This window comes from Camelina sativa, chromosome 17 (genome assembly GCF_030686135.1).
Source record: "Camelina sativa cultivar CO46 ecotype springtype chromosome 17, ASM3068613v1".
In the NCBI taxonomy this organism is placed as follows: domain Eukaryota; kingdom Viridiplantae; phylum Streptophyta; class Magnoliopsida; order Brassicales; family Brassicaceae; genus Camelina; species Camelina sativa.
The window spans coordinates 34,693,630-34,801,168 of record NC_141896.1 but is presented as its reverse complement, the minus strand read 5'-3'; the positions used below and the strand labels follow the sequence as shown (position 1 = coordinate 34,801,168).

The following is a 107,539-nucleotide window of genomic DNA, read 5'->3' as shown; positions in this document are numbered from 1 at the left end:
TAAAATTTCTTTGCTATAACCTGCATTAACAAAACCAACTAAAACATCTTTGTTATAGTTAGTATAATATAAACCCAAAAATTAAATGTTCCTTGTAGGTAACATAATGAATACTTAATTTCACTCTAGTGCCTTTGGGTCTAGCAAGAACTAAATCTTGCAAGGAGGTTCACGGCAAAACTTATCTCTGGTCTAGTGTGGCTAGCCAAGAATATTGACACTCCTATAGCACTGAGGTATGGCATATTAGGACCAATAACTTCTTTATTGTCCTTCTTAGGAGCAAGTGGATCTTTTATCCACTTCTACACTTCTCACAACCATTGGGCTAGTCAATGAGTGAGCTTGCTCCATATTAAATCTCTTGAGTACCTTTTTCTGTATATGCCATTTGATGCACAACGATTTTATGTACTCAAGTTGTAACCCCAAACAGAATTGTCTTGCCTAGGTCTTTCATTTAGAATTCTCTCTTGAGATATTCTACTGTTTGGGCGATTTCCCAGAGGTTCTTAGGATATTCAAATTATCCTCATATACTGCTATGATTACAAATCCTTTGTTTGCAAACTTTCTTTATAAATACATGGACTGATGGGATCATTTTATAGCCCTCTTTGGCTTGGTACTTACTGAATCTATTGTACCATATACACCCATTTTGTTTCAGTCCAGTAAGGGATTTGTCTAGCCTTATGCAGTATTGTTCTCGAGAACTACTCTTATCTTTGAGTTCTATACCCTCTGGTAATCTCATTTTATTATCCAGTGGACTATATAAGTATGTGGTTACAACATCCATTAACCATAAATTACAGCCAGACTTATTAGATATCTAAAAGTCATTGCATCCATCACAAGGGAGTATGTCTCCTCATAATCTTTGCCAGGTCTTTGAGAGAGTTCTTGTGCTACAAGTCGTGTTTACATCTCACGATTTCATTACTCTCATTTCTCTTTCTTACAAAGACCCATTTATGTCCAACTGGCTTTAATTTCAGGTGTTATCCTTAAGGTCGGACCAAACACACTACTCTTCTTGTAAGAGTTTAAGCTCTCTTCTTGTAAGAGTTAAGCTCCATGTCAATAGCTTCTTTCTTTGCTTTGAGTGCACTCTAATATAGACGTGGGCTTTTAGATCCTCATTTGTCTCAAGTGCTACCTTGTATGCATAATATTTCATTTAATGTCGACATCTTTGCAGTTCCATTATATTCCAGACATGATATAGTTTATTGAGATCTCATTGTTGTCAACTCCTTCAGGCTCTTGAGGCTCAGCATCCTGAGTCTCACTTGGTGCCTTAGGAGTTTCTGTGACAATGTCTGGCTTCTCTATAATTCCCTTAGCCTCGGTCTGATATGCACCTCTTTTACTTTTCCAAGGAATCTTATCTTTGGAACCTTTCTGTAGCAACTTGATTATTGTGTTCCTTGTGAACATCAATACGTACTGGTGCATTGCAAGCTGGTATGTACGATTTTATTACTCTCTTTGGGTCAAATGGAATCTGGCAATTTATTAGCTAGCTGTTGAAGATGTATAATCTTCTGAACTTCTGCATTACATGCTATAGTTCGAGGATCTTGCCAATCTAAGGATGTTTGATTCCATATTACTTCTTTGACCAGCTTGCTAGTCTCTCCACCTAATCATAGGGAATTCGGATTCTGTAAACTTACAGTCCGCGTATCTGGCCACAAATAAATCACATGTGGTTGGCTCAAGATACTTTATAATGGTGGGAGACTCATATCCAACGTATATTCCCATTCTTCTTTGAGATCCCATCTTAGTGGATGCAATATAGGCGGCACACCCGAATATTGATTTAGATGGGATATGTCTGGCTAATGACCCGTTGGGAATATCTATTCTCACTAGATGGCCTGATGCGTATAAGTTCTGTTGCATGTAATATTGTGTGTCCCCAAGCCGACACAAGAAGCTTCGACCTCATGAGTAATGGTCGAGCATTTAATGGAGTACACTTAATGAAGGATTCATCTAATCCATTCTCTGTATGTACATGTACCACAGGGTGGTCCACACTTCCCCCCATGGACATACCATTATGATTAAATGCTTGGGATATAATAAGCTTCCCTTGTGCACATGCTACACACGTGAGTTTTTAGGGATAACTTTTCTTCCTTTGAAGATGTGCCCTTTCGAACTCTTAATTAGTTTACGCATCATGTTCGAACCTGGCCGGCCAAGCCGGTCATGCCATAGTGAATTATTCGTTGAATATTTTCTTTCTTTGCTTTGCCAAGTTAGCTTCTATCATGTTAATATTAGCATGGTATAAACCAGAGGCTATTGCAGGTATAGTCTCTAGGATCTTCTTTTGTCCTTTCACATTTTCTGTAATGTAGAGGAACTCTTTAGATCCTTCACCCTTGGTTTCAATATGATAACCATTTGATCTTATATATTTAAAGCTCAATAAGCTTCTCTTAGAGCTGGGTGAGTATAAGGCATCACTTAGTTCAATGTGTGTGCCATTAGGCAACAAAATGTGAGCCTGGCCATAGCCTTCTATCAAATTTGCGATACCCGCAATTGTACCAACATTAGCATTATATGTCCTCGGCCATTTCTATAAATAGGACAATAATTTTATGTTTTAAACCAAAGCTTATATTTAGGCAAACAGAAATCTCATAATTTAATTGGTCATCATTCTCATGGCCAAAATTTTCCTTCACCATCGAGATGCACCACATTAGTTTCTGGATTTTTTTTCAAATTCTCTTGATAGAGATTAATTAGGAGTTTATGCATGTCTTTATTCAATGGTTCTCCATAGCATATTTATGATAAGTGGACTTGGTCTTATGTTGCGGTTTTAAATAATCCGCGGCCTTTTTCCCCCGACCATGACCGAAGCCTAGTCGGTTTACACGGCCTTAACCATCATACTTGTGTCCTTAGTATGCATCAATGAGATGTTTGGGTGTTCTGCAGTTCTTGGCCCAGTGGTTAGACATACCACATCGGTGACATACCGATTTTGCCTTGGTGTGTGGTTTAAAGGACCCACGGCCACTACCACCACATCCACGGCTGGCTTGGCCTCCTCGACCACCACGTCCTCTGCCACCACGGCCACGGCCGTAGTGTCTTTCTCTGTGGACGTGGTTGGTCTCCTTAGGCTCTCTAAGCTCTTTTAGGCTCTACTGCATTTTTCTTTCCCAAATCAACTTTTGTGGGCTTCTGGTAATTGGTTATATCCAGGAGGCCTCACAGCACTGTTTATAACTCATTGTTTTGCTCAGAAAGTAGCAAACAAGAGATTAAATCGGTATATGTCTTATAACCTTTCTCGCGATATTGCTGCTGGAGCACAATGTTACTTGTGTGAAATGTCGAGAATTTCTTCTCTAACAATTCCTACTTAATGACCTTAGTACCACACAACCTTAGGATTGAGACAATCTTAAAAGCTCTGAGTTATACTCATCCAGGGATTTGAATTCCTGGTTCCTTAGGTTTCCTAATCAAATTGAGCCTTTGGTAGGAGCACCATCTTTTGGTGTCCATATTTGCTTTTAAGCTCTGTCCAAAGGTCAATAGGATCATCTATTGTGAGGTACTGGTTTTCTAAGCTCTCAGCAAGATAATCATTTGATATCTATATTCTTTCAGTGCTACCATAATTATTTTCAATGCATTGCATAGATCATATTTGGAGATTGTTTTAGTCTTTGACATTTACAAACTTATGACATGCATCATATCATTAGCATGCGGTATTAGCCCCCGTTACCATGCAAAATAGGTCATGCGGATTTGCCCCCGTTACCATGCCTTTAATATATTTGTAGGTCATGCGAAACATGCCTTGCCTTATCTCTCATTATTTTCAGCTTTGGTGTTCATGAAAAATACTTTAGGTCATGCGGTATTTGAGACCGAAACATGTAATTAATTTGGATTATGCCATGTGGTATTTAAGACCAAACCATGGAACTGTTTTAGTCTAGGCCATGCGGTATTTGAGACTGAACCATGCCACAAATATTAATTCAGATCATGCGGTATTTGAGACCGAACCATGCCTTAGGCCATGCGGTATTTGAGACCGAACCATGCCTTTATTATACTCAATTTCGTGGCTTAAATTCATGCATGCAAGACAACAAAATCAAATAGGTAATGCATGCAACAATTTCCTTATTCCTAGATAGGATTTCCTTTTCTATGTTTTCCTTTTCATTCTAGGATTTAGTAAATATTTTCAGTTTTAAGGTTTTGGATAATTACTATAATTAATTAGGAACTTATCCTAACCAATATGTTAAATCCGATTTCAAAGTTTTGATTTATAGAAACTTAACAAAAGTTTTTATTTTAATCGGATATACTCTTAGGATATTAAAGTAAATTTTACTTAAATTTCAGGATAATGATTTAAGGTTTTGGAAATTATCCTAATTGATTCTAGACATCATCATGCTCGAAATTTTATGTTTCCATGGCCGAAAATTTTCCAGGAAATCTATGTTCAAGCTTGTCTAAGAAATCCTAAGAGTTTGATTCATGCAGCCGATTTTTAAACAACCTATACATGGACCGATTTTAATTGCTATGCATGAATGATCCAAGTTTTAATTTCCTAGAACAATCTGTTTTAATTTGATCCTTATGAATCTAAATCAGTTCTAGGTTCTTATGCAACAATCAAGCAGTTCAATCAACAATTTTCAAGCTTGATATTATTTGGTGCAATTTAACAAACAATCTAACAACCTAAGCAACCCGATTTTAAGTCTTAGGATTTTAAGGAATTTGAACTTTGTTAGATTGTGTACTTGGATGTTTTTAGGGTTCTTTAGCTTTAGGTCCAAATTCGAGTTATAGGGTTTTAAGGATGTTTAGATCTTTGTTTACCTTCACCGAATTGGATTCTGACTGGTTATGAACCGGGAGCTAAAGATCTCGGTAATTCCTCTCTTCCTTGATCACGAACAGCTTCCCACGATCAGCTTCTCTCGAACAGCTCCTCACGAACTCACCCCCGAAACCGCGAACCAACGAACCTCGATCAGGTTTTGATAAGAACTTGATCACGAGCTAAGGATGCTCGTGGATCAGTAAGAGATCTTCGAGACAAAGAAGATGAATCTCGAAGAAGAAGAAGAAGGAGGCGGTTTAGGGTTTTAGGGAAGAAGAGAGAATCGGCGGCTGCTTTTAGGGTTTTAGGGTTAGAGGCTATCGTGCTGATAATGTGTTGTAAACTAGAGAGTTTAGGGAAATTACTTGTTCTTATTATTGAATGAAGTCTCAAGAGGTTACATATATATAGGTTCCCATAAGGGATTAAGTAAACCGACCTAAGACTAATACATGGCCGATGGGCCTAAGTACAATGGACCGTAACTATAGAGCTAATACACGGACCGGTCAGATAGAGTCCACTAAGTGTTTTACAACAATCAATTTGTTTATTCAAGCTCCCCAAATTGTCATAAAATTTTGTGATTTTTCACGACCTGACGTCATTTTACAGTTGATCACAATTCCTATTAATGAAAAAAACAGTTTATGTAACGAGTTCGACCTTTTCATAATAGATCACGAAGCATTAAAACATATGGATCCAGTCCACAAGCTTAAGTCTCATCCTCATAAACTTCTTTTTGGTTTACCATATCCATTTACCCCAATCAAAACACTCAAAAGCACTTTCAAATCCATTTAGCCCAAAACAAAATACCCAATTTAAACTTTACCCGATTTGGAATCATTATCAACTGTCATAAATTGATGTCAACCCCTAAAAATACGGTCGAATCAGAACCGTCGGATCTACAAAACTAAAACTTACATACAAGTCAAGAAATAGTACAAAACTACAACAACATGGCTTGACCACGTAAATGGGCCCCACGTTCCCACCACTTCTCTCTTTCAGACCTAAAGTGAATGAAACCAAACAAAGAAAGAAAGAAAGAACAAAAAAAAGCCTTAAACCCTCCGAATCTACACAACACACTCTCGTCCCTCTTCTCTTCTCTCTCTCCGCCTCCATATTATCTTCCAAGAAACCCAAACCAAATCTAATCCTCTCTCTCTCGGTCTCCTTCATTAACCAAAAACTACCTTACCAAATTACAAATACATATCGAGAGAGAGAGAGAAGACAGAGAGTACGAAGAAAGATTCTAAATTTCTTAAGTCTTCTTCTTCCAACCAGATCGGATCCGAAAAGTTTCCATAAATTTTTAAAAGATGCAGACACCAAACAACAACAACGGCTCAACAGATTCGGCGTTACCAACATCAGCAGGAACAACACCACCGTTGCAGCAATCAACTCCACCGCCTCAGCAGCAGCAACAGCAACAACAACAACAGCAGTGGCAACAACAACAACAGTGGATGGCTGCGATGCAGCAATACCCTGCAGCTGCTATGGCTATGATGCAACAGCAGCAGATGATGATGTATCCTCACCACCAATACGCTCCTTACAATCAAGCCGCGTATCAGCAGCATCCTCAGTTTCAATACGCTGCTGCTTATCAGCAGCAACAGCAGCATCACCAGGGTCAACAGCAGCAGAAGCAGCAGCAGCAGCAGCCACGTGGTGGATCTGGTGGTGATGATGTCAAGACCCTTTGGGTTGGTGATCTTCTTCATTGGATGGATGAGGCTTATCTCCATACCTGTTTCTCTCACACCAACGAGGTAATCTATCTTTCTTCTTGTTCTATGTTTGTTTTTAATGATGCTAGATTTGATATTTTTGTAATTTAGATCGTGATTTGTTTGTTTAAGTTATGTTGATGTTAGTGCGTGGAATCTTTTTTTTTTTCTTTCTTTTTTTGTGTTCTGACATGTAAAGTGATAGATCCGCGACTCTTTTTTTTTTCCTGTTGTTGGAAAGATTCGTTATTGTGAATCCAATGTAAAATTTGGCAAGTTTTGAACTTTTTGATTGTGTTTTAAGATCTAAACTGTGTAGAAGCCAAATGGTTGACATATAGGGTAATGAAGGACATCTTTGACCTGAAAAAGGACAGATTTTTAAAGTTCATTTCATATGGCAAGAAAAGTACATTGCCACATATAGAGAATATTTCTTGTTATAGGAACAAAAAGAACTCCAAACATGTAACAGAGATCTGTTCTGTTTTAACTTATTTTCTCTGTTTTTTTTTTCCTTTGAGCTTATTGTTTCTTGTTTTGTGATGTGTATAGGTTTCTTCTGTGAAAGTTATTCGCAACAAGCAAACTTGTCAATCTGAAGGGTATGGTTTTGTTGAGTTTCTTTCACGTTCAGCAGCTGAGGAAGCTCTTCAGAGCTTTAGCGGAGTAACCATGCCGAACGCAGAGCAGCCTTTCCGTTTAAACTGGGCATCTTTCAGTACTGGTGAGAAGAGAGCATCAGAAAACGGTCCGGACCTTTCGATATTTGTTGGAGATTTGGCTCCAGATGTGAGTGATGCTGTCTTGCTTGAGACTTTTGCTGGTAGATATCCATCTGTCAAAGGTGCAAAAGTTGTGATCGATTCCAACACTGGGCGTTCCAAAGGCTACGGGTTTGTCAGGTTTGGTGATGAGAATGAGCGGTCAAGAGCTATGACAGAAATGAATGGTGCTTTCTGTTCAAGCAGGCAGATGCGTGTTGGTATTGCTACCCCTAAAAGGGCTGCCGCTTATGGCCAACAAAATGGTTCACAAGGTAAGTAATGATGTAATCTTTGTGACTTCATAGCATATGTTTTTGTTTCCATGTTTTCTCTCTGTTTAGTATGCTAGTGGTTTTTTTTTTCTGTTTATGTCTCTTTTAGTAGTGACAAATAAGTTTTTTTGAATATGAATGTTAAGTTTTAATAACTTGTTGATGCTTTCAACATAGTATCTAAAGTGAATTGTAATGTTTTCATTGGATTAGCTCTGACACTGGCTGGTGGACATGGAGGAAATGGTTCACTCTCTGATGGGGAATCAAACAATTCAACAGTAAGTTCTCTTAGCTATTACTCTGCTAACAACAATATACCTCACTCATGCTCATTGTCTTTTACTACATTGCAGATATTTGTTGGCGGTATTGATCCTGATGTTACCGAAGAAGACCTCATGCAACCCTTTTCCCAATTTGGGGAGGTTATTTCAGTGAAGATTCCAGTAGGAAAAGGATGCGGCTTTGTCCAGTTTGCGAACAGGTACTAACCTGTTCTTTGCTTGCCAGCTTACTCATCCAGTAGCGTGGGACTTTGTTCAATCATGATGAACAATCCCGTGGAGATGGGTTTGTAGTTGCAATGTGTGACGTGCCATTGGTTTTGACAGGCAAAGTGCTGAAGAGGCCATCGGGAACTTGAACGGGACAGTCATTGGGAAAAACACTGTCCGGCTATCTTGGGGACGAAGCCCCAATAAACAGGTACAATAAAAATTAACTTGGATAGTATGTTTTGTATCAATGAAACCTTGTATGCATTTCTATTAGTATGGTCCAGGTCAAACTAAGTTTTAGAGTTCTTTTGGGTCTTTTGGCTTTTCCCTCCCCATAAATGGATAAAGTTATAGGAATCCTTAAAAGCCAGAGTCAGTAGTTGACATTAGATAGTAGTAGGTGGTGCATTGCGGGCCATAAAGACCTAGTGGAATTTAGCACCTTCCCACAATTTCTGTTGACTATTTTGATTGGCAAATCTAATGCATATCACCTTGGCCCACTTTTCATTTCCCTGATAATTATCCAATTACTGAAAAAATTGCGATGGTTCAGTCAAGTGTTTCTTCTAATTAGAGAAATTGATAGCTAATTAAAGATTAATGAGCTAGTTGAAGCCTTTTCCGACCAATGTTATTGTTTATCTGGAGAGGTTGTCTTAGTTTCATGTTTGTCTTGAGTCTATTACTTGTTGTAATCAGTGGACAAGCTAACTTAATCTCTACAAGAATGTCCTAGTCTCTTACTGCCCTACATTTGATGTTAACGTTTACTCAATCAACTATATTTTGCATCCATCATTGAGTGAGTCTGTGGCAGGGATAATTAACCTACACGGTAGCTTTTAACCGTGATGATCTGCCGTACGTTTTATTCTATTCACTAACATTGTTCAACTTTTACAGTGGAGAGGTGACTCTGGCAACCAATGGAACGGAGGATACTCAAGAGGACAAGGTTACAACAATGGATATGCTAATCAAGACTCAAACATGTACGCTACTGCAGCGGCTGCTGTCCCGGGAGCTTCTTGAAAGTGTGTTGGTACGTCTCTATCATCAAAAGCAACCGTGAGTCCTGGACTCACGGGAATTGGGTTAAAAAAAAACAAGCCATTGGATGAACAAAGTGATCCGATGATAGTTGTTGGTTCGGAGGTTAGCTCGCACCATCCAAACTAAAACCTCTAAAGTCCAAAGAGGGTTTTGTATCCTGGATTTGAATCTTGCTTATCTTGCTGTCTCAGTCTCTGTCAAAATTTTGGGGTTGTCTAAAACTTGAATTTTATTTCCAGTTCTTTTTAAGTTTATTTGGTCTGTTACGGAGACTTCCTCAAAGCCAGAGTTTGGTTCACAATAAGTAATTTTCCAAATCGTTTGGATCATTTACTACTTGCTTTTCAAGTTTTTAGTTTTTAGAGTCGATTTATCTTGAAAAACTTGATGATTCATGAAAACAAAAAGCTTCAGACTTGTGTTTCTCTAGTCATTCAATATGGTAACCTCATTTGATTGGATCAATTTAAGAGGTCAGAAAAACAACTTACGTTTTTAAAGGTGTAGTAATCTATTGAAATCTCTCAAAACTTTGAATCCTCATCAAATTCTGGTAAAATGTGGGGATTTCCACTCCATCACTTTAACAAAAAAAATTGAATATAATTGTACAACAAAGATGGAATTGATTTGATTGGAACAAGTGAACAACAGTTAGAAGAACATAAGACAAATCCCTCCGAGTGTTACCAGAGAGTATTTGAATAAACGTTATGCAGGGATAAACGAAATAACCACCACAATGTGATCAACCATAACTCTTCTCAGCTTAGCCTCCCTTCTACCGAGTGATGCATCAAAAAGGTCTATTGTAAAGACCAAGCAATGGTTTTTCTCTTTCTTCAACTCGTTTCCTAGCAGCTTCTCTCGCCCTCAATGCAGCTTTCTCTTCTGCGGATACTTTCTTCGGTTTCTCATCTTGTCTCTTTCTCTTGTTGTTGCCAAGATCAACAGATGAAGGAGCTCCTTTCACAGCTCTTTTAGGGTTTAATGAAGCTGAGACAAGGCGGCCAGGTGGTTTCACCAAACTTGGTCCAGCTTCTGAAGTAGGTACCATAGGCTTTTTAACCAGAGGTACTTTAGTTCCTTTATCAGATGATGTTTTAACCGCAGCGTATGCCTCGTCTTGTGTCACCCAATGGCCTGTTACATTACAAGTGTAAGCACACACAGAAAAATTGTATACGATAAAAAAAAAAAAGCTTAATTACCATCACATACCTATTGAATCACTGTAATAGAATCCAGACTTTGAATCATAGTGCAGACCATTGGTCTGGTTGTAATAATAGCCTGAAGCACTGTCAAGCATCCAACCTGCCATAACAGTATGATTACTACACGAAACGAGAAAAACATATCCATGAATGAAAAAGGCTAAGAAATATGCCAATCAAAATGATGAAAGAACCTGAGAGTGACTCAAAAGAGGGAACCGTTTTGCTCTCTGGTGATGATTCTCTATAGAGTTATAGGGCATTAAAACTTATAAGTCAAAAAGTCTTTTGCAAAGATGGGTATAACATGACAAATGGAAAAATCAGACACTGCTTGGTTTTGTTCATACTTTTGGTTAATAAAGGCAATTCACAAATCCAGTTTCATGGAGTAGGCAATCATCTACAACCTCGGTATGTTAGTCTATAACAAACAGATCCAAAGCTAAGCAACAACCCTGAATATAACAGCTACGTTGAACAACAAACTTACTAAATGACATGAGATAATAAAAAGCAATCATTGAGAGAGATACTTACCCGCTGTACCATCCTCTGGTGCACCGTTTGCTTTTGCTACTTGCTGAGCAGTTGCTATATCTTTCTGATAGCTACGAGTTGCTTTCTGAAAAATAAGTTGAAGACAAACAGTGGAGTCAGAAACAAGTATCATTGGCAAAGAAACAAGAATTGAGTGTTGTGATAAATGAAGATTACTCACAGCTTCGATCTGTTGAAGCAATTTTTCGTTTTTCTTGAGCTCTTTATCTTTGGCTGCACTCTTCTCACGCATATCAGTGAGCTTCTTATCAACACATTCTCTATGACGCTTACCAAGCTCATGGTTTCTAATACTTGTTGGATTGTTCTGTATCCAGATCTTACAGAAGTCGCACCATTTGTTCCCTTGGCTAACCCAATACTGCCAAACACCCAAAAAAAAAAAAAAAAAAACTCAATATCAATTTCAATTACGAAACAAGAAGACGAACAAGGGTTTTCGAAAAAAGATTGATAATTTGAACAGGGTTTCGTAATTCGAAGGGAATTGTATAAGAAGTAAGAGAGAAAAGATGCGAATTTTGATTTACCTCAGTCATGGCTCTTGATCAGGGAGATGAAAGATTGAAGCGAAAGCTTAAAACCCACAAAACGAAGTTGCCGGAACTAAAAGAACAACTTTTTATCAAGATTCAGAAACCAATTGATGGAATAATAGATCCTCAAGAGAGAGAAAGAGATTCGAAACCCTAATTCCTTCAACTCGATTCGAAACTCAGAGAGGAGAGAAGAAGAGAAATAAAAGTATATAAAACTGGGGAAAGAATCAGTTTTTCTAATTTATTTCCATCTCTCGAACCGGTTTGTATTGGTTAAGACTAGCCGACTCAAATCTCAACAATTAAAAGCACAGCTGTTAACCGGAAATAACCAAACTCTCGAAGAACCTTTGAAGCCAGCCATAAATCTTTTTTACTTTCTTAAGGAACAGAACTACCGAAGAGACACAAAACTAAAATCTTTCTCTTGACTTCACATAGAAAATGAAAGTTACTGTGGTTGGTCACTATATATTATTACAACAACAATCGTCGAATTGTTCTTGTAAGGAACTTTTCATTCCTTTTACAATCCTGACAAAACTATTACATTTCCAATTCCAATCCAAGAATCAAGAGTAAAGTTTAAGACATCTTTTTTTTTTTTTTTTATCGATTTCACTTTGTCACGGTTGTTTCACTATCTTCACCGTGTAGGTTTCACCGACTGTCGAACAGAGACTCCATGTAACAGTTTAACAAACCCGAAGAAGCTCAGTTTCCCATCTGTGTGTCTGATCCAATCGTTTAGAACCGAATGTACGGTTATAGCTGGTCCAACACCAAGTTCCTGCAATATCAGAACATGTCAGTTGTAAGAGGATATGTCTTTTGTTTGTCGACATTGTTGTATTATAAGCTGAGCTCAGAGTCCAAACTTAAAGGACTTACAGAGGCAAGTTCTTCAATGACAATAGCTCGGTTTCCATTCTTGTCGAATAGCTCGTAAGCATGTCGAATGCTCTGTTCCCAACAATCAAGCGACTCGTGCTGATGAACGTTTATAGCAGCTGCACAAAACTCTTCAAAATCCATTCCTCTGTATTGAAGTCCATTTAGCTGTAAAAGACAGTAATTGAAAGGGTTTTAACGCCAAACTGTTAGAAGCATTTATCAAAAATCCAAGAGAACACAGATATGTGTATTACCAAAGCAAGAAACTCTGGGATCCGAGATTCCTTCATTGCTTCTGTGGCATTGCTTGCAAGTGCCTGTCCAAACAGACAAAAAAGTTGCAATGGGGATTTAATTATTACTACAGAGTTTTTGTATGTCTTAAAGAGGAACATAAGAGAAGTTTTTAGTGTCACAAACCAGTCTAATGCTATCCATTGTGATTAGGCCATCTTTGTTTGGTGCAAGGAGAGAAAATTGAGTTTTCAGGTACAGCATTTCATCTTTGACTAACGTCTTAGACAACGCCTGTAAAAAGAAAGAACATAATAGAATAGTGAGAAAATAGTCTTCAGTATTCTTTTCGACATTTTAAAAAAGTTCCAAAAACATACCCTCAAAGCAGCTTTGCGCAATGGAGAAGATCGCAAGTACGCCTTCATCTGTCTAAAGATCAAGATATCGAAAGGGATATTCATGTCCGTATTATAACCTCGGATCCAAGGATGCACTGAAAAAAGTAACAAGGAACTGGATTTGGTGATTTATGATTACCAAAAGACAGAAGACATATAAATCTATAAAGAGCTGTGAAATTCAAAATAACTGACTCAGGGCTTGGGAGGCTGACATTCTTCTCCGGGGATCCTTAAACAGTAACCGCTTAACAAAGTCTTTAGCCTCAAAAGACAAGAAGGGCCAAGGAGGTTCATCAAAACTCGGGTCAGCTTTAAGAACTGCTCTGAAAATTCCGGATTCGGTTCTTGCCCAAAACGGACGGCTACCACATAGTAGAATGTATGCTATGACTCCAATGCTCCATACATCCGCTTCTGTAGTATATGATCTGTGTAGAACTTCAGGAGCTACGTAGTATGCACTTCCCACTATATCGTTTAGTCTTTCATCTTTCAAGATAAAGGGCACAGAACACAAATTTTTAGGTTACTAACCAGAAGAAAATAGAATCAAAGAAACACTGACATAAGAAAATGTGTGATGATGAACCTGGTCTGACAAAGTCTGATAAGCCAAAGTCTATGGCTTTAAGCTGAGAATTCTCCTCCTTGGAAGTGTACAAGAAGTTCTGAAGATGAAGCAGTAATCAACAAAACATTCCACACATAAACTAAAGGATATACTCTTGTTTCCAGTTCAAAGAAAACTTGGCCTCACCTCTGGTTTAAGATCTCGATGAACAACTCCTTGGAGATGACAGAAAGCTACCACATTTAGGATTTGTATAATCACTGGTTTTGCATCATTCTCTGAGTATTTCCCTCCCCTATAAAAGAAAAACAAAGATGAAACTCTTTGTAAAATCAGCACAATCTTGACCATAAGTATCAAGTTCTCTTTAGTAGCACACACCTTGCTAGTATTCTGTCAAGAAGTTCACCACCTTCACATAGCCTGCAAATTCAAAACTACTTAAATCCCATAACGCAACAATAGGTTCGTTTTACCAAATTCGTAACTAAATCCAACATCAAACAAGGAACTGAAATGTTACAATAACATAATTTTCTTACTCCATAGCAATGTAGACGTTTGCATTGTCCTCAAATGCATCATGGAATTGAACCAGATTCTTATGTCCAGATAGAGCCTGTAGAATTTTCACTTCCCTTCTCACATCTTCTATAGCAATTGCAGTTGTCATCTGCCAAATCAAAAGAATCAACACATTCCATTCTATCAACCGACACTACAATTGACCGAGAACGAGAAACTAAGCTGATTGAGGATTTCAAAACTGAGTAAAAGATGTCAAGTCCTTTAACCTTAGATTTTGGGATGATCTTAACAGCAACCACTTGACCTTTAAGCTCTCCTTTCTTGAACTTAGCAGAGCAAGTGTACCCAAAATGCCCTCGTCCAATCTCTTCCCCTAATTCTACTCTACTCTGAAAATCCTTAGAGAATCCAAACCTTTTGTCAAGCCCTAACTCTTCTTCCTCTTCCTGCGTCGGATTCTTCGCTGTCTGCTGCGCCGCCGGTAAAGCAGATTCCTTTTTCCCTCTCCTCCGCCGTATCGCCGCCCTTATATGTTTCGCCGGAGACGGAGGGTGAAAAGCGCGGCGCAGCTGACGGAGCGGCGTGCTGGTCAGGCTCTTGCTCTCTCCTCTCTCGCTACCGTCGCCGACGTCACGGCTCTTATTCCGGCGGTGACGAGCAGGGCTGGGCGTGTAAAAGGGGAAGAAAGGAGAGGCCTTTGCGGCTGGAGCGGTGGGGAGTGGCGATTTTCCGGGATGGGTAGGGGCAAAATCGTCAATTTGAGGATACTCGTTACCGGGAGTGAAAGGGTTCGGTCTACCGGAGGAGGTGGAGGGTTTGGAAGTACAGCCACCCATAATCTCCGGCGAAAGGTTTTTTAAAAAAGGAGCTTGCTTTATGATAAAATTCACAGTAATGCCATCAAAGGTATGATTTTTAGAGGAGAGAGAGAGAAGCAGAGGAAGTGTAACTGTTAGAATTGAAATTTCAATTTTGAATCTGAAGTTTTGAAGAAGGAGTAGGAAGAAGAAGAAGAAGAAGAAGAAGAAGTAGATGTATGCATTGGTTAGTAAATTTAGTTGCTTTCGGCCACGTATTAATTGGCCTTATATTTATTGCCCATTTTAAAAAAATAAAATAAAAAAATCTCCGATCTGTTACTATGTTTTTATTTTTAAAATGAGGTCATTTTTTTCAACGGTAGTGACATCATAATTTTTTTTTTGTACGAGTTTTTGTGTTAATTGAATTCAATGAAGCTAACAGAACCTTTAATAAGAGAAAGAAAAATATAGGCTACTGTCAAAAAGAAAGATACTGTATTAGCTGACGGTTGATGGGTACAATTAAAGGATAATTTAGTATCATACTAGTACATTTAATTAACCTTTCTTTGTACAAATACATTATTTCGAAACGAAAGTGTGTCAAAGTAAAAAACAACGAGTATGAATATTGCAAAGAAAAGTTGAATTTTCTACAAAAAAGTTTGATTTCGATTTCAATTTCAACCATGCATTTGATCTTGATCACTTGTAGTTGTAGCTAAGTTTATCACGAAAGTCACGTGAAAGCTGTTCTATGGAATGTCTTGCAAGAACTAGATATAAGTCAATTTCATGGTAACACCGGATGAGATCGACAAACTTGGCTTCACGTATGGAGATAGAGAAGAAGGGTTGGTTTGAAAATTCACCGAGGCAAATCGTTTGAACTTCTCCAAGATATAACACTGACGACAAACATTGGCCAACATTTTAATGTGGGATCAGAGTATCAAGACTCTCGTCTCCGTTAGCATTCAAAGTTGCCTACCCAGTGAACTATACGAATTCTCCAACCGTTATCACTATATGTAGGCTTTCGTGCTAAGGGCGCTAAATGGACAGTGGGTAACATATATACTGATAACACCTATAACGTTTAAATATGTAGTAAAAATTTGAAAAAATATACTACAAATAAATTGTAAATTAAACAATAATTGACAAACAAATTTTTAGAACCGCCTAAAATCGTCTATGACTACCTAAGAGAAAGCTTAAGATTGTTTAAAATTATTTATACCCGTTTAGTAACAAAACGATTCATTTCAGTGCTTAAAAGGTCATCATCTCCACAGTTTATACGTCGTCTGGCCGCCTAGCATGCACCGAGACAGCATTTTAGCATGGCCTAGCTAGCCACTTTTTATAACACATGTTCTTTAAATTAAAAGAAAACTTCAAAAAATTAATTTAAAAAGTAATCTCATTTTTGAACAAATAATTGTTTAGCCTATGAGTATAAATTATGTTATACTTATCTTGGCTGTGTATGTTTTACTTCTCATATAACATGATGATGTATGTAACCTAACTACTCTTTTGTATTTAGACGACATGTAAAATGTCTAATACATTTATAAATTAGCTTATTCTCATTCTTCCACTAACTCTCGTCCTGATAATCTCATGAAGTCGTTGAAGATAATTATAAATCTATGTCTTCCAATCAGTAATCAACAAAGCAATACCTAAAAAGTTAGTTGCTTCCATTTGGAATTTATGGAAGTGCATATCATCATTCAATGCTTATTTGCTTGTTTTTCATATATATTATCAATCGTATTTGTCTCTGATAAAATATATGCTTTAATTCTGAATGTAGAGTGATTTTGAAATTCGGTCTGCTTGTAATTTGGCCTTGATGGATATGTATTTTCAACAATTCTTTGTCAACTATATAATTGCATCATTAATTAAGTCATTTTCTTCAATTGTATTAAAGAATTTACAAGACTTGAACTATATCTAAACTCTTGTCATTTTCACGCTAAGGTGTTTAGTTGTTGCGATAGATAGTATATGTATAATTTTGATCATAGACAAAACCAAATCGAGAACTAAAACTATTGTTAATTCAAGTACGGGAGTTGGATATTATATATACTAGAAAAATGCAAAGACACATATTCCATTACACACAAACACACATACAACTCCAAGTATTTTTTCTCTCTGTGATCCATAATTCCATATGTAGATTACATAAGGTTGATTTTGCACCATATTTTATATATACATATTTTATTCATGGACTTTGGTATATATTATTCATATTTAAAAGCTAGATTATTTCTAGATATGCATGTTATAGAGAGATGATTGAGTGTTTTACGTTCAAACGAGTCTATGTATGTAACTTAACCTGGAAATCCACATTTTGCTCTAATTACTCCATCACTTCCGGTCATAACGCCGACATTCCCCATTTTAACCATTGAAACTGCAAAATCCCTCGAGAACAAATACGGATTCTCGCTGTACGATTTAACCAAGGCGGCGGCTGTAGGATCCGACATTAGGGTTTGGTCGGAATCCAACAGTCCTATGTTATTCATTAAGTTCACGTAGTAAGCATTGTCAAACTTGACTGAGCTAGCTGCGTCAAGAGCAGCGAGCTTAGAGTCCGATGAGTCCACATTAGGACATGTGTCTTTTAGCTTAGAGAGAAGAGACGAAGAAGCAGCTAGGTTTGGGTCAGGCTGTCCAGAGCCCTTGAAGTTGAAGAGCCTGTGCTTGAATACGAAACATTGAGCAAATCCTATAGTATGTGCTCCTACATCCACGTATCATTAAATTAAGTCATATACTAGTATAAGCTCAAAGTAATCCTGAATATATACAATGCCTAATGATGTAGTCTACTCTATTTGGTTTATAACAATCTATTTGCGACCATTATATTTTTCTTTTAATTAAAGTAATATTTCAGTTACTTAATACAAAAGTCAATCGATTTTGATTTTTTTTTTAAAATCTTTATAATGTTTTGAGTTGAATCGAAAGTTGAATAATCAAACCTGAGAGGACAACAACATCCTTGAGGTCGAGCCCAAGGGTCACAAACTTGGCCGTTATATTCTCCAACGGCTCAAACGGAGATGGCAGATTTGTATTCGCCGCTTGCTCACTTGCCGTTAACGAGTCCCTTCGCCCTAAAGGCACCGGCCAAAATGGCCCTCCGGTCTATACATAAAGAAGTCATAAGTAATATGAACTATGGATTCATTATATTTTATTGTCACATTTTAGAATAACGAATTAGGGGTTTCAAGATCACACGTACGACGACGACGGCTTCTCTTGCTGCAAGGGCAACTATGTCCGCGCATGAAACAGTTAAGGGACAAGAACTTTCGATATCAGATTTAATGTCTTCAATGACTTCGAAGCCACGGACTGAGTTTCGGTTTGGCCGAGCGTTTTTCTCTCCTTTGAAATCCTCGGAATCATTCAGAAGTATAGATCCATCACATCCCTACAACATACAATTTAATTACATCCTTCTTCGTAGTATTAATTTTCTTTTCCGTAGTTATACAGATATAATTATGTTTGATACACACATAAAGAGTCATTTTAGTCTATATCTAGCTAGTGGCTTCTACCCTAATATGTATCTTTTATATATTAAAACAGATAGATCTTTTTTTCCTGATTAGTGTTTTCTAAACAGCTTGAGTAGTATAGTTTTCACTAAAATGGCGTGATTAGTTTTTTATAATATATACATAAATGTTGATATATATATATAACGTATGTGTGAATAGTGATATATAATCCACTATATATATGCATGCGTAAGTTAACAAGAAAAAAGAAATATCACGTAACTTACAGTAACAATGAAACAAAAGAAACTTACATTGACAAAACAATCATGGAAATGGAGTCGGAGAAGAGAAGCAGCGATTCTAGAATCATCTTTAAAAGCTCTCCAAACTCCGGACCTAATAATCATCTGAAGACGAGGACAAGAGCGATCATAGAATCGATAGTCGAGATTGCTAGTTAGTCCGTATCCGTGACCATTATTATAACCATTGTAATTATTTCCTGATGGAAACGAGGAGACCAAGTCTTTGGAGAAAAGAGTTAAGATTGCAAGGTAAGATATAAACCAATACGAAATGTTTTTGCAGTCCATAATGATGAAATAAGAAGATGGATTGATCGTAGATTGATTGTGTATTGCTATGATGATTTTAGCTTGTATTTATACACCAAACCGAGGTGTATTTAGATTAATTATATTAGCCTAAACAAGGGTGCGCCTAGGAGATGCATGCATAACTAAGAAAGTGGGAGTGCCACTATAAATAAGATATTCTAGTGGGTTAAATTTTGAGGATTTTGTAATTTTAGGTTTCTGTCTTTTAGTTCAGTCACTTGACAAAGTAAATGTTTTGTTTTTAGCCGTTTTAACATGTGACTAATTTTTCTCGAATTAAGATGTCATATCATACAAAACTTTTCAAGCTTTCTTTGATAACGTCATACATACTTTCAATTAAAAATAAAAATTTCGCAAATTCGTACTTAAGTTTTGAATAGTGGAAGGATTAGTGCATGAAATATTCTAAAATAATCATATAGTGCCCCCACTTTCGTTTCTTATTGATAACCTAGTGAGCATTGGCGTGTTCACCGCAGCCAATGTAATCAAATATATATTCTCTCCATTGTATGAATGTTGTATTTTGTATAAGAGTTAAGAAAACAAATTAAAATTGTATTAACATAATGTATTTGATAAAGAAACTGAGTATTTATTTTGACCAAAACAAAATAAATATCACTCTATGTATATAGCAATTTTTTTCAGTTTAAGTTGGCCAAAAGAAAAAGAAAAAACTGTTTTCCATATAGAAACCACGTATATCTGCATCACCAAATGATTTTAATTTTAAAAAGAAAAAACCTGTTAATACTCTTTGAAACACCATCTAGTTCATAATTTTCCATCTAAACCACGAAATATAGTCAACGTAAAACATTTATAAATCCCTCTAACCTATTTTGGATTTTACGAAAAAATTATTCATATTTGTATTTACTTAACTTGTAGGAAGGAAAACTGTAATCAACAAGATCGATAAAGCCGGCCCATGTTTGAAGAGGATGATAAGGACACTCGAAAACTGCATGGTTAATTTTGTTTTTTTGGCTGTCATGCACACATTTCTGACAAATGTTATCACAATGTATCCCTAGCTCGTTGTATAACTCTTGAGTTAAGTGTTAGATAACAAGATTGGATGTCATATAGAGTGTTTGCTTTGAATGAACTTAAGCTAGCTTTTAGGATTTAAGAAACAAGTAAAGGAGAGATATCATTAATTTACTCACTAGCTATTTGTCCCATCCAGGTCTGGCTCCGACCTAAAGCCAACTAGCTTGTGTGTTTTGAGTAACAATCCTTTCAAATATTTAAGGGTCATATTTGGATTTAATTTGGAGATAAGTAATTTGGTATAACTGTAGACCTCTCTGTTGGTCTGATTTTTCCTAATTTAAAATTTTGTTGATGCAAATTATATTTAAATATTATTCTTTTATGGGACATGTTTCTATAATTTGTTTTAGGCTGGAAGAGTAAGATAAGTAAGATAGTAAGATTAGAGCTATTTTTCCCACCCCATATCTTTCGAGCTATTTTTTTAGTTGAGTACTCAAAAAGCATTTCATTGGTGTCTTGAGTGATATGACCGTCTCATCTATGATATTGATACTGGTTTATATATTATCTGAAAAGTCTCATATGGTCGCCCCTAGAGATTGAAGATGTTGTGTTGATTGAAGTTTTGTAAGATTCATAACATGTGGTGAAAAATTTACTAAGTGACTATAATGGATGAGACATGGATACAAAGATACATCATAGATGTTTCAGTGATGGTGCAACAGTTAAGACAAAGACAGTGGACAAAACAGACACAGACACAGAGGATGAAGTATACTTAATACAAATGCTGGTAGAGCTGATACAGATGATGAAGTATTACTTGATACATATGTTGGTAGAGCAAAGCAAAAATAGAACTTAGTAATTGTGCTGACACAGTAATTGACACAAAGCAGAGAATGTGTTGAGTTGAATCAAGGAACATGCAGTTAGATATATCGGAGGATATATCAAACGTCTGAAGCAGTTCTTGTACTAGTTGTGACGCTAATATAGGAAGTAGTACAAGAAGCTGAATTGAAGAGTTTGAAGTACATAAGTTTAAGGCCGACTTGGACAAAGCCAAGTGGTGGGTGCTGAGCTGGATGAACATCTTGAATGGAAGATTCAATATGTGATCATGCAGAGAAACTTTCCTATTTGTTGTATAATAAAAATACATATTTGTTGTATAATAGGAAAATTGTCAACCTTAGAGGTTGTGCAATTGTTAATCTTCCAATTCCTATTGGTTGTATAATAGGAAAGTTGTCAACCCTAGGGGTTGTGCAATTGATATAAATACCAAGAGGACGCTTTATGAAGACTTGCGCGCGTCAAGGTAGTTTTGATAGATGCACACAAGATGTGTGGTGTGTCGCCCCATCAACAAGATAGAGAGATCTTTTGATGGTTTTTTCATCTAGAAAAGAATGGCATAATAGTACTTGTATCATATGCTTTGTAATTGCTATCTTATTCTAGTGAATTTGTTCTGAACTAGGTCTCGAGGATGTAGAAAAAACCGAACCTTGTTAACAAAGCTGATGCGTTATTTACATTATGATCATACAAACTTAAAGTCCATTGTACACATACTTAAGCATCTAGAGTTAGTCACAAATATGCGTCTTCAGAGATGTCCGAGAACCAACTTAAATAGACGAAAACCATATTTAATTTATGCATGCATGCTTAAAATCAGTGAACGATATATTCCAATACAACTTTTTCCTTACTCGAAATGTTAATTAAAAAATGTCTTTTTGGTAAATAGGAAAATAATTACGATCTAAACCTTGTTATTTTTGTAGTTCTTTTTTTGTTAAAGGTTATTTATGTAGTTCGATCTGTTATACATATTCATCACACTTGTTGATCACTTTTCAAAACAAGTATATGTAAAAAATAAATCAAATATTGTCAATTATTTGACATCAAGAGGATGGCGCAACAATCCACTACCCATGTTTGAAGTTTTTATTTTATTTGTTAAAGGGCCATGTTGGAAGCTTACTCGAAAGTATACTCGACGACTTGAGAACCGAAGTCTTTGTTTCCATTGGTTGGCCAGCGCTTCCAACTTTCTATTTCACTAGCAAAGTGGATTTATGACATTTCACGAATCACTTGTGGCAGCATTATTATCCATAATTGTGTCTCTTTCACTATAAACAATATAATCATATATCTCCCTCTTCGTATTCTTTAAGAAATACTGTTTCATTGACTGAAGTTTGTAGTTTAGTAGTGCGTTCGTGTAATATCGCCATTGAGAAAATGGTACTCATACCTTTCAAATTGAGTAATATTTATTTTATTTTTTTTTGTCAACCATTGGGCCACAATATGCCGATCCATTAGTTAAATCCCTACATTCGTAGAGAGCGGGACTCCATCTCTAATGTGATGATGCCTTGTGCATTAAAGACTTACCATTGGCCATTGCACTAAAGTCACTTCACTATTTATCCTAATTTTATTTTTCAGATATTGGGTGTTTAACGTTTTTCTTTTAACTATTGGGCTACAATAGACCAGCCTATTAGCCAAAGTCTAACATTCGTAGGGAATGAGAGTGCAGGTTGATCTCTGGTGTTTAATATTTTTTTGGCTACCATCTTATTATTCGCCAGGTTACTCGATATATTATATTATCTATAAATACTGTTTTATTAATATTATTAGATTATTAACATTTCATAAATAAATAAATTTACATGTATTATTTTTTATAATACCAAAATTACGATACGAAGTTTCAAATGTTTGCACTCAATGTGAAATCATCTTTTATCATATAAAGCACGAGTCACTAGACCAGTAAAAATATGTCAAATAGATTTTGTTTTCAAATATTTATATCCAAAAAATCGATGAAATTGGTAAGAAAAAACCAATAAAAAAAAACCTAAAAACAACGGTCAAATTTTCTTTTTTTTTTTAACGTTATTTTACCGGCAAGATATTTCAGTGAGATCTAAATTGAAAATAAGTTATATATTTTTTTTAAAAATCTATATTTCCTAAAACTGCAAAATTTTAGATCCCTAAATTTGCTCACACTACTGCTACCATGTTCGAAAATCAAGATAAAATATAAGTCATGTTTTCAAACCGTTTGATCACCTATTTAAGAGCTTGACTGGTTCTTCCGCTAACTCCCGCAAACGCTACGTTTGCGTTTGCGGGCGGTTGCTAGCGTTTGGGGCCAATCACACAAATCGCTCCCAATCGCTCCCAATCGTTCCCAACCGTTGAATTCCAAAAGCTGGTTCCCGCAAGCGTTTGCGGTTGCGGGCGTTTGCGTTTCAAATTTTTTTTTTTTTTTGAGAAAAAATTTGAAACAAATCAATGATAATGAAATATATTTTATATATATTTTTTACCTAACTATTTTATTCATTAAGAATGAGACAAAATGAAGTACGGATATGATTGAAAATATTAAAAAAAAAAATAATTGGAAGAAAATAATATTTCAATTAACAATAACCCGGAAAACTTGATGTAAATTTAATGGCACATCGCACATAAGTTCAAAAAAATCTAAATAAATATAACGTTTCATCAGAAAATGGTAGTTATAGTAGTGCGTTCGTGTAATATCGCCATTGAGAAAATGGTACTCATACCTTTCAAATTGAGTAATATTTATTTATTTTATTTTTTTGTCAACCATTGGGCCACAATATGCCGATCCATTAGTTAAATCCCTACATTCGTAGAGAGCGGGACTCCATCTCTGATGTGATGATGCCTTGTGCATTAAAGACTTACCATTGGCCATTGCACTAAAGTCACTTCACTATTTATCCTAATTTTATTTTTCAGATATTGGGTGTTTAACGTTTTTCTTTTAACTATTGGGCTACAATAGACCAGCCTATTAGCCAAAGTCTAACATTCGTAGGGAATGGGAGTGCAGGTTGATCTCTGGTGTTTAATATTTTTTTGGCTACCATCTTATTATTCGCCAGGTTACTCGATATATTATATTATCTATAAATACTGTTTTATTAATATTATTAGATTATTAACATTTCATAAATAAATAAATTTACATGTATTATTTTTTATAATACCAAAATTACGATACGAAGTTTCAAATGTTTGCACTCAATGTGAAATCATCTTTTATCATATAAAGCACGAGTCACTAGACCAGTAAAAATATGTCAAATAGATTTTGTTTTCAAATATTTATATCCAAAAAATCGATGAAATTGGTAAGAAAAAACCGATAAAAAAAAAAGCTAAAAACAACGGTCAAATTTTCTTTTTTTTTTAACGTTATTTTACCGGCAAGATATTTCAGTGAGATCTAAATTGAAAATAAGTTATATTTTTTTAAAAAAATATATATTTCCTAAAACTGCAAAATTTTAGATCCCTAAATTTGCTCACACTACTGCTACCATGTTCGAAAATCAAGATAAAATATAAGTCACGTTTTCAAACCGTTTGATCACCTATTTAAGAGCTTGACTGGTTCTTCCGCTAGCTCCCGCAAACGCTACGTTTGCGTTTGCGGGCGGTTGCTAGCGTTTGGGGCCAATCACACAAATCGCTCCCAATCGCTCCCAATCGTTCCCAACCGTTGAATTCCAAAAGCTGGTTCCCGCAAGCGTTTGCGGTTGCGGGCGTTTGCGTTTCAAATTTTTTTTTTTTTTTTGAGAAAAAATTTGAAACAAATCAATGATAATGAAATATATTTTATATATATTTTTTACCTAACTATTTTATTCATTAAGGATGAGACAAAATGAAGTACGGATATGATTGAAAATATTGAAAAAAAAAATAATTGGAAGAAAATAATATTTCAATTAACAATAACCCGGAAAACTTGATGTAAATTTAATGGCACATCGCACATAAGTTCAAAAAAATCTAAATAAATATAACGTTTCATCAGAAATTTAACAAGATAAGATTATTTGTTAAAATTAAAAACAAATCACGAGTGACTCTTCTCAACTCTCGTTTGATCATTACTACCGATGCAAATACTGCCCCACAAAACTTATTGAGTGTGTGAGATTTAAGAAAGAAGATCTACGATCTAAAACATATGTTTTAGTCATTTATCAAATTACTTGATTAAAGTTTTGATAAAAATCCAAATGAATAAAGTAATAAGTATTTCATTATGAAATTTATTTATTTTTAATAATTATTTTAGTATTTTTAATGAATTTTAATTATAAATCAAATTTAATAAAGTTTTGATATTTTAAAACATTTATATAATTATATATCACATTTATTATGTTTCAACCGCTATTGCACCCGCTGGTCAACTAGTCGTAAATCTCCCGCAAACGCACCAATTTTAAACCGCTAAACCAGTCGTTCAAAACGTTTAATAATGCTTGAAACCGCAATCGCCCGCTTCCGCAATCTCCCGCAACCGAACCACAACCGCAGCGTTTGAACCAGTAAGTCCCAATCAACACAACTTATTTTTATTTATTTTCTTTCGCTTACCATCTTTTTATTTTCTAAGAATTCTCATGTTCATTCCTTTCTCAGAGCATGGGCAGCAGCGTTCCTTTGCTGCGTCCTTCAGTATAAAATTATTAAATTTAAATAGAAATTCGCCAATTATCAAAGGGACGTTCCTTAAAAAGGGACGTATTTATCTCCGTCCTTCGCTACACGTGGCAGCGTGTGCTACATCTCTGCCGTTCTTCTCTAATTCGTCTCCCTTCTTCTTCTTCGGTTTGATTTCCTCTCGTAAGTCTCTCCTCGATTTCTCTTACTCTTCCGATAGTGTATCTCTCTCTCTTACTTTCTCTCGTCTCATCAACGCCGCCGTTGAAATCGTCTCGCTTGTTCCTGATTGATTCAGCTTCCTCTGTTCATCAAGCTCCTGACTTGAGATCTTTCATCGGTTAAACATCGGCGGCAGCGATTAGATTTCTCCTAAGATTTCTGCTAAAGTGTCGACTCTTTTTAGTTGCAACCAGGTTTGTACCCATCAGACTGTGAGATTGATTGATAATTTAACGAGAGTTGGGGTTGTATTGTCTTGTCTTTTAATCTTTCGTTTCTGGGTTTTTTGTTCTGTTTGTCAACACTTTAGGGAACAGTACAATCATCTCTAGCTACAGAGTTTCGAATCCATTGCAGCAGAACCAGTTAATTACTCACAAGGTACGTTTGTTACTTACTTAGATCATTTTGGGGTGTTTGTTTTAAACTTGGCAAAAGATTATATCGTTTTGTGCATTGTGTAGATTCTCTCATGTCTCGATTTGTGTTTGTTTGCTGGTTTGGTTTGGTCTCGAATTGTTAATTCCAATATGGGACTAGAGAAACTTGAGGCTTTAAGTCTGAGCAATTATTTTACTGTGTCACCAAGTTGATCCTCAGTGTGTGTAGTATTGTGTCACGACCAAGTTAATCTGGATTACGTTTTGTTACTTAGATCATTTAGCAAGCAGCTTTCTTTCAGTCAGTTTCTCATCCTATTTTGCCGGTCCTTTCTCCTCTTCATCGTTTTATTTGCGTGTTTGTCATATTCATAGAATTTAGCAAAGAAGCTGATCTAGGTTTTTATGATTATTTGTTCAGTTTCGCTTTTTTTCTTTCTTTATGTCATTTTAATTTTTCTCTGATTTTACATGATTTAGGTTATAGATGCCAATGTAAGGTTTAGCTCAAAGAAAACACAATGTGAACTGAATGAAATGATCTTATTCATACTCGCTCAATGCCTTTTATAGACTTACAAAAGCTGAAGCAAATATAACTGAAAGAAAGCATGACTCCACTAACTCAACTACTAACTAGTTTTGCGGAAACAGAAACTTGACCAAGTAAACTATAGAGAACCAGTCTCCTTATTCCTAGACTTGCGGAAACAACGAAGACATAAAAGACAATCCAACAGCCAATGTCCTACTGGATCATAAACATACTTCCCAACAAAATCAAAAAATAATAGCTCTATCATCCCAGATATAAAAGTCTCGGCATGCAAATTAACGCCATTTATGAAGGTAACGACTAACGAGTAATACCTCCAATCTCAATCTTTTGTGTGTTATTCAAATGCCTATGTAGATGATTTTACTGATTGAAAGATTAATGGTTATAATATGTGTAGTTTCTCAATTCACTAAAGAAATATGTAACTTACGGAGCTTTAAAATCAGGTTTGTCAAGCACAGTGCGAACTTATATATTTACTATAATGTTTCATTTTTTTGTAATAAACTACTTGATTATGATTTTGCATTACACTTTTTTGTATTCATATACGTTTAAAAAATATAGCTGACTTTAGTATGCTGTCTCCCAAATTCTATAACCCATATGTCTCATCCGTCTAAGTTCTAATTTTATGTTTCTATCTTCGAGGTGGGTGACTACCGGCGGCTACATCAATTACGACAAATCAACAGTGTGGATTAAGGTAAAGAGGATTAGAAGAAGATCCTCCTCATTGACGACAAGTACCCAAATCTTGACAACAACGGTAGAATGACGACTAAAACATAATTCAAACGTTCAAGCAGTATATGTATACGGTGATATGATGTATATATATATATATATATATATATAGTATACAGAGGAAGGATGAAGACAATTGTTGCATACAATAAAATAGTTTTGTCTGTACGTAGTTACTTTGTGTAAATATATTTCATGTTTATTTTTTTTTATAGTAAATACGTTTTCCACCAAATGTAATTGTTTCTATTTTTTTCATGTACGAAGTACGGGTGTAATACTAGTTGAATATATTCTTGAACATACAGCAAAAACGATTTTTCAAGGAAGCATACATATGTAACGGATGCTTTTGTACCTTTACTAGAGTTCAACTTCTTCATATTTTTACAAAAGTTTTCAATGCATCCTAGTTCGATATTTAGATTTTGTGACGTATGTTTAGTTTGGCATGCATAAGTTTAGTTCACTCTATATCTATATGTTTCTCCCAAATAAAAAACAGTCCACATTGTTAAACAAACTCTAAGCCAAGAATTTCAAAATTTTCCCAACTGTATATATCATCAGTTCCATTTAAATTATCCATGTCCTATCGGTGACAATCATTTATTCCCAAATACATAACGACCTCTTTGACAAATAAAAACAATACATAACGACCTCCTTAAAACATCATATATAGTCCGCATGTCTGTATATTGTCACAATATAGTCGAAACTTATCCAAAAGCTGTTTGGATCCTATCTCTGAAATTGGAAGTCTGGAACCCCACTTTGCATGCATTCTCTCTGTTACTCCCCCTTTCACTGTTTTAACGATGTCATAATCTGTTTTCTTGTGGATTTGAAATCCACATTCAAAAATGGTTCCCAAAATGTTAAGAGAGCAAACAACAATACTTAGACTTGGGTAATGGTCCCTGGATTTCTGAAACTACTTAAAACAAATTACATGATGATAAATTCGGAGACTTTATGTCTTACTGTAACCTTAATTAGGATCTTAATTTGTTCATGCACTTTGATCGGTTATATATATTGCCTTGTTCATGATGAACTGATGATACTCACGAGAATGTACCGGCCAAGAATTTTCAAATGTGGAAACGTTAACCAGTTTCTTGAGTTTGAAGAAAGCCATGATTCTAATTAATTATGACATATAAGAAGAATTCGAAATACTCGAAAACTGAAAGATTGGAAATGAATTGGACTGGGAGATGAGGTGGAGCGGCTGGTTAACATGAGGCATATCTACTATTCTACTTTACCCAATTGCCTAACATTCCCACTTGTTGAAAAAACCATAAATTATATAGATGAAACTAACAATTACAAAGAAAATTTCAAACTTTACATATCTCTCAAGACGTTGAAAATAAATTATAGCACTTAAATATTTACATAGTACGTACTACTTATCTGTCGGTCAAAGCCTAGACCTTTATAGTCCATTGAACGAACGACCGCATGATTAGGTGAGCGTTGAAAGACCATAATTTCAAAGCATCTTAATATGAATCCGAATAAATGACCAAACACATGCTGATGTCTCTGTTCCAAATCCAGAAAACTAAACATTCAACAATAACTCATATCATCCTTTTTTTTTCAAAATAAAGCAAACGTAATTAAACTTGGATAATAATGCCTCAATTAAACACCCCAACCAAAAAAAGCCGTACACCAAACAAGGCTAATAATAATCTCTGCAAATAATTTGAACCATCCTCACTCACTCTATATTGCTCTCTCTTTTTTCTCTATATATATAACTTTAACCTTTCTATAATTATTGTTCTCATTCACTACTAATATAAATTAGTAATGAACCCCAAAAATAACAAAACCGGGATCTCAAGAGTTTGGTTTCTTGTAAAAAAAGGACTGAGATTCATGGTGACCTCAGTCTCTCCATCTGAAAGCTCTCAGACTTAGCATCTTCTACATCTTCCATGCTACTATCTCCACCAGTTGTAGTTGTTGTAGATGGCAGCTGCAAAGGACCTTGAGGAGAATCCGATTGCGAGTTGCTTATCTTTGACGATTCTCCTCCTTCACCTGTTTCTTCTTCCTCTTGTGATGATGAATTCCACAAGTTAAACCCTAGAACAACTGCTGATTGTTTCTCCGCATTCGAATTAGGCTTCCTGATGTGTAACCGGTATTTCTAAAAAACAGAAAGATGGGTTGTTGTTACTTGTAAGTAACAGTCATTGAATGAATTCAAAGATGTCAACTTCTTTTTGTTTTAGTTACCTGTAAATGACTCTTGACTTCATCATTGGTTAAGCCTTCTTCTTGCATATGCTCTCTGATTTGTTTAGGAGTCGCCACTGTTATTTGACACAAAACAGACACAGTTTAAACCACATTCTGTATTAAGTTAACCAAACTTAAGAACACAAGAAGTTACCTCCCGGTCCACCGAGCTGTTGCAATGCATCAACAAAACGGCGATGTAACTCAGGAGTCCAACACCTTCTTTGCTTCCGCAAAGCTTGCTGTTGAAGAAATGCTGGCTGTTGTGGTGGTAGTTGTGGCATAGAGTTAGAAGTAAAGCCACGAGAGGAGGCAACAATGCCTTTTCTTCTTATCGAACTCGAAGTTAAACCTAGGCCTAAACCAGTTTCTACTTTTGGAACCAACAACATAGAAGATTTCTCCCCATTTCTCTGCAACAAATCAGATCAAAACGAAAACACAACGGCGAAACTCAGTCCTTTGTCCTTGATTCATCTAAAAAACATAATCTACTTTGTGTCATCTAATTCTCCAAATGCTATCTCAATTTCAAGGGTTTAATTACCTGAACCCCTAGCTTGTTCTTGGTCTTAGTGTTTGAGATGTGATCATCATTAGCTCTCCATTGCTGAAACTTCTTCTCCCTCGTAAGCTCATCCCTCTTCAGCAACTGCATATCAATCTCTTCGCTCATAGGTTTATCAAGAGAGATGAAATCTTTCAACAATGGTTGAGTATTCATCTCTGAACATCTCTTTTTCTCCTCCTTGAGATACAAAATCGCTGCAAACAACAAAAGGTTCAAATTTTAGCAAACCAAATTTTCAAAATTTGGAAGCTTTAAATAAAAACAGAGGAAACAGAGAGATCATAAAAAAAACGAACCATCATTTAAAAGCTGCAAAGACAGAGGAAGCTCAAGTTGAGAGCTTTCGATCTTTCGCTTCTCTTCTTCAAGCTTCTTAACATGTTCCTCCTCAACCGCCACAACATTCATGATAATTCCTCTCCGAGAACCACAGATCGATCCCAAACTCAGCTCATCCCCTAAAGAACCCATTTTTAAAAAATTTCTCGATCTTAAAAACTCAAACTTTACCAGAACACTTCATGATCTCAAAATCAACTCTCTTTGATCAGTAAGATAGAGAACATGGAAGGAAGGAGAGTGTGAGAAGAAAGAAACAACCTGAGATGAGATCTATGTGAAGCGATTATATAGAAAGAGAAGCATGTTGGGTGAGAATCTTTTGGTATAGAGAGAGAGAGAGGTAGAAGATTGATTGAAGGAAGGAAGAAGAAAGCTAGAAGATTCTGTGTTATGGCCTTTGTAGGGTATCTCTCTTTTCTTTTTTTTTTTCTAGATATCACAAAACTCTTCGTTTCGTCGCGTATCTCTCAGATTCTTATTTCACCCACACTCTCGCCTCTGTTTTGAGTTTTTACAGCTTTGCTTACTCGCGAGTTAGATTCATTCCTTTTTTACTCATACCAAACTCGTGATTTGTTTCAATGCTTTTAAGCTCCTCCATTTAAATAATATGTATATTTACTTTTTTTTACCATACACACTCCAATTTTTTTGAAATTAGTGGGTTTAAAACTTTGCACACAAAAAAAAGAAAGAAAAAAGTGGGTTTTAAACCTGTTTTCATCTTCAAATTATCTTGCTCCAATAGTTAGTACTTTTAAGCTCCAATTTTAAAATATATATACTTTTTACCATTCTCACTCCATTTTTTAAAAAGTTAGCTATTTTAAAATCTGATTTTTTTTACCATTCACACTCCATTTCTAAAACTATGAACAAAAAAGTGGGTTTAAAACATTTTTCGTCTTAAATAATCTAGCTTGGATACTTATTTTGAGGTACTAGTTTACCATAGTGAATAGTACGTATTAGAATTTCTAATTGGTAAAACTTGATTTTGTGTTAACGTTATTTCAAACATCACTTTCTATTGCATTTCATGTTGGACCAATACATTTTATGTGCAAATAAAAATCTTGGCAGTTTAAATTTTGATGATAGTTAAATACATAGGTTATTTGTTGTAATAATTTATGTTCCTTAGAATATTTTAATCTTGGAAATTATTACTACGAAAACACATTAACACATACTCCCTTCGTTTTTATTTATTTGTCATTTTAGAGAGTTTCAAGTAGATTAACAATTTGTGTAAATTAACAATTTTAATCTCACAAATAATTTATTGGGTTAGTTTAATAAAGTTTTATTTCTTGACAAAATTTATATTGAAAAATAAGAATGATAAGTAATTTAAAACAATTTTTTCTCTCTAGAGTGACGAGTAATAAAAACTAGAAAGGGTAATGTAATTTGTTTCAAATACTAGCAACCGGTAGATTATCATTTTTATCGAGGTATGTGCGACCGAACCATCTTATACCTAAAATTAGTTGTTCTACATAATAATGTAAATAAATACAATCGAAATGCAGTTAAATTTTCATTTACGTTTTTGTTGGTGATTACTAATAACTCAGCAGCATTAGATTTGAATAGCCACTAGTAATTAGTTATTACCCTCACCTCTCTTCTCTTTTTCGTAATAAAATCGTTGGTCCAACAAAAATCAATAATGGGGTTATTATTTTTGGGGAAAAAAAAAGAAGAGGTTATTGTTGTCGGTTAAAAGCATAATTTCAAAGTCAAAGATACTAAAACCATGGGATTAGCGGCACAAAGAAATGTTTTTTTTTCTTTTTTTCTTTTCTACTTTCTCATTTCGAGCTTTTGTGAAGTTGAAGTTTTTGTGCCAAAGAATAACTTTTGCAAATGCTTCTTTTATCCAACCTATTCACAATACCTGTCCATCCATATATAATGAGTTTAAAATTCTAAGGTAATCATTTTATCAATACCAAGTAATTTCTTGGTAACTAAGATAAACAATATGAAAACATCTTATATTGTCAAATCTTGAGTGATTTTTACTATTCTAATTCGATAGTGATGCTTTTTTTCTTCTTCTCGCCATTAGAATAATGAACATAAATTAGGTATATTTTGACTCACCTTGTCATCATGTCATGTGCAGAGAATAAGTTTTCTCTGACAAACCAACCAAACATGAGATACATTTTTTGTTGAAAAAAGTGTCCCAATATATATTCTTCGAATTCACGAACGCGAGACAAATATTTTGGAAAGGCCAATCGAATCTCTCTATCCAATTTTATATATTTTATGCTTGTGTTAGATTCTCGTTTTCCCTTTTCTCATAGATATAAAGAATCTTGCGCATAAACCAATGGTCTAAACATATGCTACACTTGTATTTTATTCACAAATTCGATGTCATGATATAAACCAGTCTCTCAAATATTTGAAGTATGGACTAAAATGCGTTGGATCCACATCGATTTCTCTCATCTCCACTGGTTTTGTCGGATAGTTGCGGTCAAAGAATCTATCTACTTTGTATTCTCTTTTTTTTTTTTTTTAGGATTATACTTAATTCGCTAAGAAATTAATATTTTCATTCGTAGTCCACTTATGTTTCGTATATACTACGGTCAAACTAAATTCTTGATGTAGATGACAAAACACTATTCTTGTCAAATTAGTGATAGTATAATTACTCTTATTTGAATTAATAGGTTGAATCCATCCTTGATATATTTTTTAAAAATTGCATTTTATGCGATAGAAAAACGTGGTATCTTAAAACATAACTAAACATATTTCATTGTTCACAGAACATAATTGATTTTGACTTTTTGTATGATTTGGTCGTTTCGTTTATTTGTTACATAACATAACACACGGTTAACTTTTTATAACATGTTATTTTCTACATAGATATCTAACTTCATTACATCAAACATATCTTTTACAGTTTTCAACTTTTAATTTAATTCGTATCAAATCATTTTCTTTTGCCAAAAAAATGTGTGATATATTATTTTAAAATTATATATTATCATTTAATACATTAAATATTGGTATATGTACATGGGTACCAAATGAATATAATTTTAAAAGGTTTTTTTAATAGAATAATGTCACATTATTCTAATCCAAATGTTTACTTTTACTCTTTTGATATTTTTCAATATTGTCTCGTAATTTTTTTTAATATAGATATTTTTAGTGCCAAAAAAACATAGATTTTTCATCTTAGCCATCTCTATATGTTTTTAGGGCATAAAAAAATGAATGTCTATAAACTACAAAAATTAATGTAGATTTAGGCTTATATATATATATATATATATATATATCCAGTTTTATTCAATATAAATTTTCTGCTTTTGTTATATATTTTTTGAAAATGCTATTATCTTTCTTGCAACAGGTGAAGGGAGAAGATTGAAATAAATTTTGTCAAATTATGAGTTTTAGTTAAATACTATAAAATACCGATAGGAGTTTAGAATTTATCATTTAATAAATTTTGACAAAACTTAAAAAGAGTTAAATTTTATGATTTTTGATGTTATAGTTTAAGACAAATACTACATTTTGTTTTTTAAATTATAGTTTTTTTTATAAGAATGTCATATACCGGATATCGTAGTAACTACAATACGTATACATTTGGATTTTTGTTGAAAGAGCTATGTGAAAAAAATGGAATAATACCAAAATATAACGATTACTATTCTCTCTAAGAATCTTTCACGTGACAACAACAACAACAAATGCCTCTTTGGTATCGGCATGACTTTTTGTATGATTCCATTCCCATCATTATGTTTCCTGCCACACTATTCTTTTCGTTTCCTTCCTACTCTTGCCATTTCAAATTTTTATTGCTCTTTTTAGAAGCAAAAAACACACAAATATTCATTCAACAATTTGTTTTTTGTCATTTTATCTTTAAGTCAGCACCCATTTCAGTTTTTGTTGGGAAATGAACAGGCCCAATACAAGCCCAGAGGGTGTACAGCAATAGTAGCTTCAGATATCTTGCTGAGACATTTCTTTAACTTCCTTTGCAACAAAGCCCCATTGACTTTCCAAGTCGTTTTCCCAATACACTAAACTAAAGGAATGAACTAGACAGTCAAATTGCATTCTGCTTTTCCTTTCGAAAGGCTTGTGCACAAGGGTTGAAAACAAAACGCAGAAAGAAGACTTAATTAACCAACCTGAAATCTGATTCTGCTTTTAGAGACGCATACTTGAGAGTATGATTGCATGGGATAAGACCGTAAGAGATATTACTTCTAAAACATACTGCAAACTCAAAGTCAAAGTGGATTAACTCCAAGTATTGGTTCTCTTATAATGAAGAGGAAAAATACATTAAGGAAATATTATCGATTTGCAAAAGCCTAACATGCACTCAGGACTCATGGAGCCATAAACTATTATCTTCCACTCAAGACTTGTTCTGTTCATGTAAGACCAAAATTGCACTGGATCATAAAAGAAATCAGGTTGGTGAAATTTAAAAGGGGCATTCTCAAAAATGCCCCTTTTTCCATATCCCTTTTTAAAAATACCCCTTCATTTTGACTATTTTTAAAACTACCCCTCTTTATATACAAAATGACCAAATTACCCTTTTTTGAATGACAACAAGAATGTAAAGTCATCAAAATCGAAAATATTTTCCCGCCAAAAAAGTTTCCCGCCAAAAACTTTTTTTCCCGCCAAAATCAAAAATTTTTCCCAAAAGAAAATTTCCCGCCAAAAACGAAAATTTTTCCCGCCAAAAATATTGAAATTTATACTTTTTAAAAACATTGTAAACGCTTTTAAAAGTTTTTAAAAGTGTTTACAACGTTTTTAAAAGGTTTTTAAACACATTGTAAACGCTTTTAAAAACCTTGTAAATGCTTTTAAAAAGCTTGTAAATGCTTTTAAAAAGCTTGTAAATGCTTTTAAAAGGTTTTTACAAGGTGTTTATAAGGTGTTTATAAGGCTTTTATAAGGTAGAAACCTTATAAAACCTTTTAAAAACCTTGTAAATTTTTTTTGGCGGGAAAAATTTTTTTGTCGAAATTTTTTATCAAAATTTTTTTGACAAAAAAATTTTTGGCGGGAAAACTTTTTCGAAAAATTTTTGGCGGGAAAATATGTCGGAAATTTTTGGCGCGAAAATTTTGTTTTTCTTTTTATTGAATAAAATAATTTTCATCTAAGGGTAAAATGGTCATTAAAAATTAAAAGAGGGCAAAAATAAAAATGGCCAGAAAAAAGGGTATTTTTGAAAAGGGGTATATCAAAAGGTCATTTTTAACAAATTCTCAATTTAAAATCGAGGTCTACAATGAATTTTTTTTCTTTGGATATTGATACGTAAATTAACCATATTCTATAAAATTAATAATTATTGAAAAGGTACTATAGTTAAATCATAGATTACCAATTTAATATTGTGATTACATTTAGAATAATCGTTCAGTATTGTCGGGACCGTGAAAACTTATATAAATTATAATATCGCGATCATGAAAATTTATTATTTGAATTAATTTATAGAGGTATTGATTTACCGATAATAGAGAATTTTTCCTAATTTGGTAATCGTTCAAAAAGTATTTACTTAACATTGAATTTAATCGTTATAACTAATATTTTTAAAAAAATCATTTACAAGAAAAATAAATATTATCATGTTTTGGTGAGAACATTAGAACTTTTCAATACAATAAAAATTATGAGAAATGAACTTTAACAAAAATCAGTATGTATATACATATATTTTGATATTTTTATATAATTATTAATTTATAGTATATATGAGACTATATATATTTGGGAAAAATGTCAAAAAAATCCTCAACTTTCAAATTGCGGCCAAGAAAAGCACCAACTTCTGAAATGTCATTTAAATCACAAAGTTTTTGTTGACTTTTTTAAAAAGTAGCTAACTTTCGTTGACTAGGTCATTTAAGACATGACGTTAAATTTTCAGTTAAACAACGATGATGGAGTTAACTTCCGTCAGTATCTCCCTTACATCAAAACAATGTTGTTTTCGTTAGAAGAATAAGACAAAAAATTTGAGCCCAGCAAAAATCGAACTGAATACCTTTAAGTCTCATAACAAGCTCTCTACCATCGAGCAACAATATCATTCAGATATTATACCAATCAGAGATGTATATATATATATATATATATATGTAGACAATCGATTAAAAATAGCAAAACCAAAAAATAATTTTATATGTATGTAATGTATTTATAAAATATATATTATTATATCATTACTCTTTATATATATATATATCATATAAAGAGTTTAAATGAAATATTTTACAAATACCAAATAAAATGTGTGATCAATATGTCTTCTTTGGTATATATAAGCAAAAAAACCATATTTAAAATTTACACTCTTTATCCTGATGAATAAGATATTAATTTAAATATATGCACACTATGAATTATATATTTTATTTAGTATTTAATAATAAAAAATATATATAGCAAGGAAAAAGTTATATTAGTTTTTGCTCTTATATTTTATATCTATTATATTCTAAAACGTTAATATATATATATATATATATTAACGATATGATAACATATATATTATAGATACATTACATATAACCGATTGTTTACGTATAAATATATTTCTGTTTGTAAAATGTATAGATATGTAACTGTGGCTCAATGGTAGAGAGTTTGTTTTGAGTTTCTGATAAAACGACATCGCCTTAAATGGCCTAGTCAACGAAATTTAGCTATTTTTAAAAACGTCAATAAAAACTTGGTGATTTAAATGACATTTCAGAAGTTAATGCTTTTTTTTGCTACAGTTTGAAAGTTGGAGATTTTTTTGACATTTTTCCCATATATATTTATAAAATATTTTCAAAACATTAATATTTTATTATATTATTGAATTATGTCCAAAATTATGTTGGCCAACTTGTCATATGTTTGTTTCCTTTGCTAGATAATGAAGTTTATTCAGTGAATTTATAATCAGATTTGGATATAAATTCAGACTTTAAAACATAAGCCAAAAGGATAATTTGGGCCGAATTGTTCCGATAAATCATGTCGGCCCATTTAGTGTTCCCTCTTTCCTAACCTTTCTTCTGTCGTGCTCCGCTTTTCCCTGATACTTTTGAGCATTACAAATTCCCGGCGAGATTTCCCGGCGGCGGCGGCGGCTAGATATTAACTGGTTACAACCAGCAGGAACGAAGAATAGAAAACACCAAAGTCAATCAAAACGTCTCCTCTTGATAAAAAGATGTCAGAAAACACCAAAGTCGAAGCGAAGAGAGTGTTCATAGGAGCAGGATGCAACAGAGTCGTCAATAACGTTTCTTGGGGAGCTTCTGGTCTCGTCTCCTTTGGTGCCCAAAACGCTGTTGCTGTTTTCTGCCCTAAGGTCTGTTTCTTTCTACGATCAAAATCCTCCTTTTTTTATTCTTTCAAAAGCAAGATATGATTTTTTCTTTAACTTGTTTTGATGTTTTTGTGCAGACTGCCCAGATTCTTACTACGCTTCCAGGTCACAAAGCTGCTGTGAATTGCACCCATTGGTTGCCCAGTTCCAAGTTTGCTTTCAAAGGTACTTCCTTTTGCTTCTTCTGGTGTATGAGGAACTGTTTTTGTTCTTGATTTAGGGTTTTTAGTATGTTGAATCGTACCATAGGTATTGCATTGCAAAGGAAGAGTTTTTTTTTTTATGTTCTATCAGATAAGAGAACTTAGACTGAACAATTTGTGAGTTATAGCTATCATTATTAGATAATTTCTTTAGTAAATTGAGAAGACATAGGCGTTCAAATTTCTATTAATAGTCTGTATCAACGGTTTGGTGGTTTAGTTGCTGTGAAAGGTTATACTTTTCTACAACTTTTGAGTATAGATTTTAGGAGAAAAACATCAGATGGGTTAACGTTCTGTGATTGTTCGCAGCCAAGAATTTGGACCGGCATTATCTGCTCTCGGGTGATTCAGATGGTATCATCATCCTCTGGGAACTATCTACTCTTCATAACAATGTAAACTTCCCGCAATCTGATCTGAGTTTCTCTACAGTTTCTGTAATATCTCTGATCCCTAGTATGTTTTCTGATTGGTTTAGCAACAGTGGAGACATGTACTACAACTACCACTCTCTCACAAGAAAGGTGTAACTTGCATCACTGCTTATATGGTTTCTGAAACCGATGCAATGTTTGCCTCTGCTTCTTCTGATGGAGTTGTGAATCTCTGGGATGTTTCTTTTCCGGCTCAGTCTAGTGGTAAGCATTAACGTTCCTGCAGTATATTACTGGTTAAACAAAGTGAAGCATGTCTTCTAAGCAGTATCTAAATCGATTTTGTTTTGCCCTCTGTGTTATCTGTTGCAGAGGAATGTAAAGTGGTGTGTCTGGACTCCATCTGTGTTGACACTAAAGCAATTGTAACGCTTGCATTAGCGGAATTGCCTCAAAATCCTGGTCGATTTGCTCTCGCGTTGGGTGGATTGGACAATAAAATCAAACTTTACAGTGGAGAAAGAACAGGAAAGGTGCTTACCGATTCACTTATATGCCAATATATTCTCAAAAAAAACAAATTTAATTGTGAGAGTTTTTTGGTTTCATCCTTTTTCAGTTTACTTCTGTTTGTGAGCTTAAAGGCCACACAGACTGGATTCGGAGTTTGGACTTCTCATTACCGTTACACATAACAGAACAAACCACAGATTGTATTATGCTTGTGAGTTCTTCCCAGGACAAAGTTATTCGGATCTGGAAACTCGTGTTAGTTGGTGATGTTGGCTCATGGCGAAGAGAAATCACTCTAGCTTCTTACATTGAAGGCCCAGTTTTCATCTCAGGGACATCCACGTATCAGATTTCAGTTGAATCTGTTCTGATTGGACATGAAGATTGGGTCTATTCTGTGGAATGGGAACCTCCAGTTATCAATTCCATTGATGGGAGGTTAGTTAACCACCAACCACTGCGCATTTTATCAGCTTCAATGGACAAAACGATGATGATTTGGCGACCTGAGAAGAAAACTGGTGTGTGGGTGAACGTTGTATGTGTTGGAGAGCTAAGTCATTGTGCTCTTGGTTTCTATGGTGGCCATTGGAGCCCAAATGGTCTGTCGATTCTGGCTCATGGATATGGCGGATCTTTTCATCTCTGGAGAAATGTCAGTAGCAGCAAAGAGTCTGAGAATTGGCAGATGCAGAAAGTTCCTTCGGGTCACTTTGCTGCCGTGACTGATGTTACATGGGCTAGAACCGGCGAGTACTTGCTATCCGTGAGCCATGATCAGGTCAGTGTTTAGAGTTGAGAATGTTAAATTGATTCATTATATCATATTGCAAAAAAGAGACTTTTCTTACATTTCATTCTCAAAATTTGTGATTTTGCAGACCACTCGTGTGTTCTCATCATGGAAGAATGAAGAGGGAAATGAAGCAGAGGATGAGCATTGGCATGAGCTGGCTCGTCCTCAGGTTCACGGACATGATATTAACTGTGTGGCTATGGTTCAAGGTAAAGGCAACCACCGTTTTGTTAGTGGGGCAGAAGAGAAAGTTGTGAGAGTATTTGAGGCTCCTCTATCCTTCTTGAAGACTCTGAACCACACTTGTGCGGGAGGAGAAGGAAGCTTCCCTGAGGATTTACAAGCAGATGTGCAGGTTCTTGGAGCGAATATGTCTGCTCTTGGATTATCACAGAAACCTATCTACTTACACTGTAAGAAATTGATTGATTCAACACCATTGTTTCTAGCTTTTTACCAAAAGCAATCTTGAGATACATATTAATTTCTTTTTGCAGCTTCTAGTGAACCGCTGGAGAGAAATGGCGGAGGCGACGGTCTAGATACATTTGAGACAGTTCCAGAGGCAGCTCCAGTGGAGTTGAAAGAGCCTCCAATCGAAGATCAGCTTGCTTTTCATACTTTATGGCCGGAATCTCATAAACTCTATGGTCATGGTAATGAACTCTTTTCTCTCTGCGGTGACCACAAAGGAAACCTTGTTGCTTCATCGTGTAAGGTAAGCTAATGCAGTTTTCAGAATTTTTTTGCACTTGTTCAATCTCCTCGATGTAGATTTTAGATCTAACTAAGCAGGATTACATTACTAAATTTTTTACAAATGAACCACAAACTTCTTCAGGCTCAATCTGCATCCATGGCAGAGATATGGCTATGGGAGGTTGGGACATGGAAAGCTGTTGGTCGTTTGCAGTCTCACAGTTTGACGGTGACACACTTGGAGTTCTCTTATGATGACACTATGCTCTTGTCTGTCTCAAGAGATCGTCACTTCTCCGTTTTCTCGATCCAAAGGACAGGTAAACTCAAGCCGTTTCAACTTCACAGTTCTAAATCAGATTTTCTCAAAACATTCAAAAGTGTTTACATTAACTCAAGCTCAAGCCGTTTTCTCGATTCAAAGTGTTCAAACTCAAGCTGTTTTTTGCCTCTTGTTCAGACAATGGCGAGGTTAGTCACAAACTCATGGCAAAGGTTGAAGCGCACAAGAGGATCATATGGGCATGTTCATGGAACCCATTTGGCCACCAATTTGCAACTTCATCAAGGGACAAGACTGTGAAAATCTGGTCCATCGAGAGTGACGCTCGCATCAAACAGATTCTTGCCTTGCCTCAGTTTGGGAGCAGTGTCACAGCTGTGGCTTGGACGGGATTAGACCGCAAGGAGAAGAGCGGCTGTGTGGCGGTTGGGATGGAAAGCGGACTGATAGAGCTTTGGACCATAAAGATTATAGAAACAGAGGAAGGTACGACTGCAACAGCAGCTCTTGCTCTGCGCCTCGAACCGTTCATGTGTCATGTCTCGGCTGTGAATCGCTTAGTTTGGAAACCAACTGAGAAGTGCGAGTCTAATCAGAGCTTGCTAAGGTTAACTTCTTGTGCGGATGACAATTGTGTCAGAGTTTTTGACTTCAAGTTTTGAGTTTAGAACACACAACACATTGTAGTGTTTTAATATTATGACCAAAACTCTCTTTCGCTATAGAACCACTGTAATATTTATGCAAATTTTGGTTAGCTAAGTTGGAACATGTTACCAAATCACTTTTTTCTTCATTGCATTATGTTGTCTCATTATAAAAAAACAAATTTCTCCGTTTTGCACTTTCATACACTTCAAAGCTTTTCATTGATTTGTCATTACGCTTTGGGGGGCAATGGTCAGTTTTGTCTCTTGACAATGTAATCAGCGAGAGACACCAAAGGAGCCACTCTGTCTGAATTAAACCCCTGAAGATGTTCCTGTGCTTCTCTGTTCAATCTCTTTGCATATTCTCTCGCATTCTCCACACCCATCAGCTTTGGATAAGTCAGCTTCCCGGTGATCAAATCTTTTCCAGCAGTTTTCCCAAGCTCCTCGGACGACTTGGTCTCATCGAGCACATCATCCACAACCTGATACATCAGTCCAACGCACCTGGCGTATCTCCTAAGCTTCTCAATCTCTTCATCAGACCCACCTCCCATTATACCTCCCACAACAGCCGCAGCTTCAACCAAAACCGCGGTTTTATGAATATGTATCAACTCAAGATGTCTCAATTCATCATCTTTATTCTCAAAACTCATACTTCCTCCGGCCAAATCCGCCGCTTGACCCGCCACGAGTCCCTCCATCCCAACAGCTCTCGCCATCTCCTCAACGGCCCAAAGAACCCTCTCTGAAGGCACCCCCAATGAGGTTGATGCTGATGTCTGCTTGACGGCCAAAGACATAAGAGAATTAGCGGCCAAGATTGCTGTTTTCTCACCAAAGACTTTATGGTTGGTAGGCTTTCCACGGCGGAGGCTGTCGTCATCCATACAAGGAAGGTCGTCTAGGATGAGCGACGACGCGTGAATCATCTCAACCGCACAGGCAGAAGGCATCGCGGTTGACTCTTGGCCACCTACGAGCTCAGAAGCGACCAAACAGAGCATTGGCCTTAGTCGTTTGCCGCCTGAGAGAAGCGTATACCTCATAGCTTTGCGAACCTCGAGGATTGGCTCCCAAAGAGGAACTGAATTGTTACAAAGAGGAACGAAACCGTCTAGTGCTTTATTGATGGACGTAGCTTTGTTGTTCATATACGACATGAACTCAGAGCCAGGGTATGCAATAGAAGTTAGACGGCGGATGGACGGTCGTATCAGCCGCATTGCAGACGATACCAGAGTGTAAGGCGGCCGCATGATGGTAAATTTTACGGAGTAAGTAAACTTTACTAATGAGTTGTATTAATATTCCAATAGTAGCACCAAAATAGTAAAGTTTAGTAATTAGCATCTAACACAAAAATGGAAATAATGAGTTGAATCGTTTTAGCCTTTTAGGTTTCATATTTTACACTTGGTCCCCAAGACAGATCATCTCAACATAAATGCATGAATCTTGAGAAGATATAAAGAAAGAGAAATTTGTTGATGCGTCATCATATGCATGCAAATTGTGTCAAGAGTTTATTTTGACTTTTAAGGTTTTGCGTTTAGGACACAAACACCTTGTGGCGTTTAAAATCATGACCGAACTCTTTTCTCAATAGCATTACTATTACGTAAGATTGTAAAAACAGAGGAAGGTTTACTTCTTGTGGTAAACATAACTGTGTCAGAGAATTTTGAGTGAAAGAACACAGAAAATGCCACCTTATGGTATTTTAATACAATGACCACATTCTGCTTCTCTATAGCATCATTGTAATATTTCAGAAAATATTGGTAGCTAGGTTGAAATGTTTTAGCAAATGTTACTATGCAAATTTTGGTAGCAAAGTTGAAACATGCTATCACATAAATTTTCATTGCATTAGTTTTAAATTCTGATTAAGAACTTTTAGCCAAATTAGCTCTGGTCAGGTCTAGTTTTGTCACTATATATATCAAGAGTGAACAAATGCTTACTTAACATCAGTTGAATCTGGGCTCGCCTATATGAAAATACTTACCAAAATTGGCCCATTGTTCAGTCTTGATGAACTGGTGGTTATCTATAGAAGCTTTGAGACCAAGTCGCCTTTGAACAAAACAACATCAAAGACTTCTTTCAGCTTCTCATAGAATCATTGTTCAGTCTTGATTATTGATGAAGTAGCCATTTCTTCATTCGCTTCATCATTATCTATATATATAGTTGAAAAAGGTAGATGATTTAGTTTTTGCCTTGACTAGATAACATGAATAGACTAATAAAATGTCCATACCTTCTTCTATCTTCATATCCATTTTCTGCTTTCCCTTCTCTGGATCATTAGTTGTTCCTGCTAAACAAAGAGAGACAAAAAATTTCTATGAAAAGCCATAGAGACGATATAGTTGAACAAATGACTCATGAAAGCACAAGACTAATCAGAGAAAGGTAACAAAAATTTCAACCTATACCAACACAAACATTCAAGACTTTTTACTCCACAGTTCCAAGAAGGAGATTGTGTGCACATAAACACATGTCTCGGGGACTACTTCGAGAAATATGAAAAAGAACACTTTTCAATCATCACATACCTTCATCCTCTTGTACTAGAGGCCAAATGTGCTTGGCTAGTTGTTTGTTCATTTGAAACATATTGATAGACTCGACAGGGAACAGAGACCGTAATGATTCGTTGCATATTATAGTGCGTTTATCAGATGGATCTTGCAAATTGTTCTCCTTTATGTATTTCCAAAGCATTTTCACAACCTGAAATAAAACCATTCATTCAGCAGGTGTAATACCACATCCAGAAGTTTTGTAATTTCCCAAGAAGCTCTAAGGAACTAATTCACTATGTACCTCTGTTCTAGCTAACTGAGAGGTTCCAGTAAATGCCTGAAGTTCTGGTGAAAGACTGCAAACTTTGGTAAACCCGCCTCCTTTTTTCTTCGGTTTATCCTCGGACTTGGCTGGTCTAATTCAATAGAGAGCGAGGGCTTAGTTTCTTTTGGCTCTAAGCTATATATAACCAGACAAACACACAAAATTTGAGAGAAACAAAGAACCAACTAACTTTCTTTTCTTGCGTTTGCGTTTTCGTAAACTAGGACCTTCCTCTTCTCCACTTGCTTCTTCATTATTCTCTACCGCTTCTTCGTTTTGCTCCTCTTTCTCATCTTTTTCCCCTGATGTCTCGCCTTCATCTTCCTCTTTCACATCTTTAACACTCCCTTATAAAGATAAAACCATTCACAAGAACTATAAATAACATAGATGCCACATAAAAAGCTAGTGAGACAACAAGCAAAAATACCATCTCCATCATTTAGCGGCCATATATGCTTAGCCAATGCCTTGTTCATCTGAAACATATCAATCGCCTTTACACGAAATAACGAATGGAGCGCCTCGTCACATAATATATTTCGCCTATTCTTTGGATCTTGTAAATCGTGGTCTCGAATATATGCCCAAATTTTCTTCACAACCTGTTATATATGCAGATAACAATGTACTCATAAGCTTCTCTCCCAACTAAGCCATCACAGTGGAAAGAACGAAATTATCAAGAAACAGAACACAATACCTCTGTTCGAGCTAATTGAGAAGTTCCTAGAAACTTGTCTAGTTGTGGAGAAAGCTGACATATTTTGTTAAACCCACCTCGACGTTTCTTAGCCTCTACCGGTCTAATACAAAAACAGAACCAACAAGAATCACAAATTTTGACATCTTTCATCTAAAAACCAATTACAAGAAACAGAAAACTAATCTCACAACTCTCTTCTAAAACAATCAGAAGAATGCAATAAATCCATAATAACTAGTTTCAAAAATTTTTACCGTTCGGTCTTCTCGTCATTGCTTTCACTTCCTTCTTCATCATTTTGATCGCCATTACAGTCTTCATCTTCATCTTCATCTGCTTCCTCTTCCTTGTGATTCTCGGGTTTGCTTTCTAACAAAGCATCGCTTTCAAGAAAAGCATCGATTTGTTCCCTGACGAAAGCCTTCTTATCGGTTAATTCGTCGCCGAAATACGCCTCCAGCTGACGGCGGACGCTCGCCGGAGTCGTTGTTTCTAGGTCGGAGCGACGGAGAATTTCCCGGAGCTGGGTCACGAGGTCCGAGTCGGAAACCATTTCTCTGTTCCTTCCAAGAAATAATAGATATTTTTCTTTTTTGGTTTTCTTACAAAACTGAAAATTACAAAAGCGGTTTTTGTAATAAAGGAAACGATGGAGATGGGCATTTACGGAATTCTAGCAATTCTCCTCCCAAACGTTGTCGTTGGTTTTTTTTTTTTTTTTTTTTCTTTTTTTTTTTTCTTTTTATTATAATTTTGCGGATTGAACTATGCGTAACAAAAGATCGAAACGAAACAAAACCGACGGAACAAGTATGGTTAATTTTTTTTTCAGCAAAATGAATTTTATTAAGAATAAAATCTGTCAACATACAAGGGTTCTATCATCCATACAGGAGGATTTATATTATCACTATAAAAATATGTATTAAGGCAGCTTAGTTGTTGTGCTAATAAATGTGCTACTTCATTAGTTGAACGATGTGAATATTCAAAGCGAACCACTCGGAAGTGCCTTGAACAAAGTTTAATATTTTGTAGCAAGCTATAAATGGAGACGTCCATCAAGGAACCATTGACAACGTCGATCAACGTTTTACAATCGCCTTCAAAACATACATTGTCAAAGCCATGGTTCGAAGTTTGTTGCATAGCAAACAATAAAGCTTCCACTTCAGCTTTTAGTAGAGATTGTGCATCTCGAAGGATACCCGATCTCCAAGAAGACTCGATACCTAAAGAATCACGTACAACCCATCCTCCCATAGCTTTGTTGGAAACCGCCAAAAAACTAGCATCAAAATTGCATTTCACGAAAGGAAGCTGAGGTCATACCCAAAGGTGATTATGTGATTGTATCCTCGGAGAAGAATTCTGTATGTGGGCACCTGTAGCATTGATCCATTCAGAAACATCACCCTTAGCTTGGTGGAGGCTATGTTGAGCATCCTCAGGAATGTATCTAAAAATAAAATTGTTACAAGATTTCCATATATTCCATATGACCCAGAAGGGTAGGAAATTAACTTCCTGTGAAATTGAATTGTCATTGTACACATCTAATAAAGTTGAAACATTATCTTCCGGATCTGTTAAATGGAAGGGAGAAGGCAGAGGAATATTTGCCAAATTCCAAACCAACTGAGATGAAGGACATGTAAAAAGAGTGTGATTAATTGATTTTTTCGAACTCTTATAGCGTTGACAGACTTTGTCGATAGATACCCCATGAGAAACTAATCTTGTTGCAGTTCCCACTGATTTGGATAAAACATTCCAGAGAAAGTGTTTCATTTTAGGTAGAATCTTCAGTTTCCATATTTGATTTTTTAGAACTATGGAGCCATGTGGGACAACTGGAGCAGGGGCATTATCAGTCGGGTCATGAGTAGCCAACCAGTAGCCAGAACGAACAAAATACTTTCCTGAGCTATTATAGTGCCAAATTAATTTATCCACTGGACAAGATTGGGGAATGTAGAGTTGAGTGAGACCTTCATAGTCTTCTGGGGTAATGGTGGCTTCAATGACTTGGATATTCCATGAGGAAGAAATTCCATTAGTTTGAATAAAATCTGATATCATACCTTGCATAGAGGGGTCTACAGAGGAAACAGCGCATGGAGGATGGTCAATGATAACATTGTCCATATTAACTCGAATGGTGGAGCCCTCCTCTACTATAAAACGAATACCTTTTTAAAGCAAAGTAAAGCCAGTTAGAGTTGACGACCAGCCAAAGGACTGCGACTTTTTTGGCTTTGCATCGAGAATAGATTCATCCGGGAAGTATCTAGCTTTCATTACCTTGGCAAACAAGGTATTTGGATGACGAATAATCCGCCAAGCTTGTTTTTCTAACAAGGACTCATTGAACTTTCCTAAATCATGGAAACCCAAACCACCTTCCTTCTTTGAATATTGGAGTCGTTTCCAAGCTATCCACGGTATACCTCTCGAATTTGTACTTTTCTGCCACCAAAACTTCATTAGAAGAGTCTCAAGTTCTGATATAAGACCAAGGGGTAATTAAAGCAGGACATAGCATAGACTGGCATGGCCGCTGCAACCGATTTCAACAACACTTCTTTTCCAGCCGGAGAAAGAAATTTGGCACTCCAGTTTGAAGTACGTTGACGGACACGTTCAAGAATGTAAGCAAACATTTCTTACTTCTTTCTACCAAATTGTTCAGGTAAGCCAAGATACTTTTCCCCTTCCCCCTAATTTGAGATCTGCAAAATGCACTTCATAGCATCTTGGCGATGCCCATAGACGCGATAACCAAAAGTGATTAGGGTTTTTTATGTATCAATCTTTTGGCCTGAATAATACTCATAGACATCAAAGGCATCTTTTAAAGCTTGACAGTTCCGATTATTTGCTCGACAAAAAAATAAACTATCATCGGCAAACTGTAAATGAGTAATAGTTGGAACACCATTGCTAATTTTAATTCATTGTAGGTATCCAGATGAGACTTGGAACTTGATAAGATGGCTTAGAATATCAGCACACAAGATAAATAGATAAGGTGAAAGAGGATCACCCTGTCTAATTCCACAATCAGGAAGCATCCTTCAAAAGGGGTGCCATTGATTAGAACTGCATATTCTACAGATCTAACTGTGGCCATAATCCATTTGATCCATGTAGGAGAAAAACCAAACAGTTGCATGGTAATCTCTAAAAAATCTCATTTCAGTCTATCATATGCTTTGCTTACATCTGTCTTGATAGCCATATATGTTTGTGAAACTCTCTTCCTTATCTTAAGAGAATGCATTAGTTCGTGAGCTATTAACCAATCGTCCGAGAATGAACGCGGCTTGAGAGTTAGAAACAATAACATCTAGATGACGTTTTAGGTGTACCACCAAACATTTGGAGATAATCTTGTAAATAACGTTGCACAGGCCTATAGGGCGGTAATCATATAGGGTCAACGGTTCATGAATCTTTGGAATCATGCATATGTTTGTGTAGTTAAGTCCACGTCTCATAACTGACGAGTGAAAGAAATTCTTGACTTCCTTGGTTACATCTTCTCCCTCAACGTCCCAACATTCTTTGTAGAAACGGGCAGTTAAACCATCAGGACCTGGGGCCTTGTTGTCTCCAATCATAGATAGGGCTTTAAATTTTTTGTCATTAGTGAAGTCCTTAGTTAGTTCCTCATTGATTTCTTTTGTGATTGTAGGACGAAAGTCAACAAAATCCATAGGAGAGACTTGATGACAAGTGAATATATACATAGCTTGAAAGTAATCTGCAGCGTGTAGACCAACTGCAAACTCCCACTGAAGGTATTACCTTGATCTTCGTTTATAGAGGTTATGAAGTTCAGAGCAAAATGGTTTTTTGTACAAGCATGGAAAATTTTTGTGTTTCGATCCCCAACTTGTAGCCAAAGATTCCTACTCTTTTGTTTCCAATATAGCTCCTCATTTTTGTAAGCCTAGGCTAGCTCTTGACGTAAGCGAGGGATTAAGTCTCTATCTGATCGGTGAAGACTAGACATAGCTCTGCGTAGACGATGTTGAAGGGCATCAATTTGTTTTGTTGAATTCAGATTATTTTTGCGTTTACACCGGGCCATATAACGACGAGAATGGCTTATCTGATCAACAATTGTATGATGTTATTGTAATTTACAGACATTCCAGCCTTCTTTGACATAGTTTTTGAAACTTAAAACTCCTAACAGTCGCTTATCAAAACGAAATGGCTTCTTTATAAACTGAAAAGTATGCCTAAACGAAGAAGGATTGGTCTGTGATCAGAATCATTAAAATCAAGAAATTCATATATAGCTCTTGGAAAGGTTGCAGTCCATTCTGAATTCACCAAAGCTCTGTCCAAACAACACTTCATCGTGTGTGTATACCTCTCCCCCACCCAAGAGAGCCTATCACCAATAGATTTTAAATCAGAGAGATCACAAAAAGAAACCATGTGTCTGAAGTCTCTGAACGTCCACTCTGTGCGCAAAGGACCACTAATTTTTTCATTGTTAGAGAGTATCATTAAAGTCGCCAACTAGAGCCCAAAGAACATCCCTGTTTATGGATATATTTTTAAGTTGTTCCCACAAAAGGTGTCGATGGTCGGTGGTCTGGATTTAGGTGACCATAGACACAAGACAAGTAAAAAATCAAAGTTATAATTGTTAATGTTTACATCAATGATTCGAGCATCCTAAAGATTCTTGGATACCGGAACATTATTTTTCCACAACAATGCTAAACCACCACTCCGACCAAGAAGGGGTTCAGTAATTACATTAGAAAATCCTAGAGAAAGAACAAAGTCACACACCATCTCACACTTATTCAGAGTTTCTAAGAAAAATAATATATTAGGTTTATAAATACGACAAATACTACTTAGTCGTGATAGAGTCAGCGATCCACCAAGACCCTGACAATTGCAGGAGATGATCGTCATATGAACTGTGGGGGTACCGGGCCCCCGCGCCTCTGTCGATTTTGTTACCTGCTGAGCAAGATCCTTCTGACCCAACTCGCTCCTTCTTACGGATCTGGCACAGGACCGCCTGATCCTCAGCAGCCTCTCATCGTTGATAGAAAGCTTCAACATCCACACGCTTCTTTTTAGAGCCTCCAAGAGTGGATATCATGTCAGGGTTCTTGCAATCCTCAATGGGAGAGAAAGTGTCAAAAACTGTTTGCTAAACTTGGTATGTAAGTAGCGGAGTCTTTCAGCAGTTAACTCTGTCTTTGTGTCTTCAAATACACTCGGTGTTGATGATGGTTCAAAACTTGGGCCAGCACCCGGAGTAGAAAAGTGGTTTTGCAGTCCAGAAATTGTTGCAAAGGGTTCAATGGTTTGGAGTGTATTGGTCTCTGACATGACATCATGCTCCAGCGGAGGACCATCAAGTCACACTCAGCAATATCATGTTTCAAAGAGCCACATTTAGAATGGAACTTCCTAAGCCTTTCAAAGAGATACTTAATGGTGGTGTTATCACCCGCAGTAAACTGAAAGTTCCTTTGAAAGCGGAGAGGCAATCTATATTCCAGTCTATACTAACTCGAACAAATTCAACCAAATGGGCATTTTCATCAAAATCAACAGTATCGACTGGTCCTAATTGGTCACCAACATACCTGGCCATGTCGTTAGAGAGATAGAGGAGGGGAATTCCCCTAATCTGAACCCAGAAAGGAATGGTCTTCAGAGTCTCATTTGTGATGTGAAGATGCTAGCGGTGGACAGAAAGCATCCAATCATTAAAGGTCCAGGGACCACATCGCAGAATCATATTAAGAGGTTCTTTTGATTGGAACACAAACAACGCCTTTCCCGGGCCCAAAACCCAGCCAACAACCAAATCTTCAAAACCCCAAACTCAAGGCATATGACCAATCAGAGCCCTCAAGTTCTGCTTACGCGGATTGACGGTCTGAACCACCAGAGAAAAACAATTTGCAGTTACTGCCTTAGCAATGAATTGAGGGGGTAATGGAACATGCGCATCATTCATGCCCAAATCCAGATCTTGAAGAGATTTCCTGACATAGTCACTCATATTCGCGAAGATAGTTTCAGAGATGAAGGAGAGGGAAAGTGATAACAGATTGGTGAATGAAGAAATGGCAGGAAAGGGATATTTATACTTTTTGGGCAATGGCGGTTTCTCAAAGCAGTTATCCAACGAGATAAACGGATCCGATAAACTGCCATGTAACCGTTTAGGCAGAGAAAAACCGGGTAGAAATTTCAGTCGGAAAAATACTCTGGCAAGGAGAAGAAGGGCGACTGAGTAACTGTAAATCGCTCCAGAAATCGCCCTTAGAGAGAAAGGGTTCCATCTCATCTTACATGGATCTATTGTTTGGAACGAGTATAGTTAATCTATAAGGAAAAAAACTTAAAAAACTCTCATCTATTTTTTTTTTACGTTTAATATTTGGTATTTTCCATTGGAAGAAAATACCTATATTAATTAAAACGAACGAATTAATACCCAAAAAATAGAAATGTTGTTATTTTCATACTCACGTTTTCAAAAAAAAATTAAATGTTGTTATGAAAATGACAACATTTATATTTTTTGATATTATTTTGTTCGTTTAAATTAATATAAGCATTTTTCTTCCAACAGAAAAAAATCAAGTATTAAACGTCTATATATAAAATAAATCAGGGGTTTTAAGTTTTTTCCCCTTTATATATATCAGAAAACACGTGAAACAACAATACAAAAAAAAAATGACGATCAGAAAAAAGTAAAATGCTTTTGTAATAAAAAATAATGGAAAATAGGTAATTTATGGAATTTTTTAGGGATATATTCAATCTAATATTCTAAGTGATTTGAGTTTTTATGAATTTTTATATGATTTTGATGATTTTAGAGTAGTTGATATGATTTATTGCAAATAACAGTAGATTTTAAGGTAGATTTTAAAGTAGATTTTTAAACCATTAATTCAAGAACGGTAGATTTTATGTTTTATAAGACTTTTTAAAATCCATTATTGAATAATATAAAATTTGTAAATTTTACACAAATCACTTAATATTGTCAATTCGAATACATCCCCTTTGTATATTTATATAGAAGTTGTCATTAGATTCTTCCCTTTTTGTAATATACAGCGGACTAAACAATGTGAAACAAGAGATTAAAACCAACAAACAGAACAAATGTGGTTATAATATAATAAAGAAATCTGTGAAACAAGCATTACAAAAAGAAAAACAAAAAAAATGACTATCACGAAAAAAACATATATGTGTGAAATAGTTTTTTTGAATTTGATTGGTTTTAAGATCAAAGTTATTTTCTCCGATGTATAATTGCATTAATCGATAAAATTAATCCGTATAATTTTTTTAAAAGAGTATGGAATTCACAAGGAAAATGTGATCGAAATGCAATTCAGAATGAAAGCAAACAATTGGGTTTCCCTCTCATATTTTACAATTGGCAATTTTAATAAAATCGAGTAATTATTTTTGTTCTCTGGTGGACATCGCCGTATTAGAAAAAACTCAATGGCGTGTTTTGTTTATTCTTTGCAGTACTCTTTTACGAAATAATAAATTGAAAAAAAATTAGATTGACCCAAATTAAGAGATTAATTACTTAATTAATTTATAAAAGATGAGGTTTAGTGGGTTATTTTATGTCTAAAATACCTTTTTTTGCTTTGTCAGGAAAAAATAAAAAATCAAATTTACCTTTTAAAAAATTTCCAGCATTTTTTTAAAAAATTCAAAATATTTTCAGAAATCTGTCGGACTAGTTGTGACAGATTTGTTTATGTACGACATATTTTTTTTGCATGAAAAATTTATTTGTGCATGACCGACAAATTTATTTTGGATGACATATTTATTTGAAGATAGTTACGACATATTTATAATTAGTGACAGATTTATTTTTAACGACAGACTTATTTATAAAGACATCACATACTTTCATAATATATGGCAGATTGGTTATAATGTGTGGCAGATTTATTTTTCACAGTTGTTATAGATTTATTTTTTTCGCTAAAAATCTACTGTACTGTGACAGATTTTTTTATGAAAAATAATTACTAATTTGACGTCTAGTGATAACAGATTTATTTCATATTACTACAGATTTTTTAATTTAACCAAAAATTTGTCGTTTGATAACAGGTTTGTTAAAAAAATTAAAAAATTGTTAAAAAGACCTACATTAAGACCATATTTTATGGCCGATTTGTTTATGTTATGACAGCTTTGTTTTTGGCTTCCAAAAATATGTTGTTTGAGAACAGATTTTTGTTTTTTTGTGCACCTTTTGATAACAAATTTATTATATGTAATTATAGTGACAACAAATTTATTTTATGTTATGACAGATTTGTTTTTTGTTATAACAGTTTTGTTTTTGTCTTCCAAAAATCTTTTTTTTTTTGTTTTATTCTTTTTTATTTCAATTTTTTTTTGTTTTTTTTTGTAAGAATAAAACTTAATTTTTTTTTTTTTGGGGTTTTGGTCTTTTTACATAATTATTATGTCAATCTAGTAATGAGATACAATAGTATGCCAATTGAATTATTTTTATCTAAATTTAGATCAACTAATAAACTTACCATGTAAAGATTCTAAAAAGTTAGTATTCTCCTCTTCAAGAAGAAATTAGATTCACACCTAACGAGTTACCGTACAATGAAAAAAAATGTAGATCTTAGTTTATCTCCAGAAGAAGAATCACACATGACAGTTGCATTCAAAAGTTTTACACATGATTGACCAAAAATTAAAACGAATTATTAACATAACTGAAATAATATAGAAATAACAAATTCTTTTGGTAATTCATGCTCTCAGTGCCGTGCCAAAAATTCATGGAGGTCGATCTATATCATATTTAAATATGAGACTCTTGCAATTGTCTTTACTTCTTATGTTCTTAATAATTCTTTTTTTTTTTTTGTCTTTCACACATATTAAAAAATTATTAAAAATTTTTTTTTTTTGTAATTACAGGTTCCTATAACTCTAACTCCATTGTGTTTAGTGTTTTTTTTAAGTTTACAATTCATCATCAATAACTTATAAAAAACCATTTTTTGTAGACTCATTTCCTCATATTTAGACTACCAATCATGTAGCCGTATTTTAATTAATGTGTGCTTGAATAAATAAACTTATAAAAATTGCATAGAAGACTGTTTTTTTAAACTATCTTTTCGAAACAATTTTTTTTTCTAAAACTTTGATTATTAGAAGCGGATGGAGTAATAAATATGAAACAAATGTGTTTTTACTTTACAATTACCTTTATAAACATTATTTAAGGTTTCTTAAACAAAGTATGATTTTAGAATTTTGTATAATCTTTTAGGAATCATATATTCACAAAATTACCACTTTATAACATCTTTCTAGTCATATATATACCAAAATAACAAAAGTAAATTCGTTTAAGTGCATATTAGTATATAAGTGTAAATATCTATAATATTTGTATATATATATATACATATGTAAAAGAAAACATGTATGTTAAAAAATATATTTTCGAAAGATCAAAATATTATGAATCCTAAAATTTATTTACAAGTTTAATTCTAGTGGCTAAAATTAAATTAAATTGCCCATAATTTTATACAATATTTTTAGATTTCTCTAATTGTTCGTCTGATCTGATAAGGACCATTTAGTCGTTAAAGACGATGATATAAAATCTATGACAAGCAAATTCTTCAACTTAATAAGTTTTTTTGTATTTAAATGGCTTGGTAAGAATATAATTGATTACTTGATTATATGTATTTACGTACTCCAATTGCACATGCTACATGTGTCCTTATCGATATGACATCTATTTGATGGATCCTCATTGTTTTGACTTGTTAGTGAAATGATTAGTTTAATAGTTTCAACGTTTTAATTAGTAGCATTGGAAACAATTAAATTTTGTAAAACATTTTCAGATTTTTCATAACCCTAAAACACAATCAGAAGAGATCTCTTTTTCATTAAAAAAAAAATTGCTTGAAATGATTAAAATTATGGTTTTGGTTGCAAAATTCCAGGATTTAGTTTCTTGTAACTAAAATTCGTTTGCCCAAAAACAAAAGATACATATACAAACCCAAAAACAGTGGTTGTCACAAGAACTGAGACACTTTCCCAAACAAGAGAACACAAAACAAAACAATTCTATGGCCTAAAAGATATTGTCAACCCATTGACCTCAAATTCTCTGACATTTTGAAGAAATCTCCTATCTATGCTCGAACTCTAATCCGCGAGGTTCCAGATAATCCCCAAAACTAATCGAAGTGACCACTTTGCAGCTAAAAACACCAGCCTACAAAAGAAAACCAAAGAACAAAGATGAGTTATGCATATATTGAGAAACTTAAGTCATATCTAAACAATATCGTCCATATGTTTATGTGCTCATCATGGGATTTCTACATAATTTATCTAACAAAACTTACTGTACCTTTAGATGAAGATGCTCATTTTGTTTCCACACTGTGATTCTGCAGAGGATTTCCTGATGTGTTTCTAGTCTTCTTATACCAAAAGAACATGGACCAAAGTGCTCTAAGCAATACTCCATTAGCAAAATGTGGAACAAATAAACGCCCCCAGTACGGATAGTACGGTCCAGGAAGTTTAATCAGAGTGAAGAACATCATCATAGTTAGCAAATGCCATGGTACTTCCGCTTCCTGCAAGAACAAAAAACATAGTAAACAGCTGCGTTTTCAATTTTACACATTCCAAAACAAAATCTTAAACATATAGATTGGGGATCTATTAACAGCTGTTTATCTTCTCTACGACCTTGAGACGAGGAGAGATCTTCAAAGCGGTTTCTTGTAGAATGCCCGCAACAACCGTACCGAGGACTAAAGGAAACGGGACTAAAGCAAGTTTCCTCTCATGTGCACAATAAGACATCTCACTGATTGAAGAAACCGCGAATATAGGAACAAACAAGAACTTAACGACTGATATAGCGAGATCAAGAACAAGCTGGATGAAGTTTCCGAAAGCTCTATTCCAAGGGAACTCCTTAACCGGCTGAGGAGAATTATCCCAAACATCTTTTGTTATCCTCAGCAGATTATCAAAACTAAGCCTCTTTGGTTCCCCTGAATGTTCAGATTCCATATGAATTGAACGACAGAGGAGTGGTCTCTTTGAGACTTTAGCTTCATTAGCACCCTTAAAGGTACAATCTTTATTGTTCTTAGAGTAGAACAACGTGAACTGCAAACACAAGATATAGAGAAATCAAACAACTCAGTTGGGGGAATATCACAAATTTGCTATATGCCTAACGAAAGATTCATAATTTACATATTTAGCGGATACAAATAAGAGAGGCTAACCTCTAATTCACTATATTCTACAATGAAATTGATCCAATTTCATATCAACAAAGCCTAAGTGCAATATCTTCCACAATTCAATTGAAAAATTTCGTCTTTAATCAAAAGTCGAAGACCCACATGAGCAATAATGAAAAGTAACAATTTTTTGTTCTGGGTCGTGAAGCTAATTTGAAGATTTGGTAGAAGAAGACAAGAGATTTGGTTACCTGGGTCGAGTGGAGTCGCAGAGCCATTGAAGGTCTAGGAGAAGAAAGAAAGAGATGAGACATCGCCATTGTATTTTAAAAACTGTTGCTTTGAATTTTTCAGTGTGTTCATTGGAGAAGAGGCTCTATGTGAGTAGAGAGGATAAGAACCGAGGAGGGTTCAAGCCTACTCGGAGAGAAAGAGATGCGGAAAAAGAAAAAAAGAGTCACGGAAGGTGGAATCACCTGAGCCAGTGACCACCGTAAGATCACGTGAGCTCGTGGTATTAGCTAAGTTTTTTTTGTTTTTTTTCTCCCATTATTTTATTTGATTGAAACAAGAAATAGTGACACCATACATCTAATGAGATCATGGAGAAAGGGGAAAGAAATTGTTTAGAGAAAACAGAAAAATTAAAATTAAAACAGAAAACAGACACCCATCAATCCACCCAAAAGCCCAGTTTCCTATCTCCTGGATTGTTGATACCACTAATTTTCGGTTTCATATTTCCTTGGCGGTCCACCACGGTGCAGTTTATACCCTTGAAAGCCCGACGATGGTGGTGGTGTGTGGTTGTAAGCAGAATTGGCTTGCTCCAGTATCCCGTCGGCAGGTATTCGAAGAGGATCACTGCTCGATCCAGCAGCAAAAAGACAATACGGTAGCTCAGGCAGCCTAGGAAACTCAATCGGCAATTCTGGTGGAGCCGAAGTTGGATGCTCAATTCGCGACAGCGGAGGATAAATTGGTGTGTTAACCAAATTCCGATTAATGATAAATGGTAAATCCGGTTTAAAGCGGTATGAAAAAGTCAATTTTCCTGATGGTTTTCCCGATAGAGTTCTCACCTCACACGTCATCACTTTCACCCTCAGAATGTTACCTTCATTGTTAATTGACGGCATGACTGAATCTAGAAGCTCAAGTAATGGTATGTTAACTCTTCCGATATCTTTGTTGCCTAGGACTCGACGAGAGATTAGTCTTATCACAAGTGTCAAACGACCATCATAGACTAACCTCTCATTCATGGAAAATTTGACAGCTTGATTCCAAGTTGGGCTAGATCCACCAGAGCGATCGATAGTAGTTTTCGCCTTTTGTCTCTTTCGAGTATTTTCGCCATGAATGGTGATTTTGGTGTACACATCCATCTTTGTGATAAGATTCACATTCACAAGATGACTTGCGGAATGGATATTGAGCTCTAGAGTTAGATTTTCCATAACTGTAAGGAGAGTTTAACATCCACTCTGCAAATTCAGCTTATAATTTATATAAACACGGTATAATAAACTAAATGTAGAAAATTATATAAAATGGAAATAAAAGATTTAGCAAATGAAAATTTAAGAAATACATTGCATCTTAAATATTAAAAAATGATAATCCATTTTTCCCATTTATATATAATTTTCATTAGTATATAATATAGTGATCATGACTCATCTATCAAAAAAAGTAATCATTATATTTATATTGAATGTATAAAGCTAGAAAAAATCTATTATAGCTAATAGTGAAATAAATAATAAAATTTATCAAGTCTAGGAGAGTCTTAAATCCAAGTACGTCTCTATACTCGATATATTTTTTCGTTGTTTATATATATTTTAGTTTTGATCTGTTTAAGTTTATTAAAATCTACATCGATAATTGGTGGGCTGCAAGATGTTGTAGAGCTTTAAAGCCGAAATGTAATATTTGTCTCACTTTAAACTTATAGTTTTTACAGTTTAAATTTTATTATCTATTTTTTTTTTCAACCATTGGGCCACAACACACTGGCCCATTAGCCAAATCTCTACATTCATAGAAAGCGGGACTCGATCTCTGGTGTGATGGTGCTTTCTACATTTGGACTTACTATTGACCACTGCACTAAGATCACTTCACTTTTATTATCTATTTGTATTTGTTTCTTTTTTTTAAAAACATTTATTTTTGGGGTGCACATTTTTTCCTTACATAAAATATTATATACAAAAGTAAAATAACAGTAGATTACTTACTATCCAACCCATCATCATCCACTTTATTATGTAAAAGTTTTTTTTTTTTTTTGATAAATATGTGAATTTCATATATAATGAAGGTTTGTAATAGTTACAACAAGCTGAACACATCAAAACATCCCTTGCCAAAAAAAAGATAAAAATTAAGGAAGGGACTAAGATTTAGAAACCGAGGAGTAGGCTTGCCTAGTCGTACCGCAACCATATTTGCAATAGGTCTTTAAAATGTTTACACTTCTGCTTCGCCAAGATTGCATCCCTGATTTGCCGGTCCACGGCCTTGAACAGGACGAGGACATCAGTAGATATGTTGTTGTGGTATCTATTGTTGCGTTCCATCCAGATAGTGTAAAGAGTGGCTTGCGTGACCAGTCTACGGAGACACCGAGGGGAGGTATTGTCTTTGATGTTTAGCCATGCCAAGAATGTGTCCCATGTGTGAAAGGTGAATGGAGTATAGCCAAGTCGACTGTTGACTTTCAACCAAAGTTCTTCACTCACTTCGCAGCGTAGAAATAGGTGATCTCTGGATTCTAGATAAGAACCACACAAACAACAGCCTGTATCTATTTGGAGTCCCCATCTTGCCAATCGAGCTCTTGTAGGAAGTCTGTCTAATTGCATTAACCACATCATAAATGCATGTCTAGGAATGGCCCCTTTAAACCAAATATGATTCGTCCAAGGAAGAGGATCAGATCTTGGCCTTAGAACTTCCCACGTTTTCTTGGTGGAAAATCTCTCCAGTTCTTCAGAACCTATCAACCACATAAAAGTATCCGAGATAGTGCTTAAGGAAGGGATATGTATCGTGGTGAGGTGAATATGAAGGGCTTCTGCTTCACTTGATCTTGCAGGTCTGAGATTCCATCCCATCTCTTTTAGAGGAATTCCAGTTTGAGCAGGACCAGAAATCCCCAGAAAATCAATTAAAGGGCCTAACGGAGTCCACCAATCATACCAAAAACTGATTTGGTTACCATTTCCCAGGTTGCATCTGATAAAGTTGCGAGCCAGAGTGCGCAGATTTAAGATAGATGTCCATGTCCATGAACATTGCTTCTTTGCATTTATAAGCCAAAAAATCTCATCCATTTAGCCCACAGAGAATCACTGGCAGAAAACAAAGGCCAAATGAGTTTTAGGCAAAGGGTTTTGTTCCAAAGACTGAGACTTCTAAAACCAAGTCATCCTTCAGACTCGGGAAGGCAAAGACGATCCCAAGCCACCTTTGCAGTTCCTTTCTTATTGACATCACCGGTCCCGAGGAAATTAGAACACATACTTTCGATCTTTTTCAAGCATCCTTTAGGTAGGATGAAAGCAGACATCCATAAATTAACTGTACCACAGATGATTGAGGCTATTAATTGCTGCCTACCCGCATAGGACAAAGCTCGAGAGGACCGGGAAGACAATCAGTTGGTGATCTTGTCCAGTCAATCTCTGCCTAAAGTGGCTTACGAGACGCATTGCTGATAGACAAAGCATACACAATGGACACGACTAACTCTTCGGTAACAAAAGGCTACTTGATTAGGCAGGTTATCATCTGCAACGATTTACTGAGGACAGACACCTGAAGAGACGGATGCCATAAGATCCATATCTTGCCAAGGTCCAAAAATTCGTAATTACCTTCAAAAGACCAGCCTAGAAATACGCAAGATACTATACTTCGCGATTTCAAAGGACTAACATGGGTTTCTATAAGCCCACCTAAAAGCGGTTGATTAGTGTTCAACCATTTCCGAAACTCCTACGCTTTATTGAGTCGTTAAAACCTCTTACATTCCAACAAAAAATATCCATAAAGGAAATGGATTTAGAGGATTAAAGGGCCTCCAGCCCTAGCCTTACGCAGCTTCTGTCTCATCATTCTTTTAGAGACAACTTGCAAAAAAATGGCAAAGACATCATCTGGATTATCATCATTGCCAGAAAGACTATCTGAGCCTGTGTCTGATGGACTACCATAGAGATCGTTTTCTATGATAGGAGGGTGAGAGAACAGATTGGTGGTAAGATCAATGCACAACTCACCTTCTTCCAGTCCAACAGCTGAGGGTTTTGAGGAGCCAAGCGGAACTATCGACGTCCTTGAATTAAGTTTTTTACTCAGAACCTTACTTGAGCTTACAACGGGATTAGGGACCTTCAGAGGAGGGGCTGGTAATGACTGTGCTACAGGTCTCCATTGAACATCTCCCGATGGTTTGACTATTTATCCACGTGAAGATGGGACAGGGATGGCAGAGGCACGAGTTGTAGATGGTACATGGCCAACAAGAGGGAGTTGAGCTTGAATAGGTTTATTGCCTTGTTGCTTATCCTTTTTTGCTCTAGGGCATGAATTTGTGAAATGTTTTGCAGAGCTGCATAAAGTACACGTCGGTGGAGCTTTAAAGCATCTAGAAACTGTATGATCCACCTTTTTACAATGACTGCAGAGAGATGGAAGCCAAGGGCTTGAGACTTGAATTCTCTTAATCAGACCAGACTCAAATCTTGCATTCACTGCATCTGGAAGATGTTTCCTTGGATCTATAATAGTGTATACCTTGGCCACCTAAATATTTGTAAGGTTTTCGGTCTGAGGATGGAGGCAGACTGGGTGACCCACAAGACCAGCGATGTGTTTTAGCCCCTCCCTGTTGAAGAATTCTAGAGGCACACCGACAAAATCAAGCCATGCGTGATCCCTTCCTTTCGCCTTCCACCTTCGCCGATCTCGGCATCGGCTCCTTCCGGCCATCATGGCCAAAAAGAAAACCTCTCGGGATATCCCCACTAGATCTCCCCCTTCCTCGTCATCAAATTCCAGTTCTATAGCACCTACCTCTACACTTCCAGCTGGTGTAGAAGCTGCCTCTTCTGCTCGCACCATAGTGTTACCTGAGCTTCCGCTAAGCTTGGCTAATAATCCTGAAATCAACTCTGGCAATATCGTCGTTTCGGCCACTGCTGCAGAAATTGATAACCCTAATCCCACTGTTCCAGCTACAGCGACCCCACCTCCGGCAGCTGTACTTGTAATTGAAGCAGAAATTGTTGCTGCGGATCCACAAGCCATGACAGCCATAGCGACTGAAAACCCGACCATTCCTGTTAATGCTTCGGGCTCAAATTCGATAAAGTCTGACTTTCCATGGAAGAATCTTGTCAATGGAAACTCGATAAAGCTTGAGAAGAAGGGTACTCCATTTAACCTCGAATCTTGTCAACCTAGTGTCATAATTTCAAATTCGGTCATAGAAAAAAACAAAAAAAAAGCTTGGGATTGTTTCATTCTTGGTCAGTTTTATGAAGACCCTCCTCCCAAAGGTGCAGTCAAAACGATTGTTAACGGGATCTGGAGTCGTCAACATAGAGATATCACGGCTTCTAAGATGGAAGGTAATTCTTATCTTTTCAGAGTCCCTTGCCCCAATGCTAAAGAAGAATGTTGAGTCAAAGTCTCTGGCAAATCGACGGTTGTGGCAAAATGGTCACCTAATATCAAACCATGTCAAAGTATTATGTTTCCAACTAAAACCTTATTAATAGTGAGTTGTGAATTTGAGATGCTCATGTCTTTTTCTTTTTTGACATCTATGTACTAGTATAGGCTCTTTCATAATCCACGTGCCCAAATGATTTAATCCCCTTGCACTAAATTTAATGTACCGGACAAGCCAAACCATTACTCATCTTAACCAAATTTTTTGGACGATTCAACATAGATTCTGAAGATTTAGTGAGTGATGAAGACTTGATCACAAAAATTGCGCATCATGAAGTCGCAAAAAATTGTGCATCATATATGAAGGGTGTAACTTAACTCCAGAATTTGGCACACTAATGATGGTTAACATTGTCGTTGATCAATGAGACAATGAATACATTGTTGGCTATTAACATTGTTCAGTTGAGAAAAAAAGATATTATAAAAACATGAAACACAAAAAAAAAAAAAAAGCACACAACCTCACACTAAAAACTACAGTGTGTTTAAAGAAGACCACAAATATTATATGTAGTATTTGAGGATGACTTTGGCTCGTGGCAACTATTAACTTTGATAGAAAGGATATTTCTCATTAATCAATAAAGGTCAGAGTACAAGAGTATTTATACAGTACAATTAGTATATTAGAGAAGTAAGCTAAAGGAGACTTCAACTCTAATATACAAACTATTAACTTATATGATATAAGTCAATACACCCCCCTCAAGCCGATACTTCTTTGGGAGAGTAGAGGCTTGAAATCGACATCTGATGTAGAAGATGATGAAACGGACCAGGGTGTAGCGGCTTTGTAAGAATGTCCGCAAGTTGGTTCCCAGTGTCAATGTGAAAAAGCTTGAGGAAACCATTCTTAACTTGATCGCGTGTAGTGTGGCAATCAATCTCAACATGTTTTGTCCTCTCTCATAGAAGACATCGTTGTTCGCAATGTGAATGGCTGACTTGTTGTCACAGAACAAATTGGCTTGAGAAGTAGGCTCAATACGTAAGTCTCGTAGAATCTGTTTGAACCAAAGAAGTTCCTTCGTCGTCTGAGCCATACTCCTGTATTCTGCTTCGGTGCTACTCGAGCTCACGATATCATGTTTCTTCGACTTCCAAGTAATCAAAGAGTTACCAAGGAAGATGCACATACCAGAGATTGATCGTCGAGAGTCTTTGCAAGTTTCCCAATCAGCATCAGAGAAGCCATTCAAGCAAACCTCAGAAGAAGAAGAATAAAACAGACCTTGACCTGGGCTATTCTTCAGGTACTTGAGTATATTTCGAGCAGCTTGAAAATGTGTATCAGTGGGACAAGAGAGGAATTGACTCAACCGATGTACAGCAAAGGTAATGTCAGGTCGAGTGATACACAAGTAGAGTAGCCTGCCAATCAATTCCCGATATGGTCGTCCATCAGATAAGGGAACACCAATTTCTTTAGTCAAAATCTCCTTCAGATCCATTGGAACAGACTTAGGCTTGCACCCCAATAACCCTGCATCAGCTAACAAGTCCAAACAATATTTCCTCTGACAAACAGAGATTCCGGTTGAGTTTCTGGCTATCTCCAATCCAAGAAAAAATTTAGCAGGACCAAGATCCTTGATTTTAAACTGCTTGGCTAAAGTAGCTTTGACAGCAGCAACGGCCATATCACTATTGCTGGCAAAAAGTATGTCATCAACATAGAACAATAAAGCGGTATAAGAAGTACCTTGCTCTTTGACAAACATTGTATTGTCAGCATAAGACTGAACAAAACCATCAGCAAGAAGAGTCTTGGAGAAGCACTTGTACTACTGTCGCGAAGCTTGTTTCAAGCCATAGATGGACTTTTTTAGTTTAAACACCGCATTAGGAGGTAGAGAAGTACCAGGAGGTGGTGTGTACCCTTGTGGCAAGCTCATGTAGATTTCTTCATCTAAGTCACTGTGTAAAAAAGCAGTGGTAACGTCCATCTGAGTTAAACTCCAACCCTGTTTAGCTGCTAAGTCCAACAAAATCTTCACGCTAGCCAATCTGGCAACCAGAGAGAATGTATCAAAGTAATCATCACCCTCCTGCTGTGTAAAGCCCTTAGCAACTAACCGAGCTTTGTAACGCTCTATAGAACCATCAACATAATATTTGATGGTATATGTTATGTTTAGGATATGAATTCTCGAGTAAAACAAGTAATAAGACAAACGCTCTTTTATTATAAGACAAAGTGAAACCAACTTGAGAGAATACCGGAGTCTCTCACTTCCCCTTACAAAACACTCTGATCTTTTTGATACCTACTACCCTGACCCTCTCTGCCTTTAAGTACTAACAACACAACCCTAGTGATTCTTTGTCTCTTACGTTACAGAGCCGTTGTGGCCACCGTACCCTGAGACAAGGACATTATTCTTATTTAAACTAAAGTGACTTCCCTAAGAGGCTTGCTAACTCCTCTTGGGTCTACTGGATCCTTTTGCTTGGCCTTTTAGCCACTTGGGCTTTTCTTCCGCCTCTGGTATTGATAGAGAATTGGTGGGTGTTGCTCTCCATACGTATCATTACCCCCGCCTTCGAATTCAACCTTGTCCTCAAGGTTAAATAGTGGAAACTGACCTTTGATTGTGTTGATCCATTCCCATGAACACTCATAGTCCGGAAGGTCTTTCCACTTGATGAGGACTTCTTTCTGCCTTGAACGAGGGTTCGGGCGTCTCCCCAATACCTTCTCTGGTTCTCCTTCCAGGACCCCATCACTTGAAAGCTGAACGGGAAGAGAGGTGGACACCACCTGGTCACCTACTGCCTTTTTCAACTGAGACACATGAAAGGTGTGGTGTATTTTGGTCTCGGGGGGAAGCTTCAGGCGATATGCGACTGCTCCTACTCTCGCCTCCACCCTATAAGGTCCGTAAAAACGCGCCGCTAACTTCTCGTTCACTCGTCTGGCCAGGCTGCGTTGGCGGTATGGTCGCAGTTTGAGGTAGAGCTGATCCCCGACTTGGAACTCCACTTCTCTGCGATGTCCATCCGCTTGTGCCTTCATCAGCTGTTGAGCCTTATGCAGATGTTCCTTGATTAATGCCAGTGTTGCGTCCCGCTCCTGCAGTTGTTGTTCTAAGTCTGCATTGGTTGTAGACCCAGTTTCGAACTTCACCAAGGTTGGAGGTTCTCGTCCATACAGCACTTGGAACGGGGTCATCTTAATAGCCGAGTGAAATGACGTATTATAACACCACTCCACCCACGGGAGGAATCGAGCCCAGGTTCGCGGTTGGTCTCCCGCCAAGCAACCCAAGTAGGTCTCCAAGCTTCGGTTAGTAACCTCTGTTTGCCCGTCGGACTGAGGATGGTAAGCAGTGCTAAAGCACAGGTTGGTACCCGCTAGTCTGAATAACTCCTTCCAGAACTGACTGGTGAAGACCCTGTCTCTGTCAGAAACGATAGAGCGAGGGAACCCATGCAGCCGTATTATCTCCTGGATAAATAGGTTCGCCACGTCTGTTGCTGTATAAGGGTGTTTGATCAGCAAAAAATGAGCATACTTGGACAACCTGTCTACCACCACCAACACCGCATTATGGCCTCCGGATTCGGGTAAACCCTCCACGAAATCTATTGATATATCTTCCCAAACCTTCTCTGGAACTGGTAGTGGTTGTAACACTCCCCCTAGGAATACTGTGGAGTGCTTGTAGCGTTGACAAACCTAACAAGTTGCTACATGCTTGCGAAAGTCTGTCATCATCCCTTCCCAAAAGAACAGTTCACCAATTCTCTTCTGAGTTTTCAGCACCCCTCCGTGACCTCCCAACTTTCCCTCATGAAACTCCCTCATTATCAACCCAGTGATCGCAGAACCCTTCGGTATCACAAGTCTACCTTGTCTCAATAAGCGTCCCTGGACCAGTGAGTAATCCGGATTAGCTCCATCCCCGGTGCGTAGACCCTCTATAATTTTCTGTAGATCCTTGTCCCTATCCACCTCAGAGCATATCTCCTCCAACTGGACTGCGGCTGGAACTGACAGGGCAAACAATACCGGAACCACCTCCTTGCAAGACAAGGCATCCGCCGCTTTGTTTTCCAACCCAGGCTTATAATGAATGTCAAAATCAAAGCCCAAAATCATAGTTAGCCAGCGTTGATACTCCAAGTTGATCTTTCTCTGTTCTAGCAAGAATTTTAAATTTTTCTGATCTGTTCGCACCAAGAACCGCCTTCCCAACAGGTAGTGTTGCCACTTCTGAATGGCAAACACTATTGCCATGAGTTCTCATTCGTACACCGACTTGAGCCTCTTTCTATCCGTTAGAGAGTAACTATAGTAAGCTATGGGTCTCTCTTTTTGTATCAACACAGCCCCCAATCCTGTTCCCGACGCATCAGACTCCACTACAAAGATCTCCGAGAAATCTGGCAAAGCCAGAACTGGTACTGTGGTCATGGCGGTCTTGAGTCTCTGGAATGCTTCTTCAGCTTCTTTCCCCCATTCAAACTGGTCCTTTTTGAGCAAAGAGGTCAAAGGCCTCGCGATCACCCCGTAGCTCTGCACAAACTTACGGTAGTACCCCGTGAGCCCCAAGAACCCGCGTAATGCCTTGACATTCATTGGTGTCTTCCACTACACCATTGCGCTGATCTTCCCAGGGTCTACAGCCACTCCCTCAGGTGTAATTACATGACCGAGGTACTCAACCTGTGTGCTCCCAAACTGACACTTCTTGCGATTGGCATAAAGGTTATGTTTCTGTAAGGTCTGGAGGACTTCCCTCAAATGATCTTGATGTTGCTCGAGGGTCTGGCTGTAGACGAGAATATCGTCGAAGAACACAAACACAAAGCATCGAAGGAAGGGACGAAAGATGTCGTTCATTAGGGACTGAAAGGTGGCGGGTGCATTGGTCAGCCCGAAGGGCATGACCAAGAACTCGTAGTGCCCGTCGTGTGATCAGAAAGCAGTCTTTGGGATATCCTCTGACTTCACCCTGATCTGATGATATCCTGAGCGAAGATCCAGCTTCGAGAACACCTTGGCCCCGTGTAATTCGTCCAACAACTGGTCGATCATGGGAATTGGATAACTGTCAGGTACGATAGCCTTGTTCAAGGCGCGGTAGTCCACGCAAAACCTCCAGCTCCCGTCCTTCTTCTTCACCAGTAGGACAGGGCTCGAGAATGAGCTCCCACTTTCTCTGATAATCCCCGCGGCAAGCATGACTGCTATCTGTCTCTCGATCTCCTCTTTCTGTGCTTGAGGATACCTAAAGGGTCTCACACTAACTGTTTCTGCCCCGGGTTTCAAGGTTATTGCGTGTTCCTTGCCTCGTGTTGGAGGAAGGCCCTGTGGCTCCTCGAACACCTGAGCGAACCCTCCCAACAAGGCTCGAAGCTCCTCCGGAGTAACTTCTTCCCCTGCCTCTGTTTGTAGACTCCTACAGTCTATCCATACGCCTTCCCCTTCTTGCTTAACCGCCTTCCACATCACTTTAAGCAATATAGCTAAGTTCTGGAGACCGTGGTCACCGTGGAGAGTAACCCAGTCTCGTCCCACCATGAACCCCAACCTTTGCTCCTTCCAGTTGACCTTTGTGTCACCCAATGTCTCGAGCCATTGCATCCCCAGTATCACGTTCGCTTCTCCCAATTCCAATGGAAGGAAACTGGTGATGAGTGTGTACCCCGGTAGTTGTAACCTTACGCACTGACACACCCCGCTTCCCCTCACCATCAAACCGTTCCCCATTCTTACCCCATAGCCCGCCGTGCCTCTAGGGACTATCCCCAACCTCTGAGCCATCGAACTTGATATGAAATTGTGGGTAGCGCCACTGTCGATCATGACCACTACCTCGACCCCTTGCATTTTTCCTCTCAACTTCATGGTGCGAGGTGAGGATATTCCCGCGACGGATTGGATTGAAATGGCTGCAAATTCCGGTGCTTCCACGCTTTCTTCTGCGATGTCCTCCCCATCTCCTTCTCCGGACACCCCCTCGTCGTCCGCCGTCGCCACCAAGATCTGTAACCCTTTGAAACGACACCGGTGTCCCGGTTGGTACTTCTCGTCGCACCGGAAGCACAACCCCTTAGCTTGCCATTCGTTGGCCTCTGCATCCGACAGCCGTCTGAGGTTGGGTCGTCGCGACTCTGAAGATTTCAAATTATGGTTTGAGCTTTTGTCCCCAATTAGTCGAGACACTGTCGTTTTATCCTCAGAAGAAACTAATGTCTTGTTATGAGGAGACAAACCCATATCCGACGAGTAGGACCCACTTGACGCATTTTTGTCTCCCGAGCTCCTCATCGATGGTTTGCTCGCAATTTCCCACCCCGCCGGTGCCGGCGAGTCTCCTTGTGCCCCCAATCTTCGACTAGACGAGAGAGGTCCATCATTTTCTTCAAAGTTCTTGGTTCAAACATCTTCACCCCCTTCCTTACTTTAGGCTTCAAGCCTATCATAAACGCCATTTCTAACACCCTTTCTGACACCTCTGGGGCATTAGATGCAAGAGAGATGAAATCCTTACAGTACTGCCCGGTGGTGTCCTCCTGACGGAGCAGCAACAGCCTCTCGCCGGCGGTCAGGTCGTGCGCCGTGGCAAAGTTCTCGAGTACCCTGTTTTTCAACTGCTCCCAGCTAAGGAATGGGTTTCGATCCTTCTCCCAGCGGAACCACGAGAGTGCGTCCCCAGCGAAACAAACCCTCACAGCCTTCAGCTTTTCTTCTTCTGTGAACTCCTGCAACTCGAAATGTTGTTCCACCCTGAGAACCCACCCCTCCGCCTCTTCTCCCTCAAACAGAGGAAGCTCGAATCTTTGGGACAGTGGTTCTCTTTCTTCCTTCGGTGGTTTTCGCTTCTGGGTTTCACCCACCTCCATCGTAGGACTCTGCAAAGGCCGTGGCGGTGTCTCTTCTCCGCTCTGTTTCTCCACCCCAGAGACTTGAGACTCCCCCTCGTTTCCCTTGGGCGACCCCCACCTTTGACGGTCCTCTTCCATCATCCTCCGTTCCATTCTCTCTAGGACGTCCAACTTCCCCATCTGTTTCTCCAAGTTGTCCAACTTCCCCAGCTGCTTCTTCATGGCGCAGACGTCGGACTCCAAGATTGACAGCTGTTGGACCTCCTTCTGGATATTCTCCATGACTTTTTCCAACTCTTCCACCTTCTTAAGCGCCATTGAGACAGTAGTTTCTCCAAGAAAGATGGCTCTGATACCAATTTGTTATGTTTAGGATATGAATTCTCGAGTAAAACAAGTAATAAGACAAACGCTCTTTTATTATAAGACAAAGTGAAACAAACTTGAGAGAATACCGGAGTCTCTCACCTCCCCTTACAAAACACTCTGATCTTTTTGATACCTACTACCCTGACCCTCTCTGTCTTTAAGTACTAACAACACAACCCTAGTGATTCTTTGTCTCTTACGTTATAGAGCCGTTGTGGCCACCGTACCCTGAGACAAGGACATTATTCTTATTTAAACTAAAGTGACTTCCCTAAGAGGCTTGCTAACTCCTTTTGGGTCTACTGGATCCTTTTGCTTGGCCTTTTAGCCACTTGGGCTTTTCTTCCTCCTCTGGTATTGATAGAGAATTGGTGGGTGTTTCTCTCCATACGTATCAGTATACACCCATTTACAACCCACCACGTTTTTACCTCGTGGTAATGAAACAACATCAAAAGTTCCGGCAGCATTCATAGAATCCATTTCCACATTCATAGCCTTAGTCCAGTATACATAAGCAATGGCTTGCTGAAAATTCTTAGGTTCCGTTTCAGTGGAGACAGAGAGAAGAAAAGCTTGATGAGAAGGTTTGAAATTTGTGTAGGTGATATAAGATGAAATGGGATACGGAGTTGTAAAAGTAGAAGAAGATGAAGGAGGAGAAATTTGAGTAAGGGAACAATGATAGTCAGAAAGATAACCTGGCACCTTAGACGTTCGCTTCGGCCTAACCTTTAGTGATGATACAATGGTCATCTCCGTAGGCACAGTCTCGGGTACCGAATCATTAGTACTTGGGACAGATGGTTGATGTGAATGTGATGATGATGATGTTATAGAAGATGATGGTAGCAATGCATGATGGTGAGGATGATAGTGGGGATCAATAACAGATGATAATGGAGGTGATAATGGCAAGATAACACTATCAAATATATCAGGAGAATGCAAAGTATTGGATGCTAATTTGAATGGAAATATCTCCTCATGAAAAATAATGTTTCGGGTAATCGAAATAACATTGCTCTCTAAATGTAAGACTTTGTAACCTTTATAACCAAATGAATATCCTAAGAACACACATTGATCAGCCCTAGGACTAAACTTGTGTCTATCTTTCTGTAAGGTAGAGACATAGCATAAACACCCAAACATCTTGAGAAAATGATAGTCAGGTGGTTTTTTGTTCAACAGTTCAAAAGGTGTTAAATTCTTTAGTAAAGCAGATGGAGTTCAATTAATGAGGAAAACAGCAGTAAGCAAGCAATCACTCCAATAGACTAAAGGAACATTTGATTGAAATAATAAGGCTCTTGCAACATTAAGTAGATGTTGATGTTTGCGCTCAACAACAGAATTCTGTTGAGGAGTATATGCACAAGAAAATTGATGAATCATGCCACACTCTTTAACTAACTCAGTGAATGCAAGTTCAGGAGCATTATCAGTTCGAATTGCCTTAATAGGTTAGCCATATTGAGTTTGAACGCATTTGATGAAAGTTGGAAAAACAGTTGTAACATCACTTTTATTTCGTAATAGGTATACCCAAACAGCTTGAGTACAATCATCTATGATGGTAGAAATACTTGTAACCCTCTACAGACGTAACTGAGAAAGGACCCCATATATCTAAGTGTATAAGTGCAAATGGTTGTGAAGACAAGTGATTATTAGACTCAAAAGGAATACGTTTCTGCTTAGCTAATGGACAAACAAGACAATGACTTATAGTAGATAAAGAAGATAAAGGTAAAGTACCAGAAAGTATCTTTAACTTGTCAGAAGATGGGTGTCCGAGGCGTTGATGCCAAAGATGTCCATCAACCTTCAAGGATCCAGTGAAATGCGGAAGTGATGATGATGATGAAGCAGTGAGTGCAGAAGATGATGCGTCAAGTTGTAAGATGTATAGATTATGAAGAAGAAAACCTTTACCAATCATTAAGCCCTGAATAGACTCCTGAAGATAACAAGAATCAGGATAGAAGTGAGCTGAACCACGATTATGCTGTAAAAGGCTACTAATAGAAATCAAATTGAATTTGAAAGATGGAACATGCAAGACATCATGCAATATGAGTGATGATGATAAAAGAACAGAGCCACAATGAGTGATATCCACCCTATCTTCATTCGGTAAAGAGACTGTGACTCCAGAAACAGTTACTGTATCATTAAAAAAAGGTCAAATCAGAGCAAACATGGCTGGTAGCACCAGTGTCAATAATCCAACTACCATGAGGTATTGTTTTTGATAATGAAGAAAGGCATTGATGTTGAAAGGTGAGATGATTATTTTCAAATCTGAGTGAAGTAGAAGGAAAGACAGTTGGAAAAGAGTGAATACCAGATGATGATTGAACAGCCATAACACCATGCTCTGTAATGGACGAGGCCTGTGAAGATGAAGCTGGAGCCTCTGAAAGCTTAACCTTTGCATTTAATTGTTGAATCAAAGAAGTAATATGTTCACTACTCATGGTGTTGATATCCAGATTAACCGTAGGAGTCATAGATGGAGCAGGGGAAGTCTCTGTTATCACATTGGCCACAGCATGTGTCACTGGTCTAGGATTAGAAGGTGTAAACCCACGAGGTTGTGCAGACGACATTACTGGGCGTTGACTTCCTTGGGTCCCCTGGTAATTAGCAAAGCTGCTCTTGAATCCAAGAATATAGCCTGGGGGATATCCATGCAATTTAAAACACTTTTGGATAACATGTCATGTTTGACCACAGTGAGTGCAAACAGGTCTCTGTCCTCGTGGCTTATAATGATTCTGATTCTAAACCGCAAACGTCATATTATCATACGAACCAGTATAAGGAGCTTGATGTGTACCAGACGCCTGAGATGAGACCGAGACAGGGACTTCTGTAGACGTAGAAGCCTGAAAAATCATATTATTTGGCTTAGGCGTGATATTCGTCTGACGTTCATCAGAAGTAACCATGTTGAAAACCTCTTCAATGCTTGGTATAGGCTTAAGCATGAGGATGTGTCTTCGAGTAGATTCATAAGAAGCGTTCAATCCCATCAAAAAATTTGTAACTCGACTCCTCTGTTGAAGCTTCTCCCAAAGAGTGGCTGCACTACATTCACACTTTCCACAGGTACAAACAGGGAGTTCAACATAGTTCTTATACTCTTCCCAGAGAGTTACTAGCATTGTATAATAGGAGGTAACATCCATCGATCCTTGCTGCAGAGAATTCAATTTCTGCTCTAACTCATACACCTTAGGAGCATCGTCCTGCTTAAACCTTGACATCAAATTATTCCAGATTTCTTCGGCAGTAGAGATATACAGCAAACTTCCACCAATTTTCTTATCAACAGAATTGATAATCCAAGTAGTAATCATATCATTACACCTAGACCATGAGCCATAATCTTGATGATCTTCAGGAGGTTTCGGAATCTTACCATCAACGAAACCAAGCTTATTTCTGACATTGAGAGCAATACGCATCAATCTCTTCCAAGAATAGAAATCAGCTCCAGACGTGAGACGATCAGATATAATATTCATCCCCGCATGATCCGAGCTGTGTAAGAAGTAAGGATTGGCATAGTGATCCACCGGAGCAGACGAATTCGCCATAGCAAAAAGTAAGAACAAGAATGAGATTGTGCGATTCAGAACAACAATCAAAATCAATCCAATAACCAGAGCAAGCAAGCGAAAGCAAACAAAAGATGTAGAACAAACTAATGAACCAATGAGAAAAGAGTTGCCAAAAGCGTCACAAGATTCGCGAAAGAGATCGAAACAATTTGACGCCGTGAAGCACTCATTTGAAAAATTGATCGGTGCGATGAGCAATTGAATCGAAAGAATGAAGATGATTGAGCTGGGTAAAGACAAAGAACGAAGAAGATGAGCTCAATTGAAGCTCATATCAATGGCGATTTTAGGATTTACGAATGAGAAAAGATAAGAGCTAAAAAAGTTAGTTAGAGCTCTGATACCATATTAACTTTGATAGAAATGATATTTCTCATTAATCAATAAAGGTCATAGTACAAGAGTATTTATACTGTACAATTAGTATATTAGAGAAGTAAGCTAAAGGAGACTTCAACTCTAATATACAAACTATTAACTTATATGATATAAGTCAATAGCAACTCCGTTGGATAGTCTATATATTTTAAAATATTTTGGTGTTCGACTTGGTTCTTTTCAGTTCTTTTTGCCCTGTTCTTTCCTTGCTTCTCTTTAGTGGATCTCCGCTTTGCGGTTGCTCTTTCTTACTTCGTTTCCTTTCTCGTATTTTCCGGTCAAATTTATATCTCTGCTTCTAGTGCATGTCAAAAAAACATCAAAGCCTGTCACAACTTTGGGTGCTGGACTTCATTACTACACCATCTGATCCCTCCCCTCTCCTTCCACCAACAAGGATTAATCTTCATTTAGTTGTCATTTTAGTTTTTTCTCTCTAAAACCTAAATATTTATAATTGGCTTTCAAAAAACTTATTTTAAGGTTAAGATTAAAAAAAAGACTGTTAGGTTGGTAAAGTAAAACCTTAAGTAGGATTAAACTTAACAAACATTTTTCAAAGAAAATAATCTTAATGGACTTTCATGTGATATGCAACTAATTAAATGTATTCATATATGTTGGTCAGTTTTACATGAAGTAGACGAAAAGGGAAAACCCAATAGTATATAAAAGACATGATCCATTGTAGTTAGTTTCTAGGACTTCTCTGGAATAAACAAGTGGATAAGGTTCACAAATAATGTAAAGCAAGTGTCGGCATAGAATAATACGATTTTTGCTACGTACGTAATAATCGATCGTATCTGTTCTCCAATCAGTAGTATTATTTTAGTCAATATTCATTGTATACATTAAACATCCATTTAACTGGTTCTTTAAACGTGTTACCAAATCAATGAATATTTTGAAACCATGATTCGATGAACCGCCCACCTAATATAAGTCCTGACAAAGTTATCTCCGATGTCGTCGAATCACATTCTGGAATCTTATAATGTGGTTCTTGCGATCTATATAGTACAGTGGCTATCTAATTAAAACGAAACTAAATTAAAATGCCACTAGAGTCCTAGACTAACAATATATATATGGACCATGGTACGCTAATTTTGGTGCTTTGTTGTAGACTTTAGTTAAGGGGTCTTTGTTTACAGCACATAAAACAATTAAGGATCCTTCGACGCATTAGTTAATGGATCACTGGATCATTATCGTTGCCTAATTTCGGTGGTTTCTTTAAGAATTTAATCCGAGAAGACTTTAATGGAGATCTTGTACTAGAAAAATAAGATTCTATTATATTTTTATGATTTAATGTGGATTCTTTAGTTGCGTGAAGTCCCATACTAACTTAATAAAAAAAACTGTGAGAGAATTGGGGTTTTAGTACATTTTGAAAATCAAATCAGCCGGGACTCATAGAAGTGTATTTGTATCAATTCAAATTTGGTTGATGTTTTACGGGTTCGTATGTGAATTTCTTTAAAGGTGTGTGCTACATATACATTCCAAAAATATGGAACAGAGAAACAAAATTAGATTTGACCATTCTAGAAAAAAGGATTAGTTATTGATCTTTATATGTCAGCACTTTATAAGAATGAGGGAGGACCAAATCGATTAGACATTAAAAGTTTAGAACTAGATATGTCATATGTGTCACTGTCGATGAAGAACATATTTTAAGCTAAGTAAATGTCACATAAAGGATCATATCTGCACAGATCAAAACTTTTTTTTCTAAAAGGAAATAAATCAAAGATTAAATCTTTGTCCCACAGCTGTCCTCGTGTCCTTGTGGTGATAATATTTCGTCCTGATCCTAGAACCACAGGATCACAGCGATGCATGCCTGATCTCTTTCGTTCTCGTAATTTGATCATAATTAACATAAATATTCACGTGAGTTACACATGAACTGATGAAAGTAACTGTTTAACTACATTTATCTCCTATGATAAGAAAATAATGGTTCTACGTTGGTACAAAACAAAGGCATATAAAAAAGAGGAACCCGAAATATAAACCACGCTACTGTTAGGTTGCAAATGGTTGCACAGTTAAAGAGATTGGACAGGTTGAAAAAAATTATTCAACCAATTTTCACCATTTGTATTGTAAAAGTTGAAGAGATTGGAAAAAACTATTCAGCCCGTTCAACCCAAAAAGTTGAAAAAATAAACTAATCCTACAGTAAAAATCTTCAACTTGTTCAACCACTATTTTGAAGATGAATGAGTTGAATATTATTCAACCCAATTTTGTTCAATTCATTTTTTCAATTTTGTTCAATTTTGTGCATCCATTTGCAGTCTTAGTAGTTTTGACAAAAATATTTTTTTTCTTTCTGCTTTTTCATATGTGGGTTGATCCTATTCCTACTTTATGTTAATTTTTTGTTAAGAAGAAAACATAAAGGCGGTTATTAATAAAAATCTAAAAACATGCCGTACCCGAAACATATTCAACGCTTTAGCTGATTTGATAGAATTAAAATAATCAAATGAGGATTTAGGTAATCTTTCTACTTTTATAAACGTATGATTACGATATTCCCGATCCTATCATCCCGTGGATAATAAACTAGTATTTTCAATATCACTACGACTGAGATAATATTTCCAAATCTATTGGGGAAAGCCTATAATATAGTACTGTAATACGAGGGATAGTAACAATCACTAATAAAAGCAAGTGGGGGTATATGGACTTAGATCCGAACATGCCTGATGATTTTATTTTTTTTTTTTTAAGTTTTGGTATAAGTGTGTGTGTGTACCATGTTCGTTTTGCGTTAGGTTCATGCACTATTTTAAGTCTGGGTCTTCTTTCTTCGTAACCTCTTGTGAACCTTGGTTTGGTTTATGGAGAGTGTGTACCATGAACGTATATATATAGATGCATCTTGTATTTTCCATTTTATAGGTTTGTCTACCATGGTGCGCAAATTGCGCTGCGCAATGCATCAGCATGCTCCATGTATATGCAGATATAAATGATATTAAAAAAATTAGTACAATTAATTTAAACGGATCACCCAACTCTGCATGTATCATTTGGATAAAGATGCATGGTATGAAAACGAATATAACTCATATATCTTGGATGTGATTAGTAATACTTTTAGAGTAAAAAATTCAGTTGAAAATAATAATTACTAATTCCTCTACTTACTTTACCAATCAAATTGAAAACTTGAAAAAATGATTTCAGCTAAAAAGGAAAAGGCAGTAAAACTTTCCCATAAAAGAAATAGAGAATATATATTATTCTAAAATTCACTTTTTCATTTTTTTTTTTCCTCTAATTTATTATTCTCACATCCTCTATTTTCCAACAATCACACATTTTTTTAACTTAAATAACTATGAAGTTATTAAGTTTTTTTGTGAAAATATAATTTACTTAAATAACTATGAAGTTTTAATTCAGAAATTCTAATTAGAAATCAATATCAGCTTGATATAATTTTCCATTAAATGTTTATTTCATTTGACTTATTTTCTTGTTTAAGGGATTGCTTTTGTTTTATTTCATTTCAACCTTAACTAGTTTGCTTGTCTATTTACACAATACGGTATATTCTCTGTATGCGTATTCGATAAGGTTATACACATAACACATATCTTCTTCTAAAGATTATCATACACATATCTAAAATAAACGCCCCCTACGTATTATTGGCTCTTCATGTAAACCAAGAGCCAACGAAGCAAGCATCTTCCAAAGAAGAAAAAAAAAAAACCTTCCTGATAATTGCTTGCAAGTTTCAAGCCACGTGGTATTTTAATTGGACCATTCAAATAAAATTAAAATATAGATATTTGCATTATATATATAAGTCTTGGTTTTTGCATGTAAAGAGACTTCACAACGACGAGCAAGGTCTCCGGATACGCGGAAAACAGTGAAAAGAAACCAAAACTCATTTTTTCAAGAAGAAGAAAATTATTGTTCTTAGTCTACACAATGGTGACTCTAAAAATGGAGATTTGCATCGAGTTGGTGAAATTGACCGTAGATTTCCTCGCAGCCATTGCAGAATCAATCGAAGTAGCTTTCCGCAACCACCGTCCTCCTCCGGTGATTCAATATTCTTCGGGGGTGAATGGTCGCCGGAGTAATTACACCGCCGTTCCCATTCCTCTCGTGGGGTTTCTGTAATTAATGTATTCTTTCTCTTATATATATACATGGTTCTTTTGTTTTTTGTTCATCTTGTTCTATTATTACTAGTACCGTACGTCATGCCTCGATCTATCACGTTGTGCTTAGGACAAAAGGTATAATTTGTATCGAAGATCAAGATGTGGTTTGTGTATAAACCAAAAAGATCAATAAGAGTTTACGTACACACCCGTGAATATATAAAAAGCTTAGACGTTACCGATTGTGTATATATTTTCTTTTGTTTCATTGTATATAATTTTGGTTATTCGTAATTAAGATCTGTAAAGAAAAATTACTGTTGTAATGCTCGATTTGTACAGAACATGTGTTCACACTAACAAGATAGATCTGATATTGAAGAAGGCAGAATGTTATTATATTTGGGTCATAGTCGAACAACGATCGTGGCGATATATTTTAATTCAACTAGACAAACACAAAAATTATTGTCTTATCCATGTTTGAGATTTAAGATTAGGTTTTTGTTGTGTGGTCTCCACACCAAGTAAACGTGTCGGGTACATTGTTATCTATTTTTAGAATGGGAAAAATGTCATTAAAATCATGAACTTTCAAATTTTGGTCATTTAAAACATGAAATTTGTTGTAGGTCATTTAAAACATCAACTTTCGTTGTCTAGCTTTTTTAAACATGAAGTTTCGTTGACCAGGCCAAAAAAGACATGACGTTAAATCCGATAATTGACCTACAAACAGACGTTACTATGCCGTTAATCACTCCGTTACTAACAAAACGACGTCGTTTTAATGGAAGTTTTAATTCGAAAAGTGTCATTTAAACCATGAACTTTTAAATACAGGCCATTTAAACAATGAACTTGTAAATATATGTCATTTAAACCATGAACTTGTAAATGTATGTCATTTAAACTATGAACTTTCAAATTTATGTTATGTAAACCATAATACATAAAAATGGTGATCAATCTTTCAAACTCTAGTGCAGTATCCTAAAACAAGATGATCAATCCTTCAGACTCTAGTGTAGTATCCTAATAAATGAAAAAGACTCAAGAAAAAAACAAAAAGACACAAAATACATGACAAAGATCAAAAAAGAATGATGAACTGATATTCTTCTCTCTCTTTCTTAGAATCGCATCATGAGGCAGAGTCGAAGAAAGAAGAGATAAACTAAACTAGGGTTAAACGGGTTAGCCGATTAAGCTTATATACTTCTACAGTTTCTAATAAACCAATCGATTCGATTACCGAGTCAAACCAAAATCCGGTTATTCAAATCAATTGCACCGAACGATTAAGCTTTCTCTCTTCGATTTGCTCCGATAACCAAAATTTTTAGGTTGCCTGGTTTTTACCGAATACCCAGGGCGAGTTCATGGTTTAAATGACATAAATTAAAAGTTCATGGTTTAAATGACATACATTTACAAGTTCATGATTTAAATGGCCTATATTTAAAAGTTCATGGTTTAAATGACATTATTTCAAACTAAAACTTCAATTAAAACGATGTCGTTTTGTCAGTAACGGAGTGATTAACGGCATAGTAACATCTGTTAGTAGGTCAACTATCGGATTTAACGTCATGTCTATTTTGGCCTGGTCTATGAAACTTCATATTTAAAAAAACTAGTCAACGAAAGTTGATGTTTTAAATGGCCTATAACAAAATTCATGTTTTAAATGGCCAAAATTTGAAAGTTCATGATTTTAATGATATTTTTCCCTTTTTAGAATATATGTTTGTTATTATATTTCCTGGTTCTTGACGAATCATGGTCCATCTTTGATCCATCATCAATGCACAATTCTGCTCTCGGCCCCTACCGAAACAGCAATTGATATACGTACCTATGCGAACACAACGTTAAATTTGTGGTACTTGTGTACCACTGTGAAACAATAGTGCTGATATATAACATGAAAATGTTATAAGAATTAAGTGATACCATACGTACGTACCATGAAATAATAATATTTACTGACTTTGAATCACTAAAACTAGGAACGAAATGTAAGTTTGTGGCAGCAGTAGGAAATGGTACTTGACAGTCTTCAATACGTTGATACAATAAAATAAAAACAGTCTTGATCAGAGCTGTATTATAAACACTGTATAAATCAGTCATCAAACCATTTCAAGTATGGTAAAAACAAGAAAGTTGTTGACAACGTCAACGACCTGAATTAGTTATATATACCATTTTAATTTCCAAATTAGCAACATTGATTTACTATTTTTATTATCTTGTAAAACAAAACTAATTTTACATCTTCTTAATATAGCTCCCGAGTCTCAAAACAACACACTTTCAAAATCTGTCTTTCTTTTTCCTTTCTCTTATAATACCTTTCGTTCATTCTTAGACTTTGTTTTCTTCAAGAACTCTTTTAATAAGCAGCCTTGGGTCTTCCCCAAGGTTCCTCATAAAATAAAATGATTAGAACAAAACTGGAGAGGCCTTTAGGCTGCCTCTTTACCCTCTTTATAATCTCCTATGTCGCCGTCGCCACTTTTCACGATGAACCTTCTTTTCCAGAAGACGCTGATCTCACGAACGACCTAGAACAAAAATGTTTTAGCATCAGTAAAGTCGATCCTAACCTCAGATTTGAAAATGATCGTCTCAAAAGAGCTTACATTGCTCTTCAAGCGTGGAAAAAAGCGATTTATTCTGACCCGTTTAAAACCACGTCTAATTGGGTTGGTTCTAATGTGTGTTCTTACAATGGAGTTTATTGTGCACCAGCTCTAGACGATCCTAGTCTAAATGTTGTCGCTGGAGTTGACCTTAACCATGCAGATATATCCGGACATTTACCACCAGAGCTTGGCCTTATGACCGACCTAGCTTTGTTTCATATTAATTCAAACCGGTTTTGTGGGATCATCCCCAAAAGTTTATCGAAACTCGCTTTGATGTACGAGTTCGATGTCAGCAACAACCGATTCGTCGGTAAGTTCCCTGACGTTTCACTTTTATGGCCATCTTTGAAGTATCTTGATATCAGATACAATGAATTCGAAGGAAGTTTGCCGCCAGAGATCTTTGATAAAGATCTTGATGCTATTTTCTTGAACAATAACCGGTTTGAGTCGTTTATCCCTGGTACGATCGGGAAATCGAAAGCATCGGTTGTGACATTTGCAAACAACAAATTCACTGGATGTATCCCAAAATCGATTGGTAACATGAAGAACCTTAATGAGATTGTCTTCACTGGAAACAATTTAACCGGTTGTTTTCCAAACGAGATTGGTTTGCTTAACAATGTGACCGTGTTTGACGCGAGCAAGAATGGTTTTGTTGGTAGTTTACCTTCAAGTTTGTCCGGTTTAGCTAGCATTGAGCAGTTTGATTTATCGCATAATAAGCTCACCGGATTTGTTGTGGACAAGTTTTGCAAGTTGCCAAGTTTGGAGAGCTTCAAATTTTCTTACAATTTTTTCAATGGAGAAGCTGAAAGCTGTGTTCCAGGGAGAAACAATGGGAAACAATTTGATGATACAAACAATTGCTTGCAGAATAGACCGAGTCAAAAGTCCGCTAACCAATGTTTCCCTGTTGTTAGTCGTCCCGTGGATTGTAGCAAGGACAAGTGTGCGGGCGGTAGCAACGGTGGCTCTAGTCCATCACCAAATCCACCAAAGACGTCCGAGCCAAAGCCATCAAAACCAGAGCCGGTTATGCCAAAACCTAATGAATCACCTAAACCAGAACCACAAAACCCATCAAAGCCCGAGACACCAAAAACACCAGAACAACCTACACCTAAACCTCAACCACCAAAGCATGAATCTCCTAAACCAGAAAACAAGCCTGAGCTACCAGAACAAGAGGAGTCTCCTAAACCAGAACAACCAAAGCCAGAGGAGTCACCTAAGCCTGAACAACCACAGAAACCTGAACATCCTAAACCGGCTTCACCACCAAAGGAAGCACAAGCACCCACATCGGAATCAGATGATCCATTCGACGCATCTCCGGTTACAAAACGTCGTCCTCCGCCACCACCAAAGGTAGAGGAAATACGTGTACCACCACCGCAACCACCAATGCCTTCCTCACCACCACCGCCACCGGTTTACTCACCACCTCCACCGGTTTACTCACCGCCGCCTCCGGTTTACTCACCACCCCCTCCAGTTTACTCGCCACCACCACCTCCGGTTTACTCGCCGCCGCCGCCTCCCGTTCATTCTCCGCCTCCACCCCCACCGGTCCACTCTCCACCTCCACCAGTTGCTTCTCCTCCGCCGCCATCACCACCACCACCAGATCACTCTCCTCCACCGCCACCAGTTTTCTCTCCACCACCGCCATCGCCAGTATACTCACCGCCGCCTCCAACCCACTCACCACCACCACCGCCGGTATATTCTCCGCCTCCACCAATGTTCTCACCACCACCAACACATATAACAACTCAACCACCAACCGAAGCTCCCACTCCTGTTCAAGCCCCAACCCCAATCACTGAATCATCCCCAGTCCCAGTGCCAACTCCTTCATCAGAATCATATCAAGCACCCATTTTGTCACCAAGTCAAGCTCCAACACCGGTTCAAGCCCCAACCTCATCCTCTGAAACATCTCAAGCACCAACTCCATCATCAGAATCAAACCAATCACCAAGTCAAACTCCAACACCGGTTCAAGCCCCAACCCCATCCTCTGAAACATCCCAAGTACCATCTCCATCATCAGAAGAATCAAACCAATCACCAAGTCAAGCTCCAACACCGGTTCAAGCCCCAACCTCATCCTCTGAAACATCACAAGTACCGACTCCATCATCAGAATCAAACCAATCACCAAGTCACGCTCCAACACCAATTCATGAACCAGTTCAAACCCCAACACCAATCTCTGAACCGGTCCATGCACCAACACCATCAAACGAACCGGTCTCATCTCCAAAACAATCAGAAGAAGTTGAAGCACCAGAACCATCACCCGCCACACCATCATCACCGTCAACTGACACAACTGTTCCACCATCGGACAACAAGGACGATGGTGACGATGGTGATTTCGTCCTACCACCAAACATCGGATTCCAATATGCATCGCCACCACCACCGATATTCCAAGGATACTAAAATGTCCACCGGTAGTGACAATGTTACCCATTTTTTTTAACATTTATGTCCCCATTTTCTCCAACTTAATTGTTTGTAACAAAAGAAAGAATTAAATTCACAAGAAAAACATCAAATGCCAGTTACAAACGAGTAATGTAATTTTTTCAGTAGATGATATTTTAGAAGAAAACTTCTCTATGTTTTTTTTTTGCCCTTTTATAAATTTTTTTTCTTTAAATCGCCATTTTATATATTAACTGAGAAGCAAAATATAATACAGTATATATGTAAATATCAATATTCATACAAATGTGACTCTTTTTTTTTTTGTCAACAATGTTAAAAATAAAATGTGTAAATCATATAATGCATTCTACTATAGCTACATATGATATACTCTAATAAACTATACATATTTAATATTCTACAACTCTTTCATAAATTATTTAAAATATTTTTTATAATATATACTGAAATTAGGTTTATGAAATTCTTTGTTTATTAAACTGTTATCCAGTTAATATGTTTTAAAATGTATACAGGTATGAAAGAATGAATATATAAAAAATGTTGGTAAAGAAATACGATCCATAATTATTAGAGGATCCATAAACAAAGGTTACAAGCCCAGGCCCAAACGATTACAATAACCCCCCCTAGTGACCTTTTTTTTTTTCTGAATCAAGAAAAATTATAATATCCGTTAAAAAGGACAAAAAATATTAATTATATATCGGAAAAAGGAAAGAAAAATTAGGTGGAAAAAAAAGAGTAGGTGGTGGGGACAGTTAAGCTTTTAATTTAATTAACCCCCAAAAAAACAAAGAAACAAAAAAACGAGTCGTCAACTCAGCGATTCCACCACTTACAGAGTCAAAGGACACACAAACAGATTGAATCGCTCGAGCAATTTTTAAAATGGTCAAGTTGGGATTTTTATAATTTTGGGTTCGGGTCTCACTCTACTCAAGTCATCACGGTTTAAACCAGACAAAGAGAGAGAGAGAGATAAAGAGATAGAAGTGTGTTTGAGCCCTTTTGACCATTAAGCATAAACTTCAGATCTGAGAAAGAAAAAGAAAAAAAAAGAAAAGGGTTTGGGCTCCGGCGTCGTTTAATGATCACTCTCTGGTCCCTCTTTCTCTTTCACTGTTTTTGATTTAATCTGCCACGCTCCTCTTCCTTCCACATGTTTTTTCTCTCATCTTTCCTTCTACTCAATCTCCTGGTAATTTTTGCTTTTCTTCTTCTTCTTTAATTTCAAAAGGTTTCTTCTTTTATAATTTTTGTTTTGTTTGTGTGCAATTCTGATTGAATGAATACTGTATAATCAAAGATGTGTGCTTTTGTTTTTGGGTACTTCTAATTTTTGAGTTAGGAGTCTAAATCTAGTCTTAGATTTGTTGGTGATTTGTGTCTCTCTTTCTGTGAAATGAGACGTGACTCAGTTTAAGTTTTGTTTGAAGCAGTTTTGACATCACATATACTGTCAGTATCTGTCAGATTTATTCAAGGATATAGGATTTAATTATAGCCTTCAGAGTTCAGACTGTTGATTTGACTTGGGTCTCTCTGTTATGAAGACTATATATATATAAGTGGACTTCATAGATCTGTGACTAGTAGTAGTAACTTTACTTAGGATTAGGATTTTATCCAGCCACTGTGTTGTTGATTTCTATATGAGATATGTTAGGTTTATAATATAAGGATGAGCTTTCTTGTTGCTGTTACATTCACTGTGTACCTGATATGATCATGTTTGTTTGCATGTAGGATTAATAAAGGTTTCAAGAGGGGTTGTTGGCAGGATTGGAGAGTGTCCTATTATTACCTGCGGAAAACTCTGAGATCTACGCTTACCATTCTAGTAGTGCTCTTATGGACATGAACTCCGCACAGAATCATTTCAACAAACGTGCTCGATTGTTTGAAGACCCTAACGACAGAGATGCTAGGGTCATGTATCCATCGAACCCTACATCTACTGAACAACCTGTGAATAGAGGAGGTTATGGTGGTTCTACAGCCATCCAAAGCTTTTTCAAAGATTCTAAACCTGAAGAAACACCGAAAGTGCTTAAGAAGAGAGGAAGGAAGAAGAAGAATCCTAACCCTGGTAATGTTTCAGAGACATACTCTTAGTTACGCACATTGACTTTTTTGTTCTGAGGAGAGTCAAAAAGATTCGTTGTTTTTGGTTATGCACAGAGGACATTAACTCTTCGACACCTGGTGGAGATGACTCCGAGAACCGTTCAAAGTTCTACGAGAGTGCTTCTGCTAGAAAGAGAACTGTAACCGCAGAGGAACGAGAGAGAGCCGTCACTGCAGCCAAAACATTTGAACCAGCCAATCCTTTCTTTAGAGTTGTTCTGCGACCTTCATATCTATACAGAGGCTGCATCATGGTAAAACACTTTCTCACATATTATAAATCAGGTTGAAGATGTGGGTGAAAGGCTTAATCTTTTACCATGACCTGTTTCTTTGTCTTTGGTTTTTCAACAGTACTTGCCTTCTGGGTTTGCTGAGAAGTACCTAAGCGGGATATCTGGTTTCATCAAGCTCCAGCTCGGTGAGAAACAATGGCCAGTGAGGTGCCTTTACAAAGCAGGGAGAGCTAAGTTTAGCCAAGGGTGGTATGAGTTCACACTCGAGAACAATATAGGCGAAGGAGATGTATGTGTCTTTGAGCTACTCAGGACTCGGGATTTCATCCTGAAAGTCACTGCCTTTCGCGTCAATGAGTATGTGTGACCAAAAAAGATTTCGCTTTCATCAGTGATCTTGCAGGTAGCTTTCCAAAGTCAAAATTTCATGTAGGGTCTATTAACCATTCTCTCTCTCTCTCTCTCTCTCTCTCTTGCATTGGTTTCTCTCTGTTTTAGTAGTGTTTTGAGTGAAATTTCAGGTTCCTATGTTTCAATGTGGATAAGTATTTGACGATTATAATAACCTCGAGTGGAAAACTCTTTGTTTGAGTGGTAGTTAGGTTCAAAAGTAGAGTTGTATATACTTTATCTTCATGAGGAGAATTATGTTGATGTGCAATGTTGATTCTAATAGGTTTGTGTGTTTGGATCATAGTTTCCATTTCTCCATAAATTTAGTCAGTGAAACTAGTGGCTTAGTTGTTTAAACTGTGAGATAGGAAAGAGGCATGACAAGTAATTTTACACAAAAGGATTTCAAAAGTTAGCCGAGTTCTTACAACGATTAAGCTAAAGCTTCTGCCAGATTCAGACAAGCATTTTCCACTACACACAATATTACACAAAAAGGGTCTTAAAATGTTCCAAAGTTTTTACTACAGTGAAGCTTCCAAACCGATAACTAGAAACCGCAGAGATCTTTGTTCGGATCACAAAATTTGTAAAACCTTCTCTTACACCTCCCCATGACTCTCTTATCTTCTTTAACCCCATTCAATCAACCTCTTCAACATTATCTACAACAAAGAAGAACAATAACAAATCACACAGAAAACACGAACAAAACCTACAAAACCTTCTTTAAAATAAAGTTTTTACCAAAATGTTGCAAATTTCTCAGACTTAACGCTGACTCTTTCCTCTTCTTCTTGTTCAACAATTCATCCAATTCAATCACTTCTTCACTCTCACTACTTTCAAATCCAGCAAACCCTTGTTCATCATCATCATCCATAACTTCCATCACTTCTTCTTTATCATCATCATCATTACTCTCAATGACATAAACTTTGTCCAGCGGATACTCAATCTCAGAAGCAGTCACATCAAAGATCACAACGCTAAAACTAGACTTCCCTTTGTAATGAAAGAACAGAAAATGACCTTCACTCAAAGAATGAGCCTCAGCAAACTCACTCCAACCTTTCTCAAACCAGACCTCATTACCAATCCGTTTGATCCGAATCGAACGCTTGAAACCCACAGGAGTCTCGAGAGTCACATTGTCAGTGAGTTTGGGACCTAATCTTACAAATCTCTCCGGAATTTTCTGTGAAAATCCCCACACATGCAAGAAAGTTTCTAATTCTTAGTAAAAAAGATTGGAAAAAAATAAAATAAAAATAAAAGTGGGTAAAAATGTTATTGTTTTACCATCATATTTTCCTTGATAGTTGAAAGATTAATTATCTTGATGAACTTTTTCACCGCTGGTTCTGGCTCCGGTGTTAGACGGCGTCGGACCGATGATCTCCGAGTAGTAGGCGTGTTCCTCATTTTTTTTGTGTTCGTTTTTTTCTTGCCAAGAAGAAATTATTTACTCCCAAGAATGAGAGAGGAAAATGGAAAAGTGAAGAGGATAGATGCACTTATTTCATTGTCGTGTTATATCGCATGATTCATTATTACACCATGGAAAAAGTTAACTCTTTTAGATTCCCAAGATTCTTTATTTACTCTAATAAATTTCTCCACCAAAAATCAGAAGTATTTATTTTGTTGATAAAAAAGGTAAAGAAGGTTTACTGATAATAAATAAAGTAGGGCAGGCCTGAGAAAACGGTACAAACGAAGTAAAAACTAAAAATTAGTTGAATATAAACTACAAACGGTACAACGGACATAAAACATGCATGATGCATGTATATCCTCTGCCGCCAATTTTTTTTTCCTTCTAGTGAATATATAACTTTTTTGTTTTTCTGTTTAGCAGGAATTAATGCAGATTAGTGAAAGAGTCAAATTAAATTTTCAAACCTGTAACAAAGTTGTTGTATATGCAAATTTCGTTTTATATCACAAAGCATGCGAAAGGGTGCACTATTTTTAGTATCTTTAGTGCGTTACACTCTTTTCCCTCTTGTAATTTATGTAACTATTAGGGCTACTTATTAGTGTATTATATATATCTACATAATACATCATATTATATTGATCAGATGATAAAGTAAGGACAATCTAATGTTGATCGGAACTGGCCGGTGCTTCGACCGTCACCGTTGCAGAACGGTCACTTCCTTGCCGGCAAAGACGCTCGTACTCCGACGATGACCTAATCTTAGGCAACGCAACTTTACCGGAAAACTTGAGGCACAAGGCACATGTAATGATTAGTATAGCAGACAACATCCAGCTAAACTGAAGATTCGCCAATGCTTTTGCCCTGACCTCAGCACCAGGAGACTCACAAGCCACCGCACTACTATGAACAACACTTCCTCGGTTATCGTCTGTAGATGTTGACATGTTACTCACGCAACCTCTAGGAACATACTCTGGGATCCAAAGCATGAAGCCCATGTTCAAGAACCAGCATCCTTGAAACATAACCGAGATTGGGAGGACTAGAGCCGCAGAGAAGGATTTAGGGAAAGAAGCAGAAGCTAGAGCCGAGGAGAAAGAGACGAAAGCAATGAGTTGGAGAAGGAAATGGTAGTGACCTTCAAGACCTGAATGATCAGTGGAGTGAAAATGAAGTAGGAAGAGTTCTTGAGCGAAGACAGAAGCAGAGAGAACTCCGACTAGACCGGAGAAGAGATCTGAGCAAAGTGTCAGCTCGCAGAAGAGAGCGAAACAGGCAAAGATAATGAGATGGAGGAACATGGAAGCATGTTCTAGGTTGTCTGGTTTGAAAGAGGAGAAGTTGAAATTAGGGAAATCTAGGGTTAGGAGAGTGATGGAGAGGAAGGAGAAGAGGAGAATCAAGATAAGCTCGAGATGTTTGAGTTTAGGGAAAGGGAACCAGAATTTTGCAGAGAAGGTTTCAGGGCCTTTAAGACAATAAGATCTTATGATGTTGAAGAGATGCCAAAGACCAAGAAGTGCAAGTGAGAGACCGGGAACGAAGTGTCCTAAGAACGTTCCCATTCCAATGTTTTTAAGTTTCGATTGTTTTCAAAAACAATAAACCGTTATTGTGGTGTTGAATGAGGTTTTTGTGATGAAGTGTTTATATAGATGGGGGCAACCATATGTGGTTGCGTGACGGAAACTACCACTAATAAAGCTGAGGAAAAAAGAAGAAAAGGTGGCTTGACCAATACGTAACACTTTAAGATTGTGGTGATGAAAATAAAGAAAGTAACTTCGTTATCAAAAACTTTAGTTAAGGAAACAGAGCAAAGCATTCGAGAAAAACAGAGAGCAACGTAGTGTAGTTTTAATTCATTCAAATGCACTCCTTTTTTTTTCTTATGCAAACTTTTGATTTTTTCTTTTAAAAATAGAAACTTTAATGTTTATAAGATAGTGATAAACTGATAACAAAAGGTTCGTGCACGCATATGATTATTTTTGCACGAATTTTAGAGATGCAAAGTCGAGTGTGACTTCTTGGAATGTAAAGTTCAAAGAAATATTAGATTCATGATTCATCGATGCTTAATTATGGTGAGTTCAATTGGATGGAAGGATTAATTGTGTCAACTATTTTTAAATTTATGTATGGCACTACCTTTCAAAGTGTTTTTTTAATGCATGTTGTCTATTAAAATTACAAAAAAAATGATGGAATATTCAATTTGAGTTGAAGATCCAAAGTGATAAATCTAAAATAATCTTGTATGCAAAGCAGGACTCAACCACTTTTCTAGAGAAGTTCTGAAATTTTTGTATAATAAGATTGTCACTGAGATTCAAAAATATTCCTCTTTTGATGTAATATAAAACGATATTAATGAATCAATTGACCTAACTTTTGATTAAGAGACCCAACAAAATAAAGGAGGAGCCAATGAACTATTGAGGGGATAGATCGGAGTCACTCTCCATCTACTCCAAGTGGAAACTAAAGAGTGTTTCCACTTCCTTAGAAAATGGCAATTACAATGAATCCATTTACTACCCAATCTAATTATGCTTTTATTTATGATTTCTATTAAGAAAACAAAATTTAGTTTCCGAAATGAAAATAAAATAGCAAATCGTATACTATCATTTTTTATGCATTGAATTACCTTTTTATTTATGTATTATCTTCTATATTAAAATGGTTAGAGCTTTTTTTTAATGATGAAAAAAATGGTAAAAGAGTTAAAAAGATATTAAGATAGTAAGAGTTTTTCAATGATGAAAAAGATGATTCAAATAGTTTAAAAATGTAAGAAATAATGGTACAAGATAATAATACGAACATAAACAAGTTGATGGTACCGTCTTTAGTATCACTTTTGGATTAATCACCATATCATCTTAGTTTACATATTTTACGATAAAAGAGTTACCAAGCACATGATTCATCATTCACATGATCACATCTATAGTAATCCAACATTAGGTTGCTGTCGATAGAAAAATGATTCCACGAATGGATTTAGTGAAAGCCGATCAATCAGTACTATCTTGATGTTAATACCAAAAAAACTTGATTGCCATTGTGTTAGGTTTAGGCCTGAGCAAATAACCCGAACCTGAGGAACCGACCCGAATCCGACCTGAAAATACCCGAACCCGACCCCAAACCAATTCTGTCTAAATAACCAATAGGTTTTCGTTTTCAAATAACCACGGGTATCAGGTATTACCCGAACCGAACTCGAGGAACCGAAGATACTTGTTTATACCCGAGAACAATTATACATGATATCATACTATCACATATGATTTGATTTCATAAAACCGTTTGCCTTAATCTCCCTCTTCGAATCCTTGTGAATTGTTTTGCGAGATATGGTATGCTCAGTTTCATTTGTTTAAGATTTCATGGTATGCTCAGTTTCAGTTGTTTAAGGTTTAGTTCATTGTTTCTTGTTGAATTTGTTAGATTATACAACTGTTTGCACAATTATATTTCAGGTTTTGTGGGTACATTTCAGGTTTTTGTGGGTACTTTGGATATGTTCGAGTAGGTACTATCTATAACCGAATATAATTTGGATACATTACAGGTTTCTTAAAGTCAATACCCAAATAACCCGAACCCGATAGGAACCAAACCTGAACCCGACCCGAAAATATATGAACACCTGTTCGGATCCTATATTAGTAAACCCAAAAAACCCGAACCCGAATTACCCGAACCTAAACCCGACCCGAACACCCATATGCCCAGGCCTAGTTAGGTTTATGATTTTACAACACTAGCAGCATTCATGAAACGTAAATTACGTAAATATTGGGTTGCGTAAAATAAGAAAAATTGTAGAGAAGCAAATTAAACTAGACAAATAAACGTTTTGCAGATCGTTTAGTTCTAATTACTTACTAATTAGTGCTAGAAGTAGAAATAGGTTTGTTGTTTATACGAACTATGGATCTATTGGGCTTTACAAGGAAAAGAGCTCTTGGGCTTTTCTACTCCAGCGACCAAAATAAAAAAAGTTCCGACCTGCCGGAATCGAACCAGCGACCTAAAGATTGTCTGCTAACACTACAGTCTTCCGCTCTACCAACTGAGCTAAGGTCGGTTACGTTTACTCCATCACTAAACTTCTTTATATTCTACTAGATGAGGATCCGCCTGATATCCGAGTTTAAAGTTTTATAAATTAAATTAAATTTAACAAAAGTATATTAAAATTTGTTGTATGTTATTTTTAAATTTTATTTTGTTATAATACACTGATTTATATCCATTTACAAATCTTTTAAGTATATAACTTTTAAAAGTGTGTTTTTTATACCTAAATATACTCTGTGTTACAAATATATTATTTATCACCACCTAGAAAATGTCTATATGAACACATTAAGCCAACTATTTTACTTTCACTTCTGTATAGTTTTTTAATTACTAAAATTGTTGGCTCAAACAACATTTTGAATAAAAAATATATTACATAATATACTAATCAATGATGTATCATCACAATAATGTATAACCACCATGGAGAAAACCTTGGCTCCGCTTTCATCCTTTATGGAGAGAACCTTGCGTCCAACCTCCTCCACCTTCCTCTTTTGGAGAGATAACCTTATGTCCAAACTTCTCCATCATAGAGAGAACCTCGGATGTGCCCTCCACCTGTGTGGAGAGAACATGATCACGTCTTTTTGCTATCTCAAAATTGCTTGCTCCGACAACCAATGAAATTAAAAACCTTTTTCTAACGTCACAAAATCTTTTGATAGTAACTAATATTAAATTTCTCAATGTATTCGTAGAAGTGTCTTTGACACACCATGATGTAGCCTTTGTCTCTGTAACGCCTCAACCGCCACCTTGCTTAGTGAGCCCATGTCCACTCTTAATCTATGGGCCCACCTTCCTAAGTTGCCCTTACATCTATTCCCGGCCCGTGGACTAACCCATATTCGATGGACGGTTTGTTACGTCTGAGAGACTTTAAAAACTTGTTTACCGATCCTACAAATCAACAAATGATCTTTACTTGTGATTTGTCCTCACTGTCACAGTTCCGACAATCACTTCTACGAAGGTCGCCCATCATGAAGTTCTCTTAGGAGTCTTGACCAAAAAAAATAAGTGCATTTTGACTTTTTTTTTCCCTCCGGTTTGGGCAACCAACCTTAGAGTACTCTTTTAATTTAAAGTTCGGTTGACAAAAAAAAAAAGTGACTTTTAGTCTCACATACTATATTTTACTTTCACGGGTTTTGTATGATGAGTTTTTGCGGATTAAAATCTTTGAACATGTTGTGTAATCCGCCTAGCATGGCGGATTTGGACTATAGAACCAACACTAAAACTATTAGTTTATTTCATATACTATAGATTTGTAGTCATAGTTTAGAAAATTAACTTATAAATTATTTAGTATATGAACTACAAAATATTACACATACTACAACACATTCTTAATATTCCAAAAAAGAAAAATTGTCTACACATAAAAATAAACACTAACATACCATATAGGCATATACCTCTGTTTAATTATAGAAAACAAAATTAAGTGTTTTAAAATTTTATATTCTATCTAATGTAATAAGGTTATAAATTGTATAAAACGAAAGAAGAAGAAAAAAAATTCTAAACAAAATTATAAATTAATTAGATAAAATTAATTAATTGGGAATTTGAAAACTAAATAAATTAAAATTATTATTTAAAGTACATTAATTTATAATTTAGTCCCGCGGTGTACCGCGGGTGAAAACCTAGTTTTATAAAAAATTGTGTATAATTTTAGTATATTCAAATAATTTTTAATATTTTCATTAGTTTTTAAACAATCTCATCATATAATCTTAACATTTTACATTTAATTTGTTGTCCGTTTTAAAGATCAGAACTCATTTTATAATATAACTTATTAATTTAACTTGTGGTATGGAATAAATATGTTAAATATATTTATTAAAAAAATAGAGTATTTTAGATCATTTTTTATATGTTAAATATTCATCATATTCTGTAAAAATGTCAAGTTAAGCTTGAACATTATAATTTACCAAGAAACTGTAATTTCCTGATCGAACATGAAATTCAAATTCTCCAACATATCTAAACAAAAATCCACAAATATTCGCTTGTTCGTAAGGAGATGGTGTGTAATAAGTGTAATTTGATTAATAATAGTTATAAACCCGAATTTTGTTAGAAAATGATAATTATGGTTTGTCTATGGAAAATGATTTTTAATAACGGTATGTTAAATGATGTTTTTGAAAAAAGAATTTTGGATTTGACCTATAGCCCGATATTATGAATGTGTTATGAATAATTATTTTCCTTAGTTGGCTATTTAAATAATTACTACAATTGGTTATAAATCTATTAGATATTAGTATCTTTAATTAAAATAAATTTAGGTTAATTTGTAATGGTATTATATTTTTTTATGATATGGACTACACCTATTGTTGTGTACTTCCGAATTAATATAGTAGGGATTGTTATTTTTATTGGTGTCATGAAAATATGTTTATGTATGTTGTTGGGTATTACTGATTATTACCTTGTTAATTCGGTAGATATATCCAGATGTTTATATTGTTAAGATGTACATCAATTTGTAAGGAAATAATGTATTTATAATATTACAAATAATAACTTTAAGTTATGGTATCTATTAAAATGGTAATAGTTTATTATATAAATCTTACAAATAAAATGTTATATTAGCAAATGTACTTCCATTTTAATAAGTAGGAAATATCTATAATATTACAAATAATAACTTTAAGTTCTAGTATTTATTAAAATGGTAAGGGTTTATTGTTAACAAATGTTTCCGTTTTAATAAGTAGGGGATAATGGCATTGATTAAGGTAATTAGGGAAATATATATATACGATTTTTTTGATATTATGCTTTGGGTTCAAGAATTTTTATAGTTACTATAAGTAATACAACTAAAATCTATACTATCTCTAATCACCAGAAACTAAATGTGACAACCCGTCTCGTTGACCCCACTAGCCCACCGCTAGCTTGCCCCTATAGGCCCAAAGCTAGTCCTGCAGGGCATCGATCCTAACCCCTCACCGTGAAAATGGAACTAATCATCCAAATCCATGAGTAGGTTATTGGTGCGCCAGACATTTCTCGAATCCTGGTCCCCACCCTTTAACAACTTTCCCACATGATAAGCTGTCACCATAGGACAAACAGATATTAGTTCATTTGGTATGGACACATCAAACCTCAATATTTATTTTTGAGGTTTATATCAAAATTTATACTCTATAAACATATATTAGTTCATCTGGTATGGACACATTAAAAAAAAACAGTTTTATTTTTTGTGAAATGAACCCAATAATCTCTTTTACACCAAAATTCTTCTAATTATTCATTTTAACTACCAAATTCCAACGATTATTAATATTCAAAAATACACAATTATCCTATGTATTTTTAATGTTAGAGGTTTGTCAAAAAAAAAAATAGAAATTTAGGTTTTGAGCTGTCAAATCAAGTCCTTGCCTGTTCCACGCACAGACAATGTACGGGCAGATTGTCTTGCCCGTTCTTCGAAATCTTTACTTTCTGCTATTTCTTTTGTAAACTCTTTTCCTCCGGTTTGGGCTACCAACCTTGGAGTTATCTTTTAATTTAATGTTTGGTTGACAAAAAAAAAATCAAATCCTTCCTCTTCGTCTCAGCCCCTATCTCTCACTCTCTCTCGGTCTGCATACGTGAACAACTTCAAATTTCTAAATTTGATCTGGAAAAGAGAGAGCTCGTAGAGAGAGAGAGAGCAGTCTGCAGGTAACGATTTACAGTTTTGATGAAATATCTTTTTGCTTTGAATCATTAAGATATGACGCAATGTTGGTCCAACGATGGTAGATTTAAGTAGCCTTCTGTTTTGTACCAAATTAGCTTTTCTCTAATTAGATTTTGTCTAATCTTGAACACAGTCTCTGATGAAGACTGAGGAGGCTGAAGCTGGTGGTGGTGGTAGTAGCTCTGAAGAATTGGAGAGCACTCTGAACGAAAATGTTGCTACTGCTTCCATTGATGATACATCTATGGAGGAATCTTCAGGTATCATCTGCTTCTAGAATTATTTAGGTTAAAAGTTGGTAGTTTATCATCTGCTTCTAGAATTCATTAGCTTAAAAGTCGATCTTTGTTGTTGGGTGTAGATTTACTTATGTTTCCGAAGAGAGAGCTCGAGGAGAGAGAGAGGGCTCGAAGAGAGACAGAGAGCAGTCTGCAGGTAACGATTTACAGCTTTGATGAAATTTCTTTTTGCTTTGAATCATTAAGATATGAAGCAATGTTGGATTTAAGTAGCCTTCTGTTTTGTACCAAATTACTTACTAATTAGTCTAAAAATTCATTTGGTTGTCTTATTTATTAACCAAATGGTTCAGGTTTGGTTTGGTTAAAAACCGTAAAACCGAATGGTTTTTCGGTTTTTAATGAAAACTAGATTTTAACCCGCGGTACACCGTGTGCATATAATTTTATTATTATTTATATTTATGTTGTATTTGTTTCTTAAATATTGGATGTTTGTAGATATAAAAATAACTAAATTTTCTGGCTGTTTGTACGGCTAAATATTTATATTAATTTTTTGAACCTGCATTATACTTCATGATCATTTGTTTGTTTTTTTTTTGTTTTTTTTTGTTTAGTGTTTGAGATTCTATTTTGACTTTTAATTGTTATAACAAAAAAAAAATAAGAAATTTAAATACATAATAAGTCATTTATACGCTATGATTAAGTCACATTGTTCCTAATGATTTAATTATTTTACCAATCTTAGTTAAATCAACTTGATTTCATATGTCTAATATTCTAATATTAATAGTGTTGAAAATTATTGTTTTTTTTTGTTTGCAAATGATTCAGAGATAGAATATCTTCAAAACACAATAGAAGGTGTGGTTAAATATATCATAGTTTATGTTTCCATATTGATATTGCTGTAATTTTTTTAGTTGAAATGTTATGTAAAATATTTAGGAAACAAAATCTGAAATAATGTTATTTTTGGAAATATTTTAGGGGTTAATGTTGTAAATACATTTTTAAATAAGCAAAACTAAAAGGGCATAATACAAAATGTACTTAAAAAATGTTAATATAGATTTGGAATACCTGTATATAAGTATATATGTGCAGTTTATATTATATTTAATAATGTCTTTAAGATTATTTTTATTGGATTTATAGTTATTTGAATTATTTTCTTTGGATTTTACGTTTTAAATTATTTGGAAGCTTTGAAATTCCGAAACTAGATTTAGATTGTATTTTTTAAAATTATGTATATCTTATTGACTGATATATTATTTCTATTTTTTGTTTATTTTATGCAATAAACATAACTTTTTTGTAAAATATAGAATAACCTAATAAAACCGTAACCAAACCGAAACTAAACCGAAACCAAACCGAACCAAGATACATATGGTTTTATATGCTTTCATTTTTATAAAACCTAAAAACCGTAAACCAAAAAAATTAGACCGTAGCCAAACCGAAATATATGTGGGTTCAATTTTATAAAACCAAAAAATCTGTAAACCAAACCAAAACCAAACAAAAAAAACGAACGCCTACCCCTACTTTAAAGATTGTAGCAATTTTTAATTCACCAATTATGGCATTTATATATATATATATCCATGGATTTATAATATTTGGTTGTTAATATTCACCAAATATTTGGTTGTTAATATTAACCAATTATTTTTTACAAGTGATTCGTAGGATCAGATCTCATGATTTTTTTTTTTTCAATAATTGGTGAATTTAAAAATCACCATATACGAACAACCAAATATTATAAACCCATCGATATACATATAAAATGCTACTTGATTATATAACTTCTTGCTTGCGTATGTTCATCAATCATCAACACCAATAAGATATCACATTCTAATACAAAAGGATCACCTCATTTCAAGAATCTGAACTAACAAATCTACCTTACGTATTACAAAATCTGCAGTTGCAATGTTTATATATTCCAAATATCCAAAAAAACAATAAAACACAACAACCCATAATTAAATTTAAAAAGATAGGACTTTCACATTCAACAATAACCACAACAACCATAGAGAATAAATCAATAAAGAGCCCATAAATATATACAAAGTACATTTTATTACATTTTCTTTTATCTTTTTATTTCTCCTTGTAGCGGAATCTTTTACTTTCCATTCTTTTCTCCACCTTCTTTCCTCTTTTGGTTTCACATGATTTAAAAATACATGCATGCGAATTTTCAGAGGAAAAAGATCTTAAAACAAGCCCCAATAAAAAAGGAGACAAGACTTTCCAACAAGAAAGACAAAACCACATGAAACGTGGCTGTTCACTATTTGTCCATCTTTTGTACCAAGATCTACCTAGTTGCCTCCCAATCAATGCCTAAACACAATCACATGTCCCGCGTAACATTTACGCGCCTACGTTGTTCACACGGGGCTAACTCCTTCACGCGTAATCAGTCACACGCCACACTTTCACGGACTTGTCTAAACTCCCACTGTACACTATCCACCGTCGATCACCTTTCTCTCCGTGGTTGTCTCCATCATCCTCGGCCTCTTCCACCGCCGTTAAACACTTGACTGGTCCGTCGTGATCCATCAAAACAGAGAGACACGTGTGTGAACCGCCGTCGTTTCTTCTCCAAACGCAGATATTCTTATCAGCTCCGCCACTCAAGAGCAAACTCCCGGCGGAGGTGAGACACAAAACAGCCATACGGTGGCCGTGAATCGTCCCTTTGTGAGTCAAATACTTTTGCCGTTCCCAGAAGTTAACGGTACCGTCGGACGAACCGCAGTAAACCACACCGTCCGTTAAATTAACGGCTAAGGCCGTTACAGCGTTCTCTTGTTTCATCAACACTTGTACCAAAACATGTTTCGTCTCTTTACCTTGTACCTCACGTTTCCATACTTTTAACGTCCCATCTGCTGAACCGGTGAATACCAAATCGTCGAATCCGGCAGCCACCGTGTTGACCGCGTCGTCGTGAGCTTCGATAGATTCTAGACACTTGGAATCGGATAATCTCCAGACCTTAAGAGTCTTGTCCCAAGAACCGGAGTAGAGTAACCCGAGATCTTCGTTTAAGCTCATACACGACACGGCGTCGAAATGGCGGATCTTCACCACGTTTTTCCGACGACGGACTTCGACGTAGTTTCTCGGGTTTACAGATTTGGTGAGAAACTCTTTGAGAGTTGGTAAGCTTCCGACTCGTGAATATCTCTCAGGGTTCTTCTTTGAGCCTCTCCAAACCCTAATTTTACCATCTTGATGACCGGTGAAAACCCGGTTATCTCCGGTTATCACGATCGCTTTAACAAACCCGCTCGTTGATTTAAAACCGGAGTAATCTTTTAAATCTTTCCAAACACGAATGTTCTTGGAATCGGACCCTGTGAAAAGAAGATCACGTGAAGCAGCAAGAGAGTACACGTGTCCTTCTTGTCTCACGACCGTACCGATCAAACCGTTATCAGGATCATCTTCGAAATCGCTGTTTCTTGTTTGGTATACCCAAGGTGATTTGTGGTAAGGAGAGCAAGTTTGGTTCCATGGTGATTGAGAAGCTGAGGTGAAAGACGTCGTGTTTTCGTTGTTCGGATAGTAAGTTTGGTTCCATGGAGATAATGGATATATTGGTGACGATGAGTCGCTACTAGCACTTGAAGCGTTGCTTGGACGCTGAGAATCGCTGTTGGTGCTTAACGAGTTTTGCTTATCAACGCCGTGGTTATGATGATCACCGTCGCTGTGGTAAGTTTCTTCCTCGCTGGCGAGAGAACCTGATTTCAAGAACGCCGCAAAAGTCATTCTCCGGAGATAATCGTTGTGACTTGGATTATCTTGTATAGCCATAATATTTTCAGGGTTACAGAAACAAAAGATTTATTTTTTTTGGATTTGATTTGATCAAAGAGAAAAGAAAGATTATTTGGATTCTATAGAAGAATGATAAAAGTGTGTGTGTTTGAAATGTTTCTTGAGATTTATGAAAGAACTAATAATTAAGAACATGTAGAAGAAGCTGCGTTGGGGTATATATACAGAGTCGTATGTAGAAAGGTGGGGCAAAACTGATGACCGTGTAAAAGCGACACGTGGTAGAGTAGAGGTGACTGACGAATACTGGGACACCGGTTTTGCCAGTTTCTTTTGAAGAGTCGGAGACCAAAATTTACAAAAAAAAAAACATTGAAAGTAATATTTTTTAATTTTATTAATTGAAAGCAATATTTATGTTTCGTTCGTTGACATGGTATTTAATTAATTATTATATTTATATGTACGGTGTTTGTGATTATTTGATCAAATGTGAAAATATTTTTACCTAGAAAAGATGTAATATGTTTACACAAGAAAAATAAAAACTATAATATGTTTAATCGATATGTTCCATCGGTTTAAAACACACAAAATTTTCAGATTCGTTCCATTTTGTATGCTTATTATACTTTTGTGAACCTATATAAGTTACGTTGTAAGTACACTATTATTAGTAAGTTTTACTGAAACTGTTTTAATTATTTAACCATGTAATAAAACAGTTGACAAAAATAAAATATAATCCCGTCTTAAATCTATTTTTGGGGTTGGTTGACCAATAAAATAAGATAAGGTATGTGTGGCTGTGTTGTCGGCTCGTCATCTTCACACGTTGCATAAACATAGCGTTAGCGTGAAACGGGGGAAAAGAAAATATTTCTCGAAGCAGTAAGGGAATTTTATCATAAACTTCTTTTACATTACAACAACATTAAAAGAAAAGTTATCTTCTAGACGTTTGACTTTTTCGAATCCCTCGTAATTTTTTAAGAGTTAATTAAAATTTAGGCACCAAAACCACATAGCCCATCTGAATTAGGCATTCATAAAATAATCTTCGTTTTTGGGTACTTCTCTCTAGTAAATAGACATTTTCACCCTTCTGTTGATGACGTCATCGAGATGAGAAACAAAAGAGGAGAACACAATTCTCTTTCACCCTTCTTTCATCCGAGCGATCCTCTGCAAACCTTGGTTTGATTTCTCTATCGTCTGACTAAAAGTTACAATAGCTTTCCATTGGTGAAGACGTGGTATGTCAAAGCATCGAGATTTCCGGTGATGTCGCAGAGAGGTTTGTCAGAGATCTCGAAGAGACTGTTCGTAATTAGGGTTCTGTCACGCCGTTAGAGACTTCCATGTCTTTTAATGGGACTGATAAGAACCAGAGTGAGACTCACTGTGAAAGGTATGGACAAAGCACCGATTGCAGCGAAGAACTAATACGAATAGATGTACTTAATTGAGATTACATTTGGTTTCTCTTTCTCTTCTTAGCAATATATTTTTGTCTTCAGTCTTACGTTTGTTTGCTTGTTTTTTACAGTTTCATATAGCTTTTGATGGATAATGGATTGATGACCCTTCCCGTAAGGGTAATTTCCAGGTTTGCGAAAGTGAAGATGAGTAGTGGAAGGAGCCTTTTTGGGGTCGATGGCTCTGTCACTCTGTCTTAACCCACTTCTAGTTTTCAAAATCCAATTTCGGCGATTGAAGAAGAATCGTTTATGGCTTCACATATGTTTTGTGAAGTCATCAACGATTAGAAATTCCAGTTGAAGGTAAGTAAGACAATGTTGTGTTCTGATTTTGGTTGGAAATGGAGCAATACATATATGTGTTTACCCACTTCTAGTTTGCTTGAAATCATCAAACTCCAATTCAACAGAACTTGTTTTGTGCAATTTTCTGAACCTCTATGATGTATGTGACTCTCTAACCTCGTTTTTTTAACTTGTTTCAGTTTCAACAATCGCCGAGAAACTCTTTTTCTCTGAAGGTAAGGGCATAATATTTGGTAATGTGCATTTTCTCACTGTGAATTAAACTGGTTTTCCTTTGGGTTCATTCATCTGTCTTGGATTTAGGGGATAGTTTAAATACCATAACAAAGTTATATTGGTTTCCTTTGGGTTTAGTCATCTGTCTTGGCTTTAGGGTTTAGATTTAAACACAAACACGTCGTTAAATTTGTTTCCCTTGGGTTCTCGTTCATACATCTTGGCTTTAGGGTATATAGTTTTGAACACCACCACATTGAATTCATGTGCATTCATTCAACCGTCTCTGCTTTACGGTTCATAGTTTGAAAGAACAACCTCCAAAAAAGTGAACACGCATCATGTCGCCTAGATGGACAAAATTTGAGATATCTCTAACATGTTCTGGTTTTCAAAGTTCTATACTCATAGTTAATTAGGTAAACTATGCTGATATGAATTTGTGTGCATTGCTCCCCAACACGGTCTCTTGAGTAAATGCTTGTTAACTTACCTTCGCCTGTGTACTACTAGTAGAATTGGTTCACACAACAGGAATCGGAAAATTGTCCATGTTTTTAGATTGTTTTTGGGCAGCTTTGAAGGCCGCCACTCTTGCAGCATTGGCAGCTGCAACCGCTCTGTTAACTCTCTCATCAACCTTGTCTACATCATAAGTTAAACGTAACTAGTAAATCAGAATGAAGACAGAGTCGAACATCCATCAAGCTCGCTGTATTTTTTTTTTGTGAAGCTTCTTTAGAAGAGACTCCCTCTCTTCTTTTACGTCATATCCAAAAAATTCACTAATAGGCAAAGGACAAAAGAGTCATCAATAGTGATCTTTGTGTTTAATGTTATACCTATTACTATTGTAATGCCTAAATCTGAATCTCTCTCCTAAAAAGTACCTATTTTTATAAATTTCCCATTTTTTAATTGTAGTATGGAATAGAGAAACATAGCTTAGTTTTTGTAGAGGAATTGTTTGATTGAAGGAGCTAGGTTACACAAAATTAATGAAGCGGATTATTGTCATTATCAAAAAAGTGTAATCAGATAATAAATTATGCCGCTTGCAAATAGACTGCACCATGTATAGGCACCATCATGGTGCAGTGCTATAGTTTTCTCATATCAATACATGAAGTGTTGTGACTCAGATCCGACCACTAGAGAAGGTCTGGGCAAAAGCTCAAGTTCGCACGTGTGAGCGTCACGTGTGACTTATACGGTTGGTGGTTGTTACAAACGACTGGGGGCAGTTTCATCTTTTATAAATTACTCGTTGTTCTTATCTTCTCTTAAGTTGGATCAGAAGTTAGTTAGATCTTGATCAGAAGAGATTAGAGAGATAGAGTGATCGGGAAAAGAAGAGAGATAAGAGAGAGTTTTCTAAACTGTTTTGATCACCGTTCTAGTGGATTACCAGAGACGTTTACTCCAGCGAGACGTAGCGTTTCCATATTGGAAGCGTGAACTCGTTAAATTACGTGTCGTTTCTTTCTTCTTTGATTTTCAAGTTTCTTAAGTCTAATTCTCTTACTCCGCATTCGATTCTTGTTTGTTATTGGTCAATTTGATCGGGTTTTACAACAATTGGTATAAGAGCCACGGTTTTGGCAAAGTTTGATTGAATCGGAAATGTCTGGGGTTCTGATCGCGGTGTTTGATGGTTCAGGTGATTCTCTTTGTGGAAGACAAGGATTCGAGCTCATCTTAGTCTGATCAGGTTGAAAGATGTGTAAGAGAAGGTTCCATCTCCGCCTCTCATGGAGGAAGAGGAACAAGATCCGTAAAAGAAAAAGAAACGCGAAGCGGATGATGCAGCTAGATTAGAGCGGTGCGACAAAGCAAAGAATGTGATCTTCTTGAATGTTGCGGATAAGGTGTTAAGGAACATTGAGCTGTGTGAAACCGCAGAAGAAGCGTGGTCAACGCTAGATAAGATGTTCATGCCGACTTCTCTTCCGCATCGCGTGTATTCACAGTTGAACTTCAACACGTTTAAGATGTAAGACAACAAGAGGATCGATGATAACAATGACGACTTCTTGAAGACTGTAGTGGATCTCAATCATTTGCAGATCGAAGTTTCTGACGAGGTACAAGCTATTATCTTGTTGAGTCCTTTACCTGCTAGGTTCGATAGTCTAGTTGAGACATTGAAGTACAGTACTGGTAGAGAAAAGTTGAGACTAGATGATGTGATGGTAGCTGCACGAGATAAAGAAAGGGAGGTAGCTCAGAACAATAAGTCAGTCTCAGAGGGTCACTTTGCAAGAGGAAGATCTGAGGAGAAATATAATGGTCAGAGTAATAAGGTAAAAGAAGATCTCGGTCTAAGTCAAAGGATGGTAAGCAAGTATGTTGGATCTGCGGTAAGGAAGGTCACTTCAAGAAGCAGTGTTTCAAATGGTTAGAGAAGAATAAAGGGAAGACACAAGGATCTGAGAAAGGAGAGGCTGGTCTTGCAAAGTCAAAAGGAGAAGTTGACTCTGCTATGGTTTTTGATGGCGGTAGATGAAAGTCTGGTGACATCTGGTGGTAAAGCCGATGAGTGGATTTTGGATACGGGTTGTTCATTCCATATGTCCCTCAGGAGAGATTGGTTTTATGATTTTAAGGAGGTGCATTCTGGATATGTGAAGATGGGAAATGATTCTCTGTCACAGGTTAAAGGAATCGGTAGTGTGAAGATCAAAGATTCAGATGGCACTTTTGTGGGTTTAACAGATGTGAGATATATGCCATCTATGTCCAGAAATCTGATATCTTTGGGAACATTGGAGGATAAGAGATGTTGGTTTAAGTCTAAAGATGATATTCTAAAGGTAATCAAAGGGTGTTTGATTATTCTCAAATGACAGAAGAGGGATACACTTTATATTTTACAAGGAGATGCAGAGATTGATGAGTCTCATGCTTCAGAGTTATCAAAAGGTGAGACGGACTTATGGCATAGTTGTCTCGGTCATATGAGTCAGAGTCGATTTGAGGTTCTTGTGAAGAAAGGATGTTTGAAAAGTGACGTCATCAGAGAGTTAAAGTTCTGTGATAACTGTATCTTCGGAAAGAATCATAGAGTAAGTTTCTCACCAGCTCAGCATGTTACAAAAGAGAATTTGGGGTATGTTCCTTCAGACTTATGGGGTTCTTCACATAATCCGGTATTGTTAGGAAATTTTCAATATTTTATCTCGTTTATTGATGACTTCTCGAGAAAGACGTGGGTCTATTTTCTGAAAAGAAAAGATGAAGCTTTTGAGAGATTTGTGGATTGGAAGAAGATGGTGGAGACTCAATATGAGAGGAAGGTTAAGAAGCTGAGAACCGATAATGGTTTGGAGTACTGTAGTCAGTACTTTGATAAAATTTTGTAAGGATGAGGGTATTGCAAGGCACATAACATGTGCTTATACTCCTCAACAAAATGGAGTCGCAGAAAGGATGAACCGTACCATAATGGATAAGGTGAGAAGTATGCTTAGTAAGAGTGGAATGGAGAAGAAATTCTGGGGAGAAGCAGCCTCTACTGCAGTATATATGATTAATAGGTCTCCATCTACAACTATTGAATGTGATTTTCCAGAAGAAAGGTGGATATCCAGGTTACCAGATTTGAGCTCACTCAGGAAGTTTGGCTGTTTAGTCTATGTTCATGCTGATCAAGGCAAGTTGAATCCAAGAGTAAAGAAGGGTTATTTTACGAGTTACCCTAAAAGAGTTAAAGGATATAAGGTGTGGGTTCCAGAAGAAGGAAGGTGTGTCATAAGCCGGAATGTTATTTTCAGGGAAGAAATCATGTATAAAGATGCCAAAGATAGTTCACAGTTTGATGTTCTTGGCTTGGATTTACAGAATCAAGAGTTGGTTTCAGGCTCGTTTGATCAAGGTGGAGTTACACAGGAGACTGATGTTCCTGCGGACAAGATATTAGTCAATAGTGAATAATCATAGGATCGAAGTGAGATTTTGGAAGAAAAGAAAACTATAGAATCTGAAGAAGAGGACCTGAGTGATTATCAGTTAGTCAGGGATAGAGGAAAAAGAGCTATCAAGGCTAACAGAAGGTATAAAGAGTCTAATATGGTGGGTTTTGCCTACTACACTGAAGATGGAGGAAAGTCAGAGCCAGAAACTTATAAGGAAGCTTTGTTAGATCCTGACTGGGAGAAGTGGAATGGAGCTATGAAAAAAGATGTTTATGGTGTTGTACACATAACTAATGTTTGTTTATGCATGTGTTTATGTAAAGACAATAGTTTATGTAGTTAACAAGATATTTATATCCCTACTATTATTTGAAAAGTTGTTTATAAAATAAACATTAGTTTTGTAAGAAATTACAAGGGTATGCAATTAGAAACAAGACAAAACAATAGATTCTCATTAAGGGTGAAAACGTCAATTGCCTATTTTTTTCTTATCTCACAAAGCCTTTAAGATAATTTAATTTCATTATCTGTTGTGAAAATTACAAATGGCCTAGTGGCTAAATTTAGTGGGGACCTTTTTCAAAGGTATCAAGATCGATTCCACTTGGTGTCAAATTAGTATTATTTTTTTTGTTTTATTTTGTTCCCCATTTGTTTAGTTTTTCTAATTAACAAGCTCAGCATAATTATTTGGTTACAATTCGTTGGCCTATTTATTTTTTCTTCTTTATTTGTTTCTTTTTATATAAAAATAAATAAATTAGTTGAATACGAGATAATCAAAATAACTACTATAACAGTTTTCATAAATCTCAATAAAAACATTAATTGTGATAATAAGATAATTTTTTAAAAATTTGGTGTCAAAGTTTTATATAAACTCCTGATTCCACTTTTGTAATGGGTGAGTAAAATAGTAAAGAAACAAAATATTTAATTGAATTATTACACTATATTTGATGTTAATGAAATTTAATTTGTTCTTTCCTGTATGTTGCTCATATTTGTCGTGTTGGCTTTTAGATTTTGGGAAAAAATAATCAACAAGAAGCTCAATCACACCAAAATGTGAGATTTGTTAAAATTGCATGAGATCTTCCCGATAAGATAAGTGGTGTTTAGATTTTTCTAAAATTGATAGAGATGAAACAGTCAGAGAAAGGAAAAATCATCGAGAAGATGATGATGTTGATTTCGGATGAAGAAGAAGGTTAGGTAGAGTTTGGAGATCTCACGATCAATTTTACTTATTTCAGGAAACATTGTATTTTTGTTTAATAATATGTAAATGATATAATTTATATAAAAATGATCTTATAAGAAAGAACATGTAACAAACGGATACCCGTAATTCAAACAATAAAAATAATTATCTAAACTGTTTCTAATAAAAAAAACAAAATGTGATCATAACATTTGGATAATTAAATTTAATTACAACTTTCAAATATAAAAAATATATACGATATATATATATTGTATGTCGAGAAAATACTTAATTATCCAAAGAGTCTTAGTGGTTAATGTGTCATTGTGTATTGTGTTGTCTATACAAAGATATATATTTTTAAAAAGTTGACTATACGACACGTAATAAGTTACTTTGGAATGGGTACTTTGAAAATTTTGGATATTTTTGAAAGAGAATTTATTAAAAATACCCCTTTTGATATACCCCTTTTCAAAAATACCCTTTTTTCTGGCCATTTTTATTTTTGCACTCTTTTAATTTTTAATAACCATTTTACCCTTAGATGAAAATTATTTTATTCAATAAAAAGAAAAACAAAATTTTCCTGCCAAAAAATTTCCGACATATTTTCCCGCCAAAAATTTTTCGAAAAACTTTCCCGCCAAAAATTTTTTTGTCAAAAAAATTTTGATAAAAAATTTCGACAAAAAAAATTTCCCGCCAAAATTATTCCTGCCAAAAAAAATTTACAAGGTTTTTAAAAGGTTTTATAAGGTTTCTACCTTATAAACACCTTATAAACACCTTGTAAAGGTTTTTACAAGATTTTTTAAAGAGTTTTAAAAGGTTTTTTAAACAACTTGTAAACGCTTTTACAAGATTTTTAAAAGGTTTTAAAAGGTTTTTAAAAGGTTTTCAAATAGTTTTTAAAAAAAATTTTAAAAGGTTTTTAAACACCTTGTAAACGCTTTTACAATGTTTTTAAAAACCTTGTAAAAGTTTTTATAAGATTTTTAAAAGAGTTTTAAAAGGTTTTTAAACACCTTGTAAACGCTTTTAAAAAGTTTTTAAAAGCGTTTACAAGGTGTTTAAAAACCTTTTAAAAGCATTTACAAGCTTTTTAAAAGCATTTACAAGGTTTTTAAAAGCGTTTACAATGTGTTTAAAAACCTTTTAAAAACCTTGTAAACACTTTTAAAAGCTTTTAAAAGCGTTTACAATGTTTTTAAAAGGTATAAATTTCAATATTTTTGGCGGGAAAAATTTTCGTTTTTGGCGGGAAAAAATATTTATTCGGGAAAAATTTTCAATATTGGCAGAAAAAAAAAATTTTGGCGGGAAATTTTTTTGGCGGGAAAATATTTTCGATTTTGATGACTGTACATTTTTGCTGTCACTCAAAAAGGGTAATTTGGTCATTTTGTATATAAAGAAGGGTAGTTTTAAAAATGG

The 107,539-nt window shown here is 36.1% G+C and overlaps 17 protein-coding genes, 1 long non-coding RNA gene, 1 other non-coding gene and 1 pseudogene across 27 annotated transcripts; 6 read left to right on the top strand and 14 right to left on the bottom strand.

Moving 5' to 3' along the window:
* The first annotated feature begins 5,849 nt into the window (after positions 1-5,849).
* On the top strand, positions 5,850-9,578 carry LOC104758265 (polyadenylate-binding protein RBP47A). The gene is made up of 6 exons (XM_010481094.3): positions 5,850-6,696; positions 7,210-7,693; positions 7,907-7,974; positions 8,050-8,180; positions 8,308-8,401; positions 9,100-9,578. The coding sequence occupies exons 1-6, from the start codon at positions 6,238-6,240 to the stop codon at positions 9,226-9,228; spliced, it is 1,365 nt and encodes a 454-aa protein (XP_010479396.1). The 5' UTR covers positions 5,850-6,237; the 3' UTR covers positions 9,229-9,578.
* A 219-nt stretch (positions 9,579-9,797) lies between these two features.
* LOC104758263 (zinc finger protein ZOP1) lies at positions 9,798-12,005 on the bottom strand. 2 transcript variants are annotated; one of them, XM_010481093.3, is made up of 6 exons: positions 11,558-11,783; positions 11,188-11,388; positions 11,007-11,091; positions 10,661-10,710; positions 10,471-10,566; positions 9,798-10,392 (listed from the first exon to the last, which is right to left on the bottom strand). In XM_010481093.3, the coding sequence occupies exons 1-5, from the start codon at positions 11,564-11,566 to the stop codon at positions 10,471-10,473; spliced, it is 441 nt and encodes a 146-aa protein (XP_010479395.1). In that variant the 5' UTR covers positions 11,567-11,783; the 3' UTR covers positions 9,798-10,392. The 2 variants fall into 2 exon arrangements, with proteins under 2 accessions (XP_010479395.1, XP_010479394.1); XM_010481092.2 differs by lacking the exon at positions 10,661-10,710 and having other exon boundaries at positions 11,558-12,005.
* Positions 11,970-15,268, bottom strand: LOC104758262 (CDPK-related kinase 8). 2 transcript variants are annotated; one of them, XR_015586380.1, is made up of 11 exons: positions 14,464-15,257; positions 14,212-14,342; positions 14,051-14,092; positions 13,856-13,964; positions 13,688-13,766; positions 13,311-13,587; positions 13,075-13,190; positions 12,881-12,988; positions 12,715-12,777; positions 12,458-12,625; positions 11,970-12,356 (listed from the first exon to the last, which is right to left on the bottom strand). XR_015586380.1 is itself a non-coding variant. In XM_010481091.3 (11 exons), the coding sequence occupies exons 1-11, from the start codon at positions 15,031-15,033 to the stop codon at positions 12,213-12,215; spliced, it is 1,827 nt and encodes a 608-aa protein (XP_010479393.1). In that variant the 5' UTR covers positions 15,034-15,268; the 3' UTR covers positions 11,970-12,212. The 2 variants fall into 2 exon arrangements, 1 of the variants encoding a protein (XP_010479393.1); XM_010481091.3 differs by having other exon boundaries at positions 13,291-13,587; positions 14,464-15,268.
* A 1,845-nt stretch (positions 15,269-17,113) lies between these two features.
* On the bottom strand, positions 17,114-19,291 carry LOC104758261 (peroxidase 10). The gene is made up of 4 exons (XM_010481090.3): positions 18,866-19,291; positions 18,287-18,478; positions 18,021-18,186; positions 17,114-17,776 (listed from the first exon to the last, which is right to left on the bottom strand). The coding sequence occupies exons 1-4, from the start codon at positions 19,145-19,147 to the stop codon at positions 17,361-17,363; spliced, it is 1,056 nt and encodes a 351-aa protein (XP_010479392.1). The 5' UTR covers positions 19,148-19,291; the 3' UTR covers positions 17,114-17,360.
* Positions 19,292-29,262: 9,971 nt separating this feature from the next.
* Positions 29,263-31,488, bottom strand: LOC104758260 (transcription factor HHO6). The gene is made up of 5 exons (XM_010481089.3): positions 30,761-31,488; positions 30,441-30,658; positions 30,048-30,306; positions 29,891-29,967; positions 29,263-29,801 (listed from the first exon to the last, which is right to left on the bottom strand). The coding sequence occupies exons 1-5, from the start codon at positions 30,933-30,935 to the stop codon at positions 29,526-29,528; spliced, it is 1,005 nt and encodes a 334-aa protein (XP_010479391.1). The 5' UTR covers positions 30,936-31,488; the 3' UTR covers positions 29,263-29,525.
* A 6,303-nt stretch (positions 31,489-37,791) lies between these two features.
* On the top strand, positions 37,792-41,878 carry LOC104758259 (elongator complex protein 2). Of its 2 annotated transcripts, none has more exons than XM_010481086.3 (10): positions 37,792-38,208; positions 38,304-38,391; positions 38,742-38,827; positions 38,911-39,070; positions 39,179-39,339; positions 39,426-40,100; positions 40,201-40,528; positions 40,613-40,833; positions 40,957-41,134; positions 41,275-41,878. In XM_010481086.3, the coding sequence occupies exons 1-10, from the start codon at positions 38,068-38,070 to the stop codon at positions 41,757-41,759; spliced, it is 2,523 nt and encodes an 840-aa protein (XP_010479388.2). In that variant the 5' UTR covers positions 37,792-38,067; the 3' UTR covers positions 41,760-41,878. The 2 variants fall into 2 exon arrangements, with proteins under 2 accessions (XP_010479388.2, XP_010479390.2); XM_010481088.3 differs by having other exon boundaries at positions 37,844-38,208; positions 38,917-39,070.
* Positions 41,868-43,496, bottom strand: LOC104759871 (geranylgeranyl pyrophosphate synthase 6, mitochondrial pseudogene; annotated as a pseudogene). Its single transcript, XR_015586902.1, has one exon. The product of XR_015586902.1 is annotated as a geranylgeranyl pyrophosphate synthase 6, mitochondrial pseudogene (transcript).
* A 106-nt stretch (positions 43,497-43,602) lies between these two features.
* LOC104758258 (uncharacterized) lies at positions 43,603-45,930 on the bottom strand. Of its 4 annotated transcripts, none has more exons than XR_015586900.1 (8): positions 45,573-45,930; positions 45,316-45,418; positions 45,043-45,217; positions 44,803-44,959; positions 44,589-44,698; positions 44,318-44,495; positions 44,017-44,076; positions 43,603-43,934 (listed from the first exon to the last, which is right to left on the bottom strand). XR_015586900.1 is itself a non-coding variant. In XM_010481083.2 (8 exons), the coding sequence occupies exons 1-8, from the start codon at positions 45,869-45,871 to the stop codon at positions 43,876-43,878; spliced, it is 1,146 nt and encodes a 381-aa protein (XP_010479385.1). In that variant the 5' UTR covers positions 45,872-45,930; the 3' UTR covers positions 43,603-43,875. The 4 variants fall into 4 exon arrangements, 2 of the variants coding, with proteins under 2 accessions (XP_010479385.1, XP_010479386.1); XR_015586901.1 differs by having other exon boundaries at positions 44,017-44,073; XM_010481083.2 differs by having other exon boundaries at positions 44,589-44,703.
* Positions 45,931-46,496: 566 nt separating this feature from the next.
* On the bottom strand, positions 46,497-47,466 carry LOC147924728 (uncharacterized). The gene is made up of 4 exons (XM_087496923.1): positions 47,041-47,466; positions 46,871-46,956; positions 46,651-46,777; positions 46,497-46,550 (listed from the first exon to the last, which is right to left on the bottom strand). The coding sequence occupies exons 1-4, from the start codon at positions 47,464-47,466 to the stop codon at positions 46,497-46,499; spliced, it is 693 nt and encodes a 230-aa protein (XP_087353049.1).
* A 7,834-nt stretch (positions 47,467-55,300) lies between these two features.
* LOC104758257 (uncharacterized) lies at positions 55,301-57,238 on the bottom strand. The gene is made up of 4 exons (XM_010481082.2): positions 56,888-57,238; positions 56,128-56,556; positions 55,781-56,012; positions 55,301-55,642 (listed from the first exon to the last, which is right to left on the bottom strand). Exons 1-3 carry the CDS (start codon positions 56,954-56,956, stop codon positions 55,797-55,799), a joined length of 714 nt encoding a protein of 237 aa, XP_010479384.1. The 5' UTR covers positions 56,957-57,238; the 3' UTR covers positions 55,301-55,642; positions 55,781-55,796.
* Positions 57,163-58,096, bottom strand: LOC104759870 (protein SRC2-like). Its single transcript, XM_010482751.2, has one exon. It carries the CDS (start codon positions 58,094-58,096, stop codon positions 57,359-57,361), a length of 738 nt encoding a protein of 245 aa, XP_010481053.1. The 3' UTR covers positions 57,163-57,358.
* Positions 58,097-67,311: 9,215 nt separating this feature from the next.
* Positions 67,312-68,667, bottom strand: LOC147924727 (uncharacterized). Its single transcript, XM_087496922.1, has one exon. The coding sequence runs from the start codon at positions 68,665-68,667 to the stop codon at positions 67,312-67,314; it is 1,356 nt and encodes a 451-aa protein (XP_087353048.1).
* Positions 68,668-77,452: 8,785 nt separating this feature from the next.
* Positions 77,453-77,992, top strand: LOC109130039 (uncharacterized). Its single transcript, XM_019239238.2, has one exon. The coding sequence runs from the start codon at positions 77,576-77,578 to the stop codon at positions 77,768-77,770; it is 195 nt and encodes a 64-aa protein (XP_019094783.1). The 5' UTR covers positions 77,453-77,575; the 3' UTR covers positions 77,771-77,992.
* A 2,078-nt stretch (positions 77,993-80,070) lies between these two features.
* LOC104758256 (uncharacterized) lies at positions 80,071-83,085 on the top strand. The gene has a single exon (XM_010481081.2). The coding sequence runs from the start codon at positions 80,199-80,201 to the stop codon at positions 82,863-82,865; it is 2,667 nt and encodes an 888-aa protein (XP_010479383.2). The 5' UTR covers positions 80,071-80,198; the 3' UTR covers positions 82,866-83,085.
* Positions 83,086-83,672: 587 nt separating this feature from the next.
* LOC104758254 (B3 domain-containing protein REM19) lies at positions 83,673-85,913 on the top strand. Its single transcript, XM_010481078.3, has 4 exons — positions 83,673-84,075; positions 84,624-84,966; positions 85,059-85,258; positions 85,359-85,913. The coding sequence occupies exons 2-4, from the start codon at positions 84,729-84,731 to the stop codon at positions 85,605-85,607; spliced, it is 687 nt and encodes a 228-aa protein (XP_010479380.1). The 5' UTR covers positions 83,673-84,075; positions 84,624-84,728; the 3' UTR covers positions 85,608-85,913.
* Positions 85,914-86,021: 108 nt separating this feature from the next.
* Positions 86,022-87,071, bottom strand: LOC104758255 (B3 domain-containing protein At1g49475-like). Its single transcript, XM_010481079.3, has 3 exons — positions 86,936-87,071; positions 86,381-86,831; positions 86,022-86,298 (listed from the first exon to the last, which is right to left on the bottom strand). The coding sequence occupies exons 1-3, from the start codon at positions 87,056-87,058 to the stop codon at positions 86,276-86,278; spliced, it is 597 nt and encodes a 198-aa protein (XP_010479381.1). The 5' UTR covers positions 87,059-87,071; the 3' UTR covers positions 86,022-86,275.
* A 484-nt stretch (positions 87,072-87,555) lies between these two features.
* On the bottom strand, positions 87,556-88,648 carry LOC104758253 (uncharacterized). Its single transcript, XM_010481077.2, has one exon. It carries the CDS (start codon positions 88,646-88,648, stop codon positions 87,740-87,742), a length of 909 nt encoding a protein of 302 aa, XP_010479379.1. The 3' UTR covers positions 87,556-87,739.
* A 2,452-nt stretch (positions 88,649-91,100) lies between these two features.
* TRNAY-GUA (transfer RNA tyrosine (anticodon GUA)) lies at positions 91,101-91,185 on the bottom strand. The gene is given in 2 exon segments: positions 91,101-91,136; positions 91,149-91,185. It is a non-coding gene; the product is annotated as a tRNA-Tyr (tRNA).
* A 5,974-nt stretch (positions 91,186-97,159) lies between these two features.
* On the bottom strand, positions 97,160-99,392 carry LOC104758251 (protein JINGUBANG). The gene has a single exon (XM_010481076.2). The coding sequence runs from the start codon at positions 99,009-99,011 to the stop codon at positions 97,593-97,595; it is 1,419 nt and encodes a 472-aa protein (XP_010479378.1). The 5' UTR covers positions 99,012-99,392; the 3' UTR covers positions 97,160-97,592.
* A 487-nt stretch (positions 99,393-99,879) lies between these two features.
* On the top strand, positions 99,880-105,303 carry LOC104758250 (uncharacterized). Of its 2 annotated transcripts, none has more exons than XR_015586302.1 (4): positions 99,880-100,386; positions 100,525-100,759; positions 100,942-100,977; positions 102,639-105,303. It is a non-coding gene; the product is annotated as an uncharacterized LOC104758250 (long non-coding RNA). The 2 variants fall into 2 exon arrangements; XR_015586301.1 differs by lacking the exon at positions 102,639-105,303 and adding an exon at positions 101,555-101,896.
* The last annotated feature ends 2,236 nt before the right edge of the window (positions 105,304-107,539 follow it).

What these genes read in the sequence shown, in the direction of transcription:
- LOC104758265 (XM_010481094.3), top strand. Translation starts at nt 6,238, where the DNA reads ATGCAGACACCAAACAACAACAACGGCTCAACAGATTCGGCGTTACCA. An exon ending in CCAACAAAATGGTTCACAAG is followed by an intron (nt 7,694 to 7,906) that starts GTAAGTAATGAT and finishes TCATTGGATTAG; the next exon opens with CTCTGACACTGGCTGGTGGA. An exon ending in GGGAATCAAACAATTCAACA is followed by an intron (nt 7,975 to 8,049) that starts GTAAGTTCTCTT and finishes ACTACATTGCAG; the next exon opens with ATATTTGTTGGCGGTATTGA.
- LOC104758263 (XM_010481092.2), bottom strand. An exon ending in TGCTTCAACAGATCGAAGCT is followed by an intron (nt 11,092 to 11,187) that starts GTGAGTAATCTT and finishes CTTATTTTTCAG; the next exon opens with AAAGCAACTCGTAGCTATCA. An exon ending in CTATTACAGTGATTCAATAG is followed by an intron (nt 10,393 to 10,470) that starts GTATGTGATGGT and finishes GTAATGTAACAG; the next exon opens with GCCATTGGGTGACACAAGAC.
- LOC104758262 (XM_010481091.3), bottom strand. Translation starts at nt 15,033, where the DNA reads ATGGGTGGCTGTACTTCCAAACCCTCCACCTCCTCCGGTAGACCGAAC. An exon ending in ATCGAGATCTTAAACCAGAG is followed by an intron (nt 13,767 to 13,855) that starts GTGAGGCCAAGT and finishes CTTCATCTTCAG; the next exon opens with AACTTCTTGTACACTTCCAA. An exon ending in TCCCAGAGTTTCTTGCTTTG is followed by an intron (nt 12,626 to 12,714) that starts GTAATACACATA and finishes TGTCTTTTACAG; the next exon opens with CTAAATGGACTTCAATACAG.
- LOC104758261 (XM_010481090.3), bottom strand. Translation starts at nt 19,147, where the DNA reads ATGGACTGCAAAAACATTTCGTATTGGTTTATATCTTACCTTGCAATC. An exon ending in TCCATGATTGTTTTGTCAAT is followed by an intron (nt 18,479 to 18,865) that starts GTAAGTTTCTTT and finishes TGTATGTTGTAG; the next exon opens with GGATGTGATGGATCTATACT. An exon ending in GGATGTTGTTGTCCTCTCAG is followed by an intron (nt 17,777 to 18,020) that starts GTTTGATTATTC and finishes ACGTGGATGTAG; the next exon opens with GAGCACATACTATAGGATTT.
- LOC104758260 (XM_010481089.3), bottom strand. Translation starts at nt 30,935, where the DNA reads ATGGGTTCTTTAGGGGATGAGCTGAGTTTGGGATCGATCTGTGGTTCT. An exon ending in TTTGCAGCTTTTAAATGATG is followed by an intron (nt 30,659 to 30,760) that starts GTTCGTTTTTTT and finishes TGTTGTTTGCAG; the next exon opens with CGATTTTGTATCTCAAGGAG. An exon ending in ACAGCTCGGTGGACCGGGAG is followed by an intron (nt 29,968 to 30,047) that starts GTAACTTCTTGT and finishes GTCAAATAACAG; the next exon opens with TGGCGACTCCTAAACAAATC.
- LOC104758259 (XM_010481086.3), top strand. Translation starts at nt 38,068, where the DNA reads ATGTCAGAAAACACCAAAGTCGAAGCGAAGAGAGTGTTCATAGGAGCA. An exon ending in TTGCTGTTTTCTGCCCTAAG is followed by an intron (nt 38,209 to 38,303) that starts GTCTGTTTCTTT and finishes GTTTTTGTGCAG; the next exon opens with ACTGCCCAGATTCTTACTAC. An exon ending in TATCTACTCTTCATAACAAT is followed by an intron (nt 38,828 to 38,910) that starts GTAAACTTCCCG and finishes TGATTGGTTTAG; the next exon opens with CAACAGTGGAGACATGTACT.
- LOC104758258 (XM_010481083.2), bottom strand. Translation starts at nt 45,871, where the DNA reads ATGGTTTCCGACTCGGACCTCGTGACCCAGCTCCGGGAAATTCTCCGT. An exon ending in CTCAGTTAGCTAGAACAGAG is followed by an intron (nt 44,496 to 44,588) that starts GTACATAGTGAA and finishes GTTTTATTTCAG; the next exon opens with GTTGTGAAAATGCTTTGGAA. An exon ending in GGATATGAAGATAGAAGAAG is followed by an intron (nt 43,935 to 44,016) that starts GTATGGACATTT and finishes CTATATATATAG; the next exon opens with ATAATGATGAAGCGAATGAA.
- LOC147924728 (XM_087496923.1), bottom strand. Translation starts at nt 47,466, where the DNA reads ATGGACAATGTTATCATTGACCATCCTCCATGCGCTGTTTCCTCTGTA. An exon ending in CAAGATTAGTTTCTCATGGG is followed by an intron (nt 46,957 to 47,040) that starts GTATCTATCGAC and finishes CCTTCATCTCAG; the next exon opens with TTGGTTTGGAATTTGGCAAA. An exon ending in GTTTCAACTTTATTAGATGT is followed by an intron (nt 46,778 to 46,870) that starts GTACAATGACAA and finishes TTTTATTTTTAG; the next exon opens with ATACATTCCTGAGGATGCTC.
- LOC104758257 (XM_010481082.2), bottom strand. Translation starts at nt 56,956, where the DNA reads ATGGCGATGTCTCATCTCTTTCTTTCTTCTCCTAGACCTTCAATGGCT. An exon ending in TGCGACTCCACTCGACCCAG is followed by an intron (nt 56,557 to 56,887) that starts GTAACCAAATCT and finishes TTGTGTTTGCAG; the next exon opens with TTCACGTTGTTCTACTCTAA. An exon ending in AGATCTCTCCTCGTCTCAAG is followed by an intron (nt 56,013 to 56,127) that starts GTCGTAGAGAAG and finishes TTGTTCTTGCAG; the next exon opens with GAAGCGGAAGTACCATGGCA.
- LOC104759870 (XM_010482751.2), bottom strand. Translation starts at nt 58,096, where the DNA reads ATGGAAAATCTAACTCTAGAGCTCAATATCCATTCCGCAAGTCATCTT.
- LOC147924727 (XM_087496922.1), bottom strand. Translation starts at nt 68,667, where the DNA reads ATGAGGAGCTCGGGAGACAAAAATGCGTCAAGTGGGTCCTACTCGTCG.
- LOC109130039 (XM_019239238.2), top strand. Translation starts at nt 77,576, where the DNA reads ATGGTGACTCTAAAAATGGAGATTTGCATCGAGTTGGTGAAATTGACC.
- LOC104758256 (XM_010481081.2), top strand. Translation starts at nt 80,199, where the DNA reads ATGATTAGAACAAAACTGGAGAGGCCTTTAGGCTGCCTCTTTACCCTC.
- LOC104758254 (XM_010481078.3), top strand. Translation starts at nt 84,729, where the DNA reads ATGGACATGAACTCCGCACAGAATCATTTCAACAAACGTGCTCGATTG. An exon ending in GAAGAAGAATCCTAACCCTG is followed by an intron (nt 84,967 to 85,058) that starts GTAATGTTTCAG and finishes GGTTATGCACAG; the next exon opens with AGGACATTAACTCTTCGACA. An exon ending in TATACAGAGGCTGCATCATG is followed by an intron (nt 85,259 to 85,358) that starts GTAAAACACTTT and finishes GTTTTTCAACAG; the next exon opens with TACTTGCCTTCTGGGTTTGC.
- LOC104758255 (XM_010481079.3), bottom strand. Translation starts at nt 87,058, where the DNA reads ATGAGGAACACGCCTACTACTCGGAGATCATCGGTCCGACGCCGTCTA. An exon ending in CTATCAAGGAAAATATGATG is followed by an intron (nt 86,832 to 86,935) that starts GTAAAACAATAA and finishes GGATTTTCACAG; the next exon opens with AAAATTCCGGAGAGATTTGT. An exon ending in GAGAAATTTGCAACATTTTG is followed by an intron (nt 86,299 to 86,380) that starts GTAAAAACTTTA and finishes TCTTTGTTGTAG; the next exon opens with ATAATGTTGAAGAGGTTGAT.
- LOC104758253 (XM_010481077.2), bottom strand. Translation starts at nt 88,648, where the DNA reads ATGGGAACGTTCTTAGGACACTTCGTTCCCGGTCTCTCACTTGCACTT.
- LOC104758251 (XM_010481076.2), bottom strand. Translation starts at nt 99,011, where the DNA reads ATGGCTATACAAGATAATCCAAGTCACAACGATTATCTCCGGAGAATG.